General features: G+C 35.1%; 5 protein-coding genes, 1 long non-coding RNA gene, 1 other non-coding gene and 5 pseudogenes across 7 annotated transcripts; 3 read left to right on the top strand and 9 right to left on the bottom strand.

Annotated features, from left to right (window-relative positions):
* Positions 1 to 30,551: 30,551 nt before the first annotated feature.
* Positions 30,552 to 31,820, bottom strand: LOC120172767. Its single transcript, XM_039180149.1, has 2 exons — positions 31,631 to 31,820; positions 30,552 to 31,351 (listed from the first exon to the last, which is right to left on the bottom strand). Exons 1-2 carry the CDS (start codon positions 31,818 to 31,820, stop codon positions 30,552 to 30,554), a joined length of 990 nt encoding a protein of 329 aa, XP_039036080.1.
* A 4,026-nt stretch (positions 31,821 to 35,846) lies between these two features.
* On the top strand, positions 35,847 to 38,890 carry LOC120172700 (annotated as a pseudogene).
* Positions 38,891 to 40,168: 1,278 nt separating this feature from the next.
* On the bottom strand, positions 40,169 to 41,857 carry LOC120172701 (probable prefoldin subunit 2). The gene is made up of 2 exons (XM_039180100.1): positions 41,725 to 41,857; positions 40,169 to 40,737 (listed from the first exon to the last, which is right to left on the bottom strand). The coding sequence occupies exon 2, from the start codon at positions 40,728 to 40,730 to the stop codon at positions 40,290 to 40,292; it is 441 nt and encodes a 146-aa protein (XP_039036031.1). The 5' UTR covers positions 40,731 to 40,737; positions 41,725 to 41,857; the 3' UTR covers positions 40,169 to 40,289.
* Positions 41,858 to 43,867: 2,010 nt separating this feature from the next.
* On the bottom strand, positions 43,868 to 48,828 carry LOC120172702 (annotated as a pseudogene).
* A 2,486-nt stretch (positions 48,829 to 51,314) lies between these two features.
* On the bottom strand, positions 51,315 to 52,313 carry LOC120172688 (dirigent protein 25-like). The gene has a single exon (XM_039180093.1). The coding sequence runs from the start codon at positions 52,250 to 52,252 to the stop codon at positions 51,338 to 51,340; it is 915 nt and encodes a 304-aa protein (XP_039036024.1). The 5' UTR covers positions 52,253 to 52,313; the 3' UTR covers positions 51,315 to 51,337.
* Positions 52,314 to 52,983: 670 nt separating this feature from the next.
* Positions 52,984 to 54,212, bottom strand: LOC120172679. The gene is made up of 2 exons (XR_005520986.1): positions 54,111 to 54,212; positions 52,984 to 53,940 (listed from the first exon to the last, which is right to left on the bottom strand). It is a non-coding gene; the product is annotated as an uncharacterized LOC120172679 (long non-coding RNA).
* A 2,639-nt stretch (positions 54,213 to 56,851) lies between these two features.
* On the top strand, positions 56,852 to 59,009 carry LOC120172657 (annotated as a pseudogene).
* An 8,438-nt stretch (positions 59,010 to 67,447) lies between these two features.
* On the bottom strand, positions 67,448 to 67,608 carry LOC120172797. Its single transcript, XR_005520996.1, has one exon. It is a non-coding gene; the product is annotated as a U12 minor spliceosomal RNA (small nuclear RNA).
* Positions 67,609 to 68,330: 722 nt separating this feature from the next.
* Positions 68,331 to 75,381, bottom strand: LOC120172794 (probable sulfate transporter 4.2). The gene is made up of 17 exons (XM_039180167.1): positions 74,922 to 75,381; positions 73,742 to 73,790; positions 73,143 to 73,344; positions 72,512 to 72,680; positions 71,932 to 71,997; positions 71,669 to 71,776; positions 71,388 to 71,495; positions 71,215 to 71,280; positions 70,894 to 70,954; positions 70,532 to 70,659; positions 70,273 to 70,314; positions 69,951 to 70,067; positions 69,733 to 69,784; positions 69,450 to 69,588; positions 69,211 to 69,299; positions 68,977 to 69,053; positions 68,331 to 68,888 (listed from the first exon to the last, which is right to left on the bottom strand). The coding sequence occupies exons 1-17, from the start codon at positions 75,270 to 75,272 to the stop codon at positions 68,565 to 68,567; spliced, it is 2,148 nt and encodes a 715-aa protein (XP_039036098.1). The 5' UTR covers positions 75,273 to 75,381; the 3' UTR covers positions 68,331 to 68,564.
* Positions 75,382 to 77,293: 1,912 nt separating this feature from the next.
* Positions 77,294 to 81,214, bottom strand: LOC120172662 (annotated as a pseudogene).
* Positions 81,215 to 95,980: 14,766 nt separating this feature from the next.
* LOC120172721 lies at positions 95,981 to 100,589 on the top strand (annotated as a pseudogene).
* A 146-nt stretch (positions 100,590 to 100,735) lies between these two features.
* Positions 100,736 to 101,914, bottom strand: LOC120172704. The gene is made up of 2 exons (XM_039180103.1): positions 101,121 to 101,914; positions 100,736 to 101,024 (listed from the first exon to the last, which is right to left on the bottom strand). The coding sequence occupies exons 1-2, from the start codon at positions 101,748 to 101,750 to the stop codon at positions 100,893 to 100,895; spliced, it is 762 nt and encodes a 253-aa protein (XP_039036034.1). The 5' UTR covers positions 101,751 to 101,914; the 3' UTR covers positions 100,736 to 100,892.
* Positions 101,915 to 129,068: the final 27,154 nt, after the last annotated feature.

Here is a 129,068-nt window from a genome sequence, read left to right as displayed (position 1 = left end):
TTCATTTTCAAAAATTTCATCTTCTTAAAACATCATTTTTTCATTCTCAAATTCATTTGAAAACATCCTACCCGAAGGTCTTATGGATGGATTTGCTTCACTACTCTTCGGTGAAGGCTTAAGATGGTTTACTTCACTCCTCTTTGGTGAAGGCTTAAAATTGACTTTGCTCCAATCTCATGTGTGCAAGTCTCTCTTTATACACAAAAATCTTTGTTTTTCTTCTACATCTGATGGTCTTCACTTCAAAGCAATGCTTCTCTGTGGATTAGACCTCTCTGTTCTTCAGGGTATGCCTCTTTAAACGCAACTCCTTGCATTTGAGGCTTGAAATCTTCATTTCAACTTGGGATTTTAACATCCTGCATCTTCTCTTTTCAATGGAAGACCTGTCAAAATCATGTGTTTATGCATGAAACATGAATACAATTAAATGTATCAGTGTAATGCATTATATTTTATGCAAATGATGTTCTCACGAATGCATAAATGTTGATTTAATCTTCATTTGCCCTCAAAGTGGTGAACTCAGTCTTCTTCTACTTGATCATTCTTTTCCTGAGTTTGCTTCGTATACCGTGCAGCAATTCATAATTTTTAATTTGCATTTTGGAAGAACCCTCTGATCTTCTTCTATCTTCTTGCCGTCTTTGTTTTCTGCCTTCATTTCGGAGAAAGTGTTTTCTCTCTCAACTTCTTACTATAGTCAGAAGCATGATTGTGTTACCCTATTTCCGTCCTTGGCTCAATTATGCTTTCAGAGTTGTTCTTCCATGACTCTGCTATTGATCGATGCTCAGTTGATTTGCTTTACAAGGTAAGCTCTGCTAAAATTCACGGTCTGCCCCTGACACTTCAAGTTGCGAGACTCATTCTCAATAATTTCTTGTCTGAATATTTTCATCTTAGCATAACGTGGGTTCGGTCGTGCCCCAACATTATCTTACACTGGTACGGGCCTTCAAAATACCCCATCACCTCAAATTGTAAGACTCATTCTTCATGCCTCCTTGGTCTGAATCTTTTCATCTCAACATGATGTGGGTTCAATCATGCCCCAACATTATCTTATACTGGTACGGGCCTTCAAAATGCCCCTACACCTCAAATTGTAAGGCTCATTCTTAATGCCTCCTTGGTCTGAATCTTGTCATCTCAACGTGATGTGGGTTCAGTCGTGCCCCAACATATCACAACTTGAATGTTCTCATTCTGGTGTCACTACACAGTAATATTGTTAAATATTTTGAGGGCTTTTCTTCATGCTACTTAAGAAGTGATCAACCTTTCTAACACAATGTCTTGCATTTTCATTCGGGTTGAGATATATGTCCCTTTCAAATATGGCGAGCATCTACTTCTTGATGTGTTATTGACAACGTCATCTGGAAATGCTAAAAGCTTTTATTCTTTATCCATTCTGATCTCTTTAGACCATCTTCTTCAAGATTACGGAATGTTTCATGTTCTGGCATTGCTTATTCTTCTTCTCAAATAGAGGCACAATGAGCCTCACCAGCTTCAAGGACCTTTCGCATTTGAACTGTCCTGTTTGAAAAATATTTTTCTTCTTTCTCTTATTTCAACGATCCAAGAGTGAAAGAATTTTATAAAACATTGCCCCTTAATTCAGGCTCACAATTGAATCAAATCTTAGACATGAGTTCACAGAATATCAAAAGAATTAATAGCTCTTTAATGTTTTTAGGGTTATATCTCTTTCACAAGTGTCAAAATTGAGGGGTTGATTTCATGGTTGGCTTCCTATTTTCTAAGGTTTCGTCCACCAAAATATCATCTCTTTCTTAATCATTGTGACCATCGCAACATGCCCTTCTTTCTTGGCTTGGTATTTTAATCGAATGCGGACAAAATGATGCAACTAGTATAATCTATTACTAGACTTATTAGAACACTTCCATTTCAGTTCTCTGAAATCTTCCATTTGTTCAAGCTTCGTAGACTCCTCTAACCAAGGCAGTGCAGAAATATCGATCTAAAAATGAAATTTCTGAGTGCTCGTGTGAAATTGACTATAACAGGTGTTCCTTGACTCCCTTAGTCCATCTTTATCGATACTCTTTATTTATAAAATTGATTTAATTTGCCATTTTTTGGCTAGCTGAAATCAGCTTTATTGTAATTTGTCTTTATCGGGCTAACTGATGGGTTCATCTCATCACGAAGTCTTTGACTTGACAATCGCAGTGGAGCATACACCGAATTGCCAAGTACCCCGATCAAGGTCATGGTTTGAATATAATCTATTCATAAAGCCAGGGATTTCGAGTTTCCTCTATAACCAATTGCCTTAGCGGAATAGCTCAGCTTTATTGTATACACATATATTATATATTTTGATGGGTATGCGGATTCAATTTCTTAAGCTTGTCAAGAAGAACCTGTCATAGTCTAGGTGTTGTTGACAGTCAGAAAATCTCATCGTTAGAGTTCAATTTCCAAGCAACTGACCTAAACTAGATTCATCTGCTCGACTATTCCATTCGTAAAGATCATAATCATCATCGAACGTCGTCAACAGAAGTATGGTCTAGACAGTTTTGTAAATCGTACACACAAGATGCCCCATGTTGTCCGCTCCTATACATACTGAATACCAAGCCTATGCTTCATTCCTTTATGATAAGAGAAGGCTATATCGGTCTCTGCAATAAAAATGTATGGTGTTCGAGTGTATCTTCTGGGGTAAGGTTCGTGGTCTTTATTTTATCAGATTTCAACCTTGTCATTTTGTCAAAGATTTGTAACTCTAATCATGAAAGAGCTTTTAATTCAATTGATATTCAAGGAATTTAAAGTCATGAATTCGATTCAATGATCACCATCCTTAAAGTAACATGAGTTCACTTAAATATTATTACAAAAAACTGATGAGAAAGTCCAAAAAACATGTTCAAACAAGATGTTGCAAATGACAAAAAGTTTCGTGATGAACAAAATGATTTCTGCATAATTAGGATGCCCTCATTATTCTTCTGATGGAGTGGCGTTTGACTCGATCGGGTGTTATACGTTGCGCTCTGATGCCCCACTCTAGCTCGTCATCCATTGTTCTACCATTTCTTGTGTCAACGTCCCATTTTCAACCAGCTTCTCTATTTCTTTCAGCAGCGGCCTACAATTTCCCGTAGAATGCCCTAATGCCCCCAAGTGAAAATCACAAACGCTATCTTGATAGTTGTGAGTAGAAGGGTCTGATTGCACTTTCACTAGCCTCGGTGTGAGGTATTGACCTTTAACTAAATAGGGATACAGATCTGAGATAGAAGTTTGAAATACTTTCAAAGTATTTTTCGATCTTGGGACTTTCTGCGGACGACTCGAGTACCTTACTGCCCCTTTTCTTTTACGGCTGTGGGAGCTATGGACGTGACATTCATTCACCTCATCAGCTCTTCGCTCTTCATTTCTTGAGCTTTTGGAAGTGACTTTCAAGTTTCCCTTACTGATTGCATCTTCAATTGACTCTCCAGCCAGCATAAGATCCTTGAAGTCATTCATCAAATTTCCCAACATTAACTCAAAGAAAAATGCTGAAAGAGAATCGTGAAACATATGTGATATTTCCTCTTTTACCAAATGAGGTTGAACTTACGCTTTCACTCCCCTCCATCTTAGGGTATATTCTTTAAAGCTCTCAGTAGCTTTTATCCTTATCTTTAAAGGTGATTACGTTTTGGGGCTAAGCCTTTAACATATTGATATTGCCCCAGAAAAGCATCAGCTAGGTTGACCCATGTCTGGATCTGCTCTTTGTTCAAATAATTATACCATACTACAGCTGGACCAGCAAGACTGTCATAGAAGAAATGAATCAACAAATTATCATCATTTAAGTACCCTTCTACTTTTCTACAAAACATCCTCAGATGAATTAGGGGGCAACTGGTGCCATCATATTTCTCAAAATTATGCACCCTAAATTCATGTGGGATGACCAAGTCAGGGACCAAACTGAGTTCTCTAGCTTCTAACTCTTTGTGAGTGGCATTAACAACCTTCATATTTTTAACGGTTTCCTTCAACCATTGGAATTTGTTTTCAAATTGCTCATAATTGATGAGACTCTTCCCTTGGTTTGAGTTATATGCTCCGGGGCAAATTATCACTCTTGATGTATTAGCATGATGACATTGATTTCCTTTATCATCAATTCTTTCTTTACCAACAGCTCGTGGTGCCAACACCTGGATCATTTGATTCGATGCACCTTGCCGAGAACCCGATGTTTGATTCCTTGCACCATGTTGTAACTCGACCGACTGCTCTGGTAACTGATCTTGCGATTCCTGATTAGATCGCTTCATTGCTTCCATTTGTTTGTCCATGATGATGATGAAGTAATATGAATGAATGATCTTGTTATTACTATTACATAATCTTCCATGAGTTATTTCCATGTTTTCATAATTAATGCATGTAAAAATGCTTAAATAAAAACATGCAATGCAAATGCAAATACAAAATGTGTCATTTTAGAGTGACCATCTTAAAACAACTTTCATTGAACACAAAGGTTTTGGTACATCAAACAAACTTTTATAGATAATGGACAGCTTTCGCTCCTAGCTTTTCTATCTCCTTCAAAAGCCAATTTAACTTCCACTCATGCTCGGGGGTCTAGTTGCCTATCTGCTTCAATTCTCTTGCAAAGCCAGCTAAATTAACCCATTTGTGAGCCACATTGCTTGCTTGGGTCATAGCTTCTTTCATGATGTTGTCCATTTTTTCTATCTTGAGTGTCGATTCTTGGAGCTGTAGACACTGCTGTTGATTTTTCCTTGTAAGAAAGTCATTGTGGTTATGAAACTCTCGCATAAGATCACTACAGTCATCCACCATCTTCATCAACTTTTGGTTCTTGGCTCTAGTGGCTTTTAGCTCAGCTTCACTCTCCCACTTGTGGCGTTGATGTAAGATTTCCATGTTAGCTAGGGCCAAATTCAACGTCTGATTTTCGGCTTGATATCTACCCAAATCATTGATAACTGCAACGCGCCTTTTCTCTGCAATCTGTAAATCATATGAAAACTTATCCGCTCGGCCTTCATGCACCTTGCAATTCTTTCTCCACTGTTCGACATCATTCTTCAATTTAGCGACCCCTGCTATCCACTCCTCTGGGACATTTCCTATGCGGCAAGTTCAAAGGCTTGGCTGATCCTTTGAAAACTATCCCGTATAACTTCCATCTCTCTGCTCAATCTATCATTCTCGCTCCTTAAATGACAAATCTGAGCTTCATATCTTGACAAACTATCTTATTCTTGGATGTCCTCACTGATACCCTTACCTTTGAACACTTTTGGCTCCACCTTAATTGGATAATCAGTCACCAAACCCAATCGACTCTTCATTTCGGACTCAAAAACTTCATGATCCAAAAGATGTTGGACTCGATATTTGAAGGCGGTGCAATTCTCAATTGAATGTCCTTGAACCACGGCATGATACTCATAACGAACATTGACGTCATACCATTTTGGATATGGAGGCTACAGAGGTTTCACATAATATGGGGACACTTTTCGAGCTTCTAGCAGTGCATCATACAACTCCTTATATGATATTGGGATAAAATCAAAATGAGAGCCACCTTTCGGCTTGGGTTGAACTGCAGTTTCAAGTTTTACTTCCCCCGATGTCTGCAGTAGACTATCAAATACCACCGCGTTCTGACTGCATGACTTCTTTTCATCCTTTGAATTTCTATAGTTTTCACTATTTCCTTGGCGTTTCCAAACAGCTTGTTGATACGAACAATGATTGTGTGTGCTTCTCATATTGGCTAGGATCAGCAGGCTCTAAAGTAGTCTCTTGCATATTTGACACTCAAGGTTGCTTTCGCCGAGTTCTTTCTTTTCTGTTGTAAAAGTCTCTCTTCCTTTGGACAAAACATCTATCATATTCATCATCCTAGACATCTGCTCTTTTATCTATCTTATCTCTTTTTGCTCTTCCTCAGCCATACGATATTCGGGTGCATATCTTTCCACTATTCTCGAAGCTTTCTTAGGATGCCATTTCTCATCTGTGTTATAGTTTGCTTGATCACGAAACCCCTTGTCCATCATGAAAACCTTCTACTATGCTGACCACTCACAAATCGACACCTTTTGATTATGTTATGATCATGCAATGCAAACAACGCAAAAACAAGTCAGTACAAATAAGGTAACAAAATGAAGAAAAACAAACTATAGCAAAATAAATTAATGAGCAAGTATGAAAATAAGAATGCAAATGCAGATGCAAATGCACGAGGTGTTAATTCTGAAAGTGACCACTTATAGAACAACCGTTCACTTAGACAACAAGAATTTAGTAAGTACACCATGTAATCAAAATACAATTGCGATTCTTCATCTCTTTATTTCCTCAAGCAGCATTCTTCATGGAATCTCCCATGCGAAGTGGTCTTCATGTCTTTATGAAGGGTCCTCATATCTTTATGAATGTTCTTCATGTCTTTATGAATGGTCTTCATGTCCTTGGTGAATGGCCTTCATGTCTTTATGAACAGTCTTCTCGTCCTTGGTATGACTGTATCTATCCCTTGACTCAACATCTTGGCCTTTACAGTTTTAAAGGAATTCTTCAATCAGCTTCAGATCTCTTCATTCATCGGGTGCCCTTCTTAATGGGTCATTTGAACATCTCTGGATCTCCGGTTTTGACTACATAGTAGAGAATTTCTTACTCAATATGGTCAGCCTTCTTGTTAGTCAATCACTTGTGAATTAACACCCCTCGATGACATGAGATGCAAATGCAATAAAATTAATAAAATAGATGTAGAACAAAAAAGGGTTAGTGCACATAAGATAAACAACAAGATAGTGGATACCGTAAACATCAAATAAAACCTACCCTTACACGCTAGCTACCCAATCATGCTTTAGTAGATCCCACCCAACATGATATCTACCAGCGTGCTTTGTCATTCACAAAAAATCATAACCGCATGGTATCTAATTCACATGCTCTGTGCGAAAATATAAAACCTAACCGCATATTTTTCTAGTTCTCATACTTATTGCAAAAATAAATTCGAGGAAAAGGTTAGAACGAGTTTCCCCTTTATGTCTGCGGACAGAGATTCAACATAAGATGGGCAGAGTTTTGGTATTTCTAAAAGGGTCATCGAATTGTCCTTTGCTGGTGCCCCCTTGGGCTTGTCAGACCCTCGATCCTCACCCATTATAGGCTTAAAATGGATCAAGTTCAATTTGAGAGGATACATTTCTCTATGTCCATGCGAGGAAACTCAATGTTTCACTCGTAAACATAAGGCATGTACCCCAGAGGTTACTTGCTAAAGCTCATGAGGAGAAAAGTAATTTTTCTCACGTAAGCGTAGCGTTCACCCCTACCTAACGGGACAGAGCACAGTTAGAAGGCTCTAAGTATCGAAGGGTTATAACGACAGTAAGGGAAACCCATAATCCTTTGCCTCGATCCAAGAAATACCACAAACCAAAGTAAAGTCAGAAAACTGAAACATGCAAATCACACATTAGTATAACTATTTACTCGTTGACCAAATTACAAATTAAAATGCAAACAAGAAATTTAAAACAAACAAGGGATCAAAAACCAAATGAAAACAAACTTATAAATTTCGTTTGCAAAGACAATTAATTAATCACTATCGGCCTGACTCTCTAAAAAAAGTCCCCAGCGGAGTCGCCAAGCTGTCGAAACGATTTTTAACTGTGGGGCGAGCGAGGTTTTGAAAACCGCGTCATTTTTAATTATTCTTTTTCAATTGAATTTTTAATTAAAAACAATGTGATTTTTAGAAAACCTCTCGTTTCGAAAATATGGAAATCCCTTTACGATAAAAACATATGATTCGAGGAGTCGCCACCAATCTTTGATTAGGGTGTGATTGGGCACCCAAAAACGTTTCATTTTAAATAAAAATTAATTTTAATTAAAACGACAAATTTATGGTCTACGTTACCAAAATCCAAGTTCGGGAGTCGGTTACGTGGGGAAGGATTAGCACCCCCACAACGCCCTAAATCGGTACCTAGTCGATTAATTAATGTCTTTGCAACGAATTTCACAAGTTCGAGTTTAATTTGATTAATGATCCCTTTAAACAACAAAAATGCAAATTTGTAACATTCAAAAGCCACAGAATAGGTTTAATTAAAATTACCAAACCATTAGAAAGATAAATGATATTCGATTATTTAAATATATTGAGACCAAATCTTTAGGTCAGTTCTAACGACATTTTCTCAACAAATTTAAATAACCAAGCATTTCTTTTTCTTTCACTCTCAAATTTTAATGTGAAGAATCAATTTTTTGGTGACAATGACGGGATACACTTGTAATTTAAAACCGTTAAGAACAACTTTCCTGTAAGTTAAGAAAAGTTATTCTGACAGTTTTAAATTTAAAGGGTATTACCCTTAATACGATTATGTGATTAAGTTGAGTCATGCACATGAGGCCAACATGCGTAAATTAACAGAAATAATCATCCAATCAACAAAAATATAAACAAAATATTCCTACAATGCAACACTTTAAAATAGAAATTATGTACATATTTTATTACCACATATTATACCATATATATATATATATATATTAATATGCAATGCATAGCCATGACTTAAATGCAACAAATAAAAACATAATAACTAAAATGCAATTCTCAAAAAATAATTATGTTTATTTAAATAAGGACCAAAGCATATTAACCCAAACATTAATACCTAAAATATAAACAAAACAATTGGACTGGGCTAACGACAAGAATAAACCAAAACACAAAAGCAAGACTAAATAATAACATACAAGAACTTAAGGCTCAAATGTCTAAAACAGAAAAGATTCGAATACATCAATACTTTGGACTTAAATTAAATACAGAAAAACATGGAGCCAAAATCAGAAATAAGAAAGCAACGATTTAAGGACTAAAACAAAGCATACGAAAATTAAACGTAAAATGTCTAAAAACTTAGAAATTAAATACATTACCACAGGACTGAAAATAAATGCGCGTAAAATATGGAAGCTAAATTAAAGATACGAAAACATCAATTTAAGGACTAAAATGCATGAATTTGAAAATTTAAATGGCCCATAGGATGAATAACCCCATTCACGAAACGGAAGCTATACCCAAAACGGCGTCGTTTTATGTTTTGCTTATAACCCTACTTAAACTAAAATTAAAACCCTAATTATCATTTCTACCCAGCTCTCAGCCGCAAGGCTCTCTCCTCAAACTCTCTTCTCCCTCGTAAGACTGCCCGGTCGAGAAACCCAAACCCAAAGGAGCCACGGCCGCCGTACGTCGACGTCGCTTCTGCTCCGACCTCCAGATGACGAAGACCACCAAAGCCCAAACCTACCTCACTCTCATCACCGAAGTCATTAAATCACGACCTTTCTGGGACTTACCACTCTCAAATCCGGCCACCACGCACAACGCCCCGATGACCTAAACCGAACGCCACAAGACCCATGACCCTCACTTTACCTGCTACAAAACCCGCAAAACAATCAAAGAAAAATAACCCCCTATGACCTAGAGATATCCGACGGTTTTATACATGGTGATGAAATCTTATAACAGGTAAAAATTGATTTCAATCTTTGATTTTATTCAACATTTTTACTACTATCGAACCTAAATCTTTTTTGAACATAGAACCCGAATGAAAGCGAAACAGTCAACGAGACCCCTCTTGCATTCGCACAACTCAGGTAAATCAACCCCGGACTATCTCTATATTTGTTTTTGTTTTGAAAAGAGATAAGCATGCACACAAAGAAAATATTGTTTTACTGCGTAAATTTTAAAAAGAAGAGAGGAAAGCTCATTTGTATTACTGTTCTTATCAGAAAGAATCAGATGAAACTTCTCTGCTTACATTCTTTTTTTTCTATTTCATCGGTGAAGCCCCCTATTACATTGCTTTCGACTCAAAATAAAATGAGGAGTCCCAAAATCTGTTTTTCGTTGTTGCTTGAATCCTCTGTTAGAATCATTCTCTGGTTGCTGCTGACAGAACCCCCTGCTCGGAATGGTTGTGTATGAACCCCCTGTGTTGATGATCCTTTTTTTCCGTTGTGGTCTCTGGTTGTTCACTGCTCTCTTGATAGCTAATTTCTGTTTTGTAATCCCCCTCTTTTGTTTGTGTCCCCCCTCAAGCTATCTTTTTCTTCTGTTCCCTTTTAATTCTTTTTTCTCTGGTTTCATCCGTGACATTGTAAGGTATGGGCACGATTAGTGCTTCGGGCGTGGTGCTCCACGCCGAGGCTTGGAAATGTCACCAACATGGGCCTTTGCCCGGGATACAGAAATCAGCAAGACCAACACAGCTTAATCAATTAGCTGCTGAAATCTCCATCGGGGCATGGTGTTGTGGAGCAGTGTGTTTGCTCGGTTGGGGTGCCACATTGGAGCATGGGCACAGGGTCTTCACGTGGGCAGCATGGGGCTGCTGCAACGCATGGGTCTCCTGTTATGGATTCACGGGTGGCCGACAGGGGCTGCTGTTGGGCGTGGTGCTCAAGACTGCTGTTTGATCTGCACAACTGGTGACCGAGTGACGTGGAGCAGAAGAAAGCCTTCAAGTGGGAGCTAGCTGCCAAAACCGGGTCTGGTCTTGAAGCCTGGGTTTGAATGTAATTACTGCTGGGCTTTGTAATTGGATCTATTATTTTGTAATTTGGTTTGAGCTTGTGAGATGGACTCTAGATGATTAATTCAGGGTTGAATTTTAATTTGTCTCTCAATCTCCAAAATGAAACATATACGATCAATCCAATTAAGCACTTCAAGCTTTCAAACGCAAATGCCCATGATTTATCACTTGAATTAGTTCATCATCGAACACAAAACCTTCAAATTAATTCTCAAGCATCTTCAAATGAATTTAAATGGTCCGGAAAAAATTAGGGTATTACAATATCTTCATCAGAAACCTGAAAATAACCATCTTATGATTTTCTCTAAGTCATAATAAATATTATCATACAAAATATCATTTAACACTTCTTTTCGTTCAAACACATTTCAAAACTTTCATATTTCATTTTCATAGCCCAAAGTATATTTAAGAGAATGCAACATACGTAAGTCAGACGAGTGTGTGCAATAAGCACTTCAATGCTATCATCAAAATCAGACTATGCACTCTAAGTGCAATCATAACCTTTGCACCCACGGTGCTATACATAATATACACATATATATCATATCAGAGTCATATTCACTCCACTTCATGGCATGTCAAGTATACATACGACTCTCAATGCAACATACAATGGACTTTTACTTCGATACATGGACAGTTCATATCCGAAATCATTCATAAAACTTAATAAAATATTATGGAAATAATCAATAATTAAAACATAAATCATACCTTTAAAATAAAATAACATGAGGTTGACTTATCTTAAGTCATCCTCGATCTGAGTAATTAAATAAATAAGTTACACTCACCTTTGTCTCACTACTGAATCTTTTACGCGATATTTCTAATCACGTGCTTTGTCCTTTCCTTTCGGGTCGTTTGGATCACTAGGTTTATCGTAGTCTTATAAAGCAACGAAGTTTCGGCCAAGGCTTGGTCAAGAGCTGAAAATATGCTTAATTTCTTGATTATTCTAGTATTTAACAACTAATACACTTCACATTAAACTAATATAATTAAATTTAAAATTTAATTATTAATAATTACCCAAAATATTTATATTATATATACTAATATATATATATACTAATATATTATATATATTCTTATATATAATATAAGTATATACTTATATTGTATGCATAAGTATAATGTACATATATATATATATATATATATATATATATATATATATATATATATATATATATATATATATATATATATATATATATATATATATATATATATATTATAATTGTTTCAATTTTTCCTCAACTTTTGAAATGAATGAAATTCAGTATATTTTACAAATTTTCTTCACATTTTACAATTATTTTGATTTGATTCGTCTGTGTTGTTTAATTATTTAAATTTTAATTTGTAATTTCATATTTGTTCAACTTAGTCCTTAAAATTATATTTGTATATGAAATTGGTCCATACATATTTATATTTTGTAATTTATTTCATACCCTATAAATCACATAATAAACTTCATTTCAAATTTTATAAATTTTATTATAATCTCCAAACCCTATAAACTTTTATTCACCAATTTTTTAAATGGATAAAATTTAATCTAATTTTATATTAGTTTCAACTTCACACTTTAAAATTATTTCGATTTGATCCCTCATCAATGTGTGCTGTTTAATTTATTTAAATTTATGTTTGTAATTTCATGTTTGTTCAATTTAGTCCTTCAAATTATATTTTTTTATCAAAATTGATCCATAGTTATTTATATTTTTTGTAATTTATTCTAAATCATATACAATTACAAATTATAATTCAACGTTCATGAAAAGCGAAAAGTAATTAATCCAAAAATAAAAAATGACTTGACATGAAGTCAATCTGTATCTGGTAAGATCCGACTTGAATTTTTCTGTCAATGATGTGACCTGATCTGAACGAGATCTGAATGAAGTCCATCCAAACCTGAATTAACATGGTATTTAACTGCTTCAGACATGAATTGTTTTTACTTGAACTGACATCGATCCAAACTGAAATTAACCCGAACTGAACCTGATGTCAAATTAACTTGAAAATGACCCAAATTGATTTGACATGGACCCGACTTGTTCCGAGTCGAACTATCAAATTGATCTGACATGACATATATCCAATTTTACCTGACCTACAAGATCAAATTGAAACCTGAATGATTATCTGATTTTACATCCCTAGCCACATAAACCCCTGATGATCAACGGTCCCTGATGATCAACGGTCTCGGATGATCAACGGTCCTGATGATCAACGGTCCCTGATGATCAACGGTGCAAGTCCCCCCGCCACTGTCAAGATAAATTGTTGATGCAGCTTGCTTAACCAATTCTGGCCGATTGACGTTTGGTGCGTTGACTAGGAATCACAACGGATTAATAGTCGCTTTGTACGTCTCTCCTTACTCTCTTCCCTGCAATGTCGGTGTAGTTAAAGTCAAGGATGTACGGTTTTAAAAATTTAAAATTACTATATATTTTAGATTTTATATATGTATTTTTTATTGAAAAATTATTTTCGCCACTTCAAGTTTGCCCCTACATAAAATCACGCGTCCATTTCTGGTTGAAGTAGAAGCACTCCGGGTTGAGTTTCAAATGGCCATTGATTTGCAGTCTTCTATGGTTACCATTGAAAGCCATGCACTGAATGTTGTTCGACCAGCTGACCCTTGTACAATTCGGCATGTCTATAATTGGTTTACGTCGGAACGATCCTTAAGGTTTTTTTTTTTGAGAGTTTTTCATTTTTAGGTTTTTCTAAATCTAAAATTAATATATTTTTAAAAAAGTGATATTTAATTACATTATCTTTACCTAACTTAGGTTTATATAAAAAGATGAATAAACAATTATTTGGGATGCCTTGATTAAAGTAATGCAAAAATATAATTAATGATTTGGTTAAGGGTCGTGATAATATTTAATGGTTATTTGACATATTCTTCTTAAAAGGACGACTTATTATATTAAGATCATAAAATAAAGAAAGTGATTGAATGATACATTTCTATAATTAGTTATCAATCATTAATATAATAATGGACCAACTCTGGTTTGACTGTTTTTTTTCCTTCATAGATCTATGGTATTTCATAACTACACGAATTCTCATTATATTTCAAAAGTAAATCAATTTTTTAGTATTAGATTTGACGTCGTTAGAATTGATTAAGATAACACTTATTTGTTATCCTACTGATCTTCTATTCATTAGATCCTCATATTAGATATGGATGCACAATTTATGTTTGTAGATAATTTTATCACGATACTTGACTCTTATTTGCAATTAGATATGTTCGTATCTATCATTTATTTGAGTTTATTGAATGAGTTTTCACATTTTCTTTATATAATCTCAAGTAACTAATATTTATTTAAAATTTTGTTAACTTATCGACAATTCACTCACTAATATTAATTTTTACTAGTGAGACAGCTTGACGAATTCAACTGTTTATATAAAAAAATATGAGATCTTACTTTTCAGTGGCAAATTTGCAATTCTATTAATCATATATTCTTTGTGTTTAATGTGAAGCCCACTTGATATATTTTTTTTAATACGACTCACTAGTATTAGACAGCACATTGCAAATAATTTGAATACATTATGACGATTAATTAAAATAAGCTATAGATGAATGTCGTATACACGAATTATTAATGTATTAGGATTTATATAAATATAAATTAGGTAACAAGTTACGTGAGGTTTCTGTATTTTTTAAAAAAGAAATTAATGTTACCTTCAAAAAAAATTATTCTCAATGTGATTAATATTTGTTTAAAATTTTCTTAACTTATTAACAATTCACCGACACCGTACAAACATGGTTGCTTGAACCAAAATCTCCATAACATTAATTTTTACTTGTGAGGCAACTTGATGAATTGAACTGTTTATATTTAAAAAAAAAGATGAGATCATACTTTTCAGTGGCAAATTTGTAATTCTATTATATTCTTTTTTTTGAATAGTTTAAGGTTAGCACAAGACAATATATGTTCGAAAATAACTTTTAATTTTTTAAAATTGAACGCTTATACCCCTTACATCTATGATGCTCGAACTCGGATCCTCAAGAATAACAATAATTCCTTTACTATGGATGTCACTTAATTCATGTTATTAATCATATATTCTTTGTGTTTAAAGTGAAGCCCACTTGACATTTACCCACTATTATTAGACAATACATTTCAAATAGTTTGACATTATGAAGATTAATTAGAAGGTTTAATACAAAAATAATTGTTTGAACTATGTTTCGAAAAACGTTTTAATACATAAAAAATATTTCGCAAAAAATAGGTATCTAATGTTTCAACGTTATATTTTTAGATGCTCAGACGTTAACCACCGTTAAATATATCCATTAAGTGACACAAGTCACATTCTGATAATTTTGAGATATTTTAAAAAATTAAAAAAAAATTTGTAAAAAAAATGGCCTCCCCCAACTCGATGCAGTAACCCCCTTTCCCCTTCCCCTTCAATAGGTAGTCGACCGGCCGATGGTAACCATCATCGCCACTATCATCGGCACCGACATCAACCTACCATCAAACCCCCATTGACCTTTCGTCGTAACATGTCATTGTTTACTGCATAGAAGCATTTAAAGGTTCATCGATTTTTAAGTCATCATTGTCATTTTTTCCTCAATTTTGGCTAATTTCGACGTCCATAAGCTACACTACCTCCACCATTCGAACCACTGTGCTACTCCGATCAAAACTCAAACGTTCGGTGACGACAATGATGGTCGGAGTTGGCCGACAATCGTTTGGGTTAGGAAATTAAAATTGGGAATTAGGGATTTGGATTTTGGGAGATTTAGGGATTTTTGGTCACGATAAGGACGACGATTAATCAATGGGTGGGTGATCATTCGATGATGACGATGGTGGCGGTTGGTAATTGGGTTGAAATGAGATATTTTAGTTTTTAGGGTTTTTTATAATTTCAGTAAAAATAGGGTTTTCGTAAAAAAATATTTTTTTTCTTTTTCAATTTAATATTTTTATTATTAACAAATTAAATAATAAACGGTGGGCACCTAAAAGTATAACTGAGAAAATTTTAGGCAACTATTTTTAGCGAAAAATTCTTTAGGCACTAAAATGTTTTTCGAGGCATAGTTTGGATACTTATTTTTGTATTAAGCCTAATTAAAATAATCCATGGATGAATGTATACACGAATTATTAATGTATTAGGATTTATATAAATATAAATTAGGTAAGAATATACATGAAGTTTGAGTATTTAAAAAAAATCTATGTTGCTTTCGAATTTTTTAATTCTCAACATAGCCCTCAAACTTAGAAAAGAACTTAATGTGGTTTTTTGACTAATAATTTTCGTCACTAAATTTCAAATATCAATATGAATATACTTTTCATATATGTAAAACTATGGATTAGTGTGATCTTTATCATATTGATCTAAAACTCTGATGTTTATTGATGTATGGTTTAAGTGGATAAAATATGAAATATGACCTTCAAATTATCAAAATATTAATCTATGCAAAATTATGAAAATATATAAAATTACTTTAACTTTATATTTTTTTTGTAAACTAAGAAATAAATCAACTAAAATAAACTAATTGCCTTCTTCCTCCTGGAGCAGTGTCAGGACACCAGCCAGTGTTGTTGCATGCAGTTTGAGTCCTCTATCTTCTACTTTGGCCATTCATGCCATGCAGTCGGCAATCCGATTTCCTTCACAAAAGGTGTGCTCAATCTTCACCTCTCAATCTCTCTTTAATAAGCTTTGAATGTACTGGTGCAAAGTGATGTTACTGTCTCCATCTTTGTTTTGAAGCAAATTCTTTGCCTCCAGATTATCTACTTCAAGAATCACCTTTCTACCTCCCATGTTCCAAGCTTCGTTTAAACCTTCATAAATACCCCATAATTCCGCTTCCAAAATCGTGCAGCATCCAATGTATTTAGAGAAACCAAGTATCCAGCTACCTCCTTCGTTTCTTAGCACTCCCCCGTATGAAGCGATACCAGTTGACGGGTTTCTGGCTCCATCTGTATTGAGTTTTAGCCAACCTTTAGGTGGTTTTTTCCATCCAGATCTCCCACGTGTTGTCATAATCGTATTTGGCTGGCTGTTGTTCTCTGTAACCTTCGCCTGGTTTATGTTTTCTACTAGTCGCTCACTCATTTCCAAAATTGATTCCCTTTGGTTGCTTTCTGGTTCGAAAATTAATCTATTCCTATGAGTCCAAAGGTTCCATAAAATGGCTCCAAACATGAGGTCCCAATCCGTATCATCTTCAGCATACTGTTTCTTCTGCTCGATGTTGTAAATTATCCAATCCTTGATGTGTAATGAGAGAAATTCGTCCAGTAGTTCCCTCTTGATCAGAGATTTCCAGATTTCTTTAGCATTGATGCATTTACGCATGATATGGTCTATGCCCTCCTATGCATTATTACATATTATGCACCTTGCATTTGTGTCTAAATGTCTTCTCACCCGTTCACTGTTGGTTAAGAGAGCCCCACAACCTACTAGCCACAAGAACGATTTAACACGAGGTAGACCCCTGTGTTTGGCTATGGATGACCATACTCGTTCCTCCTCTAGCAACCTGTCTCTTACCTTAATCTCATAAGCAGATTTAATTGTAAACTTTCTGTTCGGGTTTCCACTCCAGCCGATTGTGTCATCTTTGAAATCAATATTTGGTGGCTTAGTAGCGGTGATTCTAAGGAGAATTTCATGTGGTAGTAAGTGTTCAAAGGCCTCCCATCTTCAATCGCCAGCCTCGTCCACCATTGAAGCAACAGAACAATCCGGGTTTGTTTGATTTCTAGTGGTTATCCTGTAATGGAATAAAGGGCCTGCTTCATTAAGCCAAGTATCCTTCCAAAAATCAACATTTTTGCCGTTTCCGATATTCCATATCACATTATTCCTGACCTCTTCCCATAGTTTGAAATTTCTTTCCAAAGCTTTGAGCAGTTTCTTCTTTCCAGTGTCTCCGTTATTTTGCCATCCCATCGGTATTTTGCTTTAATGAATCGAACCCGTAGCTGGTTATGGTTCCTGAGAAGATGGAAGGTAATTTTCATTATGAACGCTTCGTTTTGGGATTTCAGTTTTTCAGCCCTAAACCTCCTCTCGTGATCGGATTTGTTACGACTTCCCAATTAACCAGGTGCACCCCATTTTTTCCTGTTGTCTTTTCCCATATAAAACCTCTTACGATTCTTTCAATTTCGTCGCATACCCCTCTCGGAATCATAGTCGACTGCATAACATAGAACGGTATAGTCAATAAAACTGCCTTTGCTAGCGTTATTCTCCCTGCAGGTGATAAATAGTTCCATCCGAATAGCTTGTTTCGAACTCGTTGTGTAAGATAATTGTAGGCGCTTCCTGTGGATCTTCCATTGATCAATAGCACTCCTTAATATCTTCCAAGGTTTTGAACTTCTTTAAATCCGAACGTGTCGCTGATTTGTTTTTTTGCAAGCTTCAGATACATTCTTTTAAAAAAGAATATTGGTTTTTGCAATACTAACTTTTTGACCTGAAGCGTTGCAAAATTTCTCAAGAACTCCACGGATCACTTCCAGCTGATCCATCGAAGCTTCGGCAAATAAGATCATGTCATCCGCAAAAAATAGATGTGAAATTTCAAAACCTTCTTTAGAAGTTTTGAATGGTTTCCATGTGCCTTTATTTGTTTCTCTATTTATTGCCTGTGAAAGTCTTTCCATGCACATGACAGATAAGAGTGGGGATAACGGATCCCCTTCTCTGAGGCCTCTAATCGGTTTGAAAGCTTCCTTCATGGATCTATTCCATAAAATATGAGTAGTGACTGAGGAAATGCAGCGTATAATCAATCTCGTCATCTCATTCGGTAGGCCGATGTCTTTTAAAGCGTCTTCAATAAATGTTCATTCTAATCTGTCATAGGCTTTTTTGAGATCAATTTTAGTCACATGGAGTGAAAAATTTCCTGAGTTATAATTTATTGTCTGTAATTAATCGGCCAAGAACAAAACTAACTTGGTTGTTTGATATCCACTCTGATAGGAAGGGTTTCAGTATGTTCGCTAATGTTTTAGTCACCACCTTGTAAATCACAGAGCAAAGGCTTCTTGGCCGAAACTGACTCAAATGTTCAGGCGAATCTACTTTTGGAATTAGCACCAAAAGTGTTCGATTCAGGTTTTCATCCATGGGTGTTCTGTCAAATAAGTTTTTCACGTACTTGCATATGCTTACACCCACAAACTTCCAATTTTTCTGGTAGAATCCCGCATGAATGCCAATTGCTCATGGAGCCTTTGTTATGTATGGCTCATAAAAAGTCTCGTTGTGGGGTTACGAATTATGTGGGTTGGGGGTGCGGGAGCGCAGGCCCTGCGGTACGGTACAGGGTTGATTTTGTAATTATGTACCAGGGTTTTCTATTATAAATAGAGATGTAACCTAGACCTAAAACATCATTGAATAAAACTTCTAGCGCCGCCTAGGCACCGAGGACGTAAGAACATTGCCGAACCTCGTAAAATTCTCGTGTTCTTTTGTTTTCTTTACCCGTTTTCGTCAACAATTGGTATCAGATGTCAGCAGCAAAATTTGAAGTCGCGAAATTCGATGGTCAGGGTAACTTCGGATTATGGCAAACGAGGGTGAAGGATCTATTGGCGCAGCAAGGGATCTTGAAGGCTTTGCGACCTACAAAGCCGGCGTCGATGGATGAGGAAGATTGGGAAGAATTGCAGCAGCGAGCGGCAGGAACCATACGATTATGCTTGGCGGACGAGGTCATGTATCACGTCATGCATCTATCGTCTCCAGACGAAATTTGGAGGAAGTTGGAAAGTCAGTTTATGTCCAAATCCTTAACGACAAAACTGTATCTGAAGCAGCGGCTGTATGGGCTGAAGATGCAGATGATCACGATTTGGCGCAACACGTGAATGTCTTCAATCAATCGTTTCTGATCTGGCTCGGCTTGATGTGAAAATTGAGGATGAAGACAGAGCGATGATTATGTTGTGTTCGTTGCCTCCCTCTTACGAACACATGGTGACTACTCTTACATATGGGAAAGAGACTATCAACGTTGAGGAGATTACTGCAGCCTTGTTGGCTCACAACCAGCGGAAGCAGAATGCAAGGAAAGCTCTCAAGCTGATAGCTTATATGTCAAGGGTAATAGAGATCGTGGACGGAAGCCAGAGAAGGCAGGGTCCGGGAAGCAGAATTCCAGATCCAAATCCAGGGATAAGAAGACGATTCACTGTTACAAGTGCAAGGAGCGGGACATTAAAGCGAGACTGTCCGAAGTTGAAAAAGCAGACTGATGAGAAGCGTGATGGCTCATCCAAGTCTGTGAACGTGGTCGAGGATGATACTTCTGATTGCAGTGAGGGTGATATGCTTTCTATTTCAACGACACATTGACGGATGCTTGGATTCTTGATTCTGGATGTTCTTATCACATCACGCCAAATAGGGAATGGTTTTCGACATAGGCCGGTTAATTCTGGTTCGGTTTATTTGGGTGATCGATGTTGCAATATTTTGGTATTGGTGATGTCAGAATTAAGATGCACGATGGCTCCGTTAGGACATTGAGTGGTGTTCGACATATCCCAGACTTGAAGAAGAATTTGATTTCCTTGGGCACTTTGCACAAGAATGGTTTTATCCCTAAGGCTGACGAGGATAGGGAAACCATTCGGATCGTTAAAGGAGCATTGACTGTGATGAAAGGCAAGATGACTGCAGGGAATATCTACAGATTGTTAGGGAGTACCGTTGCAGGTGGAGTTCACTCTGTTGAGTCCTGTGATGATACGACAAAATTGTGGCATATGCGCCTTGCTCATCTTAGTGAGCGTGGTATGGAAGAATTACACAAGAGAAACTTGTTGCATGGTGTCAAAAGCTATAAGCTCGATTTTTGCAAGTATTGTGTTCTTGGTAAACAGACTAAAGTCCGTTTCAAGACTGTGAAGCACACAACTCAAGGGATTCTTGATTATCATTCTGATGTATGGGGGCCTTCCACGACATCGTCTTTGGTGGATCTAGGTACTATGTTACTTTTATTGATGATTTTTCACGGAAAGTTTGGGTGTATTTTTTGAAACAGAAATCTGAAGTTTTTGAGAAGTTCAAGCTGTGGAAAGCTGAGGTAGAAAACCAAACAGGACGAAAAATCAAGTGTTTGCGGTCTGACAATGGTACAGAGTACACAGATTCCAGTTCCTACAATTCTGTAAGGAGCATGGGATTCAGAGGCATTTTACAGTGCGCAAGACACCACAACAGAATGGTGTTGCGGAACGAATGAACAGGTCGTTGAATGAAAGAGCCAGATGTTTGCAGTTGAATGTGGGGCATCCCAAACACTTCTGGGCTGAGGCTGTTAACATGGCGTGTTACCTTATCAACAGATCGCCAAGGGCATCGCTGGCTGGGAAAGTTGCAGAAGAGGTATGGACTGGTCATGATGTTTTTGATAACTTACGGATTTTGGTTGTCCTGCTTATGTGCATGTACCTGCTGATGAAGATCCAAACTTGATGCAAAATCGAAGAGTGCATTTTTCTGGGTTACAAGAAAGGTGTCAAAGGATTCAAGTTCTGGGATCCAGTTGCGAAGAAGTTGTGATTAGTAGAGATGTCGTTTTGATGAACAGTCCATGTTGCAGCAGAAGTAAGACACATGGTAGATTTCGAGCAGTTTCTAGTTGAGAAACCAGAAACTTCTCAACCGACTTCTGGTGGTTCCACTACGGATGATTTGCAGGATTATAGTCTCGCCAGAGACAGGGTGAGACGGACGAATATAAAGCCTCCGAACAGATTGGGTTTTGAAGACTTGGTATCTTTTGCACTTACTGTTAGCAGTGATGATCCAGTTACTTTTCATGATGTCGTTACTAGTCAGGAAAACGACAAGTGGATGGCAGCCATGGTTGAGGAGATGGAGTCTTTGAATCACAATCGCACATGGGAGTTAGTTCCCCTTGAGGGTAAGAAGCCGATTGGTTGCAAATGGGTGTATAAGAAGAAACCAGCAGTAACAGAAAAGAGGGGGAGAAGTTCAAGGCTCGTTTGGTAGCGAAGGGTTTTTCACAGCAGAAATGAGTTGATTATGACTTCAATCCGAGCAGTACTTGCATTGGTGGCTAGTTGGGATTTGCATTTAGAGCAGATGGATGTTAAAACTGCTTTTTTGCATGGTGATTTAGAGGAGCAGATTACATGCGGCAACCTGAAGGTTTCACTCAACTGGAAACGAGCATTTAGTTTGTAGATTGAAGAAATCTTTGTACGAGTTGAAACAGTCTACGAGACAGTGTATAACGGTTGACTCCTATATGATCAAGATTGGCTACAACCGATGTGAGTATGATGTTGTGTCTATGTAAGAGCCTTGATGATGGTTCTTTTATTTCTATTACTGTATGTTGATGATATGTTGATTGCTGCGAAGAACATGGATGATGTTATCGGTTTGAAAACTTTATTGAGTCAGAATTTGATATGAAAGATTTAGGTGCTGCAAAGAAAATTCTTGGAATGGAAATTTGCAGGGACAGAGACTCAAGGAAACTGCAGCTATCTCAACGGGGTTATGTTGAGAAAATGCTAGAAAGGTTTGCGATGAGCAGCGCGAAACCAGTTAGCACTCCATTGGCGAATCACTTTAAGCTCTCATCAGAACAGTGCCCTAAGACAGATAAGGAAGCTGAAGATATGGCAAAGGTTCCGTATTCTAATGTTGTTGGCTGCTTGATGTATGCGATGGTATGTACTAGTACCGTCCTGATTTAGCTCATGCTGTTAGTCAAGTTTGTAAGTACATGTCTAAACCTGGTAAGCAACATTGGGAAGTAGTCAAGGGATCTTTCGGTACTTAAAGGGTACTGTGGGACATGGAATTGTTTTTGGGAGTCAGCGGGATAATCATTTGGTTGTAGGATATGTGGATTCAGACTATGCAGGTGACTTGGATAATAGAAGATCTACGACAGGGTATGTCTTTACTCTTGGTGGAGGGCCTATTTGTTGGAAGTCTACTGTTCAATCTGTTGTGGCTCTACTACAACTGAAGCTGAGTACATGGCAGCGGTGAAGCTGCAAAAAAAGCTTTATGGCTTACTGGTTTAGTGAAGGAGTTGGGTGTTCAACACGGTGGAGTTCAGTTGCTTTGTGATAATCAAAGTGCTATTCCTTGGCTAAGAATCAGGTGTATCGTGCTAGAACTAAACATATTGATGTAAGGTTCCACAAGATCAGAGAGTTGGTTGCATCTGGAGAGGTTTTGTTTCAGAAGGTACATACTGATGAGAATGCCGCTGATATGTTCACCAAGCCAGTTACGACAGACAAGTTTAAGCATTGCTTGGACTTATTGAATGTTTCGAGTTGTTAAAGAAGCAAGGTAACCCAACCCACATTGAAGTTTCCAAGGGGCAGGATATTCGCCAAGGTGGAGATTTGTTATGTATGGATCATAAAAAGTCTCGTTGTGGGGTTACGAATTATGTGGGTTGGGGGTGCGATGTAAGGTTCCACAAGATCAGAGAGTTGGTTGCATCTGGAGAGGTTTGTTTCAGAAGGTACATACTGATGAGAATGCCGCTGATATGTTCACCAAGCCAGTTACGACAGACAAGTTTAAGCATTGCTTGGACTTATTGAATGTTTCGAGTTGTTAAAGAAGCAAGGTAACCCAACCCACATTGAAGTTTCCAAGGGGCAGGATATTTGCCAAGGTGGAGATTTGTTATGTATGGATCATAAAAAGTCTCGTTGTGGGGTTACGAATTATGTGGGTTGGGGGTGCGGGGGTGCAGGCCTCGCGGTACGGTACAGGGTTGATTTTGTAATTATGTACCAGGGTTTTCTATTATAAATAGAGATGTAACCTAGACCTAAAACATCATTGAATAAAACTTCTAGCGTCGCCTAGGCACCGAAGACGAAAGCACATTGCCGAACCTCATAAAATTCTCGTGTTCTTTTGTTTTCTTTACCCGTTTTCGTCAACAGCCTTCCATGGATTCATCTCTAACATTACCTTACTTATTTCTTCCTCGGATATCGGTTTGATAAGCTCTGCAATTAGTTCTTGATTCGGATGATTAAAACCTCTCTTACTTCATAGTCTGCACTCTGCAGTGTTCGCGTTGGAGCTTTTAAACAAGAGTTGATAGAATTCCGTCGCCATTTTTTTTCAATATATTCTGATCAAAGCACCATTCTCATGTTTGGTATTTCAATGCTAAGATTTTCTTCGGTGTCTTTGAATCGTGGTAGCATGGAAGTATTTCGTATTCTTGTCGCCCTTTAGGATCCATTTGCATCTTGCCTTTTGGAACCATAACGTTTCTTCCTGCTTGAGTAACTCTGCCAACTCTATCTTTAATTGCTTTTCCAAATCTACTAAGAAATCAGAATGAGATTTGTTTAGTGATTTATCAATGCCGCGTAACCTTGCTAAAATCTGGTTTTTCTTCCTTCCGATATGGTCAAACGTGTCTCGATTCCAATCCTCAAAATTGGGCGATGATTTGAACCGATTTTATCAAGGTGGATGGTTACAGAATCTGGGTAGAGTTTGCTCCAACCTTCATTGATTAGAAATCTGTCTAATCTATGGTACAAATTGCCTCTACTCCAAGTGAATTCAGGGCCTATGAAATTAACGACTTGAACTCAAGCATTAAACACGAAATCCGCAAAGGATTTATTAATACCTGCTCTTCGGTAAATTCCTCCTTTCTCTCTGTAATATTCAGTATGCTGTTGAAATCTCCTCCTAGGGCCCAAGCTTCCTCGTTACCTGGATCAAGTTGGAGAAGTTTTTCCCATAGTAGCTTTCTTTTACTCACGTTTGGGGTTGCATATACCGTGGTAAAAAACACCCAACGCTTCGATTTATCGTCCTTAATCCGACCATGAATAAATCGATTCGACACTCGAAGGATTTCTACTTCTTTATCTTCTTTCCAGCAAATCCATATTTCGCCACTAAAACCTTGCGCTTCGACTCTAAATGAGTTTCCGAACCCAAGTTTGTTAATGGTTTTGTCAGCCTGTTCACCACTTATCCTAGTCTCCAGGATAGCAATTGCTTGCAGTTTGTGCTTGTGTATCATTTCCTTGAGAATTCTTCGAAATAAAGGTTTTGCTGCCCCTTGGCAATTCCACATTAATATATTTACCATTATTAAGGATTCGTTTTAGTGTTTCAACCCTTTCTGCAGTGTTTGAAGACTGCCTTCCTCCTGGACAACTACGTCCACTAAACTTCCAGATTCATCTTCTGATTGTTCTTCTTGTCCCTCTAGACAAGTTTCTTTTATCTTGTCAAGGTCACTTGTCATTTGGGTATTGATGGGAGGATTTGACTGTGTGAGATTGTTCAATCTTTGAGATAACGAATCCACCCAGCTGATAATCATCTGTTTGTTTGATGGCTTGGCCTCATATTGTTTCATTACCCTGACATTTTTCTTATTCGTGCGTATTGGGCCGCCTGCCACTGATCTGTTATTGTTTCTTGGTTCGTTCGTCCGAGTCCTGTCACCTTCAATGATGGATACTGTGTTAGAAATGAAACACTCACACAAACAACTTTTATTGAAACTCAAACAAATATTACAAGAGCACTCTCACTCAAAAACAAGAACTACAACTCACTCTTATAAGACTTTGCTTCTTCACTCACTTAGAAGCTCTTAATTTTTCTTGATGCTTTAACTAAAATGGGGAGGGGTATTTATACTACTCAAGAACAATCCTACACCACACAAATAAAATAACTTAAACCATTAAAATATACAAATACCTAACTCTTCACCTAATTCTTCATCTAACTCTTCACCTAACTAAATTGATGTAAGCAATGACATCAATTGACATCAATTTAGTTTGGGTTTGGGTTTAGGCTCCCATAATGGATCAAGTTTATGATCCAACACCCCCCTTAAACTTGATCTTGTGACCCCTAGTAAGTTCCTTAATCTTATGAAGTCTTCGTTGGTCAGTGGCTTGGTAAAAATATCGGCAATTTGATCTTGTGACTTCACGTATTCATCTTCCACATCCTTTCTTGCAACACACTCCCTTATATAGTGGTAGCAAATATCGATGTGCTTACTTCGATCATGGAATACTGGATTCTTTGCTAAGGAAATGGCTGACTTGTTGTCCACACAAACCTTGGTAGGCTCTTCTTGTGTCAAACCTATCTCCTTCAATGGATTTCTAAGCCAAATTGCATGACAAACGCATGAGGTAGCAGCAACATATTCCGCTTCACAAGTGGACAATGTGACAATCGATTGTTTCTTTGACATCCATGTGAAAGCAGTATCTCCCATGAAAAATACGAATCCAGTAGTGCTCCTTCGATTATCTATGTCTCCACCCCAATCACTGTCGCTATATCCAACAAGCTTGTAATAATTAGAAACTGAATAGAACAAGCCAAAGTCAATTGTACCTTTAAGATAGCGAAGAATTCTCTTTACGTCTTTAAAATGGGTGGTTGTTGGAGATTCCATGTAACGACTAACCAATCCAACTACGCGAAGAATATCAGGCCTCGTGCAAGTTAGATAGCGTAGACTTCCCACCAAACTTTTGAAGAATGTTGGATTTATACTTTCGCCTTCTTCATGTTTGAACATCTTGAACATGTATTATGTCGGTGTGCATATTGGCTTACAGTTCTCCATCTTGAACTTCTTCAGGATCTCCTTTGCATAGCTTTCCTGTGAAATGAAAATTCCATCCTTTTGTTGCTTAACTTCAATGCCAAGGTAGTACGCCTTGAGCCCCATGCATGTCATATCGAATTCCTTCATCATCACATCCTTGAATTTATTAAACATGTTTGGGTTGTTTCTAGTGAAGATCAAATTGTCCACGTAGAGGCACACAATCAAAATATCTCCATCTTTGACTTTGATATATGGAGTGTGCTCGTAGGGACATTTGTTGAAGCCATTCTCTTGGAAATACTTGTCGATTCAGCTATTACATGTCCTTGGTGCTTGTTTTAGCCCGTAACGAGCCTTCTTCAACTTCAACACCTTGTCTTAATTCCCTTTGACTTCGTAGCCTGATGGTTGCTGAATGTAAACTTCCTCTTCAAGAACTCCATTTAGGAATGCAGACTTTACATCCATCTGTTGTATCTTCCACTTGTTTTGAGCTGCCAAAGAAATGATTAGTATGATAGTCTCTAATCGAGCAACAGGAGCAAATATCTCATCATAGTCAATTCCAGCCTTTTGACTATAGCCTTTAACAACTAGCCTCGTCTTGTGCCTTTCAATCTCTACTTTGGCGTTTTGCTTCGATTTGTACACCCATTTGACACTTATCGCCTTATGTCCCTTGGGAAGTGAGGTAAGTTCCCATGTGTCATTCTTCTCGATGGCCTTGATTTTTTCGTCCATCGTATCTCTCCATTTCTTTTCTTGTACTGCTTCTTGAAAGCTCACTGGTTCACAATCGACAAACAGACAAAATAATGTAATGTTATCTTGTCGTTCAGTTACCTCATAGAGATCTCTAAGGCTTCTTGTACGTAGCACAACTTTTTCACTTTGACTCCCACTTGACGATGACGAAGGTGATAAGCCTCCTTGAGTGGTTGATGTTGGTGAAGTGGGTGGAGTTTCAAGCTCTTGTTGAGGTTCACCTAGTTGTTCCCTCATTGTCTGCTCATCTTCTTCAAACTGAGGAAATAAATTGAAGTCATTTGTATGAGAGTTAAAATATCATTCTCCTTCTTCGTTGAAGTCTACATCTCGACTAATCATGATCTTCTTATTTTCTGGATTGTTCAACTTTTAGCCTTTCGAATTAGCATCATAGCCGATGAAGATAAAACTCTCACTTTTATCATCAAGCTTCGTTCTTCTCTCATCTGGTACATGAACATGAGCTATACTTCCAAAGTTTCTCAAGTGGGAAATGTCAGGCTTTCTTCCACTCCATACCTCTTGCGGTGTCTTTCCCCCATACACTTCTTTTTGGAGATTGGTTTGACAAATATATTGCACACGCTACTGCTTCCGCCCAAAATTCCTTTGGTAGTTTCTTGCTTTTGAGCATACTTCGTGCCATGTCGAGTATTGTTTTGTTCTTTCTTTCTACCACACCATTTTGCTGGGGGGATCTAGGAACTGTCATTGGTCGACGAATTCCATTTGCTTCACAGAACTCTTGAAACTCCTGGAAGTAAATTCTTCACCCCGGTCGGATCTCATGGCTTTGATCTTTCTACCGCTTTTTCTCTCCACTGTTGCTTTAAACTTCTTGAAGACTTCAAAAACTTCTTATTTCTGTTTCAAGAAATATACCCAGGTTTTTTCTTGAAAAATCATCAATGAAGAGAAGAAAATAGTTACTGTTACCAAGAGAGCTTGGCTTGATCGATCCACACACATTGGTATGGATGAGCTCGAGTGGCTTCTTGGATCTTATCTCTGACTCATTTGGAAAACTTTTCCTGAGTTGTTTCTCGACTAGGCACCCTTCATAAAGTTGGTCAGGATGGTTGATGCGAGGTAGTCCTTTCAACATCTCATTCTTAGATATCAGCTCTAGACCTCCAAAATTGAGATGTCCAAATCGAAGATGCCAAAGCCATGATGCATCTTTGTAGCAAGCTTTCAGGCACTTTGCAATATCATTTTGTATGTTGATCAAGAACATTCTATTCTTTGACATCAACACTTTAGCAATGAAGTTATTCTTATCATCTTTTATAGAAAGATTATAATTATTCATATGAATATCATAACATTTCTCTACCAGTTGCCATAAACTTAAGACGTTACTTTTATATTGGGCACATAGTAGACATTTGAAATAAATTGATGTATCTCATCTTTCAAACGGATAAGGATGTTACTTCTTCCTTTCACTGCTATTGTGAAATCATCTCCAAACGAAACATTTCTACTTACTGAGTCTAGCTCCACGAACATGTATTTCCTTCCACACATGTGATTGCTTGCACCACTGTCAAGATACCAGGAATTTGCTTGGTCACCATCAGTTTCCTTTCGTGCTAGAAGAAGAGTTTCTTTACCATCTTTCTTTTCCTCCACGTAGTTGACATTCTCCTCAATTTTGTTGTTGGGAGCTCTACATTCTGAAGCAAAATGCCCAAACTTCTTACAATTATAACATCAAACTTGACATTTGTCATACTTTGAGTTCGGATTGATTCTTCCACGGCCTCATGTTGAGCTTTCTCCTTTCTCATTATTGTTGTTGGAATTATTATTGTTGTAATTCCAGCTTCGTCCACGACCTCGACTTCCGCCTCATCCATGGCATCTACCTCTGCCTAGGCCACGTTGGTTTCTATCATTGCGTTGGCTTTCATGTATATCCTTGAGTAGCAGCTTCAGGAGTTGCTCAGTAAACTCATGCTTCTTCTTATGCTTTTCTTCGTATGCTTTCAATGATCCTTGGAGTTGCTCGATTGTCATTTCTTCCAAGTCTTTAGTTTCTTCAATCGTCACGACGATATGCTCAAATTTGGGATCCAACGAACGGAGTATCTTCTCTATTATCCTCACATCTTCTAACTTTTCACCATTTCTTTTTAATTGATTAAAAACAACTACTACTCTTAAGAAATAATCTAAAATAGACTCAGATGCTTTCATGTGTAAGGATTCGAATTCACCTCTTAATGTTTGGAGACGAACCTTCTTCACTTGCTCGGATCCTTTGTAAGATGTTTGCAGCTTCTCCCACGCTTACTTGCTAGAGCTTGCACTCGAAATCTTTTCAAAACCATCATCATCTAATGCTTGATAGATGAGGTAGAGAGCCTTTTTGTCTCTCTTTCTTGAATCCTTCAAAGTTGTCTTTTGATCTGGTGTAAGAGTAGAAAAAACAACATCATCCGCAAGCTCGTTATAGTCTTTCTCTATGATATCCCACATATCTTGTTATCCAAGAAGTTCCTTCATTTTGATACTCTAGTTGTCGTAGTAGTTGTTGTTAAGTGTCAGAACTTGGAATGGTGTCATACCATTTTCCATATCTCCTAATATAATGATAATTTTCAAAATCCGATTGCACGGATGAATCCGAAACGCCAAAAAACATTGGGAGCGACTTCGACAACTTGGTCAAGGGGCTCCAACTCGGCTAACTCAGCTCAACTCGGTGAGTCAACTCGATTTTCTTGCAGCAGTCTTCCGGCGATAAGTGGTTGTGCATCAGAACTCAGATTGGGAAGATTCTAGCGGCGACAGATTCCTCTCGTCAAGACCTTCGATCTTTCTAACTCGCTCTGATGTCACTTTGTTAGAAATGAAACACTCACACAAACAACTTTTATTGAAACTCAAACAAATATTACAAGATCACTCTCACTCAAAAACAAGAACTACAACTCACTCTTATAAGACTTTGTTTCTTCACTCACTTAGAGCTCTTAATTTTTCTTGATGCTTTAACTAAAATGGGGAGGAGTATTTATACTACTCAAGAACAATCCTACACCACACAAATAAAATAACTTAAATCATTAAAATATACAAATATCTAACTCTCACCTAACTCTTCACCTAATTCTTCACCTAACTAAATTGATGTAAGCAATGACATCAATTTAGTTTGGGTTTGGGTTTAGGCTCCCATAATGGATCAAGTTTATAATCCAACATACTGTTGCATGGTTTCCATTCTTAATCTTTGTATTGTGAGTGACTACATCCATCTCTTGGCCTTCAGTGATTTGCACCACCTCTACTGCTTTGAATGTTTGTCCTGGAGAGTTTTGTTCCTGTCATGTAGTGATAGGTTTGGCTTTCCATTGCTTCTTGTCATTTTTTGATTTTATCCTGAAAGTATCTCGTGAAGTTCCTTCTTGTTGTCTGGTCACTTTGTTGACTTTTGCTGATGTGATTTGGTCTTTGATAGGAACTTGTACCTCTTCTATCGTTGTAGCTGCAAATTCCTCTTGTTGTAAGAGACGAAATCTTGAGCCTGAGTTTGTTTTTGTCTCATCGTTCTTTTTTTTATTCGGTTTGTCCTCCTTCCTAGGACGTCTCCTTCTGGGTTTCAGTACCATCCAAGGTCCGAATGTATCTTGTTTATCCTTTACCATTCTGTTATCAGTTGGTTGATTCGTTCTGGGAATTCCTTCCTGTCTTGTTGAATCTTCATTCTCCCGGGTTATTCGGCAGTTTTCCTTGCTATGACCGTAAACTCCACATTGAAAGCAAATTTGTTGAAGTCCCTCATACTCAGTGTTTTGAATAAAGCCGTCGATTCCAATGCAGGGCAATAATGGTTTATTGAGGTCTATCACGATGGCCAGACGAACAAATCGCCCCCTCTCCCCTTTACTCGTATTGTAGTCTATTTTCACTACTTTTCCGATCAGTGCCGCGATCTTGAATAGAGTTTTCGTATAATATCTATAGGGAAGTCCTGGTAATCTAAACCAAACAACCACATGCGATGGATGTTTTTCGGTGGTGGTAAAGGATCTACTCCATGGTTGAATCGTTAGGTAGATTCCAAAGATTGTCCACGGACCTTCTGTAGGCACTCTCGTGTAATCTTCCTCGTTTCCGAACCTTACTATGTAATAGTTATTTTCAATATCCACCAGTTGAATTTCGCCCAAGGGTTTCCACAGTGCTTGTACTCTCGTTAATAAGGTTTAATTTGTACCCTATTAATTTCCCTAACAGTTTCACTATTACCGAGTTTCGCATATTATGGTCGATAGCTTCATGCATGAACACGTTCAGAGAATTGATCTTGGGGAAAGTCCCAGATTTATCTATTAACACATCGTTATCTAGATATCGTCTTCCTTAAGTGCCTTCATAATAGATTGTGAATTATTTCCGGAACCTGTTACCATGTCGGCGTAGGATTTCTTCCCTTCATGGAACCCTAGTTTCTTGATGATTTCGTCAACTTTCTCATAAGTTGATTTACGTAATTCTGGTTCTTCCATGCAAATATCTGCAGATGAGATATTCTTGGTTTTATCTTGGCAATTGCCATCTAAGCTTTCGGTGGAAGATCCCCTCTCCGTCATGTTATCCCCGAGGACAATACCCATAGATAGGGGGTTTGGTATTGCTTACTCTTTCTTCGACGATTGGATCTCCTGTCTGGATATCCGGTGGATGATCGCCATGATTTCCGATAGGAAATTTACCTTAGCTATCGTTAGGGTTTTTCCTCTGACTTATGTTTTTTTAAATCAATTAAATTTTAGTACAGTTAAATAATGTATGCTTTAACTTTATACTAATTTAAGTGAATACACTAATGAAAGTATAACATTTTAGAAATTCTCTTTTATTTGATGAAACGAATGAAATAAATAAAAACAATATTAAAAAAATATAAAAATAAAATTATCGAACCATCGGGTGTTTATATGCCTTGGGCAAAGCGTCACAAAAAATGACAAAGTTACTTTTGTAATTTGAATGAAATATAAAATAGTAAATTAAATTAAACAATAATATTTTAAAACTAAAGTATAACCTATTTTTATTTAATAAATAATACTAATAATTAATGGTATTTTTTATATTTAATTTGTAATATTTTTATATTTTAAATTTAAAATATTTGTATTTTAAAAATATTAAATAAGTCCTTAAACTTTAAAAAATTAATTTGGCTCTTAAACTTGAAAAAAATAATTTAGCTAATCTGACATGTCATAAGCCATATCACCATTCACTATGGAAAACCATATCAACATCGTGGACTGTCACATTAGTATTATGAAGTGATACGCCAACATCGTAACAAAGTTTTCTTTTCTAAGTTCGAGGGTTATATTAAATGAAAAAAAATAAAGCGCCTCAAGTACCCTTAAATTATTGTGTGTTTAGTTTTTAAGATATTTAATAAATAAATGTGATGAGTGTTGAACTTTTGATCGTGCAATATATGGTTAGGGCTTTTTTGAATTTAAGTTTTTTGGGTTTTGAATTTTTTTTATTAATCTAAGGTGATTATAAGATAATATATGTTTTAAATATTTTCAACAATTTGACAATAAAAACTCATCATCTTTGTAATATATGGTGCTCGCATTTAAACTCTAAAAATAACAAACATACCTTTAACAATTGAGGTAATTTAATTTGTGTCTTCTTAAAAAATATATAGTGTATATTTTAGTGATTAAATTTAAATATATTTAGCACGCATTACCTTCCTATTCATAGGTTTAAAGGGAGTTTAAAAAGTTTAGGTATTGTTACAAATATCTTAAACATATAAAGGATCATGTCGGGAATTTTTCATCATAAATTTAAATTTAGTTCAATTTTAACTTTTAGAAAAATTCAATCTGACCTAATTTGAATCTGAATTTTCATTAAAAATGTTCTAACAAATTCGAGTCTAATCAAACTTCATTAAATCTGAATTTCTTACTGAATTACTATGATTTGTCCCTAAATCTTATACATAACAAAACTTAAATAAGTTATAATTTTTATTAATCTATGGTAAGTATAAAGTCGTATTTATTTAAAGATATATGTCAACCACTTGATATTAAACGCTCACACATTTAACATTTCTGATGCTCGAATTCGAGAACTAAAAGAATAACAATAATTTTTCTATAATTGAATCTTAAAGATGGGGGAGATTGGTTGGTGACGAGAAAGCTAGACGAAAACACATAAAAAAGAATGATGAAAACGTGACGTTTGGGAGTCAAAGCTGCCGTCTATTGGCATTTAAAACACAGATTGCCCGCGGTTAGGCAATCGTCTTTCTGCAAAAAGCACTTCACAAGTGGGTGCATTTCAACTTTTTTATGCTGGATTCGATCCTTTTTGACCTAATCCAATTGCTAATTCATTTTGACTGCTTCTTTTAAAGAACTAATATTCTTTTAAAATTAAAAATGTATTTAAATTAACTTTAAAATTATTTTTAAAAATAAATCAAAAAGTTATAATAACGATAAATTTACCATTCATCTGATAGGTTGATATTAATTTTCAGTAAAATCATCGTATATTATGATAATTAGAGCTTTTTTAAATGTCAAACTCATGAACAATTATTGGCGACTTATACAAAACTGAGAGCAATTGTTGATGGCTTTGGTGTCTCGTCTGGTTTGATGAAGAACATAGTTTTCTTTTGGATGTTTTTGGGTATTTATTCTAAAATAAATTTTTGGGAGTATTAAAATGTTTTTGGAGATTAAAATAGCTCTTCGTGGATGAATTAAAGAAGCCAAAGAAACAAAAGGGGATCCTTTGATCGTTTTTGGGTGATTCGATTCAAACATGAGTGTTGGTTATTGGAACTAAAAAGGAGAGGGTAGAAATAAGATCATAAATACGCGTTTAATTTTTTTTTTTATTAAATTCAAAATTAATTATATATTAAATAGAGTTTGTTTCATCGTTTAACCAAGTAAGCAGCTTGATTTGGTAGTAAAAACCCATTTCATCCCATGGCATTTGCCCAAGTTTGAGTATCCTTCCATGCAGTTCATCTTTTAATAGTTTTTTTAATTAAAACTAATCAAAAAGTAACATGTGTCACTGATTGGTAACAAATAATTAAATATAGATAATAATAATAATAATAATAATAAAAAATTTAAAAAATTTATTTTAAAAAAATCTGACTTTGTAATGTCACGTCATTATGTCTCATGATATAGACAATCACACTAGTATCTCTCTTTATATATACGTGCTTCGTCAGCATCAAGTTTTAATCATTAGTTGACTAATTATTTTCATCCAACGTGAGTTATTTTTTACCCAAAATAAAACGTTGAGTGATTAAATGCTATAAAATAATACGAACAAATTTAATAATATTATTAACAGTTAGGATTATTTTATTACATTATGCTTTTATTTTTTGCAAATGATCTATTATTATTTGTCGAAGCTCCAGCCTATCAAATGAGGATAGTTAAAGATTGCTTAAGGAAATTGTGTCAAGCCCCGGGAGTGGAAGTTAATAGCCAAAAATCGAGTATATTTTTTTCTCCACATTTAAGCAATGGCACGACAAGCTACCTTAGCCAGATCAACGGGTTTTGCAGAACCGAGAACCTGGGAACTTATTTGGGAGTCCCTATCATACATAAAAGGGTGACTTCTACTACTTACGCGCCTCTAGTGGGAAAAAATCATGAAAAGAATGGCTGGATGAAAAAGTAAAGTTTTGTCATTAGCGGGAAGAACCTTAATTCAATCAGTTAAAACACCAACGTGTACTCTTGCTCCTCTTTAAAACAATTACGTTACTCCTTTTTTTTTTTTTGTATTTGTTTGATTTTCTTCCAAGTAATAAAATAATCCAAAATTCGTATTTTTTTTCTAAGGTGATACGCTGAGTCTTTGCATCATTCTTTTCGTGTACACTTGTTCATGGTTAAATTAATTTATTCGGTTTAGTTGAATTAAATCAAATTTTAATATTTTAAATATATTTTACATAAATTACGATCGTCAAAATCATGTTAAATTTGTCACTTAAACCAATGAGGTAAAAAAATATAAACCGTTAAAAAAACTGAGAATTGAAGTGAAAATTAATTAAACTGGATTCTATTTTATTTTACTTATTTGATTGTTTTAGGATAGTTTTTTCAACCGATCGAATTAAAAACTGATGATTTAATTGTTTAGACCCTAACCTAGTTTTTAAAATATTGGTGTAAATATGAACACCCACGGTTAGGAATGGTCATGTCTTATATCAGTTTTTCCCCCACTCGAATATAATTTGAATATAACACCGACCCAAATGTTATTAGATTTGAAATATGATTTAATTTTTAGGATAAAAATTCATTCCTATTCATGTTCAAATTAATAATGGATTTTTTTAGAAATTATTTAAAAATTTAAAGCAAAATAATATACTTTATTATCTATTTATTACGTAATCCCTTTACTTTAAGCAAGGGACATTTGAATCCCAAGTTGGATAAACATGCAAGCAAGTAGCCCCCAAACCCCAAAACCTCATTATTGCGTACATCTCTCTCTCTCTAAATATATATAGCTTTGATCACAAAGTTGTCTCAAACCCCATTAAAGCTTTGAACTTCCGTGCGTGTGTGTATCTTCTGGTATAATCGTTTTCCATTACCCTCTCTCTCTTTAGTGGCAGTATTTCCGTTATCCATGGTTCGTTCTACTATTGTTATCTCATCGTCTTTTGATCTCTCTTCGTTTTTTACACGTTCTCGTGTTTCTGATTATATATCAAATCTGGGTTTTCGATTTTGTTCTTCAGGATCTTGAAGACGGAGCTGTTCGATACGAAGAGGTGAGTGATTGATCATATATATATATATATATATATATTAGCAGTCTATGAAGGAAAACTGAACGGTGTTCTTGCAGGAATACATCACGAATTCTCGAGGATTAAAGCTGTTCACATGCAGATGGGTTCCTGTGAAAGAAGAACCCAAAGCTTTGATCTTCATCTGCCACGGATATGCCATGGAATGCAGCATCACCATGAACAGTAAGTATATATATGTATGTATGTATGTATGTATGAAGAGATGGTGATCTGAAATCTGATGATTGGTGAATCCAGGTACTGCAATTCGGTTGGTGAAAGCAGGATATGCAGTTTACGGAATAGATTATGAAGGCCATGGAAAGTCCTCTGGTTTGCAGGGCTACATCTCAACCTTTGACAATGTTGTTGATGATTGCTCCAATTTCTTCACTGGTATATGTGGTAAGTATCATCGGATTAGGACGGTGTTAAGATCAGATATCGGGAGAGATCAATTATCTAATCTCAAAAACCGAAAGAAGTAACTTAATTTGATTTTAATATAACATATATGTTTCTGATCTTAGTTAATCGATTAATACGGATCTCGAACAAATCTTGCAGAGAAGAAGGAGAACAAGAAGAAGATGAGATATTTGTTAGGGGAATCCATGGGAGGAGCAGTGTTGTTGTTGGTACATAGGAAGAAGCCAGATTACTGGGATGGGGCAGTCTTGGTTGCCCCCATGTGTAAGGTAAATCATATACTCCCTTCACCTTTTTTGGAAAGAAATATTCCCTTTATTTTTTTTAATTCAATTGATTAATTATTTATTAATACTAGATTATATTGCCTTTATTTTCTAAAAATTTAAATTGATTTTTATTCCATGCTCACATCATGGCCACCAATATATCTATACTTATTTAAAATAAAAATAGTTTTTATTAATAAATATTAATGTGTTGACCTAGAAATTAATTATCAGAATAGTCTAAAGTTTAAGCTTTGATTTTTCTTCTGAAGAGAAAGTCAACATTTGAAAACGATTATATTTAAGATCAAATTGTATCAGATTTTTAGATAAAAATATTGGGTTGATATTAACTTTTTTATTCATGAAACTCAAGAACTTTAATATTTGTACTTATTTATTATTTTTATGTAAATTTAATATTTTCTATAAAAAATATTTATTTATTTTTGTACTTATTATTTTATACCTGAATAATAGAATTGTATTCATTTATATTGATTTTACTATTAGGCCCTTCAAAAATGTCAAAACCTTACCTCACGTAAAAACAAATATTTGCCTACTGAATTTTTTCAACACAAATTATTATAACTTTCTTTGTCAAAAAAATTACAACTTTTGGTAAAATTACGATCTTGGTTCATATACTATTTTAAAATTCATTCCAAACATCTAGAATCAGGCTGGCATGGACGTTTATTATGGAATAAATTATCATTTCGTACTCAAGAAATTGTGTTCATTTTTGCTGTTTTTTCTTCTTTTTTTAACGTAATCCTTTTAATAAAATATTATAATAAAAATAAAACTTTTAAATTAATTTATTTTAATTATAATATCAAAATTGAAATATTTAACCTTAACTAAAAATCTAATATTTTTTTCTCAATAATCAATTCGGGATTTAATAATTTTTAATTTATATACACAGGTGGCAGATGATATGAAACCACATCCATTGGTCATAAGTGTACTGCGAAAGCTGAACAAAATTATTCCAACGTGGCGAATTGTTCCGGTCCAAGACGTCATTGACGCTGCTTTTAAACAGCATGAGATAAGAGCACGGGTATTTGTTTTTTTCAAGGGTAAACTACCCTATTAGTCACCAACTATTATTATTATTTATTTTCATCACCATCTTTTTGGCATAATCGTCATTAAGTTTTTTGTTTCTAGTTTTTAACCCAAGAAAATAATGTGGAAATTAAAAAAAATGAGAAAAACTATATCACAGTTATCATTAATTTTTAAACATTCGATGACCAAAATATTTTTTTAAATATCATAATTTTTAAACATTCGATGACCAAATTAATTTAATTTTTATTTATATAAACAATTATATGTTTATATAAATGTATAGTTTATTAATTTAAAATTTTAATTTAATTCACAGGTCAGAACAAATCCTTTTTGCTACAAAGGAACGTCCTCGTTTGAACACTGCCAATGAACTTCTAAACACTAGCTTGGAGCTTGAGCAAAGACTTCATGAGGTTCGTTTATACTTACCCTTTTTCGGGTTAATTTCGCCAAACATCCCCAAACTCATCTCTAATTGTCTAAACTATTGATATAGTATCACTCTAGCCTTTCAGTTATCGGGTTACTTTGGTCATAATTTGTGTACGTACGATGAATTAATACTTCCTTTTCCCATAATTAAATCGAAAAAGACGTTTGATAAAACTATAAGATATTACATTAAGTTGGAGATTCGAATCATAAAATTTTTTGTTTCTAATTTGGAATAGGTTTCATTACCATTTATGGTTCTACACGGAGGAGATGACAAAGTAACAGATAAAGCAGTGAGCCAACTATTGTACGATGTTGCAGCAAGCTCAGACAAGAGTTTCAAGTTATATCCCGGGATGTGGCACGGATTATTGTACGGTGAGACGCCGGAAAATATCGAGACCGTATTTATGGATATCATCGGCTGGTTGAATCGGAAAATCGAATCCGGAAATTCAAGGTTGGAGAGGGAATTGAAGCTTCAAAATGATGAGATTTTGATCTCAAAACATATGTGAACTTTCCGGTGATTAGGGTTTCTTAACAAACAAATATTAATTGGGTGATACTGTGAAAATTACCAAAAAGTTGTGTAATAAATTATAATATTTATGTGAGCATGTGTATCAATGTACATTTTCAATTTATTTTTTTGAATAGTATATTTTCAATTTATATGGGTTTGCACCATGTCCCTAAACTATTATCTTTACTTTAAATTGATCCTTAAACTTTTAAATATTTTAATTTCATTCCCAAACTATGACTCTTCACTCTAAATTATTCCTTAAACTTTTAAACATTATAATTTAATCTTCAAACTATGACCATTTTTCTAAATTGATCCTAAACTTTGGATGAAAGAGTCTATTTGGGGTCGATCGAAGATCATGAACATTGTCCCCTCTCCTCTTTTTTTATCTCTATCACGACCTATTTCACTTAGATTCTTTGACCATCAAAATCCCTTAAAAAATAGCATTTAGGTGTGAATAAGATATAGTATGCACAAATTATTTGAGTTTGATTAAAAAAATAGTTTCACTTATTAATAAGAGAATCAAATTCGAGCATTATAACATCCGATTCAAACAACTCACGAGTCTAATCGAATTTTTCATTAATGCATTTTAAAAAATTTATATTATTAAATACCCTAATTTTACATACAAAAGATAATTCAAGCTTGGACTTCAACTTATACAAACAAGTTATCCACAGCCCATTGATTTGTACATCTAACCGAATGGAATGTGACCTAATTTGAATTGTTACATCTAACCAAATGGATTGTAACCTAATTTGAATTGTTACATCTAACTGAATGGATTCCGTGACGTAACATGTTCATGACGCATTTCTTTGTGAAACCTAATTATTAGGTTACAATTCCATTTATACTTCTCCATGGTGAAGAAGACAAAGTGTCAGTCCCACAAGTTAGCAAAGAACTTTTCAAGGTAGCTTCAACCACAGACAAGTCCAGCAAATGTGGCACGCTTTGAGGAGCCCTCGGAATACATCGAAACTGCATTTACCGACGTTATCAAGTGATTAGATGAACGTACAAAATGCAGAAATCTGAGGCTGGAGATTTTGAAGAATTTTGAAACTGATAATTTGTCTTTGAACAAGAATTGAAAAGAAAAACACTAAAGCTCTGGTTTGCTTATGAGAAAACACGATCCGAAAATTCGACTCAATAGTTCGTTCGTGATTGTTTACTCGAAAAAACAGTGTTTGAACCACCCATTCTAGAAAAGATAGTGGGTTATAAATATGATTACCTATTTGCAAGGAAAATCCAATCCAGGAACAAGGTGAAAACCGAAACATAAAACCCTGATCGAACCAAACATATCAAAAACCTGGTACAACTCAGTAATAACTGAATAAAGTTTTTAAACGACAAGATTTAGGGTTTATCACAGGCAAGTTCGAGCAAGCAAGGAAGGAAAAAAGGAATATACCTATACCTTTTACTGACTCGAACTTGCAGGGCCGACAAGAACTCCTTGAGCTGAGCCTTCCTTCTTGCTGCTTTCATCTTTCGCGTCACCATTGGACTTTTTGATCCTAATTTTGTATTTTGTCTCGAAATCAGCAATTTCCTTTTTCTTATTCTCCAAGGTCTCATTAAGCCGAGCAATTACTTCCTCGAGCCCTTCTTTGTTTCGCTGCACAGCGGGAAGAACCTCTTTGATGGTTCTCTCGACCAGCACACCTCCGATCATCCGGTAACACCGCCTTGATGGGTCAAGCTGCTGAATGGCATTTATAACTAGTGAATGCTCACTCACTTCCATCTCCAACTCGGTGATCTTGGAATAAATTTGGTTTAGTTCAGATCTCATAGCTCCATACATATTTGCAATCATTTGTTCGTTCACAGGTTCCTCACTCTCAGATTTGCTGGCCATTTTTTCTCTGTGAAAGAAAGAAATGGTTATAGAACAAAAGTAACAGGAAGTAAGTTAAGGGAGGCACGACACCATGGATTAGAGATAGACATAAATCTTTGAGAACATAGTTTTATGATCGAATAATAGGAAGACTAATGTAAAACGTTGCAGGTAGAACATCCACAATGCAAAATCCTAACATGGCAACACTGGCAGCCGAGAATGATTATTTGAACAACCACCGTAATATTCATTTAGCAAACTTCAAAAACATAGAAAACAAATACTTGCATCACGTTGAGCTAAAACAGTAGAAAATCTAATTCGAAACAAAACTCAAAACAACCACAAATGAAGCTTATTCTGCCAGCTGAGGACGATACTCAGAAAAACAATCTCCAAAAATTATACTAGTACCGCTAATAAACGAAAAGGAAGCAATACTCTGAAATGACCTCAATCAGCAACAGATTAGGAAAGCAAAAGCTCTGAGGAAACGAGTTCAATGTTATAAGATCATGAATACAAATTGTGGCATCGGGTACTTTTCCGATCACGTTATATTCACCGGGAGCACACCGGATGCCATCCTTATCAATTGCTATAAACATCAGCGGATAGATATCGAATTCGAAAAATAGCAGCAGCTCTATAAATCATTGGTTTTGGATTTTAAATCCAGAGTTCAAGCTGTAAAGCAATACAAGAACTTCTACACAATAAATCCTAACATAAATACGATAAAAAAACTAAAAGTTTCTCGACTTCCGATATCAAACAAACAAAACCCTAATATATCTTTAAATTTTATTACAAAAATTAATTAAAAAAGGAAAAGGATCAAGCGGATACAGATTTATCAGCTCAAAAATCATAAGGCGTATGATAAACAGTACTGGTTAATCTGCATAAAAGTTAACAATCAATTTCTAAACTCTATAGAGATCCAACGACGACCCATTGAAGAAATTGAAAAAAAAGGGGGGAATAAAAATAACAATAAAAAGCAAACCTGGGTTTGAGAGCGGACGAGGTGGCGAATCGGAGGAGAAGACGGCCAAAAGGCGAAAATGGTGGGTTTCGACAGAGATTGAGAGACAATGTTTAAAGCCGGATACTGAATTGGTTCAGTTTGGAACTTGGACGAGACCGAATAACTTGGGCCGGGTTTAATTTAAGGTTCCAGAATTCTTTTGTAACAAAATAATGGGTGATGTAGTTAAGTATAAAAAGATCATAAAGTAATGTTCAATTATTCTATTGTAGAATTTTTAAGAATTATAAAATAATTATTAAATTTATTATTATATTATAATATAGATAAAAATTGACTCGAGTTCAATTAATTTTGATCCTACATCTTATAAGGTTAGTTTTTTTTTAATTTAGATTTAAATTAGGTCAGATTAAGTTTGGATTTAGGATGAAAAATAATTAACTCGACCCGGTCTAAGATAATGGCATAAATATTTACTATATATTCAGGAATAATTGCTATATCTTTTTCTATGTTTTTCAATTAGGTCATTATTTTTGAATACAAATATATTTATGTGGCTCGAGTCAAGTGAAGGTTTTTATCCTAGATTTCGAGACGTATTTTGGATCGAATGAGAGATATAACCCTAATATCCAGCTCAAATAGACTAAAATTTTAATATGATCCAACCTGATTCATTACTATCTTCGTATTATAATGATTGTTTTATAATAATTAGATAAATTTAATAAATATTTTATAACTTTTAAAAGTTAAATAGTCAAAACAATAATATGAACATAACCATTAACATATGATGTACTTTACACTAATAAATAAATAAAATATATTTCATGCGATACAAAATATCTTTTAATACAATGACTAATTTATTTATATTTAAACAGATTAATTATATGATTTATCACTTATGTTTATGTTTTGTTATTTTTTTATTGATTTAAAAGATAAAGTAAAGCAAATTGGGGCCAAAGGATAGGCATGTACCTAACAATTGAGCCAAGATTAATGTTTAATCTAAAATAAATGACATGATATATATATTTTGTATCTTATTGTATAAATACTTAATTTAAATTCATAAAAAAATTATATATTAAATATAAAAAAATATGTTTTATATTAAATTATTAAATATATTTTATTATTAATTTAATTTAAAAATATTTTATTTTTTATTTTAATTTAAATATATATATTTTATTCTTACCCAACCTTTTAAAATTGTATTTATTATTATTTTAAATTTTCAAAATATATATTTTATCTTAATTTACTAAATATATTATATTATTACTTTAAATTATTCTTATCTAAATTTTAAAATATTTTAACATACAATATATATTTTTAAATAAAAATAAAATATTTTAAACTAATTTAATAATAAAATATATTTAATAAGATAATATAATAGTTTTAAAGTTAATATATATATATATAATATTATGAATTTAGTTAAGTATTTATAATCTAAGTTACAAAATATACATATCATGTTGTCTATTTTAGATCAAGCATTGATCTTAGTTCAATGGTTAGGTATATGCTAAGTTCAAGTGACATGTTTACTTTGTGTTCTTTCAATGAGAAGTTGAAACGTTTCATCCTTTGATGGGTGGAAAATAAATATATTAAATTAAAATAAAGTTAATCCTCCAACTAATGATGATATGTGACATCATTCGATTAGAGAATTAAATTTATTTTAATTTATTAAAAATAAGCATAAATTGAGAAAATATATAAATAACAAGAATAATGTACAATTATACAAAAATATTTAACAATAATCAACTCATAAGGATCACATCTTAAATTTTAAAAAAATGACTATATATTATGTTTTTTGAAACAAAAATAATCAATCATTAATTAACCACCAAAGATTATTGGAGGTTTAAACATATTTGATCTACCTTCAAATGTCGAGAGTCACTTAAAAGGTAAATTTTAGTGTATTAAACTTAATTTTTCGTTAAAAAAATAACGATTATTCAAATTAAAATTTATTTTAAATTAATCTTTTGTAATATAAAAGAAGAGAGGCATTAGATGTCTATCAATTAACAACCGAACTCATAAGACAATCGACTGATCGAGTTATAAAAACAGCAAATACTCAATTCTGCAGAGCAACTTAAACACTGATTTTTGCCTCTACTGCACAACTAGTTTGCCTACGAACTACTTATACAGTACTTCCAACTTCGTCTCGTGCTTCTGACTCGACTCCGACATCTGATTTCTTCCTTGTCCGCCTCGGATTTCGACATGCTACAGCCTTCTTAGCCGCAATTAGTAACCAACGATCCAGGTAAAAGACCTGCAAACAAAGGACCTACTCTCAAATGATCTTGTTTCGAACTTCCTCAAGTTTCTTCAGTATCTCCCCAGGAGTACGATCCAACTCGTCTGCAATTTTTCTCTGCAAATCCAACGGTAGGGCCGGAAACTGCTCACACAAATCCCCATCGATCACATCCTGCAAATTCAGTTCAAGTTTTCATACCAGAAGTAATATGACAAATAAAATTAGGGCCATCATCGTCTAATTACAGTCAAGTTAATATATGGCTAACCATATAATTAGACCAAAGAATCAACCTTCACGTCGTTCTTCAAACTCTGGTTAGCCATATATTAACTTGACTGTAATTACACACTCTCCACATCATTCTTCAAACAAATCAATTTTTTCTTTTAATAGCATGAGAATGAGATGGACAATGAACTAGCAAAATGTAATGCTGATAAAAAATTCTTGATGATAAGATAAAACGAGTCTTCCAATTAACAACTTACAGGAGCCATCTGTGAGAATATGACTTCAATAAAATTCAGTGCATAAGGAAGCAGGAGGTTCACCTTGACGGGGAAATAAGCAGATCTATAAGCCATATGATCTCGTCCACACAAGGGAGGGTGTTCTTGTCTCATATGCATCTCTAGGTGAGAAAAGAAGTCAACATCATCACGGGAAGTGAACGGGAGCAATGCCCCCAAGCTCCCCATTACCGTTCCATAAAGAACACATTCTCCACCACCCGGTATAAGAGATGCCTTCTGCAAGCTAGTTACCAAATCTCCGACATGGAACTGAACTATCTCCTCTACCTTGTCAGGAGCTCCATTGAGCCTCCCTTGTTCCCATTTTATCTTTCCACCAGTTGGATCTTCCTCAATTTCATCCGACACATCTTGTGGTAGCCGCACAAAATAGACATTCCCAAACTTGTCTGCACCAGCCATGGTGTCAAAATCTATATGGTATGACGCAGTAAGCCATCTTGGAACAACATCATCGGCAAATATATACAGTTGATTTTCATCCCTCCTATACTTGCAAAAATGGAACGAATGCAATAAAGGACACTATATAATATTAGTATGCAACTAATTGACAAAAGGAAGCAAAACATAGGAATTCATAAAATCAAAGTGGACTCTAGTTTAAGAACAAGACAGGATTAAAAAGACCTTGCAAACCTTTCTTACCTTCAATCATAGCCTAAATTAAATTGGGGTAAATTATGTGTTTAGTATCTAAACTATCAGTTTGAGTCCGTTTTAGAACCTGAACTTTCATTTTTTTTCAAAACCATACCTAAATTTTAATTTTTGTTTCATTTCATTACCCGTTCAAAATTTAACATTAAATTTTGAAAAAATTGAAAATTTAGGTACTAAAATGGATCAAAACTAATAGTTTAGGTACTAAATATGTTAAGTTTTTAATGGTGGGAGACTAAAATGAAACAAAAACTAAACAATAGATATGATTTTTTTTTAAAATTGAAAGTTAAGGAACTAAAACGGACCAAAACTGATAATTTAGGTACTAAATGCGTAGTTTACCCATTATATTGATTGATAAATTTTACAAAATCCACATAAAGTCAAGCATACAAGCAATAAAAGTAAAATTCTCAAGAGAAGAGAAAAAGATATGAGAATCCAGAAAAAGAAAAAGAAAAAAACATACCTCTTGGATGCCCCCACATATATTCTATCTCGATAAGTCTGGATAGAGACAATAGTGTTAGGAAAAAGCTTATTCTCACATTTCCTAAGCAGTCTCTTTTTCCCCAAATCATATAATCGGAGCACAGATCCTATCGCAGCAAGTAGCCTGCCCTGAAACTGACATAAAGCAAGAGGAACACCTTCCACTTGTGTCTTGTGCAGAAGTTCAAGTGATCTGCCATCTTCTAGAAACCTATAAATGTGAATGAATCCAGCAACTAAGCTTCTTTTGGGCCAAAACTGTAGCCCATTGGCTGTGCCAACAGCCAAGAGAGTTCCATACTCTTTATCATGGAAATTCACAGTACACACACTGACACACTGAAAGCAGCTTCATTATCTTGAAGCTCCAAAAGGCAAGTTGTGGTAGCTGTCCTAGGATCAAGAACTCTAATGCAAGAAACCCACTTGCTCGACTCTGCCTTTGGATAACCATACTGCTCATCAGAGAGGGGATCCTCTTTGTCCTCATCATCCCCACCATTTTCCATTTGGTTCATAGTACAGTTGCCATTTTCTCCCATCCCAGCAGCCTCAAAGCATTCCTTTCTTGCAGCTTCACGTTCTTCTGCAGTATATGATCCTTTGTCGCTCTCTATAATTACCAACAATTTACGCTTAGGTTGCAATACAAACCTCCTAGGAGTGTACCTCAAAGGAATAGCAGTCTCATTAAGGTTTCTCCAAGACGCTCAATGGTGAAAACTCTCAGTGTATCCCCAGAAACGGCAACAACACCTTCGGCACACTGATCAGATGAAAACGAGGCAGCAAATTCAAGTGCCTCATATGAAAGGGGTGTTAACAGAAAATGTCCCTGGTGAATATAACCAAGCCATGGTCGACTAGACAAGCAAAGCATTGCAGGTCGGCCTCTAACTTTAACAGAGAACAACTTTGGGGCTCTGAGACCTAAGAATCGTGAACGGGAATCAGAAAGTTGCCCTGTTATCATATCCACCACCGTCCGGAACAGAACTCCATTCTGCAGACCAGCATTAAGGAAAAGATTAGCAGGATGATCAGCACCATCTTCCCCACCGATCGATGCTTTAACTTCAAGGAAAAGAAGAGATTCAGGAGGTGAAGATACACTCTGAACGCTCAGAGCCTGCATACAGTCATCAGGATCCAAAGATAATATACGTATTGTATTATCATATGAACCAACAGCAAGAAAGCGAGACCTCTGTCTTCCTTCAGGAACAGGGGCAATGTCCAGACACGACACATCTCCAGACATTTCATGCTTCTCCACTTCCATCAATTGCCCAGTCATATCCACCTCAAAGTATATAAGCTCACCTCCACTCAGTGCAATAACCACTTGAAGTCCATTTGAGCCAACTTTAACGATTGTCCTTTTCCCAGGAGTTCTCCACTCGTTAATGCGTCCATCTTCCCTTATATGCCTGATACCATTTGGCTGAACTTGCATAAGTGAATCATCACCAATCAATGAAATAGCAAGAGAAGGGGTAGTATCGAGAAACCCACTATCACTAACTTCTTCAACTGTTTCACCAATGGAAAGAACAAGTGTTGCATTGGCAAATGACACAACAATGTATGCATCAAAGGCATCATTAACATTTTTCTTTACTGTCCACACAGCACTTGGGACACCAGGAAGCTGTGAGACAGCCATCTCACTGATGGCCAAACCAGGCCTTAGTATCCTCAATGATGAACGGGGACCACGTCCACAAAGTGAATATATCTGAGGTGTTTCTTCCTCAAAGAGGTTAGCAATTTTCATGTCCATTATCGGCATCAAACTCTCTGCTTGGTCAATCCTAACTAGATTCTTAAGCCCTCTTGGCTGGAAAAACACAGGCTGGAAACCTTCTTCTGTTTCCATCAATGTAGACGATGATGATTCAACATCAGGGTCATCCCCAATAGCCTGGAACTGATACAAAGCGTGATTGCCAAACTCTGAAGCTGCAAATAGAAAACCAGTTTTCAACACACACATTGAAGCTGTAACCGGAATTGTATCAAAATACTTAATCTTCAACTCTGTGACTCCATCATTTCCATGTTCCAACGTGACCTTAAAAATATCCCCATATTCTGTCTGCAAAAGAAAAAAGAACATTGACTTCTGCTTATGTGTAGCCGCTGACATAATCAAAACACCGCGCTCTTCTGGCAAATCAGCCCGTCTAGGAATCACTGTTCTAATGTCTGGATGGCCCTGATTCTTATAGATAACAAAATTCTCAGCACAAACTAAAACCCCACTCGGCCCATCACCACCACCAGGCACCGTGACCAACATATTCGCACCATTATCAACCTGTTCCGACCACTTCCTAGACACATGGTTAAGCCCTAAATCAAGTTCATAGAATGTCAAATGCTTTTGTGCCTCACCAGCAGCCACTCCCGTAGAATCCTGATCTGCCTCCGAGTAATCCAATTCAATTGCAGCAAAAATAGTGTTATCAAATCCACATCAACGCAACAGATGGAGTAAACTATCGTACGTGACTTATGAGCTTCTAAAGGCGAAGAAATGGTTAATCTAGCAGCAGTATCTCTGTTCAAAACATAAACTAATTTCTGTTTCTCACAGGCACCAATCATTACAGCTCTACCTTTAGGGCCAATAGCTAAGTACTGACCCGGGAGAATCCGCCGACACCCAGATTTCCCAAAAGTTTCTTGGTGAACTTTATCAAAGACATTCTTCTCTTTATTGTATTCAAGGATAACAATCCGAACCGAATCTGATCCTACTACAATATAGTCCTTTTGAGCTCCGGTTAGCCGGAACTGAGCTAGGGAACGTATGCAACCGAAAATTTCGACGGAGTGAAGCGTGTGGAGCTTACCGAGCTCGTCGGGTCGGAGAAGGGAAAGGATCTTACCACGGGCGACGACAATTTCTTGGATTTTTCCGCCGGAGAAGTTGCCATTTATGGCGGAAACGATGCCGGTGGCTTGCTGGAGGGTTAAATTGTATAGATACATGGGTAGTTAGGGTTTTTGAGATTTAGAAGGGGATTTATGGTTATTCTCTTAAAAGGGGATCACCGTTCACCCAAAGTTTGTGGGAATGACTGAAAGTGAACTGAGACATGAAAATAGTGGGAATTTTCTTGCGGTAAATTTCAAAACAGAAATGAAATAGAAACCCTAAAAGCAAAATTGAGCCCAAATCGATTTGAAATTTAGGTTTTTGGGCTCAATTTAGGCCTTGTACCCTCCTAACTCTTTATCATACAACCTAAACGGTCTAATTTTGATTTTAGCCCATATACTATAAAAATATTAAGATTTAATCATGTACTTTAATTTTTAATTTTTTAAATATAGAAATAAAATATATAAATTTATTTAAGCACAGGGAATAATAATATATCTTAACCTTGTTTGATTTATATATCCTTTGTGTGATATTAGAGACGCTCAAAATACGACAATCTTATAGGTTTTGATTCGATTTTACGAGGTGATTTTTTTAAAAAAGAATTTAGGTTCAGTATGGATTAATACAATTTTTCTGAATAAAAAATCTTCGACCCGATCTAATCTAAGATAATTTTTATAATGTTAGTCACTCTATAGAGAGATGATTATCATAATATACTTCTATATATTTTATTAATTATATTCTTAATTTACTAAATAAAAATAGAAAATATTAATAAATGCTAAGGTGAGATAAGATCAGATAAAAAAATTTAATTGTCGGATTAAAATCGAAACAAGTGAAAGATGACTCGTCCCAGATCACATTTATGAACCGTACAAAACTAAAAGAAAATCCAACCTCTCGTAGTTTTATAAATGAAACAAACGATTCGGGTCACTTAGAGGGTTTTCAAATAAACCAAAACACATCTAAAAATTGGGTTTTCAACTGCTTCATATCATCAAATCCACTGTCTCGTATGTATGTATGTATGTATGTATGTATGTATGTATGTATGTATGTATGTATGTATGTATGTATGTATGTATGTATGCATGCATGCATGTATGTATGTATGTATGTATGCATGTATGCATGTATGTATGTATGCATGTATGTATGTATGTATATATGTATGCATGTATGTATGTATGCATGTATGTATGTATGCATGTATGTATGTATGTATGTATGTATGCATGCATGCATTCATGTATGTGCCCTTCCTAACAACCTTAACAGCCTTATTAACCCCAACAATGTGCCTTTCCTAACAGGCCTAACCGATGCACAAACCAACACTGTCCTACAAAACACGGGCAACATCCTCAATTTCGGCAGCCAACCTTTCATCACCACCGGACAACTCCCACCCTGAGCTCTTCAAAGGCTCATGTTCGGGACCATTAGCTCCCATCCGGAACTCTCCAAAGGCTCATGTTCGAGACCATAATTGTCGTAGACGATGAACTAATCGAAGCACATGAGTTAGGGTCAGTTGTGCTAGGTAGGGTACAAGGGTTCTATTTGGCTAGCTCATTGGACGGTAACAGCCAAACCATTGCCTTGACAGTCGTGTTGCATGGAGGCGAACACGAAATTGAGGACACCATAAGTTTCTTCGGTGTTTATCGGACCGTGTCACCTGAATCGCAGATCGCGGTGGTCAGTGGAACCGAGAAGTACTAGAATTCAAAGGGAAGGTCGAAACCCTTCTTCACCAGGAGGATCAGCACATAACCGATGGTGTGGATACGATGTTGCATTTCAATGTTTATCTCACCGAGTGATGATTGAAGCATTTGATACTGAAATTATAATCAGAATTTTCAATATTTTATATTTGGCTGTTGCAGTGAAATTGTGATGGTTCAATCTGACGTTTATCTTTTCTTTAATGGTAAATTATTATTTTTGTCGACTAAATAAAACGTACCACATAAAACTAACATATTTTATAGTAGGTCTTAATAGGCTATTCGACGATGTCACGTAACCCTAAGAACATCAAATATGTGAAGAGATTCCTTTCCTCTTCAATAAAATCCAATAGAAAATAAATTCTCTTTTTTTAAAATTTTCTGTTAAATTCAAATTATTAAGTCTGAGTCTTTATTTTAAACGATCATATATCGCGACTCCCTATTTAAATTTCAAGAGATGAATTGTTGGATAAATCCTCCTCCTTCAATGTAGTTTATCAACCCTTATTTTTATTTTTTTTTATTTTGAAAGTTTTATAATTTTATTAGTTCGTTAATAGATCAGAGATAAGTACATAAATCGTACTAAATTGTATTAAAATAAATTTTTATCATTAAAATTTTAAGAGTGATAAAATCGTCATTAAATTTATCAAATTGTTATAAAATGGTCATTGCACGCCATTAAATAGTGATAAATTGTTATAAGCCTATTGTCCACTTTTTTAATAATTTGATAAATTTAATGATTATTTTATAACTGTTTTAAAAGTATAACTTCCAAAATTCCATTGATCGAATCAGTGTTCTGTTTTCTTAAGAATAAGAAGAAATGAGTTCATTCCAAGTTTTTTTTCCCTCTGAATTTTCTTGATATAAGACAAACAAATTGTAGATTTCTCATTGTTTTTCAGATTCACGATAGTACAAGTTTCCAAATATTTAAATCACACCAAATTATAGGCATCTTCATCTAATATGTAACGTAAACAGTGAACTCTAGCACGGTCTCAAAGCCATCGGTCTCCTGCTGCTGATTACTCGCCGGTAAAGTCTTCACAATGGAGAAACCTCTAGCATTGACATATTTTCCGGTACCGCCCATGATAGACAAATGCGACTCTGATACACCGGTCCGATGAACCCCGAAGAAGCTAAGTGTGTCGGCATAGTGTCCGCTCTGGAACATGGCTGTAAACGCCATTGTTTGACTGGTTCCATCGACCGAACTAGCCACATAGAACCCTTGTGCCTTGCCAACAAACCCTGAGCCTAGCTCATGTCCAATAGTCAGCTCGTCATCAATGACGGTCATGGTCCCGAACATGAGCTTTTGGAGTGCAGAACCTGAAGGAAGTTGGCCACCAACCAAGGTCGGGAATCCCCCGTTGTTGTTGCCGCCAGCGTTTTGCAGCATCGCTTGAGTGTTCCCACCAAGGCCGGAAAGTAACGGAACATTATTGTTGTTTAACAGACCGGTATTGCCACTGTTTTGGCTTATTCCGTTGTTCACTGGGAGGTTTGCACCATTTGGTTTAGCAAATGGAAGTTGACCATTGAGTGCTGGGTTGTTGACCACACCGGTGATCGCTAGAGCAGACGGGTTTGACCCTCCAAGGATGTCATGCATGAAGAAGGTCAGAGTGTGGTCAGGTTCAAGCACAAGGTTGGCAACATTGGCTCCTGTGGGAATGGGACCAGTGGTTGCAGCCACACTAGGATTAGGCTGTGTGCCTGCTGGGGTGGTGGTTAGTGGCGGCACATTAGAAGCAGGAGCCACAACCGGATTCGACAACAATTCTGAGGGCTGCTCATCGAGCATTCTTGCTGAAGTGGAGAATGCAATTGTGAAAGAAAGAAGTACAGAAATGAGCTTGTAGGTTTTCATAGCTACAAAGTTCAGAAAGATTTGCTTCAGTATTTTTTCCTTAATGAATCGAAAGATATGCAAGCGTATGAATATATACAGCTCTAGAAATGGAGTTGTTGTATATATGTATAATATATATATACACACATATATATATGGATTTGCTTACCAAAAAGGCTTTCACCTGCAACAAAAAGCAGTCAATCATATTACATCACTAATCATTTACATGTAACAAATTGCAGAATATGAATCTTTTCTTGCAGAGTTCTACACAGTCATCAATGGCTGCCCCAAAGAAATTTATAGCAAATTGTTAAAATTATTAAGCAAGGAAACGTGATAAGAACAGGAAAGAGCAAGAAAATAAATAGAATCTGCTTTCTTTTTTCATTTTTTTTTCTTGTGGAACAAATATACAATGATAGGCATGGCAAAACTAGTTTTTTTGCCATAATCCCAATATATGCATGCATACATACTTGAGTTTTCACACCAATGCACAGAATAAACAAAAAATATTCCTGCATACATCTCTCTCTCTTCCTCTTTGACATGCTAATGCGACGTTCGAATACGAAAAATCGAAAAAAGAAACTACATGTGGCTCTTCTACTACATTATTTTCACAAAAAGGAAAAGTAGTCTCCCCGCCGACCTCTTCCAAGATATCTCTTCCTCATCGATACATCTTCCTGTGAGATTACAGTGAAATCCATGGTTTACAGAAAATGATTGGCTCAAAATTAGAGCGGAATCAAAATAAATTAAAACATCAATGTCTCGATCACAAAGTACAGTGCAGAAGAATGTAATTCACTTCAACCATATCAATGCAGATTATATATTGAATTTAGCAATACAGTTTGATTATTATATCTAAAATGCAATTAATACTAATATTAGTTGGAAACTTAAAACAACATTGAACATGTTGACTCCAAGCATCAGGGATACAAAAAGTAGAATCACGGTCTTTCTTCGGCATAGAGCAGTCCATTGATTCGAGCCAGTGCTTGGTATGATTTTCAGTAGTATTGGCAGCTTCTGGAGTTTCTAAGGCAACCACCATATCAGAGACGATGCTTTGAGATGCAGTCGAGTACATTGATGACTCGGGTACCACAAAATCCTCTGTAGACCCTTTCCTATCCTTGATGTCATTCCACTGATCAACTAGGATGATGTCATAGGATCCTTCCGTCTTGACCAAGGAAACACTGGTCTCGTGCTCATATGCGAATCAACATCTAAAGCTTTGGGAGTAGTCTTGGTTATAGGACTTCCAACAGGTGTAGAATACGACTGTGATCGCGACTCTCCAACACCCCCATTTTTCCAGCCATCTCTACTGCTAATGCCAAAAGGACCACGAAGGTTTGCACGTTTAGCATGATCGGGCATAGCAAGCATTTCACCAAGTGTTCTGCTTCTGCTCCCAAAAGCATTTCCGTTCTCCAGAAATTCTTTAGTCATCCACCATCTTTCAAAGATCTGCTGCTTTGCTTCCTAACATGAGGGCTTGTACCAGTCGTTCACATCCGAGTTATACCGGGAAGAAACCATCATGAACTCTGGCTCTTTTGTAAGACATTGAGAATCACTGAATCCTATTCTTGGTGGCTCAAAAGGAACAGAGGAAGGAACAGATCCACGGGCCTTCAAAGGGAATTGCATAGATACTCATGAAGCTGACATAATAGAATCTGATAAAGAAACAAAATCACTGGAAACAACTTTTCTTTACCAAAGTAATAATTAGACCATAGCATGAGACCAAAGGGTAGAGTTCAAACTCATCATTCAAGAAAAAGAGATAAAATTTCAATACAAAGTCAAAAAAACAAAAGAAATCCCAGAAAAAGAAAGATCTGACCTTTTGTTCTTTCCTGAGAAAAATTCTGAATCTGAAGCAAATTGACTTTAGGGTTTAGATGCTCGACTCCATAAGAAAATCGTCACTTCAATATCAGATTGATTTTGTTTTCCCCCCAATGGATTGTTCAATGATTATAATCGAATAAATTTAAGTTTAAAGTAATCGATCAAATCAACTCTGTCTTGCTTATAACTCACGAAACAAGCCGACATGTAGAACAACCTGGTAGGTCAAACAACTGTTTTTATATTACAATAAATAATCAAATTTCACACGCAAATTTGACTTTTTTTTTAAGAAATTGTCGGTTTATAGAAAAAAGAAACTAGATTCTGGGAAATGGGATTTTGAGAGATGGGAATGGAAGATTGAAAGAGATGAAGAAATTGACGAAAACCAACAAAATCTATAATCTGTAAAGGAAGAACAACAATGGTGGAAACAGTAAAAATGCAGTTGAGCTGAGTTGGGGTAATGGGAATTTTTGTATTTTGCAGATAACATGTTTTCCGAGTTGTTTTCTTGTCGTTCCGTTTGGTACGCGCGAAAATGAACTGTCGTTTTCCGGCATATTTCCCTCCACCAAAAGAAACGGTCTTTTTGTAATACTTCAATTATGAAAATTCATCAAGTCATAATACATCAAGTTCGATCTATGCCTACTTATTTTATTTTCGAAAATTGAAAACATTAAATTTTGTACACTTCAATTACAAAAACTCATCCATTTATAAGTCAAAACTCAACTATAAAAAATTAATCTTAAATTATTTTAATTTCATTTATAAAGAACTTATCCATAAAGTATAGCAACTTTTTTTTTTGAAAAATATTATAAAATGTAATATTAGTAGGAAAAATAAAAGAATCTAAAAATTTTGAAGTGATAGAAAGGTGTCAACTTTGGTAATTTTATCTAAAAATCATTTAAAAATAATTATTTATTAAAACAACACTCATTCATCATTATTTATTAATCTAATAATTGTTACTGCATATATATAAAGTTGTGTTATGTATGAAGTAATGCTGTGAATGAGACGAAACAGATCGCGAACTACTCGAGATTGACTTGATCAAGGCTCGATAAATACTCGGATCGAATGGACTTGAGCTCGACTCGAGTTCTTAACGAGCCGAAATGAGCTATTCGATATTCGAGTCGAAAAGCTCGTGAGCAGCTATAAAAATTTAATATATTAAGAATTGTTTCTTAAAAAATAAATTATTAATAATATTAATATTTATGTATTGATTTTTTTTTTAAAAAATACAGTAAGATTTCATGTATTTAAGGTTCATGTTCGAGTTTGAGTTTGAGGCTTCAATCGAATTAAGTTTAAGAACTTTATTTTTCATTTCGAGCTTTTTCGAGCTGCTCACGAACTTCAATTCAGGATTTTAAGTTCGAGTCGAGCTCCATTTCAGAATTTTCGAGTCAAGTTGATCTCAGCAATACTCGAACTCGACTCGGCTCGTTTACACCCCTAGTATGAAGTGCCTTTTTCTAATGCGTTAGAAAGCGCGTTTTGCAAGAAACAGTTTTTATTGATCACATTTAGATTGGACTGAAGAATTGTCTGTCCAGCTCAGTTGGTAGAGCACAAGGCTCTTAACCTTAGGATCGTGGGATCGAGTCCCATGATGGGTAATTCATAATTGCCGGAGGTCTTTCACGGAAGTTGCTCTCAACCTAGCGTTGGGATAACCTACTACCCTACCTCCCCCTTATCATATTACATATAGGAATATGATCAGCTAATTTATTTAGATTAGACTGAAATTAAAGAAAAATAAAAACATGAGTTAAAATGAAAAAAAAATAATATATAGATTTTATCTAAAAGGAATAAATGTGTGTGCTAAAAACACGTAATTACATGAGCACAAACAATGGTGAAGCACGTCTATTATCCCATATTATTATTTTTTTGATAAATTTTGATGCACGTCTATTAAGCCATATTATTATTATTATTATTTTTGATAAATTTAACTCATTATTTATAATTTTTTTAAGTATTTAAATATAATATTTTTGTTTGTTAAAAGTTAATATTTTTTAGCAGGGACGGTACTCCATATAGTTCCAAGGGCCACTGTCCCACCCTTCCCACCAAAAAAAAAAGAAAATCTATTATTAAAAGATATATATATATATATGAATAAATATTTATTTAAACTTTTAAATTTTGATTTATTTTAATTTTATCTCTCCTATTTTTTATTATTGATTATACTTTATTCGTCTTAAACTAAAATTATAATTCTGTCCCTATTTTTAATCATTTATTTATTAAATAATTAAACATAAAACTAATATACACACATCCACATCATCCAATATGACTAATATTCATTCATACTCGTGCAATTGCGTGCTCTCGACATACATGGCTTTTGTCCAAGATAATCACACTTTTCTTTCATTTCAATCCAATCTAGTTAAAATCAGCAAAAGGTGCTTCCTAAGCAGAAACCACTTTTTGCGATATGTGTCGTTACCGACAGGATATGATGTTAAATTAATAAATAATAGCGAATGGTTATTATTCTAGTAAATAATTGTTTTTTTTTACTGATTTTTGGGTAAAAATATCCATCAACTTTCTCGAGTCAGAAAAGCTAGAGAATATTGTTGGGTCTCAACCCAAGTGAAACAGCATGGACTATTGACACTTGGTATTTATGAATAGGTCCACATTTCCCAAAAGTATGGGAATTTGGAAATATTACAGTTCACACCATTTCTTCTGCTGCTTTTAGTTCCTTGTATTTCTCAGAATGGAAAAGGATCATTTTTTATTGCCAAATCTTTCTCAAGGAGAAATGGCTTTGGAGATCTGTGTTAAGGCTGCTGCTGGTGCCCCAGATGTTCTTGGAGACTGTATGCTCTCTCTCTCTCTCTCTTCGTAAAAGGAAAATCTTGTCTCGTTTTTCCTTTTTCTGGGTGATTTTGATTCTGGGTTTTTGAGTTTGAATTGTATTGAATGTTATTTTGCCTCTTTTGTAAAAAATGCTTTATAGGTCCTTTCTGCCAAAGGGTTCTTCTTACTTTGGAGGAAAAGAAGGTTCCTTACAAGCTGCACCTTGTCAATCTCAGTGACAAACCCCAATGGTAATTTTCAGAAAATTAACAAAAAAGATGTAAACAGTTCATTGTTTCATGTTGATAGATGTGTTGTTTGTAGTGTTTAAGCAAATGGGTTGCTGTAAATTTGTGATTTTACTGTAAAAAATATGATTTCTGTGATTTAAAATTCATGATAGGTTCTTGGAGATAAGTCCAGAAGGGAAGGTACCAGTGGTGAAGTTTGATGACAAGTGGGTGGCTGATTCTGATGTGATTGTCGGAATTGTTGAAGACAAGTATCCCGAGCCTTCTCTCAAAACACCACCTGAACTTGCTTCTGTGTATGTTGCTCCGATCCTTCATTTTGATTGAAATATGGGTGGTTGATGCCCCCATGTCCAATGGTTTTTCGAACATAAGTACGTAATATGATCCTCCGAGGACTCTCGAAACTATGTCGGAAACGTATAAGTATCTAACACTCACGCCTGAGTTCGATTAATATAGGTTAAGTCCGGAAACATTTGGTCATTTCGGTTGTCTGTTGGCTACTGGAATTCTGGGATTATTGTTGCCTTTTGATTTGTTCCCTATGGATGGTTGACTCATAGAATGGCAGAGGCAAGTCGAGCTTTTGAACGTTTTTGTTAATCCGTGAACAGGGTTGATATAGACACATGGATACATGGATCTATACATCTCTATAATCAATAGAGAAAGAAAGAATCGTAAGTAATAGATATATTTCTCGAAACAAACGAAAGATGGAATATAAATCATGGATCAATTATAAGCCCTCTAGCCTTTGAAAGTATGTAAACAGAGTTGGTACTCTTTGTGATCCTTTGATAGGAAGTCCGGATACCTTTTTGTTGTCAGAATCAATTAACTGTTTGTTAATCTTTATTCGATTTTCCGATGCAGGGGATCGAAAATATTTGGAGCATTCATCACATTTTTTAAGAGCAAGCATGTAAGTGACGGATCTGAGCAGGCTTTGGTTAATGAACTGACCGCATTGGATGAACATCTTAAGGGACATGCAAAAGATTACCGCTATCGATCTAGCTTTGGGACCGAAGCTGTACCATCTCCAGATCGCTCTTGGCCATTTTAAGAAGTGGACTGTTCCTGAAAGCTCAACTTATGTCCACAATTACATGAAGGTATGCAACTGCTGTACCATCAATCAATTTTTTCTGCAATATTCTGTTTCTTTAAATTCAAATTTAACGGTTTAATGAGTGGACCTTGTTCGTCACTACGAAAAAATGACGACGACGACTGTAATGAAACATTGTTTTGTTTAAACTATATGATGGTTTTGATCATTCATCTTGATTAGTACGGTCATGCATATTTAGGAGCGATGATGTATGTTATAACGTACCTATATAAGGCTGCACTTTTGGATCGCGGTCGTGATATGACCGCTAAATACTCACATGTAAGACGAGTAAACATAGGTTCCACCAGCATGGGGCTTGATCATACCTCATTGACTAGAAGGTATGATTTGATGCTCATCTCATGTGACGAGAACAATGTAATTATGCTTGTAAAACTACGACATCCTCGTAAACCGGCGAAGATAGATCGATGGCATACTACTCTTCCCTATCGTCTTTTAGGGGACTATTAAGATTACATGGACTCGGTGCGTAAATGTTTAAAATCATGTTCTCGTACTTATTTTCGACTGTGTTGGATGTTTGCAGGCAGTTTTCTCTCGGGACTCCTTCCTCAAGACGCAGGCCGCCAAGGAACACGTGATTGTCGGATGGGCGCCTAAGGTCGATGCATGAGGATGTTCGAAACCAGTAGGTGCATCGCTCTGTTTCGGAACATAACCTACGAAGTGTGTTAGTCGTTTAATAAGTGTTCTGATCGATGTGGTACATTGTGTTGCGGAAGACGGCTATCGGATAGAGTAAAATCGTAAATGATAATTTGAGAAAATAAAAATGAAGATAAAAGAGATACAAAATTTACGTGGAAAAACCCTAAATAATATAGGGTAAAAATCACGGGCAACGGTAGAAGATTTCACTATAAGAAAATAGGAATTACAACTTCTCTCGATCTACCAAGGAAAAAACAATGATAATTCTCTTTTGATAAAAAGGAGAAAACTCTCAAGAAACTCTCTAAATTCTCTAGTATTAGAAAAAAACTAGAATATTTTGGGATGATTTTAAAACTAAATAAGTTAGGGTATTTATAATTGAAACTTGAAGATTAATCTTATAAATATCTTAAAATTTAGGGACTCAATTTGATAATTATGCCTTTATTATTTCAACAATTTGCAGCTACTTTATTGACTCCACAATTCCACTTGCACACTTGCACATTCGGTGTATTAATGCACCGAATAATTTGTTGAAATTTCAACAATCTCCCACTTGAAGATTTGATTGGAACAATTATACCTTCACACCATTCTTTCTACTTTATACCATCATGTTGTTTACGTCTTTGACAGGCCACAAGAGGATCGACACCAAGTAAATTTATCAGTGTTGATCGCCTTCGTCATGAAATCTGCTATGTTGTCTTTGATATGGATCTTCTGTATATCTATCGTTCCTTCTTCCATCTTTTCACGAATGAAATGGTATTGAACTCGTATGTGCTTTGTCCTTGAATGAAATGCTAGATTTCTTGCTAGATGCAAGGCGCTTTGACTGTCACAAAACAGAGAGACATACTCTTGATTGTGCCCAAGCTTCTCCAATAGCATCTTCAATCAAATTGCTTCTTTACTGGCTTGTGTAGCTGGTACATATTCTGTTTCTGTTGTGGATGTAGCCACAACTGACTGCAATTTAAAACCCAGTTTACAGCTCCACCAGTAATTTTGAACAAATATCTTGTAGTAGATTTACTTTTATCCAAATCTCTTATATAGTCAGAATCTACATACCCATTGATTAGTAAGTTTGATTCTCCGTAACATAATGCAATATTTGAGGTCCCCTTGATGTATCTCAGGATCCTCTTTACTGTATTTCAATGTTCTTTGCCTGGATTCGTCATGTACCGACTAACCACTCCCACTGCTTGTGCAATGTCTGGTCTTGTGCATATCATAGCGAACATTAAATTTCCCAATGTTGATATATACGGTACTCGAGACATCTACATCCTCTCTTCTTCACTGCTAGGATTCATACTGGAGGATAATTTGAAGTTAATAGGAAGAGGGGTAGAAATTGGCTTACAATCTTGCATGCTGAATCGTGACAAGATCTTCTTCAAGTAATTCTTTTGTGAAAGCTAAATCTTCCTATTACTTCTGTCTTGAAATAAGCACAAGGGTCTGTATTAAGTTTGTTGTATCCAAGGCACATAATGAAGGAATCAAATCTCTTATACTAACACATCGGCGCCTGTTTTAGACCGTACAGAGATTTGTTCAACCTGCAAACCAAGTTCTTCATTTCTTTTTCTTCAAAATCTTCAGGCTAGAGCATGTAAATCTCTTCTTCAAGATTTCTATGAAGAAAAGCTGTTTTAACATCTAGCTGCTCTAGATGTAAGTTCAATGTAGCACACATTGCCAAAACTACTCGAACTGTTGTTAATCGAACCACAGGAGAAAATATTTCATTGAAATCAATACATTCTTTTTGAACATATCCTTTAACCACCAGTCTTGCACAATACCTCTCAACTTGATCGTCACCATTTCGCTTGATTTTGAAGACCCATTTGTTACCAATTGGCTTCTTTCCTTGTGGTAGTGGCACAAGGTCCTATGTATTATTTTTATAAAGGGCTTCGATTTCTTCTTGCATCGCCATCATCCACAGTGAACCATCTGAGCTGTTTATTATCTCCTGGTATGTTGATGGCTCACCGTCCTCTGTTAAAAGGCAGTATGCAATATTACCTTCTATAATATAATCTGAGTGTCAATTGGGACGTCTTCTCACACGATCTGATTGACGAGTTGTTGGAGCTTCAAAACTCTCTGGTTCTTGTTCATCATGTGTTGGTTCTGCTTCAGAAGAATCTCCTTGTTCAACCTCCTTTTCCACATGTATCTGTGTAGTCTCTGACTTTTTAGCGTTATCATCGTCTTCTTTTCTTTGTAGTTTATCTTCTACAAAGATAACATCTCTGCTGATGATCACTTTGCGGGCAGTTGGATCCCACAAGCGATACCCTTGACTCCATCAGCATACCCCAAGAATTTGTATTTCCTGGATTTTGGATCAAGTTTTTGTGATTTCTTGGGAGTTGTACATCACGTACACAATACTTCCAAATACATGGAGGTTTGAATAATCAGCTGGTTTACCAGTCCACATCTCCACTGGTGTCTTCAGCTCTACTGCAGTTGATGGAGCTCGATTCACCAAATAACAGGCGATATTGATTGCTTCTGCCCCAGAATGATTTTTCTAGGCCTGCATCCCTCAACATTGCTCTTGTTCTTTCTAACAAGGTTCTGTTCATTCGCTCTGCCACTCAATTTTGTTGAGGAGTGTTCGCCACTGTGAACTGTCTTTTGATGCATTCTTTCCTGTAAAAGTCATCAAATTCTTCAATTGTGTATTCTCCTCCATTATCTGTTCTGAAACACTTGATCTTATTTACAGAATCAAGTTTCACCCGCGTTTTGAAGTTTTTGAAAGTTGAAAACACGTCTGACTTCTTCTTAATAGGGTGCACCCAACATCTCCTGGAGTAGTCATCAATAAATGAGACAAAGTATTTTGCTCCACCTAGGGATGTTATTGGTGCTTGCCATACGTCAGAGTGAACCAATTCTAAAACACTTTTGCCTCTAGAATTTGATGTGTTGAATTTCAACCGGTGCTGATTACTTGTTATGCAATGCTCACACAAAGTAAGTGATACATTTGTTAAGCCTGGACTTTCATTCCTTGTTCTGACATGTGTCTAAGTTTCTTATGCCATAGCATTGCAGAATCTGAACTACATGAGGCAACATAGGCTTCTGCTTCTAGCAATGTCTCTCCCTTCAGCATGTACAAATTTGCAGCTATCTTTTCACCTTTCAGCACCACAAGCGCTCCACGGAACACCTTCATGATTCCTTTCCGTATTTCAATCTTGCTAGCATTATTATCCAACAATCTGTAGGATAATAAATTTTTCTTTAGGCCTTTCACGTGCCGCACATCTCGAACAACTTTAATTGTTCCATCATATATCTTCAATTTTATGGTTCCAACGCCAACGATCTCTAAGGCATAATCATTGCAACTATACACAGATCCTCCTGAGACAAGTTCATAATGATGGAACCATTCTCTTCTTGAGGTCATGTGATATGTTGCTCCTGAATCAATTAGCCATATATCTGCAAATCTTTTTCTGCCTTACACGGTGATTGACGCTTCACAGCATAGAGCATCTCCATCATCTGAAGTGTTTGCGGTATTGCCTTGTGGATTGGAGTTTTTATTTAGACTCCAACAATCCTTCTTCAAGTGACCATTCTTTCCACAGTTGTAGTACTTTAAATTCTTCTTGCTCCTCGACTTTGATCTACCATGTTTGTGACTGCTACTTTGGCCACGTTCTGTTGATCTCCCTCTCATCGTTGTCAACGCTTCTGTTTGTTACAGATTTACTTGTCTGTTTTCCTTGTTTTTGCGTCGATTTTCTTCTTGTAGAACAACAGCTGCAACGTCATCGAAGACTAGACTGGTGACATTACTGTTTGTCAAGTTGATGATGAGTTGATCGTACGAATCAGGTAGACTTTGAAGTAGAAGTTCAACACGTTCTTGTTCTCCTATTTTACAGCTTAAGGATGTAAGCTGAGAAAATAAGGTGTTCAGTGTATTTAAGTACTCCGTCACTGAAGTAGATTCTGGCATACGGAAAGTGTACAATTTCCTCTTAAGGAAAATTTTATTGTGCAGCGATGTGGCATCGTACAATTTGGTGAGATGATCTTATATCTCCTTAGTTGTCTTCTTCTCCTCGATGCTTGACAATACTTCATTTGCTAATGTTAGATGAAAGTTTGCCATAGCATTCCCGTCCATCTCGTTCCATTTGATGTCATATGCGAAATCCACCGGCCTTTCATTGATAGCCGCTAGACACCCGTCTTTCCTTAGGATGGCCTACATCTTCAATTTTCATAATGAGAAATTTCTCCCATTGAATTTTTCAATATCAAATTTCGTTGCCATAGATTCTTTTACGGATAGCTCCTACTATTTTACTATCGTGAATAGTTCTCTTGAACCTTCAAAGAATGGGTAAAATATTTTTATTTTCTTATGTTGGAGGATCCACCTTTTGGTGGCAACCACAAAGACAATAAGAAGATATTACACACTTTAATCTAGCTCTGATACCAATTGTTGAGGAAGACGGTTATCGGATAGAGCAAAATCGCAACTGATAATTTGAGAAAGAGAAAATAACCTCAGTGACAAAAAATCCTAGATAATATACGATTTTGACCAATTTTTTTTAGATTTACGAAAATGACCAACAAAATCGCAATGCGATCTCTAATTCGCATTGCGATCTTCACTATCGCAAATTCACGTTGCATTTTGCATTGCGATAGTTGAAAATCGCGTTGCGTTTTTCCATTTCGCGTTACGATTTTCCATTTCGCGTTGCGATTTTCCATTTCGCGTTGCGATAGTTGAAATTCGCGTTGCGATTTTCCATTTCGCGTTGCGATAGTTGAAATTCGCGTTGCGATAGTCTGCAGTTGTCGTTGCGATTTTCCAAATTCGTTGAAAAAAAAGATTTTGTTTCTTAAGAATTTTCTCTAAAAAGATAGTATCCGCGCGGACGTGTCGAAGACACGTATTACCACGACCACGACCACGACCACGACCCGACCCGACCCGAGACGAAACGGCGGCGGCGGCGGTGCGCGAGAGTTCCTCTTGTTCTCTATCACTCAACAAGGAAGTGGGAAAGCCAAGCCTTAAATACCATTCCCAATAGTGTTTCCAATACAATGTGGGATTGAGCATTACCAACACTTGTTTCCAATACAATGTGATTATTCAGGAAACAATTAACAATCATGCACCTTAAAACAACTGAATTAGCAACCAATTGTATTAGTATTATACGATTAAATATGTCATAATTAAAAGTCAATCTACAATCAATCGCGATTATTGCAATTTTAAGCAAAACATTTAAAAATAATATCATTATTTAAGGTTCAATCCCACATAGTATTCGGAACAAGTGTTGGTAATGCTCAAATTCCACATAGTATTGGAAACACTATTGGGAATGTTATTTAAGGCTTGGCTTTCCCACTTCCTTGTTGAGTGATAGAGAACAAGGGGGACTCTCGCGTGCCGCCGCCGTAGTCTCGTCTCGGGTCGGGTCGTGGTCGTGGTCGTGGTAATACGTGTCTTCGACACGTCCGCGCGGATACTATCTTTTTAGAGAAAATTCTTAAGAAACAAAATCTTTTTTTTAACTATCGCAACGAATTTGGAAAATCGCAACGACAACTGTAGACTATCGCAACGCGAAATGAAAAATCGCAACGCGAAATGGAAAATCACAACGCGATTTTCAACTATCGCAACGCGATTTTCAACTATCGCAACGCGAAATGGAAAATCGCAACGCGATTTTCAACTATCGCAACGCGATTTTCAACTATCGCAACGCGAAATGGAAAATCGCAACGCGATTTTCAACTATCGCAACGCGAAATGCAACGCGAATTTACGATAGTGGAGATCGCAATGCGAATTAGAGATCGCATTGCGATTTTGTTGGTCATTTTCGCAAATCCAAAAAAAGTTGGTCAAAATCGTATATTATCTGGGATTTTTGGTCACTGAAGTTATTTTCTCTTTGAGAAAATAAAAATGAAGATAAAAGAGATACAAAATTTACGTGAAAAAACTCTAAATAATATAGGGTAAAAATCACAGGCAACGGTAGAAGAATTTTACTATGAGAAAATACGAATTACAACTTCTCTCGATCTACCAAGGAGAAAACAATGATAATTCTCTTTTGTTAAAAAGGAGAAAACAACTTTCAAGAAACTCTCTAAATTCTCTAGTATTAGAAGAAAGCTAGAATGTTTTGGGATGGGTTTGAAGCTAAATGAGCTAGGGTATTTATAGTTGAAACTTGAGGATTAATCTTGTAAATATCTTAAAGTTTAGGGACTCAATTTGGTAGTTATGCCTTTATTATTTTAACAATTTGCAGCTATTTTATTGACTCCACAATTCCACTTGCACTTGCACATTCGGTGTATTAATGCACCGAATAATTTGTTGAAATTTCAACACATTGTTCATGCTATTATTAATCGGTTAATTTGGTGGGGTCTAATGCCAAATGGTATTTTATCATTAGAATATAATAAATCAGTAAATTCCTTTATGATCGACATTTTTGACCCATGTTTATTTCATTAATTGGTGGTATTAAATTTAGTTGACGATTAGGTGGTGGTGGTGTACAGATTTATTAATTTTTATTTAGGCCAAAAGCCATTGATTACGATTAATGACGGATGGTTAAAAATAAAATTTTTAGAGCTTTTATATAAATTATATAAAATCGATTTCAGGTCTGTTGTGCTAGTTTTTTTATTATCGTTTTATTTTCTTTTAATTAAAATATTATATAATAAAAAAATTGATCTTAAATTTGAATATTTTCACATATTTTTATTAATTACACTTTTATAAAATGTGTTCATATATATTTTTAAATCTTTATTATGGGTTAACTACATGGATTGTCACTTATGTTTGTGTTTTGTCAACTTTTAGTCATTGATTTAAAAAAATATAAGATGTCATTTTAGTTTTTATTTAATTAAGATGTGGTTACCTTAATTAATGTTAACAACAGTTAAATATTTTTATATAATCACACATTTGATATTTGTTATTTAAATATTCTCCCAATCATATTTTTAATAAATTAAAATAAATTTAATACTCTAATCGAATGATGTCACATGTCATGTCACGTATCGATTGATTTGATCAGTTGACCCAGTTAAAAATATCGGGTATATATAATAAAATTACCCGACCCGTTATTTTTTACGAGTTTCTAGGTCAAACCTTGGTCACAAAATGTTGATTAACTGAGTATCTACCAACCCAGTAATTGATTTATTATTTTTTTAATTTTATTTTATATTAAATTTTTTATTCATAATTCTCAAATTGTTTCACTATAACATTCTAAAATTCACAATTTATTAAATTTTGACAATATAACGTTCTAAATTATTAATTTCTTAAATTATTTCCATTAATGTTCCAAATTATTTTTTAAAGTATTTATTTTAACTTCAAAACATTTGAAATTTAATTATATTTTTTTATTTTAATTTTTAATAAATTTTATTTCAATTATGTAATTTGAATTTTTAAATTTGTGTAGATTATATATATTATAGACTTTTAAATTTTAAATTTTATAATTTTTTATATAATTTTTAAAAATAATATAATTTAAAAAAAAAATTAAAAAAATTATGAACCAAGTATTTGTGACCCGAATTATATATGATATAAATTTATATAATATTAACTTAAAAATATTTTTATATTAACTTATTAAATATATTTTATTATTAACTTAATTTAAAAATATATTTTTTTTTCATTTAAAAACATATAATTTATTTTAATTTATTAAAAATATAATTAAATTGAGATAATATGTAAACAACAGAGATTAAATGCATGATTTTATCCAAATATTTAATTAATGTTAAGATAGTTAACTCGTGACCACATCTTTAATCAAATAAAAACGAAAGTTCATATCTTAATTAAATAAAAATAAAAATGATTTTATCTTATATTTTTAAAATCAATGATAAAAAATAGATAAAATACAAATTATCGTAGTTAACCCTATTGATATATTTAAATAATAAATTTTATATATTTTATTCTAAATTTATAATGAGACACTAAATTAGATTAGGAATTTTGGTCACAAACTGAAACTTAATTAGGAGTCTTAATCAAGAGTTTTAATCTAAAATCAAATCGAGAGGTACAAATAAATCAATCACTAAATAAAAATAAAAATAAAAAGAATGAGAAACAAATTTCAATTAAATTACGACGAACTGGAAATTAATCTTAAATAAAGAAATCGAGGACAAATTAAATAAAGCAACCGAAATTATTTATGAAACTAAATATTACCATCTAAATTACTTGTATAATTTCAAAATAATTTCATATTTTAATTACAAAAGAATGTTTAGCCTAGATTGGGGGGTTCGATAGTGGGAGGCCCGCACGAGTGAGTTCTGCACAAAGTAAGCGCAGCGTCAACACTCAGCCAGCCTATAACCCCTCCACAAATTCTTGCGCACCTTAAAGGTTCGGGCGCGGCGAGCAGCTCCCACCGCTCGCTTTGTTTTCCTTACTCATTAGTTTAAGGCAAGTTCTCAAGTGGCAACCCAACTTTTATTTATAGGGACAACATCGTCTGGCTTTCCCATTCTTCGCCGATGTGGGATACAAACTAGCCAACTAAATGTACTCTGCACTTTTAAGAACTGTTTCCTTCTTTTGGCCTTCTCTTTTAACGCAGGAATACTAATTTTAACTCCATGATCTGCAAAATATATAATTACAGAATGCATACATGTTGTACCTGTTAAGGAACCTCCGCACATATAATTATAGAAAGCAAAATATATAATTTTCGACACTAAGAGAACTTCGGAAAATTTAGAGTTCGAAAGAGAAACATCGAATATATAACATCATTTGAGATGTGATTAGTTGATATGGCTTTCGATATGCTCACGTGAACTACCATAGCCAATTTATTGTCACTTGACCATATCCACTTAACCTACCAACCTATAAGTAGTCATTATAATCCTACGGTTAACACGCACTCAAGACCACTATAAAACCTGAGTATAACCTAAAGATGAGGTGCGACCTCAATAAAATCGCCTCACCCTTATAGAGATAGAGCACTTTTCCACCGACCAATGACTAGGTTCTCCACATAAATCAGGAGAATGAACTGCCAATAGCCACCCTAACCCATTTGGTCCCATCAACAATTCCTAATGATTGAACTGATTCCTTTAGAGGCCGAAGAGACCTGACCCAAAGAAAAGATTAATGCATTGCTAGGATTTAAAACCAGATTTAAATCATAGTCATTTGATTGAATCAAGTTTGCATAGAAGTTTGCTTTACAGAGCTGATAAACAATAAGTTACAAACCCAAATACAATCATGTTACAAAGCAATAACAATACAACAGCGGAAGTTCTAGGTACTAAAACTACATTGTGAAGAATTGAACAATAATCGGTATCGGAAATGTCTTGTTAAAAGAATGGCATTATTGGGACTTTGCTTCAGATGAAGCAAGTTTCAAGACCTTCGGCTCAACAAGGGCTCCAATTGAGGGTCTATGTGCGTTGAATCCGAAGGCTCGCTAGTCTTATTACCAGATTCTAGCTCGGAAACTGATAAATCTTCCACTCTCTGTTTCAGCAATCTCTGGAAGAAACTCGGTTTTCCATCATGTGATGTATCTGATGCTTTTGGAGATTCTGTTATGCTCTGAACACGCTGGAGGCAAACTTGGACTGCATCATGCACTCTCACGAAGTACCATTCCTTACCAATCAACTCTACGACACCGGATTTTGATAAGGTCAAAAGGACCTCCCGGTTCGGGTTGGATATGGCTATCTGCAAGAGGTTCGAATCTTGAAACATTGACTTAAGGATCATGATCTGTTAAAATATGTACGGGGTTTAATCGATAAAAGTACTCAACCTGGATTTCCCGTGATTTGTATTCTTGGTGCAAGTCTTTCAGAGCTTGGACAGCACTCGAGTCTATGTATGTAACAGCTGCAGTCAAATCAAAGGAACATCTGAATCATTATAATAAACTGAACTACCACCAAAATCATTGGACACTCGAATAACCCCGGTATAGCTAGTTGTTCTGATATTTGTCAATGCAATCATCTTATGATGAGTATTTTTCATGGTATGAAGAACTTACGTGCCATCTCCAAAATCACATAATAAATTCTTTCAACTTCTGGTCCACGTCTCGCTGATTTATCAATCACAACTTCGTATTCTCGTAATCTGGAAGGGGGGTCAACATTTTTTGAATTTACATTCTCAAATTCAGAAATTAGAAGTATATTCCAGTAAGAAATATGGAAAAGGAAATTCATTGATGCAAGGTACCAAAGGCAGCCAGTTTTATGTGATGAGGAATGCGTGAATCTTCACCTGTCTTTGATATAACTTATGTTCGCAAAATATATGGGGGCGTCGATACGAACGATCACGATTCCATTGTAAGTGTATGCTTCCGGATACTGTTCAATGTTCCTATAAACAGTGGTGCCAGGAAGACGCCCCAAGACAGCTGCAACGCCAGTAGACAAGTGGCGAAAAGCGATGAAGAATTAGAATTTTACAACCGATTATATGATATATATGGTCCTGACAGATAATGTTAAGGCAACACATGATTTATTATAGGCATGGTGAAGGAGACATATCCACTCACCGATATGAGGATTTGCTGATTCGTGAATGACGAAGGCAAGTGAAACACCTACCTGAAATGCAGAAATACAATTAACATTATCTCTGATATGGGACTAAGATAGGGAAAAAGAGGACAATAGCATCTTAGAATGAAAATGTAAAATACTGAAAAAAGTAATGTTGACTGGCATAAAGAAAATCAACATATGTAATGCACAGATAGTTTAAAGTACTTACCCCAACAAGGACACCTATCTCAATTCCCAGAAACAATGTTGTAGCAGCTGTAATGGTCCAAAGAAGAAAATCTTTCTTATCTACGCGCCATAAGAAAATTGCCTCTTCATAATCCACCTAAAGTTATTAACATGCAAAAACGAATTTCCAAAGATACGATTAAGTGATCAATAACTTTACAGGATACCAATTACTCTTTCCTCTGGTTGATTTAATACATGTTGCAAATAGAATATTGTACGGTCCAAAATTCGTTAAAGCATAACATGCGGCATAAACTAGTTTGGAAAATGTTCCAACACAGGCTTGTGTCTGTACTTACCAGGCTTATAACAGCAGAGATTACTATAGCAGCCAGAACACACTGCAAAGACGATTAAGTGCACATACCCATAGTTAGAATTCATAATAAGTCTCTCCAGATACTGAAATGAAACAGAATGTACAAAAAACATTTGAGTCCATGGACCCCACGTCATAAACTACCGAATTCATGAGGTGAGGAAAAAAAGGCATAATGGCAGATGCAAGCATAAATGGTAACAATTCCAATAAATAAATCAAACAACTTTTGAACTTGCCTGTGGTATGTACTCAAATAATGGAGTCAAGAACATCAGAGCACAACACATTATGATTCCTGCTATAATTCCGGATAAGCCGGTTTTTGCCCCACTCTCATGATTCACTGCTGACCGGGAGAAGGAACCTACATAATATGAGATCGATGAGGTCGGTATTCAAATATTTCTTCTTAGGACATATTGATTTGACCTCATAAGCGAGGCGTGTACAACAAAAATATCAATTAACTTGAGTTTGCAACAATAGTTTCAGAATTTTTTTTCTTCTTCAGAATAGAATAAAGTAGTAGCATCAGAAGCAGTTAAACACTTAATCAATACTTAATATGTTGGTACATAGGGACAGGAAGAACTCTCACCTGTTGTGGGGTATGCTGAAAAGAATGACCCAAAGATATTGGCAACACCTAGACCAAACAACTGTTGACAGAGAAGAATGACTTTATTACAGCCTTTGAAGAAAATTTGGCAAACACGCGACTTTACTACTAGCTTCCCATGTATAAACAATACTAAAACTATGCTATGCAGTTGAGACATCATATCCCTTTTGGGGAAACCCATTGAACTTACAGTCCTCACAAACATTAAAATAAGCAGTATATCATTCATCATATACACCGACAATAATACATCCATCAAGTATAGAGGGAGTAGTGCTACATTTTCTGAATATATACCTCTTGATTTGAATCCAGCTCATACCCATTTTTGGCTGCTAATGCTTTGGCAATCCCAACAGATTCCTAAAACTCGAAAATGACATATTACCATTAGCAGTCACAAACTCACAAGACTACTCTAGCTGAAGGCTTGCATTCTTATTAGCAGAATGATTCATATAATTCCTTACCAAGATGGCTACACCAGTAATGAGAAGTGCAGTTGGAATTAAAGACTTCGCATATTGAAAACTTTTAGGAATGGAAAAGCCGGGAATGCCCTGAGGTATATCTCCTACCTAAATCAACATCACAGCATTCTTGATCAGCTTTGCTATGAGAATGCCTTTTCATATAAACATAAGCACCAATTATCATTTGTCTAAACTAATTAAGCTAAGATATACTACTCTTGTGATTATGTTGCCTAATTTAATACCCAATAATATAATTTACTTTACATCATTCTCACCAAAGTAATCGATGGTGGATGGTATATCTTCACAAAAGTTGTGCCAAGAACAACTGCTGTAAGGGGACCCATTGCTTTCAAGAAATTCAGGTGCTTCCTTGATTTTCCCTACAAATGACATCAAATTTATAATGAAAAGAGAACACATTTTTAAGAGAGAGATGGAAGATTTCCTTCCAAAAAAAAAAAGAGAAAGATAGAAGGGAATATTGGGTTGGGTGTGGGAAAGGAGATAGAAAGAGAGAAGCAAAGAGCTCTGGTACCAGAAACTTCATGGTCTGAATTATAGCGAGAATCACAGATCCCATTACAAAAGGAGGCCATGAGAACTACAAAATGAAAACATCACCTGAGGTTAAACAAAGCAATGAATGAGTTGTAGCAGAATTCACAACACACTAACCAAAGTTTAAGGAAAATATGTGGTTGTCTCCCCAATTACAATTTTCAATGAACAATGTGACCAAATAAAAAGAGCAGAGCGCAATTAACAGAAAATTCACCAAAAAAGCAAGGCCAAATCCAAAACCCTTTGCAATTAAATTCATTGCTATAGTTAGTGAACTATCAAAGAAAAAGGTTTTATGATAATGTCATGCATGGTTGGACAAAATGGTGAAAAGAGTTCAATACTCTTTCCGTTGCAAGATGTAGGCAAAATTTTATTAAATGGTGAGAATGTGTGGCAACTATTGATGTTTAGAATGAATTTTTCAATAATGTATTTAAGAAGTGTAGATGACCGTATATGTCAGTGATGAGTATAATGCCTTCTTTAATCAATGCATCAATGTAAACATATGGTACTGTAAATTAAATACCACTTGGGAATGTAAAGAATACCTGATCAGCTCCAGCTATTATGCTCTTGATTATTGGCACAATCTCGCTGCTTCGATCAATTTCATACCCCAAAAAGTATTTTGCTTGTGATAAAGCAATTACAATGGCTGAAACCGTAGTGAAACCAGAAATCACAGAATGACTAATGAAACGAATGAGCCATCCAAGCCTGGAAAAGTGGGGAACAGTAGATGAAAACTTTTCAGTTTATAGGCATGGGGAATGGAAGAGAGATGAATTGTAACATAATGCTGAAAGATGTTCTAGATTATAGTTCTCCATTTCTCCTTTTCTAATGCAGAATAACCATACTGAAGTCACAGGAAAAATGTATGATTGTCACAAAATGTGAAAGCCCACTTCCCTAGTTGCCACCTTATTAGAAAAAAGGGTAAACTCAAAGTGAAATACTTCACTAAAACATGGTAATTCATCTTAATCATGTCCATATAAGAACAAACTTAATACCCACTTCACTTGATTTGCTTATGAATCTAATTTGGAGATAGTTTTTTGAAAAATTATCTAAGATAGCTGGAAAGAACGCGAGTAATTGCATGATACACAAATAACTTATTGGCACAAGTTAAAGCAAAAGCAAAATTTGGATAACAGAAGAGATGAGCTCTACCTCAATAGCCCCATTATGCATTCCAGGATACCAACCATCAGTGCTAACAATATAGCAAGTTCTGTGTATAATGCATCTGATGAATCAGTAATTTTACTTAACACGTTGGAGACCAGAAGGGAGACCAATGCAACTGGACCAATTGCCAGCTGCCGAGATGATCCAAATATGGCATAGATAAATATTGGCACAAAGCCAGAGTCTGCATCACAAAAACCACATAGTCAAAGTGAGCAAGATTGAAAATAAATGGATTGTGTTCTACGTGGCAATGTTTAAGAAGACAATAGTCTGTCATAAAACAGAAATACTTCCCAAACAAAGGTATATTCTCAACAACAGCAACAATGAAGTTTCCAATATCATAATATATTGAGAATGCATCTCTTTGTTTGAATACCATGTGTTTTTGACATGATATCATATAAAAAAAATGAGTGAGGTCAAGTGCTGAATTCTTAGTCCACATTTTGTGCCCTTTTACCAACAAATATACGCAACAATGTGTGAATTTGAGTTGTAAAACCATTCCATTATTTCATGACAAACTTCTTGTGCATAAACAGTATACAGAATAATTTGATTTGGTAGAAACTTACAGAGGCCATATATTGGGTCAAGCCCAGCTAATTTTGCATATGACATAGCCTGTTGAAAAAATCAATAGACTATCAAAAACCCCATGTCATAATCCATATACCACTTGATAATCTTCACATATAGTAGAATATATGAGTCCAGGAATTCATAAAGAGGAGTTAAAAAAAAGGCCATCTTTTGTTCCACAAAAGAAGGTATCATGTCAATTCCAGGCACTAACCAAAAGAAAGAGAACAGACAAATCCACCTATAGCGGAATCTGATCCTTTTGCTTTGGCTACTTTGGTAATTTAAAGAAAAAACCAAAACAGTGACTGAAGTAAACTTATTTCTACTTTACACTGTCATGTAATCTGGCAATAACATCGAATTCAAACTTATTTATATATCAAATTATATCCAATGAACCAATCAGCAACATAAAATCTGTGACGGTAAATATCTCCAAAGAGCCAATCAGTTTATTGAACCAATCAGAAACTGGAAATGTGTGATGTGCTCTTGTTTAACGATGGGATCAAATCTAAGAACCATATGCGATTGAGATAAGCATAGTTGAAATAAAATTTTACGCAATTATAAACGGAGAAAAAGTTATTTCTGTGGCCTAAAATGACGGAAACCGAACGGCAAACTCAAACCTGAAAGCTATGTTTGGATGCCAAGAAAATAAGGGAAAACAAAAGATCAAATAAAATAGAACTCCACAAAGAATTAAAGATCGCTCAAGCGCCGTTTAATTGAATTTAATTACGAAAAGCCTAACGCTTCTCTGTAATTTTTTTGAAGAAAACTATCCAAATTCAATATATATACAATATTACATAGAATTAATACTTATTTTCTCAGCAAACAAGCAGAATTTAAACCTCCGTTTAGCTTCAAATAATACTAAAAATAATTATGATAATAACAACGATGGGGGTAATGTAAGGTTTTGCTTCCCCCCAATAAAATCAAAGTTCGTTAACCGGAAAAAAAATCAAAAGAGAAGTTCGTTATAGTTGGCTACGTTGACAGAAGCGGAAAAAAAGCACGCTATATTAAAGGCGAAAATTCCGTTTTTCTTGTTTTTCCTGCATTTTCCATTTCATTTTCGCAGTAACCAAACAAATAAAAAAATTAAAACGTTGTTTAATCCGTCCTTTTTTTTCAATTTCGCGAGAGAGAAGGAATCACCTGCGGAACAAGCATGATACCAACGGTGGTACCGGCCATGAGATCAACCTGGAAATACTCCCGCCATCTGTACGTCCGAATCCAACGGCAACAAGGAAGGAACATCTCGATCCAATCGATAAGCGTCATCCGTTTGATCTTCCCCCGGACTCCAGAAAACAGGGAGTCAGACCAAAACGAAGACGAATAAGAAGAAGAATTGCCGAATCCACCTGGGCTGCCGTACGACGTCGTGTCGGGGTGCTGGAGAGGGATGATTTTAACAGGCCGAGGTGGCATGGTGGATCCGGAAGCGGTGGTGGTGGGAGAGGGAAGCAAGTCGCGGGAACTGGGTATCTCCATGCGCACCATCGGAGGAGCGCAGAATTATAAGAGAGGGGGTGCGTTTTGGTGGAGCATGTTAAGAAGAAAACACGTGGTGCGGGCCAGCTCGGTGGATTTTGTGAGGTGAAAATTGAAAGGCTGCCGGGGCCCGGCACTGCCGTTGCTGAAAAACAAAATAAAATAAAATGTTGAAAAAAAATAATGAGAGATACGTAAACGTTTGAAATGGTGGGCGTTTACCGTTTCTACATAAGGTTTTTTCGTGGGGGACAGAGTAAGAAATGTTGAAATTGATAATTTGGGCTAATTTGATGAAAAGTCCTCAAATCATGATTTTAATTTCAATTTGGTCCTTAAAGTTTGAAATATTCTGATTGTATTCTCAAAGGATTAGTATAACTTGGACATTGAATGCCAAATTAAATCTGGTGTGTAGTATATTTGAATACATGGATCAAATTATAAATCTATGCTTATTATATGAATATCTCAAATATAACATGTTTAATATGATAATATCTTTTCACTGAAGATCATATATCTGATGTTGATAAACGTGACTAATATTGTCATGAATGTTCTCATAAATAGATAAACAATTGATCATAAAATATATTTTATTCTCATAGGTGGGGATTAAATCTTCGATCTCGTGATTAAGTGATGAGATAAACAACTACCGCATCACATCTCATAGTTAATATGATACTAAAATATTTCATTATCATTATCACATCACATCTCATGGATAGTTATATTTCATTATCATTTTAGTACTCGAAGATTTTTTTTCAATTTGACCCCTGAATTATTTAACTACAACGCATGTTAGTCCAATTCGTTTTCGTTACAAAATATCATTGTGGAACTCTAAGAATGTACCACGTGACATATAATGTAGGTCACATATTAAAATCTTCAAAAATATGAAAATATGATATATATATTCAAAATATCCTTTGGATTTTAAAAGATTTTTACTATAATATTTTTAGATTTAACTTGCACCATGTTACGTGAGCCATCACATATTTTTATAGTGATACACAAATTCTTTTGTAATATATAAAGAGGTCGAGATAACATGTTATCAGAGTTAAAAAGTTTGAGAGCCAAATTGAATAAAAAAATTAAGATATCAAAGTATAATTTCAAAGACCAAAGTATCATTTAACACTAACAAGATTGATATTTCAACCATTAAGAACGTGTCATAAAAGACGTTATTTTTCATGTCACACTTTTATTTGCTGAAATGATCATACGTTCCTTTTGTTTAAAACGAAATTATTTTTTGAGTAAATAGATAAAATGATGGTTAACATATCATTTCTTATATAAAAAAAACTTAGGGTCCAATCTGAAAATCATATGTAATATAAAGGACATTTTATTAATAAAGCCAATAAAAATGAAAGAATCTTACATCAAAACTGGGAATTCAAAGCTGACATCAAACAATAATATAGGCAACAAGAAACTTCAAATGGGTCATTATTGTCCATAAATTAGTCTATTTTTTGGATACGAACTTAACCTAAGATCAGAGGACTATACAAGGAAATGAACATGGACATGAATGCAGGCAAGATTCAAAGCAAAAACAATAATAACAACAATAAATCATATGGCCCCCCAAAATTCAAAGATTTCTTAGGTCTTTCCTTGTTTGGAATTCGAGAAAAAGAAAATTCCAAATTCGATTCTGTAATAATTTTATACGAAGACGAGGCGATTTATTTATGAAATACTTATTATATATTTTAATATTTGAGATCATATTGTTTTCCAAAATAATATATTTTAATATATTATAATTATCGTTTATATATTTAAAAATAATTCAATAATACTTCTTTTTGTTTTACTTTTTATTGTTTTTTCTTTAATTTAATAAAAATAAATTTTATATATATTTAGATCAGATTAAAATCGAATGCATATTTTAATTTAAAATATTAAATTAAGTATATACTCTTTTAAATCCAAATCAAAGCAGATAGAGAATTTTAATTTTCAGATCGAATTCAAATACCCAAAAATTCAACTGACTCGAACCATTGTCATGACCTACTAATAGTAAACATTCTACATTTGCTAAGATTTACCATAGAGTTAAAAGTTTTATGGCTCAATTCTCCAAGCATACACAACTTATATTATTTGTTGGTAGGGGAAAGAAAAAGAAGAGACACGACATCAGGACATCCTCCTAGGTTGTGTGTGTCTACAAAGTATGTGCCTGTGCATGTTCAGGTTTGTGACTGAATTCATAATCCAGGTGAACAACGGCTCTCTCAATCTCAAGCAGCAACTCCAGTTTCTCCTGCAGCGACTCTCCGATGTCATGAGCTTCTTGCAATTCCATGTTTGCCAGCAGAACAATGTCGACCTCCACAAAGTAGTGAGATCCGAACGTGTAGGCTCGGACGGTATCGATATGTCTTATGGCCTTGTGGTGGTTCCAACATAGATAAGTTAGTTTCTGAAGATATTCCGGAGCTGCTGATCTTCCAACGAATGAGTTCACGTTCTCTAACACCGTCATCGACCATGTTCGGATAGTGTACAGAGCCAGCTGCATCGATTCAAGTTTGTCTCAACGAGTCACAGATACACGGTAACGTTTATAAAAACAGAGGCACTAGATCGGAGAGAAGATTTTACTTACGATGATAGCTCCGACGGGGTCCATCCAATCATCGATGTAATTAGCAAGTAGCACGGCAACGAGGCCAATGATGTTCGTGATAACATCAAAGAAATGATCCTGGGCATAAGCTTTGACGATTTCGTTGTTAAAGGTGCGGCAATAAAACGAGGATAAGCTTTACCAGGGTCACTCCAAGCATAATCCCAACAACCCACCTCTCTTGTTCATTTGTCAGGTTGAATTCATCTTCCTGGGCGAAACAAAGAACGCCGACATTGTCATTCAAACGACAAAGCGGCCATCCTCAAAATAGTAAAAGATCTACGAACGGAGAAGGGAACTTTAATGCAAAATCAAAGTCGACTCACAGTTGAAACCATGGTTCGTATGGACTCCAAGAAAACCTGCAGTCCTAGAGTTGCCATGACAGAAGCAAAAACAAGGATACCCTGCAGAAAATTCACCAGTTTCGTGTGTTATCGGATTTCAACAGTTCATAACAGCAACTCATCTTTATAAAACTTTGAAAAATTATTTCATCAAATAGAGAAAACCAATACTAGTATACTTCCATGGCTACGCACACCCAGAAGACGCATAAATATTTTCACTTTCTCATCTAACATGAACCTTTTCGTTTATGCCACCCTAGCAACATGTTTTATCGTTTATAAAAGAGGTAACATGAACAACTAAGATCTATAAATGATTCGAATATGATATCCTTGGACGCCTTCAAAAAATAATCTGCATCCTAAGCCTAACGTACAAAACCTGCTTGAAATATGTTACAAATCAGCCACTATGGTCATACTATGACCTCTAAAGTTCCAACTTCCCAACTCGTGTTTCGGCCTTAATTATTTTTATTCACTTTTGTTTTACCCCTAAACACCATTTCGGTTCTATATTTACCAAACATTTGTTCGTAAGCACATTGTATACATGGTGATGTAAGATAGGTAATCAAATGGATACATATCATATGTTAGACTGTTATTAATAGAACAAAGAACTCAAAAGATTTAAAGCTATCCTTGGGACATTCCGTTTGATAATTTGTCCGACAATGTTTGCGAATTTCGTGGAGCGCATTCCTTATTAATGAAAAAATCAGTTAGCAAAATGATAAGAATGACCAATGAAAATACAGAAATCAGATACACTTAGCTAGGAAGTGCCTATGTTACTCGGACTCGAGTGTGAGTGTCTTGCACGAGTACGTGTTCTCATCAGGCTGTCCAAAATTTTTCAAGGTTTCAATATATGTACTGTTCTTTTCTCCCTAAACCACACCACTTGGAGGGTCATATCCGCATACGTTCGGATATGCATCGGGGATAATTGTTGGACATGCGTACTAAAAGAAAACGAAGAGTTGTCATTGATCATGCCGTAACACCAATCAAGGAATTTGTTTACAATAAAAAGGTATAGCGAGAATACTGACCAGTGGCTGCATTCGTTTCTTTCCAATAGGATACTGATACGGGTTTGGCGTCGACATGGAGAACTCCGTAAACCAGAGGATAAATCCAGACAGAAGATCGAGAAGAGAGTCCAATGTGGATGCAATTATAGCCAATGATCCACTTCTCACAGAAGCATAAACTTTAGCAGCAAAAAGAACCATGTTTGCAATATTGGAAATTCTAATGGCCAGTGTCTCACTTCTAGCCAAATCTTCCCTCTCTTCCTGCCAATCACAGCAAGAATGTTCAGTCAAATACTTCTTTAGAAACAATACTCTCTTCGTCTATCGAGAACGACTCGAACCTCGGTCATTCCAGGAATAAAACCACGCTCCGTTAAGGCATCCATTTCATTGAAACCCTCGAGCATTTCTACCTGCTGCTGATAGTATTCAGCCACGTTGTCTTCGGGACCTGAAACCATCAAATGAGAACCATTTAGATGCATTCTTACAAATCCATTTTGTTCATTTGCAAGTGGTAAGTCAATTGAAGAATAAATCAGCATCTTTTGCACGTTCACCAAAGAGCATGGTTTAATAGGTGCTCAGACTACAAACGAAGCTATGCATAAAAGCTTCGATCTGTCCACTCGGTTTTCACTCACAGCAAAACTATTATTTACAAAACGGTAAAGAACATGTTAGCTCAACGAAACATACGCATAGTATACGAAAAAACAAAAATGATCAAAGAACAAGAAACATGAGATAAACCCCATATACATGTTCAATTCAAAAGAGATAAAATCTCTTATTCTTTCCAAAGTAGAGCTTAAAGAAAACAAAGTCCTACACATTTCATAACCTCAATCGACAAGTGATTCATTCGTAAGTACATGGACGCGGATTCACCTTTTTCGGAACTCAACTAACAAACTTCACTTTCACTTCATCAAGGAAACCACCAACCTTTTACCCTTGCAAAACTTCAAACTCAAGCTCTCAACAAGAGAAAAACAACAATTAAAATAACATCAACCTCGAAACAGTGCAAACCGATTTGTCGATTTTCATTTCATCAAGCAAACAAGAAACATATTCACCATAATTTGCTTGCGAAAACAACATCAAAAATCAACAATTCACATACCTCCTTGAACCGAGAAAACCAGGAACGGAGGCAAGATATTATGCCAGTGGTATGAACTTTTAAAAAGTTATAAAATTTCAAGGTACAAAATTTTGAGGGGTACAACCGCCCCTTTAGAACCCCTTGGAGAAAACCACCGAGTAAGGTTTAGTAACTCTTTTGATTCATACAAACCCATGTTAGAGCTCACATTTAAAGACCAAAAAGCAACAATCCTTTCCCTTAAAATAACTCATTCCCATCTTGAATTATTAGACATTTTGATGTTCAAGAACACTGAAGAATAACTTAAAACAAATAATAGCCATTCACAAGGAATATATGAATAGGGTAAATTCATAACAAAGCCAGACAAAGAATCGAATATTGCTAGTTATACGTAAATAAATACAAACCTAGATACCTGAACATAAAAGGAAATAAATTAAAACTATTTTTGTTAACTATAATAAGGGGCCGAAAGGGTTGAAAATTACCTTAAGACCCCAAGGCAATCATGGAGGCTACGAGGAGGCTTTTTGTCTCTGTGTTCAGGAGATAACTGGAAACCATCGAAGTTCAACCGCCATGACCGGTCACCATTGCTCTGATGTGGCAAGTGGAAACAGTGCGTGTTCTTCATCGGTTTCACGCGCCACCGTCTCTACCATTGTCCCGTTTCACCGCTCCAAAGCTAAAACAAGGCCCAGAGATAGCTCGAGATTTTTTTATTTTTATTTTTTTTATTTCAGTTTAAAGAGGGGCATGATTCGGAAATTAGACGAAACGATGAGGGTATTTTGGGAATGTTGAAATATTCCGGCGGCCAGCGCTTGCTGACTTACTGCCGGGAAAGTTGGGTGGGTAGGTTAAAGGGATAGTTTTATAAAGAGGTCGAGTTTACGTGTAGGAATTCGGTGACACGTGGACGGTTGTGATGATGTTGAAATGTATCAATCGTACGGTACTATCTGCCAAGTGGAATATAATGAGCGAAAACGATCTGAGCCATGTGATTCTTTTGGCATCTTTTGATGAAATTCGTCGGTGGGCCCAGGGGATTTTAGCCACAGAAATGCTTTTTAATAAAATAATAGAGATAAGTGAATATATTTTTCTTAAGGAAAATTGTACGCAGTTACTAATAATGTCATTAATTTAATTTATAGAATATCATTAATTTAATTTATAAAAATTTAATATTTTAAATGGTTCAATATATCATTATAAATTAGTTAAATTTTTAAAAGTAAATTATTTAAAATAAAAGGTAAATTATATCAATGATTATCTAATCATTGTCTCTTTTTATTTTGATTACTATTTTTAAAATTTTATCAATCATGTCACTCAACTATTTAAAAACATTCAATTAAGCCATTTGTCGTTAATATTTGACGGAGAAACTGATGCGACAGTTAAAATATTTGATATAATTACATATTTGATCACTATTACTTATATATTCTATCAATTTGATCATAATTTTAATAAATTAAAATAAATTTAACCCTCAAATCAAATAGTGTCAAGACTCACTGAAACTTACCATCAACATGTAAACTTCTTTAATTCCATTTGTGTGCCTAATTAAATTACCTAACTTATATTAATTTTAGAATCTAAAATTATTTCAATAAATTTAGTCAAAATATTATAAAACAAATAATAAGAATTATAACTTGATTTTTTTATCAAAGAAGCCGAGAAAACTTGGGTTTGGGAGCTCGTAAAAGTCATGAAGGAGACGAAAGACCCTTTCTTAAATGCTATATATGATTGTGATCCTCTAAGGCAAATTTATTGGGACAATGTAGTGTTGATTGGAGATGCTGCTCACCCAACAGTCTTTGTGGTCTAAGAAGCAACTTTGATTAGAATAATTCTTAAATTATCAATTATATATCGATTCTCAAATTATAACTTTTATTTTAAAATAATCTTTAAATTTTAAAATGTTTTATATAAATCCTCAAAATATTAATATTATTTTATTTTATTCACTAATTATCATGCTATTAACTCTATTGAATAAAAAAATAATCAGTTTTTTAATGTCATGGGATTTGAATTAGAGATCTTCTAAAAAATTCTCGAAAACTTCAAAAATAGATTATTTTTTAAAAAGTCAATTCAAATTTTAGGACCTTCAAAAATAAATTATATTCTTTTTAAAGATCACAAGTTCACTTCTCAAAACAACACCTAATAAAAGAATCAAAATAAAATGACAATAATAGTTTGAGGATTGATATAAAATATTTTAAAGTTTAGGAACTAATTTAGAATAAGGTCATAAGTCTAGTAATTAATATAGATTGTTTTAAAGTTTAGTGACTAATTTAAAATAAATATCATAGTTTGGGGGCTTTCTATGCAATTAACTAAACATATTATATATTTTATAAGATTATTTATGGTAACGTTTTCGCTTCTTTAATATATTTATGGTAAAGCTAAATTAACTCATAGAATAATTATTTAAGTATCAATTTGACATTAATTAAAGCAACTTTGATTAGAATAATTCTTAAATTATCAATTAAAAGGTATTTTAATTAAAAGGGTAATTTATGTCAAATACCACTCACCTTTAGGCTCGGGCTCGTTTATGCCAGCAACGTTTCAATTTTGCCAATTTTAACACTAACGTTTAAGTTTAACTGCAATTATGTCACTCCGCCGTTAATAGCGTAACGGCACGATGACATGGCACCTCCACGCCGTGACGTTGCTGACGTGGCTCCCTCACCAAAACGACGTCGTTTTGACATGACTGTGTTGGTGCTAAAAAACCTCAAAACGACGTAGTTTTGTTTGAGAAAAATTAGTAAATAATTCATTTGAAGGGATTTGGACCCATAACCTTTTGAAATAAAGGTTAATACTTAACAACTATGCCAACTTAGATTTTTTGATATAATTCTATAAACATAATATACATAACATGAGTCAGCATTCAAAAAGTTATTTTCTAAAAAACCATGAAATTATTAAAATTCCAAAAAACACCTTAAATTCCATAAAATTTCAAAAAACTCCTAAATTCCTAAAAATCCCAAAAAATCATAAAATTTACATAATAATCTGGAACTTTCAGTAAACTAATATAATTAAACTTAAAAATCATTATGCAAATTTCCAAAATAAAAGGAGCAGAAATTATACGTCATTTTAAACAATTTCAGTTCATGGACTAAATTGCACATTTTGTAAAACTGGGCATAAAACAAATTCCAAACAACACATTGTTTTCGACTTAAAATACGAGATTAACCCTCCTAATGACAGGAAAATTAAACCTAATCACTTATAATACTTTACCAATAATTTTAACACATTAAAATTAAATTAGAATCATTAAAACAACATAAAAATTCAAGATTTTCATGTTATTCAATATACTTTAAACACAAACACTATTGATGCCACTTTTGTTATCGACTCCAAATGAGCATTTAGAACATGCTTCGTAGGGAATTAAATCAATAACACAAGTTCAATGTATCAAACTGTTCAAATATAGTATGTTATTGACTCCCTAAATTTTTTTGGGATTTTTAGGAATTTAGGAGTTTTTTGAAATTTTATGGAATTTAAGGTGTTTTTTTGAAATTTTAATAATTTCATGGGTTTTTTAAAAAATGACTTTTTGAATGCTGACTCGTGTTATGTATATTATGTTTATAGAATTATATCAAAAAATCTAAGTTGGCATAGTGGTTAAGTATTAACCTTTATCTCAAAAGGTTATGGGTTCAAATCCCTTTAAATGCATTATTTACTAATTTTTCTCAAACAAAACGACGTCGTTTTGAGGTTTTTTTAGCACCAACACAATCATGCCAAAACGACGTCGTTTTGGTGAGGGAGCCACGTCAGCAACGTCACGGCGCGGAGGTGCCATGTCATCATATCGTTACGCCATTAACGACGGAGTGGTATAATTGCAGTTAAACTTAAACGTTAGTAGTAAAATTGACAAAATTGAAACGTTGCTGCCATAAACGAGCTCGAGCCTAAAGGTGAGTGGTATTTGACATAGATTACCCTAATTAAAATTATCAATCACAATCAAATTTACTTAAACTATGTACATAATACGTAAGTTATTCTCATTAAAATTGTCCATATTGAATTTTTTTATCAATTTGTTAACTTTTACTCTTTATTATTATTAAAATATGAAAAAAAATATATATTAAAATTTTAAATCAAATAATTTTAAATATATATTTTATAAAATTTAATTTTTTAAAATATTTAAAACAATTATTCAAAATTTAAAAATTTTGACTTTTAAAAAGTTAATAAGGGACGAATTTTAATAGGGGAGAGAATATTATTTTTTAACTATATATATATATATATATGTATTTATTTTACTTAATAATTGAGTAAATTAAATTAATTTATAATTTATTGTTAGTTTAAATTATTTAAAATGAATAGATTTGTAGACACACAATTTCATCCGACCCGATTTATATTATATTGTATTATGTTCTTATTGCTTATGTGCTTATTTATACTATATAATATATTTATATTGCATATGGATTTATACCATAGGGTATATTCACATTATAATTATATTTATATTATATAATATTGAACATATATATTATATATTTATTACATATTTTATTACATGTATCAGGTCCAACAATAAATTACAAGCAATGCCCGGCCCAGAAGGCCAAGACCAACACTCAAGCCCAACAGTGATCCAACAATAGCAGACCCGGATCTTGGAGCCCGACCCAAACCGACCTAATCATCAACCCGAGTCGATTAGGGTTTCCCTCTTTTTCCCTCTTCAGCGCCGCACAATCCACTTGCTAGGGGGAACCGTCGGTCAAACTATGGAGAGTCCTCCCCCGATTTCTCAACGCAACCAACTATCACAACCCAACAAACACAAGTTCATGTATTTTAGTCCTAATAAAACACTAAAACCGAACGAAAATAAAGGAAATCATATGACTATATATACATATAAACTCAAAGCAAAAAAGGACAAGAAATAGGCAAGAAAATACGAGAGCGATACACAAGAAATCCAAGCACTTATAAAGTTTCGAAAAGAAATAAAAAGGGTAAAAGTTCTCACCTTTCTCGATTTTGTACTTGCATGTGGGTTGTTTTTTTCTCTTTGTTTTTGACTCAAAAAACCCAAAAAAAGGAAAGACGACCGATGATCGGGGGAGGGCATCCGAAAGTTCTTTTCTAGATCTAGCCCTCCCCGAGGCTATTTTGTAAAAACTATGTGGATTTTTGAAAAGAGGGCAGAGAGGGCTTTCGAATGGTGTAAAAAAGTTTGAGTTTTACCGTCGATGAACGACGATCGGCGCCGATCTATGGAGGCCGACGAGGCGACGACCGGCCGGAAACTGGGTTTTCGATGAATCCCGATCGGATGTTCTTCATTTACGAAGAATAGTTGAGAGGATTTGGGGGGCTGTTTGATCTGTTTTAGAGGAAATGGAAAAATGGTTTTGTGTTTCTGAAAGTTGGCTTTTATACTTGACCCACCAACCCGATTTCGACCCGTCGACCCGACCGGATCCCTTAGGGGATTTAAATTTTCATATATAAATTTAAAAATGTTGAATTCTGTCTTGTGGAAAAAAATTCTAACATACATCAACATATAATTTGGGATATAATTTGAACGTATAATATCAGTAATTCGTCATCTCATGGAGGAAATTATAATATTAAGTTGTAGATACGATTATATTATTATGATTGTGAATATTACAGATGTTATATAACATATATTGATTGTCACATATAATTTACTTTTTTGTCAGTCACAAAAAAGGAATAGATAATGAGTCTCAAAATTTCTTGAAAACTTATAAAATTAAATATAAAATTTCTATTATTCTTGAGGATTTTGGGATTTTTTCATATTTGAGGGTTTAGTGTTCTATTAAAAAATTGGAATGATAAGAAATATACTTTTGAGAAGACAAAGATATATCTCAAATCTAGTCTCATCATATGGTTGCCGGAGAAGATCGGATAATTAAATTAGATGATTTTTCCCCATTTTGAGTGAATTTTGTGGAAAACTAAATTGGTGAGAAGAAATAAGAGTTGAACGTGAATATTTTGATATTGATATTGTCGGGAATGACAAGCGACGATCAACCAACAAAGATAAACAAAGGAGTTGACGAATTTCTACATGGGTCAAATTGATACGTAAACTAAAGTTCAATGTCTAAATTGAAGCGTTTTAAAGTTTAATGACAAAATCAATACACAAACTAAAATTCATGGGGAGAAACGACCACATCATTACACTATTAACGATTTAACGGCCTAATGCTTTAGTTAAACTTGAAACTAAAGTTTAATGCTAAAATCAAAGTAAATTTGAAGTTCAATGATGAAAACAATATATAACTTAAAGTTTAGTGATACTCGTTGTTTACCCTAATTTAATACCTGAATATTAACATTGTTATACCCTCATATTGCTTCCGATCTATCTTTCTATAGATCACTCGTGGAGCATTATCTGCTGGAAAATTACTGCATGGCATCGGTTCATATAGATCACCTGAATTTAAAGCCCAGCTGGCTAATGCATGAGCAACCTGATTACACTCTCTAGGAGTATACAAAATACATAAACAAGGATGATCCTGAAAAATAGTACGAGCCTCTTGAACATACATCCCGAGGGTGGAAATATCTGTAGAAGTTCGTGTAATCTTATGGACGAGCATCAAGGAATCAATTTCAAACTGAACATCAGACCATCTCATATCATAAGCCATTCTAAGACCAGCGAGTAAAGCAGATAGTTTCATAAAACCCACCTCAAAACATCCAACAGAAGATTGGGCCAAACTTATCACGAGCAACAACTCCAATTGCAGATAGTCGATGCTCCGCAACAAAGGCACCATCAACATTCACTTTGATAACTTCCTCCAAAGGTAGAGACCATCGTATAACAGTATTTGTAGACCGTTGTTTATTCATCCCCACACTAATAGGGATGGCAACGGGTCGGGTTCAGGTCGAGTATTGGTCCCCCTGTCCTCGTCCCCGTTTAAAAAACCGGTACCCGTCCCCGTTTAAAAAACCACGGGGATTTAAACGGGGATCCACATCGGGTAATCGGGGAAAACCGCGGGGAAACGGGTATCCCCGTTTAGCATAAACGGTTATTTAAACGGGTATTGGGTCGGGTATTGGGTCGGGTATCGGGCTGGGTATCGGGCCGGGTATAAATATTTAAATTAAATATATAAATATTAATTTGTAATTGTTTGGAATATATATATATATATATTTTAATTTAAATTAAATTTATTAATATTATATATATATATATAAATAATTATTTTTAATATTTATCGGGTTGGGTATCGGGTCGGGTAATCGGGCCGGGTAATCGGGTAATCGGGGCGGGGATTACCAAACTCGTCCCCGTCCCCGTTTAAAATAAACGGGTTTTCCCCGTCCCCGTCCCCGTCCCCGTTTATCATTCCCGAACCCGACCCGTTTAATTCGGTTTTCGGTTTTCCCCGTCGGGTTTGGGTTTTTTTGCCATCCCTACATACTAATAGCCCTTAAATAGTCCTGATGTAGTATCTTTGCATTAGTCACCAAGAGCCATGTCAGTTGTAACCTGTCAGAATGAACAAAGGAGTTTCGATTATTCCAGACATTCCATAGAATTATCAAAAAAACCAGAAAAAGCTTCAATTCCTAGAATAGAGAATACTTCCTCCATCCATAATAAAGGACTATCCATATTACTTAAAAATATAGAAGGAAACAGATCTGCTAGAAGTAAAGTCTCCAAAGTTACAGGACAGACCCCCATGGCATGTATAATCGTCTCTTCCCCATTAGAACACATATGACAAATTACATCACCAAAACCAGCACTTTTAAGCCGACTACCCACAAGTAATGTATTTCGGGCAACCCGCCAAGAAAACACACGTATCTTAGGAAGAATTTTCAATTTAACCATAACTGACCACAATTTAGACTTCATCTCATTATCATGATGTCGTTTCTGTAACCACTAATAACCACATCTTCAGCACAAGGTGCAATAGGAATTGAAAGAATCTGCATAGCATCTTCCTTAGAAAACAACCTATAAATCACAGATTCATTCCAAACATTAGAACCATCAATCATAAGATCAGAACAATAAAGAGGAGCAAGATCAGAGTTAGAATAACTCCCTGTGAGAGAAACAACTTTTGAACCACCCCAGATATCATGGTGAACCCGTTTATTACTTTATATACCAATACGCCAAAAACAACCCCACACATCTCTTGCAATGTATGGTATAAACCTTTCCAAGCATAAGAACTTATATCTTTTAGAGTAGCACACATCAGATCACCATAGGGAAAATATTTAGCACAAAATACTCGAGCCACCAAACTCTATGTATCCTTAATAAAGCGACATAATTGTTTTCCTAATAAAGCCAAATTGAAACTATGCAAGTCCCGAAATCCCATCCCACCTTCTCTTTTAGGTTTGCACATTGTTTTCCAAGAAACCATTGGTCATCCACGCCTATTATCATCACCTGACCACCAGTAACGCCTCATATTACTCACCAAATCCTGAACTAAATAATCAGGAAGCCGATAGCAAGACATAATATACTATAGAAGAGTTTGGGCTACAACTTTAAGAAATACCTCATGACCTCCAAATGAAAGAAGATGTTTCGTCCACCCATCAATTCTATTAGAAACATTTTCTTTCAAATAACCAAATGTATTTGTCTTATTCTTCCCAATGTGAAGAGGCATACCAAGGTAGTGTCCCAAATCAGACACTTCGCCAATACCCAAGATACTCGAAATCTGATCACGACATTCTTGTCTTGTACTTGGGCTAAAATATAATGTCGATTTCTCAAGATTCACCTTTTGACCAGAAGCAACTTCATAAGCACCAAGAGCATCGCGGATATTAGAAGCCTCATGTAAAGAGTTCTTAATGAAGATAAGGCTATCACCAGCAAAAAATAAATGAGTTACCTTAGGTCCATTCTAACTTGCCCTCATTCCACGAATCTTCCTTTGAGCCTGCAAACGGTTAAATAGAGCAGATAACCCCTGAGTGCAGAAAAGAAATAAAAATAGAGATAAAAGATCGCCTTGTTGTAACCCTCGATTTGACCTAAACTCCTTAGTGAGACTACCATTGATACGAACAGAGAAAGAGACGGTTTCCACACATCTCATAATAAGATTAACCCAATCAGCACAAAAACCTAGCTTTAACATAACCTTTCTCAGAAAAGACCATTCCACTCTATCGTACGCTTTCTCCATATCCAATTTAATAGCAGCACCCTTATTCGGACCATTTTTTGAAGAGTTCATATAATGAATAAGCTCATGTGCCACCAATATGTTATCTGAGATTTGGCGTCCAGGAAGAAAAACAGCTTGTGTTTCATGAATGCAACTCGCCATAAGCCCCTTAAGTCGTCGAACTAGAACCTTGGAAACAATTTTATAAACTACAGTACAAAGACTGATTGGGCGAAGATGCTTCATCTGTTGAGGATCAAACATTTTTGGAATAAGAACAATCACCGTCTTATTAACCAAACTCATGTCTAACGTACCTTGTAACAATTGTAAGCACAAATGAACCACATCTGCCCCAACAATATCCCAATGCAATCGATAGAAACTCGCTGGAAGACCATCAATGCCATGTGCCTTCCGCGGATGAATATCACGAAAAGCTGCAATGATTTCATCAGTAGTAAAATCCGCACAAAGCGCACCATTCATTTCATCAGTAATGACCGTATCAATAGCATCAATAACAAAATCATCAGAGACATTGCTCGCAGAAGCAAATAAATCCTGAAAATAGTTAATCACAATATCCTGCTTACCTTCCTTCTAGATGTTATTTTTTATCCAATAAGCCCCGAACATAATTTTTCTTATGACGACCATTAGCACGAGCATGAAAATAGGAATTATTATGATCTCCATTAGCCAACAATTGAACTCGAGACCTTTGCATCCAATACACATCCTCCTTATTTAGCATAAGATGCAATTCCTCTTTATCCCTTTTGAGATTCTTCATTTCTGCCTCCGAAGTATGACGGCTGAAAGAAGAATTAATTTTATTCCGAAGAACTTGAATTCTGCCACGAGAGGTAGCCAAACGAACCTTTTGCCAAGAACTAATTTTTGACCTAACCTCAGCAATTTTATCCAGAATATCAGAATAAAGGTAGATCCCAAGCGGCCTTAACTAATATTCTACAAGCTTCCTCAGAAGCCCAACATTGTTCGAAACGAAAATAATCATCACCTCGATCCCTGGATAAAGGTTGAACTCAAGTAGTATCCATTAATAAATAACAATGATCAGAAGTTTCAGCAAACTCAGTAAATACCTTACCATTTGGAAATGCTTGTAGCCAACTTTGGGAAGCATCAAAACGATCAATACGTTTCTTAATAACATGATTCGCCCACGTAAACCAACCTCTAGCAGGCTTAACATCAAATAAACCATTATTGGCAAGCACCATATGAAACTCATCCATTTGAACTCTTGATTTCCTTCGCCCACCTTGTTTTTCAGAATCATGAAGGATTGCATTAAGATCCCCACCCAATAACCATGGAAAATTAGAAGCATTTCGTAAAGAATGAATAATGAACCAAACCTCAATCTTGAGATTATCATGGTGACTTGCATATAAATATGAGAAATGAAATTTTCTAGTGCCATCATCAATGATAGAATCAATATGAAACCGAGAGTACGATAAAATCGAGACATTAATATTATTATTTCCCAAGAGCATTAGCCCAGTACAATCATTGTTTTTTTCTACAACAAAACAATTATCCATACCAAGCTTACAACATATATAGTTACTCTTTTTTTCTTTATTCTAATATCGCTTAAGAAAACAACATTTGCACTCTTAAGACCGATATATCGGTCAATCGCATGAACTGTCGTAGCGTTGTTTAGACCACGATAGTTCCAACACAAGACAATCATTGATCACGGCGGGGTTGAGCCTCAACCGCCGCCACAGAGTTTTTAGAGCTGCTCATCCCAGCATCATTTGTTGAAGTATGTGCAAGTCTTGTTCGCTTCGTCAGAATTGGGTTAATAACCTCGTATTTGCCCTGTAAACCACGCTTATATAAACAATTTGTTAAAATATATGGATCATCATTACCAGTTTTAACCATCGTAACAGGAGTATTTGAATATTCAGTATCCTCCAAAACTACAGTTTTATTGGACATATCTCCTGTTGAAGGATTGTTGACCGCCACCTCTATACTTGTATTCTCCACAGTTAAACCTTCCACCAAATTTGGTCGCTTACCACAATCAACCATAAGAGCAGCTGGACAAGTCAATGGAGTTGATTCCATAACAGAAATATATTCAACACCCTTCTTCACACTAGTAGGGCGAGTAGTTTTTGGAGGAGGCACGCGCATCCATTTGCCATACTGAAGTTTAGAAGATGTTGTAATAGAAACTGTACGACAATATGGTGCTTAATGACCCAACAATATACAACCAAAACAAAAACCAGGCAACCTCTCATAACGTATTGGGCATAAACGAGGTTTAGAATTACCAGGAATCCCAAGGGCGATACAACGACGTAAAGGCTTTATGGCATCAAATTGAACTCGTACACTTAGAAAATCACCCATATTACCACCAAGGACCCTCGTATCAACAGCAATGACCGTCCCCATACTACCACCAAGCGAGATAGCCATTGCTTTAGTCATAAGACCCAATGGCACTTGATAAATCTGGATCCAAATCTCCATATGTGAAAAATCATAATCCTCAGGACATGAAAGAGGATCGAAAGAGAGCAATGAAAACCAAACATTATTAAACGACCATGGACCACGCCTCAAAATATCATCATTAGCCTCTGTCGAACGTAATTTAATATGAAAGAATCTCGGCCGAAGCTCCACGATCTCTTCCACATTGTCACTCTTCCATATTGCCCGAAAAACCCGGCCAAGAGCTAGCCCATCAAACGGAATCTCATACATGAATTTCCCAACAATCCAATTTTCCAAACCCAACTCTTTTATTTGATCAGATGGGAGAGATATAACAACATGTGAAAATTCATCCTCGGTGAATGAAAGATCACCCAGTTGCAATGAAATATCATCAGCCATAATGACCAGTACAAGACAACTAAAAGAGAAACAAAAATTGTAGAACATCAAAGAGAGAGGACAACAAACAAATGTAGTCGGCCAGATGAATGAGAAATCAGAACGATATGGTAGTTTCGTGTTGACCAAGAAGCAAATTTTTTTATTTCACCTAATCATTTTTCATTAAAGTTAAAAAAATGTAGTCATCGGTAGAAATCACCATTCTTCAGTGTCTTTTGTGACCACCTTAAACATCAGTAGACTTGTGTCATCGTCCTTTATCAGTTTAGATTTTCGCAAAACCTCTAAAACTTATAAAATTAAACACTAAAAATATATCATTCGTTGGGATTTGAGGAATTTCTCAAATTTGAGGGTGTTTTGTTAAAAAAATTTGAAAAATAGCATTCTTTCGAGAAGACAAACAATATATATCAAAATTAGCCTAATCAAGCAATCGTCAAAGGAGATCAGAGCATTAAAAGGTTGAATTTTTATATATTTTTTCTTCGATTTTGAGTGGATATAGTGAAAACCAATTCAATAAGAAGAAAGAAGAGTGAAATACAAATATTCTGACATTGATCTTGTTGTGAATTGCAGCCGATGACGGCTAATGATTAATCAACAATGACGATCAAAGAGGTTGATGAATTTCTGTAGGGACCAAATTGATACACTAATTAAAGTTTATGACCTAAAATTAGAGTGCTTTAAAGTTTAATGACAAAATCAATACACACACTAATATTCACAGGGAGAAACAATCATATCATCACGTCATTAACAATTTAAAGGCCCAATACCTTAATTAAACTCTAAACTAAAGTTCAATACTAAAATTATAGTAATTTAAAGTTTCATGGTAAAAACAATACATAACCTAAAGTTCGGTGATATTCAACGTAGTTTATCCTAATTTAAAACCTGAATGTTGACATTGTTATGCTACACTAGGGATATGCCCTCAAATTGCTTCCAGCCCATCTTCCTATAGAACGCTCGAGGAGCACGGAGGAGGCATTATCCATTCGTATATTCTATTTGGTGTCGAGATTATCGGTTTATACTTGCTTCCGCATAAATATTTCCGGTAATGTCGGACCGGTTATCATCTCCGGGTGGAACTTGATTGATGCTAGTTCCAACCATACTTGTATGTACTGCACTCTAATTGTATGGGAGCAACTTGTGGAATAATGTTATCGGTTCTTTGACTTGAGGAAACCTTGCTCTCATCAACTTCATATACCCTACAAAATGGTTATTCGAATTCGAGTCTGAGTATCAAATACGAATATCGAAAGATGAATATCGAAATGTCAGACTTCAATGCCATCTATATCTTTAGCTAAATTGTTAGAAAAGCCTGCCAAGGCAAGGAAATTTGGTGCATTTCACATTGATATGTTGACTGCATGGTCCCCCAATTTGATTAAAGAGAAGTTAATGACCCAAGTGATCATTCAAAGCGATTGTACAATTATCGTTTTTCAAAATTATTATATGAAGAGAAAATAACTTCAGTGACAAAAAATGGCTTACAATATACGGTTTTAACTAAATTTTTTTGGATTTGCCAAAATGACCAACAAAATCGCAATGCGATCCCAAATTCGCAACGTGAACTCCAACTTCGCAACTCGAAACTACAAAATCGCAACGCGATTGTCCGTTTTGCAACGTTGCGATAGCACTGTTCACCGTTGCGATAGCAATGTTCACCGTTGCGATAGCACTGTTCACCGTTGCGAATTTGCGATAGTACTGTTGTTTCCAGTCCAGAAGGATGCAAAAAAATTTCAAACTGCGATATTACTCGTTAAAAGAATTTTATATTATAAGGTAGTATATTTTTAGAATTTTCTTAATCGATTGATAATATATAAATACTTTACCGACATAATTGCTAGAACACATTAATATTAAACTGAGATAGCACTGTTTTATTATTAATTTCGTAAAAAATCTAACTTTTTTATTATTAATTATTACCGTTGCGATAGCACTGTTTGAATTCAAACTGAGATTTTTTTTTGTTTGAATTCTATTTAATGGTGTATGAATTTATTTAAGTTTAATTTTGTTTAAGAATGGATTTTTTTGTTTCGCAACGCGAAACTACAAAATCGCAACGTGATTGTCCATTTCGCAACGTTGCGATCGCAATGGTGAACAGTGCTATCGCAACGGTGAACAGTGCTATCGCAACGGTGAACAGTGCTATCGTAACGGTGAACAGTGCTATCGCAATGCGATTTTGGAAACTGAGTTGAGAAATTGGAGATTGCGTTGCGAATTAGAGTTCGCGTTGCGATTTTGTTGATCATTTTGGCAAATTCAAAAAAAAATTGGTTAAAACCGTATATTGTAAGCCATTTTTTGTCACTGAGGTTATTTTCTCGTATATGAATCAATTGAATTAAATTCGAACTTTAATTTTACCATATTGAAAGTGCTACGTATGTTAAAATTTGAATCTTAAATATATTGAATCTAATGTTTTAGAATGATTATATGAATCAACTAGATTAAACCCGAACTTTAACTTTATTATATTAAAAGTGCTGTATATGCTAAAATTCATATTGAATTTCGATTTTCAAAATGATTATGCGAGCCAATTGAATTAAACCCGAACTTAAACATGATCATAAAAATTTAAGTACATTTACTAAACTTATGAAAACAACGTTTCACCAACTCTCCATGAACAGCATGAGAAAGGAAACCTGATAACGTCAATTCAAAATCATGCAAACAATGATTGAAAATACATTGAGGTAAGTTTTTTTTTTTAAGATCATTGGTGTTTGAACCGATGACTGGTGTTTAAACCGATGATCTCTAAGAACAATAACAATTTTTTTAACCATTGAGGTAAGTTTGTTCGTGCACCAATAATTAAAATTTTAAACTACAATTATAATGATAAACAATACAAACGAGATTATAATTACAATTAATGCATCCGTATCATTATAATGATAACGAACAATTACAAAAAACAATAATACATATTCTCTCAGGTTAATCGAAAGGGATTAGTTACATTGATTTAAACTTTAACTTGGATGAACTAATAATAAGTTTTAAATTGAGAATATTTTGACATCGAGATTGAAAATACATGAAACGTAGAAGGTTATAAATGATCAAAACCATACTATATGGATTAAATTCACAGAACAACATATAGTAGGAGGATCTTTTTACAAATTCTACCAAAAATGATTAGTAACATATACCGCACTTTCCTGACCCCTCCTTTCCATTTTTCCTTTTCATCATTCATTTTTTTCTTTTGCTTATTTCCCCCTCTTCAGCTTCACTCTTTCCATGGCTTCTTTCCCTTCCTTTCATTTTCCCTGTAAGCCCCAAATCTTTCCTCTCTCTCTCTATATATATATATATGTGTGTGTGTGTGTGTGTGTCTATGTGTTTGTGTGTGTGTGTATTTAAAGTTTTGATGTTATTCTTAAGTTGCCGAGATAGATTTACAATTTGGGTTTACCGTTTTCTAAAATTTTGTTTCATTGTTGTTTATTTGCCTTGTATTGGAACTCTGGGTTTTCATTATTTTCCCTTTATTCCTGTGCTTTTTTATTTTTCTTTTTAAATATTGTATTTTGATTTGCTTATTTTTTCCTGTATTTGCAGTGACTCGTTCCTTATGGTTGATATGACATGGATTTTCGATTTTATCACATATTGGGGGTTACTTCATCCATGTACACTCGTAATTTCAAGTGAGGTTTTTAATTCCCAATTTGTATCTTTTTGAATGGTTCTAGGTTTTGTCTGAAGATTTTAGGGTTGAAATTAGGTATTGTGGAAAGTGAAAACGGTGGAATTGGTGAAAAGTTAAAGAGTTTTTATTAGGTTTGTGGATCTGGGTTATATTTGTTTGATGACCTTATGAAGTTGTTTGTGATATTGGAAGCATGGTGAATTAGTATTAGAGTTTAACTGGATCTTTGTGCTTGTTTTTCTATTTTAGCAAAGTTGATATTGTGAAGTGGGTATGGTGGGCAAAGAGGATGCTCCTGTTAATTCTAGGGCTCCATCATGCCAGCTTTCTGGCTCTCGGAAAATGTTTTGGCGGTCAGCTTCATGGTCTGCATCCAGAACCGGTCTTCAAATTCCTGAAGCTGGCAAAGATCTAGGAGCAGATCCTAATGCTAATAATGGTACTAATGATGGACAAACTCGCTGGTTTCCTCCTCCTCCCTTAACCCCTTGTTCGCAACAGAATTCTAAGGCCAGGTCATGTTTGCCACCCTTGCAGCCGTTGTCAATTGCACGGAGGAGTCTGGAGGAGTGGCCGAAGGCTGGTTCTGATGATATTGGAGAGTGGCCACAGCTGCCGACCCCCTAGTGGGAACAAGAGCGGTGAGAGGTTGAAGCTTGACTTATCATCCATTCAGTGGGGTAATGATAAGAATAGCAGGCTTATGAAGAGGGATAAGATTGCTTCCTTTGATAAAGAATGCTCAAAAGTGGCTCAACATATTTATCTTGGCGGAGATGCTGTTGCAAGGGACAGGGAAATACTCAAACAGAATGGGATTACTCATGTTTTGAACTGTGTGGGCTTTGTTTGTCCGGAATATTTCAAGGCTGATTTTGTGTACAGAACTTTGTGGCTGCAAGATAGTCCATCCGAGGATATTACTAGCATACTTTACGACGTTTTTGATTATTTTGAGGATGTTAGGGAACAGGGCGGAAGAGTTTTTGTTCATTGTTGCCAGGGGGTATCAAGGTCCACATCACTGGTTATAGCATATCTTATGTGGAGAGAAGGACATAATTTTGATGATGCCTTTCAGTATGTAAAGGCGGCAAGAGGAATTGCAGATCCCAATATGGGTTTTGCTTGTCAGTTGTTACAGTGTCAAAAGAGGGTCCATGCTTTCCCATTGAGCCCCAGTTCTTTATTGAGAATGTATAGGATTGCGCCTCACTCGCCTTACTATCCGTTGCACCTGGTACCTAAAATGTTGAATGATCCATCTCCTTATGTGCTGGATTCTAGAGGTGCATTTATTGTTCAAATACCTTCTGCAATATATGTTTGGATTGGTAGAAACTGTGAATCTATCATGGAAAGGGACACGCGAGGTGCTGTATGCCAGATTGTTCGGTATGAGAAAGTGCAGGGGTCTATAATATTGATAAAGGAAGGAGAAGAACCGACTTACTTTTGGAATGCCTTTTCGAGATTTTTACCTTTGATGGACAAAGCCGGAAATAAAGTTGAAGTGGGGGAGTCAGCCATTAAGATTTACCCTGGTAAGAGGATAGTGGAGTCATATAATGTTGATTTTGAGGTTTTTGAAAAGGCTATAAAGGGAGGCTTTGTCCCTCCATTTGCACCATCAGAGGATGGACATGAAACCCACCTTCCTGCTAGAGAAAGCAGCTGGAGCATGCTTAGATCTAAGTTTGCCTCTGATATAATGAAGGACTTTGTCTCCGCACCAAAAATATTGCTCTCTAGGATGTATTCAGATTCCATGATGATAGTTCGTGCATCATCATCATCACCATCATCAACATCGTCCTCTTCTTCCTCCTCACCTCTGTATCGCTCTCCTGATTCCAGTAGTTGTTCGAACTACTTTTCGGAGTCCTCTCTGGATTCACCTTTGGCTGTTTCTAGTTCCCCTCAAATTTCTTCAACTTTGCCTAATTTTTCGAACTTGTCTCTTGTTTCATCAGAAACTTCTTCACACCCCGAATCTAATACCTCAGGAATTGTCAGTGTCAATTTCACTTCTCAACCTGAGGCTTCATCATCACCCCTGAAAACAGTTTCACCATCCCTTGCAGAAGGGCGAGTAAGTTTGTCAAAGTCTCCGAAGCTGCCAGTGCTGAGTGATAATACAACAGAAACAAATGATCAGTCATATTTTCTTGTCAAGCAAGATGGTGTTGGAATAAATGACAATACTAGTGCATTGCGCAAATCGGATATTGACATTGTCTTTGATTCCAATCATGGTGTGAGAAACGGAGGGGATATTATGATTGAAGGTTCCAATTTGATGATATCCCCTTGTAGAAGAGCTAATATCGGCTCAGGTGATAAGGGATCTACTTTTGTTGGTACTTGTGAACCTCAAAGAATTCACAGTCCCCTAGATGGTTTTGTTTCTGGTGTTCCAAATAGGATAGAGGAAAGTTTTCCTGCATGTCCTGGTTTAGTTCGACCTTTAGTATGGCGCTGGCCTGGCATAGACAAGATGACAAAATTTAATAAAAGGGATATAGATTCAAAATCTGCTTTTGCAATTTTTTCTCCGGCTACGGATGTAGGAAAAACTGAAGATAGCATTCTATATTTTTGGATAGGGAGGTTTTTTCATTGTGACAAAAGCTTGATTCATCTAGATAGCAGCCAAGTGCTAGGGGATATAGAAGATATTGACTGGAACCAAGTTGGTTATGATGTTCTAACTCAAGTGGGTCTGCCAAACGACACTCATGTAAAGGTATGGACTAATGTTTATATATATTTGAAGCTTCTGATATGCACCCTTTTGTTATTATGTTGACATGTTAAGTATGTGCATTGTATTCATTTGTAGTGCTTCTCTTCTAACCTTATGTTTTGCACCTTAATCACTGATAACAGATTGTCAACGAAGGCGAAGAACCAACTAAATTGCTTGCGATGCTGCAGACACTGTAGCTCTTAAGCAATTGAATACAGACTTGCGAGTCATTAGATTTTATAAATTATCTTCCCGATTATTCGCATGGCCTATTCTTGCTCAAGAATTTCAAGCGTCAAGCCTAGTTCCCATGGCAAAACAGCAAAACAAATGAGGTAATTAGCCTTACTGGTTGTATGTATTTTCGGCAAGTTTTTCTTCTATATCTACACAACATGGTTTAGCAGCTTTTATGCGGATTGGTATGGTAAATTATGCACCTTCCAGCATCTGCTGCATGCAAGCATTTTAAGACACTCCATATCAATCGGTTAGGTTAAATTTTGTGCAGATATTCTACAACATGGATATTCTTATGGTTTCTGCACCTCAATCGTTCATTGGATGGATAGCTCTGATGGAATATGAAAATATTGATTTTGAAACCAATGTAGTTTAGTGTCTTTAGAACAACGTTCAGTTGCATTTTTACCACGAATTGTTCCCATCATTTTCAGTGTTTACCTGTGAACTAAATTTTGCATCATTCCATTGTCAACGTCAAATCATGAATACGACCTATGCATGTATCTTTTCATATTCTCTTTGGATGTCATTCAACTACAAGATGTCCTTGTAAGTTCACTTCTATGTTGGTTGTTTTTACTTCATTAACTGAACTTCAGTTATAGTACATCAAGAGAATGTGTCCAAGATGCTTACCAAAACATATTGTCTATGAAACTATTCTTTAGAGGTGCGGGAAGGGGCAAAAATGTTTAGAATTTCACCATGGATATGAAAGCACAAGCATGAATTGTCGAGAGTTTTTAGCTGTGCAATTCAGAGTTTTAAACAATGTATGTTTTGAATTCTTTTGCGGTGGGCACCAAGAAGTGGAGATTCTTGCCCAACATCGTCTAGTGGCTTTTGACCATCATCTCTTCGTAAGGTTTTGGCCCAGTTTTGCTTGTGTTGGGAAAAACTCTCTTGCAGACTTCACTTTTGAATGCACATAAAAGTTCTTTGTGAATCCATAGTTTGTTACAATGTATGTTTATGATTGTTTGCATGCAAGTGCTTTCGGGAAGGATCGTGTGGCAATTCACCCTGGTTGTACAGCATCGTTGTTAACACCATCGTAACCGATGGTCATTTGTTCCACAGACTGTTATTTGTATATTCAGTGATCAGTGTTACTCTAAATCATTTGTTGCAATACAAAATAGATACCCTGTAGTTTCCCTTCTTTGGTCTATTTTCATTTCTTCCAATTCTCACAACTGTTTTAATTATGAACTTCCTCCAAAGGCATGCTTTGACAGTAATTTCTGTAAAAGCAAAGCTGGATTGAGAAAATGTATATTCTTTCATTGTTTAGCTTGTGTAAGACACCATTGACAGTAATTGAGAATGTTTCGTAACCCGATTCGATGCTAAAAATAATATAAATAGTGTATAAAGATCTACTAATACTGTTATTACATAACAGTTTGAAGGCAAATTGACATGCAAACTGCTGAAGTCAAAGAAAAGCAAAAGAGCTTCTCTTCCTAGGCTCTTGAAAGATTTTCCCAAGCTGAAGTTCAATCAGTATTTTCCTCTATGACGACGGAATCACTGGAATTGCTAACGTTGCTGCCCCCTGCTTTCCTCTCAACGAACACGTCCGTAAGTGCAGTTTTGGACTGCAACAATGCCTTCAGTAACTTCGCACCCTATTTTCACAAATAAAACAAGTTTAAGCCATTGTCATTAAGAGTTTCAGTGCCAAACTGATCAAAGAACTTATAATGAGACAAGATATCTTTGACCTCGTTAACTCCAACACTAACGACTTCCACTTGCAGTTCACGGACATCTTTAATGCTGAACTCGTTGAGCAAAGTGATGATAGATTCAGTGGACATAGGCCTCACCACCAAATCATCCATTACCATGTAAGTTGCAGCTCCCTTGACAAAACCTACTTCACCCGAGCTTGAAGGCTCGTTGGTCGGATTCACAAAATTTACTTTATACTTCATAGCATGACCGCAGAACGGACAAATGGTATTCGGATCATTTGTCACATTCATTTTGCATCCCTGATAATAATTGTTGTCACACTTATAAAGATTGGTGTATGTCGAGGATTGCAGTCTAGGCAACAGGGGAGATACATTAGCAGCATAGTTAGTAACGACTGGCTTCAGAAGGATATCTTTGTTAGCTGCTGATTGCATGTAGGAATCGCCCAAATTATCGATGCTCTCGTAAATGTTTCCGGTGCAGCCCACCATTGTTTGTTCACCAAGGAGCCTTATCACAGTGCCAACAGGTAATGACATTATATTAAAGAGAAAATCAACAAAATCTTTACCTGCTTCGGCAAACACAAGGCTGTTCGATTTCGAGTCTATCAGAAGCTTTAGGCTGACAGTGGTGGCACTGGAGCCAGCCATTGGGGAAAATGAAGAAGAACTATTGTTTGAATGTGAGATCTTCACAGTTGTTCAATCAATGAATAATGTGAATTAGAAGGCCTAAGCAAATGTGGGGATACTTTATCTTCATTGGTTCTTAAACAAATAGAGTTGAAGTGAGTAACAAGGGATTCTTTCCTCTATTAATGGAAATAGTATAAATACTGTATAAAAGACAAAAGGATATAAGAATTTCACCTTTCAAATTTGAATCAGATTTAAAGCAATGGAAGACATAGTTTAAATCAAACTTCTTCACTAAGCTATCTTCTCAAGGAAGACATCAGTGAGAGCTGACTTGGACTGCAAGGATGCCTTCAGCAACCCCACACCGTCATTAACTCTAACGGCAACGACTTCTTCTTCAAGCTCTCCAACATCCTTAACCTCGTACTTGTTGAGCAAAGTGACAATAGAATTAGTGGCAATAGGCCTCACCACAAGATCATCCGTGAACATGTAAGTTACAGCGTCTTTGACAAAGCCTTCCTCAAACCTTATTTGGCAGATTGACAAAAGTGAAAGCACTGTCCATAAGTCTGCCAGAGCAAGTGTAAACACCTATTTTCATCCGAGATTGAATTTAAATTTTGTTATCATTTTGTCTCATTACTTCTATTATAACATACTATTATTATTGCTTATTATTATTATTATTATTCTATATTATATATATATATATATATATTATTTTATTTTTTACTATTACATGTTACGTTATGGGTGAATTTTTCAAATAATGCGGTGAAAAAAATTTCTTGAATAATACTGTGTTAAAATTATTTCGCGAAATAGGATAAATGTTACAGTGTACCCGACGTCGCGTTGCCGACCGGGCGTCTCAGCCCCTCGAAGTCGCATTGTGCTCGGAGGGGGCCACTCTTTCGGGGCTGGGTTGCAAGTGGCCGAATGCGTCTCCTCGGAGTCCCCTCGTGTGGCCAGCAAAGTCGCATGGCATGCCACTCACGTAGGTACAATAGGTAGCTGACATTCGAATGATAAAAGTTTAAACCATGCGTCTCCCAAGGGGGCCACTCTCCCGGGAGCTGGGTTGCAAGTGACCGCATGCATCTCCTCGGGGTCCCCTCACATGGCCGGCAAAGTCGCATGGCATGCCAGTCACATAGGTATAATAGGTAGCTGGCATTCGAATGATAAAAGTTTAACCCGTACCCCTATCCTATCCTAACCTATACCCTGTAATAACAAGTTGAACATTAAAAAAATTCTCTCAACTATATATATGTAAGAATGAAATCGGGGCAATTGCAATTCAGAAAATTGATAGAGATAGTAGAAGCAATTGCAAAGAAGATTAACGGAGGGAGCATTTCAGAAAATTTGGTGTGATTTTTCTTTCGTTATTCTAATTTGAGTATGTATTATATGGTAAATTGGTTTAAATTTATGTTTTTTGTGTGTTATATTATTCTAATAGTTTGTTAATTTTTTAACCGCCATTAAAAATCTTCTCCATTAAGTGACATGTTTCACCTTTTCGTAATTTTAAGAATTTTTATTTAAAATAAAAATATTTTTTTTCAAATCTTAATAAAAACTCAAAACTTTGAAACCTTAATTTTAATTCTATCTCCATCATCGGCCGCCACCAACACCGTCAATCGGCCGAACACCCAACAAAGATTGTCCGAACAACGAACCACAACCAAAAATCCCATACTTTCACAATTTTCAGGGTTTTGAATCCCTAAAAATCTCTTAGATCGATCATGGTAATAAGGTGTTTGATAGGATGTGGTGGTCAACCGTTTTTCGTTTGCTCAGTCATGGCAGACAATCGTTGGCCATTTGCAGGGAAGAAAAACATGGGGGGGTGAGGGGAGATTTTTTTTTAACAAAAATATTTTTATTATTAAAAAATTAAAAAATATCGCAATATATACCTAAAAGTATAATAGAGAAAACGTTAGGTAACTATTTTTAGCGAAACATTCTTTAGGCGTCAAATTATATTTCGAGATATACTTTAGGTACTTATTTTCTATTAAGCCTTTTTTGAATAGTCAAATGTGACTTTCAGGTAGAGAATTAATTTTTTGTTTTGAATGGTAAGAAAATCCACTCATTCTATGTATGATAATTTGTCAGTTACAATATATATCGTAATTTACTCTTAAAATTATTTGGTAATGAATTAATTTTTTTGTTTTGAACGGTAAAAAAATCCACTCATTCCATGTATGATAATTTGTCAGTGTGTGTGTCTATATATATATTTATGTGGGCAGTCTAGTTTATCTGAACAATTAAAATTTGTAGCAGAGTTAAGAACTTACAGACATGGAGTCAAGCCGAGTCAAAGGAAGGAGATGCAACTCGACTGTTGCAACGGCGGTGCTGCTGCTAGCGCTTTTGTTTGCCGCAGAGCCGGCAAGTGCGAAGTTTGATGTATTCTGCTTCGGTGGCTGCATGTCCCACTGTACTTACGAATGGTTCTTTCATTGCATCAAACGATGCCACAGGGAATGCTCTTCCCACGCCACTGCGACGGATAGACGTAACGGGATTGTGGATCATGAATTAATCAAATATTGATTTTCTATGACAATCGAAGAATAAAAATGATGATCATAATAAATTGCGCATTTTCTGTTTTTTTTTTTCACTGTGATAAACATAGGAGGTCCATTGTGATCTCAATAAAATACAATTTAATCTATCATTTTCTAGAAGTGTTTTTTTTTAATTACGACAACTAAAACCAGAAAATGTGCAAAGAAAGAATCAAATTCTATCATTTTTACAGGAAAATGAGGTCCAAGGAGAAAAACAAGAAGGGAAACACCTACTGCGAGATATGCCAATCTGAGTAGATTCATAGCCATCTTGTGCCTTGAAATATAGTTGATGAATTTCTTTTGAATCAAGACTGCATTTAATGAAGAAAAACATAGCTGGGCTGACAGTCAAAACCCTCCGAGATATGCCAATAAAAAGAGAATCCGACTTGGAGCAGGAAAAAAGGAAGAAGCCTATATCAAAATACTCCTCAAAGGATAATAATTATAACTGGACAACAAAATCAATTACCAAGGGGCAGGGCACAAACAAAGCCAGCAATAAGGTTTCCTTGAACAGATTAGAAGCTATTAATTCAATCAAGAAACTGATATGTAAGCTATGTTGAAATAAAAAAGTTGTCTTTCGACTATCTGATTGATTGGTGAGAAAAATATATTAAATTAAAAATAAATTAAAATAAATTTAATTGTCTAATCAGATGGCGACGCGTGTTATTACACTTGGTACCAGTGACACATGATACTATTTGATTTGAGAGTTAAGTTTTTTTATAATTTAATTTATTAAAATAAGGATCAAATTGATATAAATATATAAGTAACATAGACTAAATCTGTAATTATACCGAATATTTTAACTACCACATCAGCTTCTCCGTTAAATATTAACGGCAAGTTACTTAATTGAATGTATTTAAATAGTCGAGTGACCTAATTGACAAAATTTTAAAATGGTGGTCACAATGAAAAGTGGCAATAGTTAGGTGGCCATTGGTATAGTTTATCCTTTATTTTAAATAATTTACCTTTAAATTTTCAACTAATTTATAATTACAGGTTGAGCCCTTAAGAATTTTAAATTTTTATAAATTAAAATAATTGTGCTCATTGTTAGTTGTGCGAGCGTTGTAGAATTTTCTTACCTTGTAAACGAGTTCTCTTTTTATACCTGATTTGTTATCATCAAATTAATCTTTCAATTGCATCAATGAGTATTTATGAGAATCTAACATCAATGAGTGTTTATGACAATCCAACATCGTATTTGAATTATTGAGCTTTGATTAAATAAAGTTCAAGTTAGTTTGATTTAATTTTCGTTAGCAGAAATACAGAGTTTTGAGGTTAGACAGATTAAAGTTGATGTTATGATATTGATTTTAGCATTGAGAATGCACAGTTCCTGCAAATTTCGAACCGCTCACAGTGATCAAAATGTAAATTACATGGATTTCTGATACATGATCATCAGATTACTTTTTCCATTGCGTCAATCCAACATCTATTTGGTTGTTGAGTTTTGATGGTTAAATCAAATTAGATAGAACTCAAGTTAATTGGATCTAATTTTGCGTTTGTAAAAAAAATTCTACAACGGTCGACGAGCACTGATGAACATCATAACGATAAGAATTATTAATTTAGTTTATAAAAATTTAAAATTCTATAGGTTCAAATTATAATTATAAATTAGTTAAAATTTTAAAGATAAATTATTCAAAATAAAGGGTAAACTATACTAATTGATCACTTAACTGTTGCCTCTTTTCATTTTGACAATCATTTTTGAAATTCTATCAATTAGGTCACTTAACTATTTAAATTTATTCAATTAAATCATTTGACGTTAATATTTAACAGAGAAGCTGATGTGGTGTTGAAAACATTTTGTATAATTACACATTTGGTGATTGTTACTCATATATTCTATCAATTAATCAATTTGGTCCTAATTTTAATAAATTAAAATAAAGGACACCACTAACGATGAACACTATTAATTTAATATATAAAAAACTAGAATTCTAAAGTGCTCAATGTAAAATTATAAATTAGTTAACAATTTAAGGATAAATTATTTAAAATAAAGGGCAAACTATACCACTGACCACCTAACTATTGCCCCTTTTCATTTTGACCATCATTTTTTAAATTTTATCCATCAGATCACTCAACTATTTAAATGCATTCAATTAAGGCATTTGTTGTTAATATATAACGGAGAAGCTGATGTGGCGGTTAAAATATTTTGTATAATTACACATTTGGTCATTGTTAATTATATATTCTATCAATTTGATCATAATTTTAATAAATTAAAATAAATTTAACTCTCAAATCAAACAATGTCAGGTGTAATGACAAGCGTCACCATTTGATTGGATGATTAAATTTATTTTTAATTTAATATATTTTTCTTACTAATCAGAGGGTGACACATGTCACCCTCTAGAGGAAAGAAAATTTTGGGCAATTAAATGATACCCACTGGAATCGGACCTTAGGTTCCAAGACTCAACCATTGAGCCAAAGTAATATTTTGTTTTAAACTTGACTACTTATATTATACATATTGTATATTAGTGTAACCTTTTTTTTATTAAATATTAGCGTAAACTTAAATCCTTATTATTTTATATATCTTAACTTAAATCAACATATTAAATTAATTTTACATCTTAACATTAAAAAATATTTTTTATCTTAACTTATTAAATATATTTTATTTTGTTCTTAACCTTAAAACATATTTTATTCTTATTTTAATTCAAAAAATATTTTAATCTTATCTTAAATTAAAAACATAACTTATTCTTATCTTAACTTAAATATTTATATTTTATTCTGATAGTATTTTAAATTTAAGATAAAATATAATATATTTTTTGTAATTAAAATAAAATATATATTTTTAATTTAAGATAAGAATAAAAGATATTTAATAATTTAAGGTAAGAATATAATATATTTAATAATTTAAGTTAAGTATATAATTTATGTAATAAGTTAGGATAAGTATATAATTTATGTAATAAGTTAAGATAAGAATAAAATATATATTTTTAAGTTAAGATAAATATTAAAATATATTTTTAAGTTAAAATAATAATAAAATATATTTTTAGGTTAAGACAAGAATAAAATACATTTAATAAGCTAAAATAAAAATAAAATATATTTTTAATGTTAAGATGTAAAATTAATTTAATATGTGAATTTAAGTTAAGATATATAAAATATTAAGAATATAAGTTTACATTAATATACATCATAAATAACATATGTAGTCCAATTTGAACAAATTAACTACTTTGGCTCAGTTGTTAAACCTTGCTTTTTTAACCCAAAAGCCCCATATTAGATTCCCCTTGGTATCATTTAAGTGCCTAAATTTTTCTTTCCTCTAGAGGGTGATACGTGTCACCTTTTGATTGGTGAGAAAATATATTAAAGTAAAATAAATTTAATCGTTCTATCAGACGGTGACACATGTCATTACACATAACACCATTTGATTTGATTTGAAGTTTAAGTTTATTTTAATTTATTAAAATTAGGACCAAATTGATAGAACATATAAGTAACATTGACCAAATGTGAAATTTCACTAAATATTTTAACTCCCACATATTCTTCTTCATTAAATATTAACAACAAGAGGCTTAATTGAATGCATTTAAATAGTTGAATGATATGATTGACAAAATTTCAAAAATGGTGGTCAAAATGAAAATGGTGGTCAAAATGAAAATGGTCAATTGTTAGGTGGTCATTGGTATAGTTTACCCTTTATTTTAAATAATTTACCTTTAAAATTTTAACTAATTTGTAATTATATGTTAAGTCATTTAGAATATTAAACTTTTATAAATTAAGTTAATGGTGTTCATATTTAGTGGTACTCATCGGTGTTTGTCAAGTGTGTCAAACTCATCCCAATTAGAATTAATAGGTTTAACTTCAATGTTTTTCCCCCTCGACAACTAAGATTTTATTCAATAACTATAACATGCTTAACGCTAGTTTATAGGTCTTATTGAAAACCTCTCTAATCTTATTTGGAGGAAAAGTGTGCGCTACAAAGCAAGATAGAAAAAACATACAAAGCTGCAACCAAACAAAGCTAAGATCAGGCTTGCAAGACCACAACACAATTCCACATCAGCAAACAAAATGTCGAAACAATTTTTTTTCGGATTAAAAAAACACATTTTTAATTATCTTTTGATTAATTTTTAATTAAAAAGTAATGTGATTTTAAAATCTCTTTCACTTCGAAAAATTTGGGATTCCATTTAAAAAAAATAAGGTTCGAGGAGTCGCCATCAATATTTGATTAGGGTGTGATTGGTCACCCAAAAACATTTTTTCATTTTAATTAAAAAAATATTAATTTTAATTAAAACAAAAAATTTATGGTTTGAGTACCAGAAAATTGAGTTCAGGAGTCCATTACGCGTGGGGAAGGTTTAACATCCTCACAACGTCCTAAATCGGTACATAGTCGATTAATTAATTGTCTTTGTAATGAAATTTACAAGTTCGAATTTAATTTGGTTTGAGATCCCTTAAAACAATACTCTATGAATTTTAGAACGAAACTAAGTAATATTTAATTATTTCCTATCAAGAAGAACGACCTCTCGTACCTTGAGACAATCAATTCTTACTCCAATCGAAATAAAGAAATATCACGGTTTCATTACAATATTCAAATGCACGAAATTAAACAAATTTAATTAAAACTTACCAATCCTTTTAGAAAGAAGAATAATATTCAATTATTTAAAGACGTAGAGATCGGACCTTAGATAAGTTCTAACGATATTTTCTCGAAGAATTTAAATAGACGAGCATTTCCTTTTCTCTTATCCCTAAATTTTAAGTGTAGTTGAATTTTAGGGTTTCACTTAACGTGATACATTTTCGTTTTAAAACTATTGGAAATAACTTTCTCATAAGTTAAGACAACACCTCACATCAATTTTAAAACAAAAAGGTACTACCCTTAGTCAAATTATTTGGATCGAGTCAAGTTATGTTCATGAAGGTAACATACATATTAAGCAAAATGGTGTCATGTGAAAATAAATAAATGCACAACCAAGATTAAATCATACATACATAAAAAGGGCTAAATAAAATAAGTGCATAAAGTATGAGGTGCCAACAAATAAATGCAGAAAGTTTAGGGGATTAAACTAAGTAAACATGATATTGAATAAATAATAAAGGTAAGGACTAAAATGATAGGATAGGCAAGTCGAAAGTTGAATCCATAAACTAAGCACAAATTAAGCCAGAAAACACAAAGAATCGCATTTAAGGTACTAAAAAACGAAATAGACCCGTAGACATGTTGTCTGCGAATTGTGACTAATATACATGGTCACGAAAATATGTGCAAGCATACACAATCGAACAAGTAATACAATGATGAGTGAGTATCGTATCCACAGAGATTGGAGGAAATTTATAAGTTCATTCAAATCAATTTACTACTTTACCTAAGTATAGTTAGTGATGGTATGTACAAATGAGAATGTTATGGCAAAATGAAATAAATGTTGGTGGGAATGGAATGATAGTGTGATGTGGAAGCAAATGGAGATGTTGTGGCAAATTATATTGTGTTCAATGCAATCAAATGAGAATGTAAAGGCAAAACAAAATGTAAACACTTGATTTGATTATCATGACTTTAGACTCCTCACATGACAAGCTACTATGTTATTGAATGATAGGAGTCACTTAGGAAACTTAAGTCTACTTCTCAGGATGGTCTTACTTCTATGCCTTATCTGCCCGATAGAGTTTACTAAGGGTGCCCTATTCTATCTCTACTCAAAGGACTCGACAGGTTCAAGATGTTATGGAAAACCTATTGGCATTAGCTAATACAGGGATCCTATTTGTCCAGATAACATGATATATCATGACAATACCTTTAGCGGCAATACTAACATCTAACCTCTTGATCGCGCACTACTCTTTTTAGTCGACTAAAATCCTAGCCTCGTCTCTAAGGGTGGATTAGGCCTAGTTATTACCTAGAACCCCTTGCTTATGTGGATCCTCCCTAGTTTCTCTCGAACGCTAAGAAATCTCCTAAGGAATGACTACTCTCATAGCTCATACAACCTTAAGACATTACACATCATAAAAAAACAGATAACAACATACAAAAACAACCATCTATTAAAGCAAACTCAAATATCCATAAGGAACTCCCACCAAATAAGACTAGTTCATGGTGGGGTTCGAATGTTCCAAGCAATAAAGCAAGACATTAATTCATTCCATACAACCCAAATGATATAAATGAAAGCAAAGAGCAAAGGAAATGAGGAAAAGTATTTGATGTGCACTGTCGGAGCTCCCTTCGGCCACCACAGACTGCCTCAGCTCACTAGCTCATCTCTGACGCCTAGCTCACTACTCCCTCTAGCTTGTCAATAGAGGAATGCCACGAAAAATAAAATTGACGGAAAAAGGAGAGACTTTTTTCTCTCTGAATTTCTAGCTCAAAGCGGCATGTCCAAAAGTCCTATCTCATTATGGCTTTATCTCCTTTTATAGGGGAGAATAAACCTAGAAAATTATGTTAAAATTCCTAGGATACCCCAAACATGTCTTCTTCACATGAGAGAGTGAGTTGATGTGGAAGTGGTCCCTCCAGACAACCGGCGTGGACCAGACATGATTAGGCTACAGCAGGGCGTGATCTAGTATAATCAGCTGCAGTTGGGCGTGGTCCCCTCCAGGTAGCCAAGCATGGTCCTGACAGCATCAGGCGTCCCAGGTAGCAGATGTCTCCTCTCGGGTGATGGTGGTAGAGGACACGTGAAGATAGGGACAGCTGGCTCTGAAAAATATCTTCTTTCAACTTGTTCACTCTCGAAATGCCAACCGATTCGGCACTTGCATTCTACTCAGCAGTCTTATCATGTCACGACACTTCCCTTTTTCTTATCCTTGCTCCTAAATCCTGCACATCAACAAACAAGCACCATCCCCATAACGCAGCACCAATTACAAAATAAAATGCCGCGACAAACATATTTCCACCACATGCAACTATATGCTCCTAAATACATCTATATGATCCTATATGAGCTCTTAGACGATCAATAACTTAAGTGAAAAGGACCTAAATATGACCTTTTTACGGGGTTATCACATGCGTGAGACTAAAATAACATTTTTGAGAATAGTACGTAAAATGTACAAACAAATGGAAGTTTAAAATGACTGAACCTAGGGACTAAAATGAAAGGTGTGCAAACCTAGAGGATACAATTTGAAATTTCAATAATCTTGCTTCATGGACTAAAGAGAAATAAATAAATAAAACAAAATGGCTAAGACGGTTAATAACCCATGCGAGGACCAGTGACCCTAGATCTCCCCAAAGACACCGTTTTGGCGTGCATATATATGTGACATTTCGGGGGGGAAATTGCCCTAACCTCATTTGCAACCTCCCCCTTATCTCTACTCAGGTGCTCTCTCTTATCTCCCCCTTCCATTCTTTTTAAACCCAGACGAGAAGAATCCATGCATGACACCCCCTCCGTCGTTCTCTGACTCTAAAACAGACCCGGGCACCCAAGATCTAACCTAAGCTCTACATCTCTCTGAATCGAACCCCAACGTCCTCCTTTTCTTCAAAACCTGACACCCCTAAGGCTTAGATCCTTACAAAAATGACCCCGTGACCTCGAAAATGATCGACAAAGACCAAGAGATGAATGGTTTACCTTCAACTTGATGGGGTTTTGGTTCCTAGCGACAATGACGACGAAGCCTTCTAGACCGAGAAAGTGAGTTTTTTTCTCTTTTGGGTTGTTTTTTTGTTGGTCGGTGGTTCGCTCATAAGATAGAGAGGTTTTTGGTTTCCTCTCTTGCCATTTTCTGTTGTTGATGGATGATTTTTTTATCTTCAGGTTTTCGCTCACTCGAGATAAACGAGGTGTTTTTTATGCTCTTGTGTTCTCGATAGATGATTTTGGTTGCTGATGGATATTTTATCCTCTTTCTTTTCCTTCTCTTTCTTCTGTTTTTCTAATATATTGTTGTCTCATTTGTTTGCGTGCATTGAGGGAGGCTCTGCCACTGTCGAGGGATGCGGTAGAGGGGAACATAGGGTCGTCTGGTGCTCTGGATTACTGTAGCATGTACGAACGGCGGTGGTTGCGTGAATTCGACCCATTGGCGTGTGGAGCATCTAATAAGTCTCGCATGGATATCACGCGCAAGATCTGACGACTAGGGTGTTGGACTGAAGCTGGACCATTGGATCATTGGCCAGATCCAACAGTTGTAAGGCATCTGTGGCGGCGACAGTTGATATCAAAAAAGTGAAACCCTAAATCATCCCCTGATCTAGATCTGGACCGTTGGATTGGTAACAGATTGATGGTTCAGATCTATTGGTGATGTTGGATACTTTGATGTAGTTAGGGTTTCTTAAACCCTAAACTTCTAAGCTACAATTGGTTCGGGCCTTGACTGATTGGGGGCTACTTTGGCCTTGGACTTGGACTATTTGACCGGACACTGGACTTTAAATTTGGACACACAATATTAATAATAATAAATAATAATTAATTAATTAAAAATATAATAAATGTATATATGTATTATATATATATATATATATAATTGTATACTATATAAAAAACTATATATATACATATAATAACATAAAACAAAATAAACCGAAATAAGTAAAACTATAACGAAAATAAAGAAAAGAAAAACTCTCGGACGAAAAAACATGTCTACACAAAAGCAATAAAAAGTCCAAGTATCACACTCCCCGGAAGCATCCATCCATCAATAGAAATTCATATCTTTTAACGTCTACCTTTGCAAAATAAACCGTCATAGATTTCAATCCATTGAGCATACACGAACTGCAGTTTCCTAAGTGTAAATGTCTTTCGATCGATCTCATCTACAAAGCTCACCACCTCTATGTTCTCACTGTTACACTGGAACATAGCGCCCCAGTCCAAAACTTCTTATCTCCCTTGGATATAACACCCTTAGACATTTACCAAGCAATAAAACGCATATTACAACTCCAGAGATTCGAATCTCTCACCCCCAAAGGGATAACACATTCGACTTCCCTTTCAACTGGTTTTTATACCGAACTACAGCGTTCGACCATTTGTCCAGCGGCTGAGTTACCCTTCCCAGACTTTAATTTTCGATTTTGGTAACTGTTTCCAAAAAGTCGCCGCCCTCATTTACAACACATACTCCTACCTGCCTATCAGAATCTAGCTTGAACGTGCCTTCCTCATCATTTACCACCTTCCCAGTATTCATAGACAGGGTTTTAAATAGTGTTTGCGGTTACATTTTCGGTCGCGTCGCGTTTATCGCGGTTGCGGACATAACGAATGTCATCGCGGTCACTGCAGGTGTCGCGGTCGTGATTTTTTTAAATTTTGCACAACTTATCTTAAAACATAATAAAAATAATTATAATTATAAGGAATCATTTTTAATGGTTTTTAAAATGTTTTCCAAGCGAAATTGATATATATATAATATAATATAATTTAACCAAATAGACTTTAAAATGTTTTCTAAACGAAAAGATGAAGTAAACATTTTAATTTGAATAATGAACTATATTAACTATTTGAACTTACTTATTATAAAATAAATAAATAAAATTGTATTAAATTAAAATATAAAGATAGAATCCTAAATTCCAGAACATTTTCACGCAGTTGAGGTCATCTGTTGTGACTTTTGCAGGTGGCGATCTCACGACCGATAGTGTAGTGAATCGAGGTAAAGCAAAGTTGCATGTCGAGTCACTAAATTGAAACTTCTAGAAATTTTGGCGACTATTTTGTAAAAGAAGCAAAAGTGTTGGCCATTTTAAAAAAAATCCTAGAGAATACATGGACTTATTATGTGAATTACCCATTTTTATTATATCAAGAATTCTAGCCCTATTTCTTCACGAGTGGATGTTGTTTCACCATGTTTTTTTTCTTTCCTTGCTTTCAATCGAGCGGCCGCTTGTTTTATCTATTTCCCTTTTTTTCTTCCTTTAAGCTTTGTGTGTTGCTTCTCTTCTTCCATAACCACACCATCGATCACGTCAAAGCTCGTCAACAGTGAAGTTACTCATCTTATAGACTTGCAATTACCTCGCGACGTGACCGTCGTGTTGGTGTCGATCGATTTACCGGACAATGAGATATCTTTATTGCGGAATCAGCAACTGAACTTTGCAGAAGGTCGTGAAAAGGATGGTTCTTCAAGTAGAACTTGAAGAGGCAAATCTCCATTGAGATCAGCAGTGGGTTTTTCGATGTGGCAAATCACGGTTGAATAACGGTGATTGCGTCCCGTTATCGGCGCAATCATTCGTTTCCCGTTAAATTGCAGGCGCAATCGACCGTGATCGGTGTGAATCCGTGACCCACCGCAAAAATTATGAATAGCGGTTTCGGACGGTGGCGCGACCGCAATATCCTAGCCGCTATAACTTTTTCATAACACTATTTGATACCCTGTTCATAGCATTCAATGCTTTGTCCTCCTCGTGACTCCTTTGTCCCCTGCTAATTTTGATTGCTGATTCCGATCAACTCCCGATGAAGTTTAACTCCAATGTGTTTTGGTATATTCTTTTTGATTTATTGGTATTTTACTAAATTCATATATATATATATATATACTTATTTTCCCTTTTTGTCCTGTGTTTTTCTTTTGTTTAGTATTTTAAGGATTCATTTGATATACCAAAAGTATAAATCATAACAACATTTCTCCTTCCAATCGTCGCTAATAGCTTCTGTCTCCCACTCTAATTGTATCATCGCCTTTCTTATCCTTTCTTTTTTACTAACTTTACCATCACCCTCTTCCTTATCATCTCCATGCAAATTTGAAATGTGCTACCTTTATTTTATTCGACGATGAAATCCTTGTAAGATCTCATGATTCAAACGAGAGATGGGGAGGATCCGGGAACCATTTAAAAAGGAGAGAAAATAAAGATTAAAGAGAAAAAAATCAAAGAAAAATAACCTTTACAGGCATCTAACAGACACCAAAAATGATTTAATAAATATTCATCTATATCGTTACGTTGTTCAAATTTTAATGGTTCAAAGTTTTATTTTCTTTTTTAAGGTTTAATACAAAAATAAGTGTCTAAATTATACCTCGAAATATGATTTGGTGCCTAAAGATTTTTTCACTAAAACTAGGTGTCTAATGTTTCCAACGTTACATTTTTAGGTGCCCGGGAGTTAACCGCCGTTAAAAATCTCCATTAAGTGTTTCATGCTTTTGTAATTTTGAAATTTTATTTAAAATAAAAACATTTTTTCAAAAAATATTTTTTTCAAATCTTAAAAAAACTCAACTTTTAAAACCTTAATTTCAATTCTTTCGCCGGCATTGTCCGCCACCAACATCGTCAATCGGCCGAACACCCAACGAACTGTGTCCGACCAACCAACCACAACCAAAACTCCCATACTTTTGCAACCGATCAAACACCAAAAATGATATAAATGAAAGATTTCTTTTTAGGGTTTTGAATCCCTAAAAATCTCTTAGATCGATCATGATAATCAGGTGTTTGATCGGATGTGGCAGTCAACCGTTTTCTATTTGGTCAGTCGTGGTAGTAGATCGTTGGCCATTTGCAGGGGAGAAGAACATGGGGATAGAGGGGATTTTTTAATAAAAAAAATATTTTTATTATTAAAAAAAATTAAGAGATATAACAATAGATACCTAAAAGTAAAATGAAGAAAATGTTAGGTAGCTATTTTTTAGGCGCCAAATTATATTTCGAGATATACTTTAGGTACTTATTTTCTATTAAGCCTTTTTCGAATAGTCTAAGGTAATATTAAGGTAGAGAATTTAATTTTTTGTTTTGTTTTGAATGGTAAGAAAATCCACTCATTCTATGTATGATAATTTGTCAGTTACAATATATATAGTGATTTACTCTTAAAATTATTGGTAATGAATTAAATTTTTTTGTTTTGAACGGTAAAAAAATCCACTCATTCCATGTATGATAATTTGTCAGTGTGTGTCTATATATATATATGTGTGTGTGTGTGTGTGCAGTCTAGTTTGTAGGAACAATTAAAATTTGTAGCAGATTTAAGAACTTACAGACATGGAGTCAAGCAGAGTCAAAGGAAGGAGATGCAACTCGACTGTTGCAACGGCGGTGCTGCTGCTAGCGCTTTTGTTTGCCACAAAGCCGGCAAGTGCGAAGTTTGATGTATTCTGCTTCGGTGGCTGCATGTTCCACTGTACTTACGAATGGTTCTTTCATTGCATCAAACAATGCCACAGGGAATGCTCTTCCCACGCCACTGCGACGGATAGACGTAACGGGATTGTGGATCATGAATTAATCAAATATTGATTTTCTATGACAATCGAAGAATAAAAATGATGATCATAATAAATTTCGCATTTTCTGTTTTTTTTCACTGTGATAAACACAGGAGGTCCATTATGATCTCAATAAAATACAATTTTATCTATGAATATTTATTTTAAATTGCTATATTTTAATTTATATAATGTAAATTAATTTCAATATAGTCATAAAATATGAAAAATATTTATATAAGATTTAGAAGGATGGACCTAATATAGAAGGTTGTAGCATTTGGATTTATACGAGAGCTTGGCTGCTTGAATTTACTTTTCCTGAGAGACAACACATTTGCACAGCAGCAAACAAAAGCAATAAAAACGTCCGAGTATCACACTCCCCCGAAGCATCCATTGAGCGTTGGAAATTCGTATCTTTTACGTCTACCTTTGCAAAATAAACCATCATCGATTTCAATCCATTGAGCATACACGAGCTGCAGTTGCCTCTGTGTGTGTATATATAGTATTTTAAGGATTCATTTGATATACCGAAAATAGATTTGGAAAATTATTTTGTAAAATGAATTATATTTTTTAAAATATAAGTATTCCTTCTAAAGTTATTTTTTGATGTTTAGATGATGTTATGTAAATTATTTTTTGTCGTTTTATATTTTCTTTTGCAATTTCAAATTCAATAAATAATGTCAACATCAAAATTTGTTTGGATTAGCCCAAATTTATCGGGTTCGAATTAATCTAAACTCGGATTAACTCAGGCCGAAACCTACGAAAATTCTAAACATAAGAAACCATAACAATCTTTCTCCTTCCAATCGTCTCTAGTAGCTTCTATCTCCCACTCTAATTGTATTATCGCCTTTCTTATCCCTTCCTTTTTTACCAGGGGCGTGGTTGGGGCGGCGCGAACTGTGCGACCGCGCAGGGCCTCCAAAAAATGGGCCCCAAAAAAGTATATATATAGTGGCTTTTTTTGGGAAAACGCCACTATTGATGGACCTATTACGATTTTTTTAAAAAAACGCCACTATTATTGCGGCTTTATTGATAAAACGCTATTATAGATGGATCTATCGCGACATTTGTCAAAAAACGCCACTATTGTTGCCCCGAAATCGAATATATCTAAAAAATAGGGGGCCCTTTATAAGAATTTGTACAAGACCGCTGAAAACCCAACCACGACCCTGCTTTTTACTAACTTTATCATCACCCTCATCCTTACCATCTCACCTTTATTTTATTCGACGACCAAATTCTTATAAGATCTCATAATTCAAACAAGAGATGAAACCATTTCAAAAGGAGAGAAAACAGAGATTAAAGAGGAAGAAAATCAAAGAAAAATAACCTTTACAAGTAACAGTCACACCAAAATAATATTGTTTGATCACATCATTACTATAAAAATAAATATTCATCTATAACATTAGGCTGTTCAAATTTTAATGGTTCAATGTTATAATTGATTAGACAAACATATGGTGGTAAAAATGATATAAACCTTAAATTTTAATTATGTATAATGTAAATAACTTGGTTTATATATGTTATTCCCTCTGTGTTAGGGTTCTCTACTCTTTTGGTAGCTGTCACTGCCTTTTGTGGCAAGTCATCTGACATTTACTCATTTGTGGTTTCGTTTCTCTGGTTGTTTGGTTCATCCCATGCGTGATATTGAGGGTGAGTCGGAGGTTTGAACCTGGGTGATGAGAAGGAAGAAAGTCTTGATTTGGCCCCAATGTACACTACTACTCAGATCTCCTTTGAACACTGCTTCGGGGGTCGATTTCTATCAGCCAGCACGATTAATTTTTCGGCTATGAGAGTTACATTGGCAAGCGTCTGGCACCCGATAGAGGGAATCTCGATTTCTGATCTGGATATTTGTTTCTCCAATTTCATGAGGACGATGTGAATCGGATCAAGGCAGAAGGTCCTGGTATTTCAATTCGTACCTTTTGCTCTTACATCGCTTAAAGGGGGAGATAACCCAATGACAGTGGAATTGAATAGAGCAGACTTTTGGGTGCTTATCAACGATTTACTAATAGGGTACATTTTCGAGCAAGTTGCAAAACAATTTGGTAGCTTTCTTGGTACTTTTTTGGATTATAATGTTACGACTTTACGCTTGTTTACCGAGGATGTATTAGGATTCGGGTTAGATTGGATGTGAGGAAACCCCTAAAATGTAGGAAAAAGCTTGCTTTGTCGAATAGATCCTTTACTTATGCTAAGTTTCAATATGAGAAACTTTGGCTCTTTCGTTTTCTCTGTGAAAAATTGGGGAATGGGGAGAAGTTCTGCCCACTGCGTGTTTTGCAAGAGAAGACTTTAATCCCGCAATGGGACTTATCCATTCGGGCTACACTACGGCGAAAGGGCCTCCTTTCTAGTACGTAGCTCCGTGAAGATGTGAGTCAGGAGTCCATAGTCGAAGGAACTCAAAGTGGTAACGCTCTTAGGGTGCTTGGAGATAATTTATCATTTTCCTCTTGAGCGCATATGAGTGGTAATCCTGTGGGTCAAGGGGCGCCAATATCCACGAAGGAATGGGTGACAACCATGTATCATTCTGGCTATTTGTGTACTGATTATGCAGGTGGAATTAAGAGCAGTAAGGATGTTGAGATGGTTTCGGAGGAGGAAAATAACCCTTTTGTTAGGTCGGATGGGACTAAACGACAATGAAAAAGCCGGGATTCGATCCCACAGGAAAGTATTGTAACACCCATAACTCATATATGTCTTGTAATACGAGCCATAAATGTCACATCAACTCAACTAACATATTCTAAACTTAAATGCTTAAAATTTTTGTTTCATTTAATAATTTCCTTTTTAACTTTAAAAGTTTTTTCATTAATCATAAAAATTTATAAAACATCATTTGATCATTGAAAATTAATATGATTTCAGTCAGTAATTAGGCAGTTCAGTGTTGTTTCATATCCAAATACAACTGCCAAATTCTACTAAATTTTAAACCATTTAAAATATAACATTTATAATATTCACTCATAAATACGATTAATACTAAAATTAGACAAAACTAAAGAAAATAACCCTAATTACTATTATAAACCCTTTTAAAATAAATTAAATAAGGCAACCCAACAAATATAATGTACATGTCACTAATAAGTCAAAGTTAGGATGTCTTACTGATACTGTCGGTAGGTTTGAATTTACATAAGATGCTGGCAAGCTCTTTACTTCACGACCTCTATTTTATTCGAACCTACGCATGAAAATCATCACGCGCTAAGTAAAACTTAGTGAGGCAGAAATATAATTAAAGTGATATAAAACCATAAATTTCATAAAATATAAGAAACAAATTGTAATTTAAATAAAAACATTAAACTTCAAACCGGACTGGTCAAGTTATTTTTCCTTCTGAAAACCTAAAAAATCATCATCTCATGATTTAATCAAAAATCATGTAAGTCAACATCGAATATCATAAATAACTTTTGTTATGTTCATTCAAACATATTTCAAAACTTTCTTTTCAAGTCTATGTTCCTTTCTTTCACATACTGTCATAACTTTCACATTTATTGTTATAGCCCAATGCATATGTAAGAGAATATAAGATATGTGAGTTTAAGGTGCGTAGTAGGCACAACACAGTGCCAAATCATTACTGAAACTGAGATATGATGCACTTCAGTGCAATCATAACCTAAATGAGCACCAACAGTGCTGAACATTGATACACAAATATACCAAAGCTGAACTGATAACTGAACATTGATACACGAATGTACTAAAGTTGAAATGATAAGCACTCACTTAATGTCATGTCAAATGTACCTACGACTCTCAATGTAACATACAATGGGCTTATCATTATTATTATAGAATCATTTATTATTATGTATTTGATATCTGTGAAATATATGGTCTTATAATTATCTAATAACTGTAGATCATCTGATAACTGAAAATCATATGATCACTAAAAATTATCTGATAACTGTAAACATTTAGAATTCATCATCTTAAATATCATACTTGGGCAGTTCATACCCAAAATCATTCATAAAACTTGATAAAACAAAATATTATAGAAATATTCCATACTGAAAATTTATAAATCATACTAGAAAATAAAATGAGGTTGACTTATAGCAAGTCGTCATTGACTATAAAAATAATCAAATAAACAAAATGGATTCACTTTAACACTTTATTACTATTATTTAAAATCAAAATATAAGTATCACTAAGCTTTAGATTTAAATCCTTTGCCTTTCACTACTTTCAATATACATTTTATCAAAATTCTATATTCTGACAGTTTGCACTACCTTCAAACAAATATTATTTTGTATTAATTTATATTCTGAAAAATAATTCTATTTGCACTAATAAAAACTCAACTCGAATATGATTCTAATTATATAAGGCACTCCGTCTAGTTCTACTTGTACAATTTATAGTGAATTTTCAAAGTTGACTGATATAAACTGTTTTGGCAGAGTTCTGCTGCCCTGTTTTCTGATCTATCACTGATTAAAAATTCATATCTATTTGTGTACATCTCAAAATCAGTCACCGTTTGTTTTAAACAAAATTAGACTTATATAAGAATCTAAAGGTATAGAGATTATCCTCTAATCAATTCTTTATAATTTATGGTGAATTTATTAACTCACTGTTCAAACTCAAATTTCTAGATAACTTTTCTTAATTAGCATCCTTTGCTAAATTTTATAATTTTGTAAGCTTAATAAATGAACCTTTAGGCTAGAATCATAATTTACATAACATTAGGAGTCACTTTTTACTGTAGTAACTCCGTCACTGGCTCATCGCAAGCCAATATTTGTACAATAACTCAAACATGAGTTAAATGTACTCACCTTTGCCACACTAGTAAATCTTACTGTCGGTTTTGCTTTCACTCCGGTCCTTTGTCTCTTACTTTTTTCTCACTTTGACTTGATTTGTGGTCACAGTCTATCCGAGAATTAATTTATCCGAACAAATAAAAGTTCAAGATATATGTTAGTATCTAACTAACCTATAAATATGCATTTACTAAAAAAACAACCATAATATATTCAATAATAATTTCTATAATTTTAATCAATTATATCTCTTCTCCTCAAATTAATACCTTCATGATCACTTTAAATCCTAAATTAATCACCATATTCACCATTCTTCACAACTTTCAACTTTCAACTTTGCACTTCAACTTTATATTTTTATCATTTCATTACTAGTCTTTTCTCAAGCCTTCAAATTGATCCTTAATCTCATACTATTTTCTAATTTAACCCCAATTCAACATTCTAACAAGATTTCCAGCACAATACTTAAATTTTCAAAAACTCACATCTTAATCCTTTAATTTCCCAAACTTTGCAAATTAGTCTCATAAACTTAACATTACTCCAATTTGATCCAAAACTTAATTCCAGTCACATGAAATGATTCCTACATCCATTCTAAGCCTTAAAGAGAATTTTGTATAAATTTTCCTATTTTTCTCCCTTAAGGCAGAAACTTCTAAAGAATTTCCTTAATGGTCTCAAAGTTTTTTTTCAAGCTTGGTTTCATCACCTACAACTCATTTCCATTCATTCTAATCATTCCCCTAACAAAAACAAATCAAAATCAACATTTCTTCATTCAAACCCACCATGACCGAATGCTTTCAACTTAGTCCCTTAGTGATTTTTAATCAACTTTTATACTTGTTTATGCTTCCATAACACTCCCTACATCAAAATCCAATCTTATTTCAACCAAATATAACTTCCCCTTCATCCACCATAAATACCTACTTCACCATTTAATCATGAAACAATGAAATACATATACCAATTTGTAGAGAATTAAGTGTAGAACATTTTTTTTATTTCACACTTTAGTCCAAATTCTCACTAAAATGGACCAAAAATGAAAAACAAAAACTTGCTTACCTTGGCTATGGAGTTTCGTCCAGTTGCTGGAGAAAAGAAGAGAGTTTCACGAGAATTCTAAAAAAATCTCTAATTATTAACTTTTAAAACTAATTAAATGATTTTTTTATTCCTTTTGGGCCAAATACCAAAATTACCCTTAATGAATTCCCAAAATTACACCCATGACATTCCTTCATCTCTATTTTAATAGTATTAAAAGGCTGTAAAATTCTCATCTCTGAATTTTTCTTTTTTGACCCTATAATTTTCTCACATTTCATTTTAGTCACTAAATTGCACTATTTCAGTTTATAGTGCAATTCTCACCAAATTACACCAATCCAACTTAAACTCCACGAATTAAAAATATCCATATATTTTTCCAACCCAAGTCTACCTTCCTTCAATTTTTTGTAATCTTCCTATTCGATCTGGTTATTCGAATAATATATCGATCTTTATCCTTTAATAAACTTGTATGCAAACTCCATATCAAAATCCTGAAACCCTCTAAACTAATTGTCTTGAGCTAAACTACTAATTCACAAATCCAAAATTTTAACTTTTGAAATTTTATATTTTTAGTCCTTAAACTTTTACAACTTTACACTTTAGTCTATAAACTTTAAAAATTTACATTCCAGTCACCATTTCAAAATTTGGGATATTACAAGTAGTGCCGGGGTCACCACACCCAACTCTACGATATTGGTCGGCCTATCAGATCAGGCCCACCGGTTGCAATGAAAATCATCACTTGTGGAACATCTGGGGTATGGGACAACCTCGGACAGTTCGCCGCCTTTGTCATTTGTTGAAGGAATTTAATCTCATGGTGGTGTTTTTTTATGGAAACAAAGGTTTAGTGGTCTAGGATGGCTTCTATTCGGTAGTCGTGTGGGTTTGATGGTAGTTTAAAGGTTGATGCTCGAGGGAGTAGTGGTGGTATTTGTTTGGTGTGGCGAGGTTTTTTGGCGGTGAGTGTCCGATCATTCTCTAGTGATTATATTGATTTTTTCATAACAAAAAATTATGGTTGTGTGTGGCGATGTACGGGATTTTATGGGGCTCTAGAAGATAATCGCTGAAGTGACTCATGGAATTTACTTCTTCAGTTGCATGACTGCCCAACGCTTCCTTGGGTGGTGCTCGGTGACTTCAACGAAATTTTATATTCGACAGAGATGCAATGAGGATTATTGTGTAGTGAGAGGTTTAGTATCGTGACCTTAGTAAACAATGTAGGCAGACTGAGGTGGATTTAAAGCGTCGACTCAAGGATTTGATGGAATAATCTCTCACTGATGAGGTATTAGAAGAGATAATGTATACCAAATTGCACTTGAATCTGGAAATTGACAAGGCTGAAGTGTACTGGGAGCAGCGTGCACGCGCTGTCTCAAACATGGCGACAATAATACTGTGTTTTTTCATCTTACTTTGGTGAATGCTACCCATATAGTCATGATCCCTAAGGTACGAGATCCTTATCGCCTTGTTCATTTTCAGCCTATCAGTTTATGTAATGTTCTATACAAAATTATCTCTAAGATGCTTGTAAATAGAATGCAAAGTTTTAATCATTGTGTGTGTATGAGGCCCAGAGTGTTTTCATTCCAGGAAGACTCATTTCAGATAACATAATAGTCGCTTATGAATTGTTGCACTCTTTTATGAATAAGTGTAATGGAAGAAAAGGTCACTTTGCACTAAAATTGGACATGAGCAATGCTTACGACCAAGTAGAGTGGCCTTTTGTTTGGGCAGTGATGGAGTGTATAGGGTTTTCCTTGGAATGGATAGATTTTCTCCGGCGTTTGTGTGTACTGTATCCTTTTCGGTCATTGTGAATGGGTGGATCGGAGAGGTTTTTCTACCACAACGGGGCCTTCATCAAGGGTGCCTTTTAAGTCCCTATCTGTTCTTGCTTTGCAGTGAGGGGTTATCGGCTTTGGTTTGAGAAAGTTCAGCAATCGAAAATCTTCGAGGTGTTTGAGTGAATAGATATGCCCCATCTATAACACATTTATTATTTGCTGATGATAGCCTGATCTTTAGGAAGGCGACAACTAGAGAGGCCATGGATCTTAAAGAAGTGTTGACAGTTTATGGACAGAGTTATAGGCAGTAGATAAACTTCGACAAGTCGGGAATTTTCTTCAGTTCCAATATGTTCGAGGAGAATAGGAGAGATGTCCGTCGGATCTTGGGTGTTAGGAAATAAACGAGTAACAAGTAATTTCCCTATAGTCAGATTTGTGAGAATACGAAATAAAAGTGGAAAAATAATACCCGAAATTGATAACGGAGTTCAGCCAATTGTGCTTACGTCTCCGGACTGCTGCAGATCTTTTACTAAGAGAGAAAATTTACAGGTGTTTACAAAACACTCACTATTCGCAAGAAAGCTCTCTAGTATTGGGAGAAAGAAATGATTTTTGGGATGATTTTGAAGCTAAATGGGTAAGGGTATTTATAGTAGAAACTTAGGGACTAATCTTTGAAAATACCCTAAAGTGCAATGACTAAAGTGAATTTACCCATTCCTATTTTCAACAAACATCTACCAAAATTTTACCAAACTTTGAAAAACATTTTTCAAAGAAACATTTACCAAACTTTGAAAAAATATTTTCCAAAGTTGGTTGCCAAACTTTGAAACTTTTAACAATCTCCCACTTGAAGACTGATTTTAATATGTCTTCACACCTTGATCAATGCAGCAGCATGTCTGGTCTTGTTATTCTAGCATGCCAACTGAAGCTGAACACAACTTCAGTTTGTCCGTAGTCACCGTCTTTGTCAACATGTCTGCCGGATTTTGAGCTCCACTAATCTTTTCAAGTTTCAAAATCCCATCTTCCAGAAGAGACCGGATAAAATGATATCTCAATTGTATGTGTTTCATCCTGGAATGAAAAGACGGATTCTTTGCTAGATGGATAGCACTTTGACTGTCGCAATACAAGACATTGTTTTCTTGTTTCTTGCCTAACTCTTCCAAGAAACTTTGGAGCCAAACCATCTCCTTGCTGGCTTCCGTAACAACGACATATTTTGTTTCAGTTGTGGAGAGAGCAACTATCTTCTGTAGTTGAGAAACCCAACTCACTGCGATTCCCCCTAGAGTATAGACATACCCTGTAGTGCTTCTTCTGATGTCGACATTTCCGGCTAAGTCAGCATCTACATAGCCTGTCAATATCGTATCTCCACCTTTGAAACAAAGTGCTTTGTTTGTGGTACCCCGCAGATATCTGAGGATCCATTTGACTGCTTCCCAATGTACCTTGCCCGGATTATTCATGTACATGCTAACAGCTCCCACTGCTTGAGCAATATCTGGTCTGGTATAAACCATGGCATACATTAGACTTCCAATTGCTGATGCACACGACACCTTCACCATGTGTGCACGTTCTTCCTCCGTCTTTGGTGACTGTTCTTTGGAGAGTCTAAAATGAACACCTAAAGGTATACTTACTGGTTTAGCATCTTGCATGTTGAACCTGGAGAGTACTTTGTTGATGTACTCAGCCTGTGATAATATCAAAGTCCCTGACTTTGTGTCTCTCTTGATCCTCATCCCAAGAATCTGCTTTGCAGCGCACAGATCCTTCATAGCAAACTGCTTTGACAATTTTTGCTTCAAGTTTATAATCTCTTGCATGTCTGAGCCTGCAATGAGCATGTCATCAACGTACAACAATAAAATAATGAAGCTATTATCGAACCTCTTGATGTAGCAACAATGATCTGCTTGGCATCTGGTAAAACCACTGCTACTCATGAAACTATCAAACTTCTTGTACCACTGTCTAGGAGCTTGTTTTAAACCATACAAGCTCTTCTTCAACCTGCATACCAGGTTTTTCTTGCTTGCCTCTATGAAACCTTCTGGCTGCCTCATATAGATTTCTTCCTCCAAATCACCATGAAGGAAAGCTGTCTTTACATCTAACTGCTCAAGATGTAAATTCTCTGCAGCTACAATTTTCAACACCAGTCTGATTGTAGACAGTTTTACGACTGGAGAGAAAATTGCATTGTAGTCAATACCTTCTTTTTGCTGAAAGCCTTTGACAACCAATCTTGCTTTGTAGCATTTTCTCCCATCGTGCTCTTCTTTGATCTTGTAAATCCACTTGTTATGAAGCGCTTTATTGCCTGGTGGTAATTCAGCTAATTCTCACGTCTGATTTGACATAAGCGAGTCCATCTCATCTTTCATGGAAGACTCCCACTTGACTGAATCCTCCACCTGCATTGCTTCATCATAGCACTCTGGTTCACCATTGTCAGTCAGCAACAAGTAGTGCAAAGAAGGAGAATACCGTTGGGTTGGTTTAGGAATTCTGGAGGAGCGTCTTAGTTCCGGTGTGCCTGGTTCTTCTTGAACTGCTTCAGGACTGATCTGAACATTATTTCTAGAAATCTCCTCAAACTCAGCAAATTCCTTTGTTTCAGCTTTGGTATTGGAGCTGCTTGATTCTATAGTTGACCTGTCTTTGTACATCACATTCTCATTGAAAATGACATCTCTGCTTCTAATGATCTTCCGATTTTCATAGTCCCAAAACCGGTAACCGAACTCATCACCGCCGTAACCAACAAAGGAATATTTGTTGGACTTAGCATCAAGTTTACTTCTTTCATCAGAGTCTATGTGTACATAAGAAATACAACCACACTCTTAAGTATGAAAGGTTTATTTCTTTCTTGCTCCAAACTTCCTCTGGTATTCTGCCATCCAAAGGAACTGAGGGCCCACGGTTGATCAGGTAAGCTGCAGTGATGATAGCTTCAGCCCATAGAAATTTGGGCAATCCGGCATGTATCCTCATGCTTCTGGCACGTTCATTCAGAGTTTTGTTCATGCGCTCTGCTACGCCATTCTGCTGCGGTGTCATGGGAACTTTTGTCTCCATCTTGATCCCATTGTTTGCACAAAAAACTCTGAATCTCCTATTTTTATACTCTCCTCCATTGTCAGACCTCAACCGCTTGACTTTCATACCAGTCCATTTTCCACCATGGCCTTCCATTTTCTGAAGGTATCAAAGACTTCTGATTTTTTCTTCAGAAAATAAACCCACACCTTCCTTGTAGAATCATCGATGAAGGTGACATAATATAATAAGCCTACAAGAGATGGAACTGGAGATGGTCCCTGTTGAGTTAATCGAATGACGAAATTGGCCAAGAGGGGGGTGAATTGGCAATAAAAAATTTTGTGGAAGCTTTTGCAGAGAATTGAAAGTATTTGCACAGCGATTTACAGTGGTTCGACTTTCTCAAACAAAGTCTACGTCCACTACCTTAGCTATCCACACTAAGGATTTTCCAACAAATTCACTAATTTGTTCTTTCTTTTGAGGCCAAAGAGATAACCTTACAATTCCCTCAAGAGTATACCCCAACTCTTGAGAACACTATTTTCTCAAAGAGAAGATTACAAATTTGCAAACTTACAAGAAAACCTCACAAGGTAAGATGTTTGCACAATTCTAGAACAAAGAAAAGAACACTCAAAGATGAATACAATTGAGCACAGAAAGTGTTCTTGAAAGCAAAAAGAATATTGAATGAAAATAGGCTTGAAATGCTCAAACTTGAGGTTTGATGCTTTCTCTTTGATTCTCTCTTGATTCTAGTTGCTTGATGTTTCTTTTTTTTTTGATCAATGCTTCTAAGCTTGCTTAAATACACCTTGGATCACTTCTGAACGTTGGGGATAATTAGAGAAGATATTATAGCCGTTTTAGTGTGAAAACATTTAATAAAACAGCTTGGAGCGTGGGGGGGAATCGGTTCCCTCTCATAGGGAATCGGTTCCCTAAGTGTAAAATTCAAATATTTCGACCGTTGAACAGGGGGGAATCGGTACCCCTTGGGGGGGGAATCAGTTCCCTCCGAGCATACTGGAATTCTCGGAACAAAAATGTTTAGGGGGGAATCGGTTCCTCCTATGGGGGGGGAATCGGTTCCCTCTGAGCAATCTGGAATTTTTGGCTTTGAATAGGTTCGAAATACTTTGTAAAATTATTTTGAAATTGTTTTATGATTAAAACTTAATTTTACACTTAAGTAAGGATCAAAAATGATTTTTGAAATATTTGGAGTAATGTTTTGATTATTCGAATAGTTATATCGAATATACTTAGAAAATCATTTGGTAAATCTTAAAATCCATTTAACTTAATTTGTTATATCGAAATATTAAAATGTTTCAACAATCTCCCCCTTTTTGATATAACAAAACATTTTAGTAATTTTAAGATTTTTGAAATCAAGTTCTGAAATTACCCCCTTACTTTAACACTTCTTCAATTTATCATGTAAAACATTTAACACTTATTCTTCTCCCCCCTTTTTGTTAAATCAAAAAGACATTGTAAAACAAGGTTATGAAAATCATT

This window comes from Hibiscus syriacus, unplaced genomic scaffold (assembly GCF_006381635.1).
Source record: "Hibiscus syriacus cultivar Baekdansim isolate YM2019G1 unplaced genomic scaffold, ASM638163v2 tig00111877_pilon, whole genome shotgun sequence".
In the NCBI taxonomy this organism is placed as follows: Eukaryota; Viridiplantae; Streptophyta; class Magnoliopsida; order Malvales; family Malvaceae; genus Hibiscus; species Hibiscus syriacus.
The sequence above is the reverse complement of the archived record's forward strand: the minus strand, read 5'-3'. Positions and strand labels throughout refer to the sequence as shown.

What these genes read in the sequence shown, in the direction of transcription:
- LOC120172767 (XM_039180149.1), bottom strand. Translation starts at nt 31,820, where the DNA reads ATGACGGAGAGGGGATCTTCCACCGAAAGCTTAGATGGCAATTGCCAA. An exon ending in CTACGCCGACATGGTAACAG is followed by an intron (nt 31,352 to 31,630) that starts GTTCCGGAAATA and finishes ACTATTACATAG; the next exon opens with TAAGGTTCGGAAACGAGGAA.
- LOC120172701 (XM_039180100.1), bottom strand. Translation starts at nt 40,730, where the DNA reads ATGGCCAGCAAATCTGAGAGTGAGGAACCTGTGAACGAACAAATGATT.
- LOC120172688 (XM_039180093.1), bottom strand. Translation starts at nt 52,252, where the DNA reads ATGAAAACCTACAAGCTCATTTCTGTACTTCTTTCTTTCACAATTGCA.
- LOC120172794 (XM_039180167.1), bottom strand. Translation starts at nt 75,272, where the DNA reads ATGGTGCGCATGGAGATACCCAGTTCCCGCGACTTGCTTCCCTCTCCC. An exon ending in ATCCACCATCGATTACTTTG is followed by an intron (nt 71,496 to 71,668) that starts GTGAGAATGATG and finishes ATGTTGATTTAG; the next exon opens with GTAGGAGATATACCTCAGGG. An exon ending in ATAAGTTATATCAAAGACAG is followed by an intron (nt 69,300 to 69,449) that starts GTGAAGATTCAC and finishes CCCCCCTTCCAG; the next exon opens with ATTACGAGAATACGAAGTTG.
- LOC120172704 (XM_039180103.1), bottom strand. Translation starts at nt 101,750, where the DNA reads ATGGCTGGCTCCAGTGCCACCACTGTCAGCCTAAAGCTTCTGATAGAC. An exon ending in TTAGTGTTGGAGTTAACGAG is followed by an intron (nt 101,025 to 101,120) that starts GTCAAAGATATC and finishes TTGTGAAAATAG; the next exon opens with GGTGCGAAGTTACTGAAGGC.